This window comes from Zootoca vivipara, chromosome 1 (assembly GCF_965207765.1).
Source record: "Zootoca vivipara chromosome 1, rZooViv2.hap1.1, whole genome shotgun sequence".
Classification (NCBI taxonomy): domain Eukaryota; kingdom Metazoa; phylum Chordata; class Lepidosauria; order Squamata; family Lacertidae; genus Zootoca; species Zootoca vivipara.
Genome location: NC_142582.1, coordinates 127029047 through 127173225, shown reverse-complemented (window position 1 = coordinate 127173225; position 144179 = coordinate 127029047). Strand labels below are relative to the sequence as shown.

General features: G+C 43.0%; 3 protein-coding genes across 7 annotated transcripts; 2 read left to right on the top strand and 1 right to left on the bottom strand.

Annotated features, from left to right (window-relative positions):
• The first annotated feature begins 397 nt into the window (after nt 1-397).
• On the top strand, nt 398-37743 carry PPM1A (protein phosphatase, Mg2+/Mn2+ dependent 1A). Of its 5 annotated transcripts, none has more exons than XM_088674099.1 (7): nt 398-1033; nt 21272-22125; nt 23126-23243; nt 29122-29230; nt 31084-31141; nt 34497-34535; nt 34862-37630. In XM_088674099.1, the coding sequence occupies exons 2-7, from the start codon at nt 21292-21294 to the stop codon at nt 34889-34891; spliced, it is 1188 nt and encodes a 395-aa protein (XP_088530225.1). In that variant the 5' UTR covers nt 398-1033; nt 21272-21291; the 3' UTR covers nt 34892-37630. The 5 variants fall into 5 exon arrangements, with proteins under 5 accessions (XP_088530225.1, XP_034960066.1, XP_088530230.1 ...); XM_088674102.1 differs by lacking the exon at nt 398-1033 and adding an exon at nt 2386-2407; XM_035104175.3 differs by lacking the exon at nt 34497-34535 and having other exon boundaries at nt 34862-37743.
• Nucleotides 37744-74654: 36911 nt separating this feature from the next.
• C1H14orf39 (chromosome 1 C14orf39 homolog) lies at nt 74655-101452 on the bottom strand. Its single transcript, XM_088661293.1, has 16 exons — nt 101404-101452; nt 99817-99943; nt 97823-97912; nt 97256-97443; nt 95772-95814; nt 94710-94830; nt 90445-90539; nt 89142-89263; nt 88270-88349; nt 83861-83946; nt 83689-83753; nt 77551-77618; nt 76261-76382; nt 75967-76099; nt 75400-75454; nt 74655-75003 (listed from the first exon to the last, which is right to left on the bottom strand). The coding sequence occupies exons 1-16, from the start codon at nt 101450-101452 to the stop codon at nt 74813-74815; spliced, it is 1635 nt and encodes a 544-aa protein (XP_088517419.1). The 3' UTR covers nt 74655-74812.
• Nucleotides 101453-119045: 17593 nt separating this feature from the next.
• On the top strand, nt 119046-130852 carry SIX6 (SIX homeobox 6). Its single transcript, XM_035116265.2, has 2 exons — nt 119046-119617; nt 130675-130852. Exons 1-2 carry the CDS (start codon nt 119046-119048, stop codon nt 130850-130852), a joined length of 750 nt encoding a protein of 249 aa, XP_034972156.1.
• The last annotated feature ends 13327 nt before the right edge of the window (nt 130853-144179 follow it).

Here is a 144179-nt window from a genome sequence, read left to right as displayed (position 1 = left end):
GCCGCGCCTGCCTGGCCACTTTCTATCTATTTCCAAAGCTTCCCTTAGCCCGGAGAGAAGACGAAGGCCCGCTGAGGGACGAGTGATGTAATAACCACCCGGCCTCAGCAAACAACTCCGCCTCGCCTCCCTCCTCAGCCAGCCCCAACATCCGGGCTCTCGCCGCGCGCTGCGCCACAGCCGGCGGTACGAAAGGGAAAAAACGACCAACGACCGTCGAAGGCTGCTACTCAAGGAGACGCGGCTGTGGGGTTGGACGGACGGAGGGGAGAGGCGGGGAGAAAGGCTAGCGATCGCGTGCCCATTGGCCGCTCAGGGAGCGCAAGCTCGAGCCGGCGTGCGTGCTTGCGTGTTTAGTGGGGGGGGGGTGACAACCACTGCGCGTGCACGCACGCACGGCACGTACGCAGGCCAGGCATAGGAGGCCGGCGGGAGAGTTCCTTTCCCACCCCCCTCTCTCTCTCGCGGGCGTGCCTCCCCTGCCTTGTTATACAGCCGACTCACCCCGCGCACGCGCGGTGGCGAGGCGAGCTCGCGCTTTCGGCGTCTTCTCAGCTCCGCGCTTACGTCGTCCTCCTCCCACTCCCTCTCGCGCGCTGGGTGGTTCTCTGCGCGTGCGCGACCCTTGCTTGCTTGCTTGCTTGCTTGGGTTGCCCGCCCGCCTGAGGGAATTGAAGCGGAGTTGAGGCGTGTGCTGGGTGGTGGGGGGGTGAAGACGGGAAAGCGCGTGAAGCGCCGTTGCCGCCGCGAGGGGAAGAGGGAGACCCGCGTGCGCCGCGGGAGGGGTGGGGTGGGTGACGGGGAGGCCGGGCGAGATGAGCGCTCGGCTCCCCGCTAGGGCCAGCAAGGAGCAGCAGCACAAACAGCGGCCGCGGCTGCCTTCGCCGCAGTCGTCGCCGCCGCCGCCATCGTCTCGCCCCGTCTGAATGAACTGAGGCGAGAGAGGCCGCTTTCGCCGGCTCGGCCCGGTCTGGCCCAGGCCTCCTCCCTGCGCCGCTTCGGAGCGCCCACTCAGAGCCCCCTCTCCCGTAGGGTAAGTGGAGGCCCCGAGGGCGGCCGGGGAGGCCTCGGGTGCGCCTGGGTGGAGGGAGAGAGAAAGGCCCAGCAGGCGGAGGCGGAGGCCTGGAAGTCAGTGGGGAGGAAGGGCGAGGAGGCGCCCGGCCTGCGTGTCGTCGGGGATGAGGCGACTCTGTGTTGTAATCCTCCTCAAAAGATCCGGCGGACCGTCCCCCAGCCAGCAGCTGGCATTTTAAAACACGAGCTGCTGGGGGAGGGGCAGAGACGGTCGCCAACTGGCTCTGGGAATCGGATGTGTCCGTGCACGGATCTGCCCCTAGGAGCTTACAGTCCGAAATCCTGCACGGGGATTTGGGAGTGGGGGTAAAGGCAGCAGCAGAGGGGAAAGGAACCAGGGTAGCTGAGTAAGACTTAATGTCTTCAGTTCCTGGTGTTGGTGAGTTAATTCCACTCCCCCTTTTCCTTACTAGTATATGTATGTGGGTGGGTGGGTGTGAATTGGAAGGCCTTAAAAGTAAGTCAGTTGGTAGAGCAAAGAGACCCTTGCTCTCTCAGAGTCATTGGTTCGAGCCCCACGTTGGGCTGAAGATTCCTGCATTGCAGGGGGTTGGACTAGGTGGCCCTCAGAGGCCCTTCCAGCTCTGATTCTGTTATTCCTAAGCCAAAACCATGCTCTTTTCTTCAGTTTATTTTAAACACCCTAATAGGCTGAGCCTTTAGTATATACAGGGCGCTAAATCTGACAGGCAAGTCTTTACGTGTTTCCTTGTGGGAGGGAAGAAGACTATTTGATTTTGGCAGAACTTAATTTATTTAGTACCGCAATCTGAAACAGAGAGAAAGGTTTTAGTTTGTGTGTGTGTGTGTGTGTGTGTGTGTGTGTGTAGAAGGCGGCCAAGTGTTTGGGATTTGATTTCTCTGTGTTCATTGTTCATGCCAACCCAATCCGGTGATGACGTAGCTGGATGTCTGTATCTTCCCCTGGAGGGATGGTGGTGGGCGAAAAAGCTTGCTGTCTGCCAGGATTTATTAATAATGGTTATAAGCACACATTCTACTCCTCCTGCAAAGCATTCTGCTATCATTCACAGAGAACCATTAATAAATGAGTCTATTTATAAAGTGCCCCACCCTGCTGCATCACCCACTTTGCTAGGTATATACTTTCAGATGTGCAATATTTATGAAGCAGTCTACCTCATGATTGCCTTCCTACACACACAGCTATTGCTGTCTCTTTTAGAAGAAGAAAAAGGTGTGGGAAAGGGAAATGAACCCAAACAAAAAAGGGTTATGTAAATCTGCCGCTTCTTTTGATACTTTGAATAGTGAAGTGGGTGTGAGATGCTGTTTTCAGAGGGCTGTACTATTGCCCATTGAAATGCAAAAGGTAATTTATTATATTTTTTCAAGTCTGCAAAGTATTTTTACAGAACAGTTATGCTATAGTTATTTATGGTGCATGTTATGATTTTGTCTCTGTCTATTTTGTGCTAAAAATATTCCAGATTCTGCACCAAGCAACTATGAATTCTGTAGCCTGTGTGTGTGTGTATATTATGCAACACAAGCAGGTTTGCATATATTTGTTGTGTTCTGCTTTTAGTAGTTGGGAGGGACATAAAGTTATATATGTCACTGAAGCCCAACTCCTGATCATTGTAAATTTTGCTTAGCCTTCTCACCCCCAGATTTCATGAGACATTTCTTAGCTATAAAGAGCGGGGGGGGGGGCACAAAAGCTGGGACTTGGTTATTAAGTTTTGGATCCATTATGCAGTCTTGTGTTTATGTAATTTGATAAGAATACACATTTCTGGTGCTTGTAGTTTGAAATACAGATCGTTTTATAATTCTATAAAAGGGGATAATTTTTAAAAGCACAGATTTTGGGTTTAGGATTCAGATATCATAGAAAACAACAAGTTGCATAGTTACTTCAGTGTGATGATTGCAGGGAACTAGGCAGAGGGCCTTCTCGGTGGTGGCGCCTGACCTGTGGAATGCCCTCCCAACAGATGTCAAAAAGGAAAACAACTACCAGACTTTTAGAAGACATCTGAAGGCAGCCCTGTTCAGGGAGGCTTTTAATGTTTAATAGATTGTTGTGTTTTATTCTTCTGTTGGAAGCCGCCCAGAGTGGCTGGGGAGACCCGGCCAGATGGGCGGGGTATAAATAAATTATTATTATTATTATTATTATTATTATTATTATTATTATTATTTATGTACTAGTTTTAGACTTTGTGATTTCCTCACAAACAAGAATTGAATCTCTTCAGCTTATTGAGGAATCACTCTGCAAACATGTGTTTCATTAAAGCAGGTATCTACCGTATATTGGAACATGGAGAGAAGTTTCTTATTACCAGTGCTTTTTCTCTTAAAAAATGCTTAGGGGGTACTCATTTTCCTACTCATATTGAAATACTGCCCCTCAATGAGGCCAAACTTAGATTCACAAGATGTTTAGGGGTATGCATACGCCTGCGTTCCCCCCAGAAAAAAAGCACTGCTTATTACCATAACCTAGTATGCACACATTTTCCTCACATGTGTTTTGCGTTCTCAGGTTGAAAAAGAAGTTGAAAAGACTTTTAAACATCATAACAGTAGTAATTGAAATGTGACCTAGCATATTTCCCCTTAGTCTGCAGACAGTGCTGCAGTGCTTGTGCTGTCGAAGGCGTTGTCAGTCCCTAAGAGTGAAGGTAAGATTTCACTCCTCAGAAGAGTGAGCCTCAGAAGAGCCCTGATGGAAGTAGCTGAGCTGTCAGATTTTCTTTCCCTTTATAAAGCTTTGTAAATAGTAGAAATGAGTACTGTACTTAGAAGCAGAGTTTGGCAGAATATAGGGAATATGTGAGGCTATAGCATAGCCAGGTAATCTTCCTCTGGGGCTCTGCTTTCTTTCAAGAGCCAGATGGGTGGAATATTTATACATGCAGATGACAACTAGAGACTAATACTAAACATGGCAAAATAGTTTAAGAACTCTCATCATACCACTTTCCACCCACTGGAGCTGAACTTATTGCCAGAACCCCTATGAAAGCCTTTGCTTATTCCGGTTTAAAGCTTGTATGCTTTTCACTCCCTGTTATGAAGCAACTGTATGGCAATCAAATCCTACTGACTTCTCTTCCCTATAATATATTAAGGATTAAGTGATAATTATCTTAGGCGGGATCCAACTAAATTGTTGTGTTTGTGGAACAAGGACCAGTCCTGCAGCAGAACTATCTCCCCTCTCCTCCCCCTATGCCCCCTAAGCCTGCTCTGGAGGGTTGGGGGAACCCCCAGAACAGTTTTAGGAGGTGCACAGGGGGAGGATAGAGAAGAAAGTCCTGTTGCACAAGTGTACTTGTTCCCTGCACACATACTCTACTTAGCACTGCATTGAATTCCACCCCACATTTTACTATGAAGAGTGCCTCACGTTCTCTAGTGTGCTTAAGTAACTACCTACGGTAGACAAATCTTTCCGTTTTGTGGTTGAGGAACTAAGATAGTGACTATAATGAAAGCCACATAGTGACACTGCTGTGGGGACTCCTCTTTTTCAGGTGTAAGACCAACACTAGTGCAGTGTTTCTCAAATCTGGGTCTCAAGTTGTTGATGGATCACAACTCCCATCATCCCCAGCTAGCAGGATCAGTGGTCAGGGATGATAGGAGTTGTAGTTCAACAACAGCTGGAGACCCAAGTTGGAGAAATGCTGCTCTAGTGGCGCTCATTTTTATTCATTATTTGTGCTTTGTCCTCATTCATCTTCTTCACTAGCCTTTCAGATTAGTTCAAAGTTTAACAGTGAGTCTACCCATCTGTGTGTACATGTGTCATGGTAAAAAGTTCTAGAGGGGTCACAAATTAATTATAATGTAAGCTTTTGTGGTCTAGAATCCATTTCCTCAGATACAGAATTGTTATCTTTTCTCAGCTGGTATATATACAAATGGCCCATAGATCTGCGTAACTACTTGTCTGGAATAAATTACTTGTTCTAGGAGAGTGGCTAATTTCACATTACTCTCAACAGTCCTGTGAGGTAGGTCATTGTTGTTTTTTCGGTGTAACACAATTTATATGTGATAACAGCTTCAACAAATGATTAGGGGAAAGTGAGGTAAGTGGGTCAAATGTTCCTTAATGTGGAAACCACTAACCTGTAAGCCAGGCATCCCCAACATTCAGCCCTCCAGATGTTTTGGACTACAATTTCCATAATCCCTGACCACTGGTCCTCTTAGCTAGGGATCATGGGAGTTGTAGGCCAAAACATCTGGAGGGCCGCAGGTTGGGGGTGCCTGCTGTAAGCAGTTCTGTATCAAGATTGAGAATCATGCTGCATTGGAGGGAAGGAGTTTGACCAGTAGAGCAAGGAAGCATAGAACTGGGTTCCTAATCTAGTGGGACCGGAAACCAAGTCCACTTTCTACTTTTTGTGGGGATTAGTGTCTGAGCTCAGAATTTTAGATTTACTTCAGTACCTTCATCAATCTAGTAATCAGTAATCTTAGTAGACTTCTAGACTATTTGTCAGGTTTGAGATTATATTTCTATAAAATTCTAATAGATTTATATTAGAAAACCAAAGTTGGTTAAATGCTATGAAACTACATTATAAATCTTTAGAAAGGCCTCATTTTGTTGGTAGGACAGATGAGTCATATGAGGAAGACCCTACATCTGGTCCCTGGCTTCTCCTATTAAAATGCTTAGGTAGCAGGTCTGGCAAAGACCTTATTTCTCAAACTTAAAAGAACTGCCACCTGTAGATAGTACTGTACTAGATGCACCAGTGATTAGACTCTCTATAAGGAAGCTTCCTGTGTTCATATGATATATCCCAAAGAATTAATTTTGAAAAACAATTCTAAACACACAAACTGTAAAATGTTAGTCTTGAAGCTGTTGCAGAATGCAGTGAAGAGCAAGCTGCATAGTGTGTTTTGCTCTTGCTTTGGCTCAGCTTCATTGGTTGCCTAAATCTGGACAGAGTTCAAAGTGTTGGTTGCTTTAAGAAGCTCTTACATACCGTAGTCACGGTCTTATCAAGCTTTGGCATCATCATCACTTTTGTCGCAGCTTCTTGCATTAGTGTGACAGCCTGACATCTTTATCTTTGGACAGTGTCTTTGGCCATTTCTCTGGTGTTTTAATGGTTGGTTTAGAGTCTGACCTTTGGAAGGCTATTTAGTGCTAACTAGTGATTGGGTGTCTATTTCTGCTGTTTTAGTTCTTAACATTTTCTTTTGTAATCTTTTTTATATTATCATTTTGTGTTTTTAGATCTTTTGTGAGCTGCCTCATATTGAGTCCAAACAATGTACTTTAAATAATAAATAAGGTCTTATATCTGGCCAATGAGATATGTTAGGCTGAGAGATAATTTAAGCTCACCCAGGAAATTTCTTATCTGAATAGGGATATGAACCTAAAGCACAGTAACCAAAGTCCAGTTCTCTGGTGTATACCACAATGGCTCACATTAAGGATGCTGTTGTGGATTCTTTTTTTTTTTTACTGTTTTAATTGCTGAGGTGTTTAAAATTATTTTACTGATGTGATCACACTAATTATTTTTATATGTTCACTGATCTGGACACAGCTTTGGCAGAAAATATGCAGTACAGAAATGTTTCCTGCTTTACAGTGCAAACCTATACATATCAACTCAGGTGAACATCATAGGGACTTCCAGGCAGGGTGGATAAAAATCAATGTTTTTTTTTAAAAAATAAAAAAATCGGATTTTTAAAAATTTAAATCGGATTTTTTTATTTAAATCAATTTTTTTGATTTAAATCGGATTTCTTTTAAATAAAATGCTTTTTGAGGAAAATATATTACCATCCAAAGGTTGTTCCATCATGAAATAAAGATTAGGTTTTTAATTATGTAGAATAAGGTTGTATATGTTTAATTTTTGGGGTAAATAAATTCCATTAATCCATTCACAATGTCATGCTCTTCCAGAGGTTTTTGTAAGATTATTGGGCAGTTTCTCTGCCTACAAGATATTATCACAGATGCTTGGTTTACTTTTGCAGTTCTCAAAACTGAATTTGACTCAACAGAGATCACATGCCTCTTCTTCACAGCAAAAATGTTATAACATTAACAGAGTTGAGAAAAATACCTTAATCCTATTGTTCTACAAACCTATGAATACAGAAACAACCCCTTCAGTGCTAAGTTTCAAGAAGTTCAGTCAATAGAATAGAAACAATATTTTTCTGATTGTTTGGAGTGGACAGTATTTAAGTTTTTCATGTGTAGGCTGGGCTGACAGTCTAAGTTTCTTAAAATATATATATATATATTGTTTTTGTTTAGCCAAATTAGTTAACAAACATGGATGTTTGTTTAAGCAAATAACATATGCTGTAATGTTATTGTTTCAGTTGAATAAATCTATTTAAATTGTTATTATTAAGGTAATGATTATTTTTCTCCTTCCTAAGTACAACAGTAAAGTTGTCCAAATATGAATGATTAACCTATTAAACTGGGGATAAAAACTAATATGAAAAGTTGTTATTCTAAAAATCTTCATCTACTTGCATATTAAAGTTATACCAGCAAGAATTAGTCTTTATGTAGAAAACTATGATTTAAATCAAGCCTTACTGACTAGTGATTTAAATCGTGATTTAAATCAAATCCACCCTGCTTCCAGGTAAAAATAGTGTGGCAGCTTTCGTAAGAAATGGCAGTCGTGGGTACTTTTTGGGGTGGTGTTGCATGCATTGCATAGTTCGGGGTTTTCGGGGGGGGGGGAAACACCACTTAAATTGAGTTTTATTGATGTAAATACTTGCAATAATGGTGTACTGCTGTAGCTACCACAGTGTATTATGTGGGAGGTAAGTAGGGTTGTTTGTCTGTTTAGTGCTTTGTTAAGCCATTCTGAGTGGGTACTGACACCTATAACAACTTAGGTTTCTTTTGATGTTGCTGGTTCCATGATGGCTAGAAAGCAAGTTTTTAATAGTATTTCATTTATCATTTTCTCTTTTACAACAAACAACAGATTACATAATTATTTCCCTTCCCCTTTTTCCATGGTTCGTTTTAGTTTTCTCTATCTAACTGCATATTCAAAAAGCTCGGTCCCCCTTTAAATTCACCCTATATCTAATTACATTTTAATTCATTTTCCTGGTTCTATTCAGTCTGCTCATTCCATCAGTTTTATCTGCCACTCCTATTTAGTCGGTACTACTGCCCAGAAAGCAACATGTTAGATGATAAGAATCATTTCTCACCCAGTTGCATGCCCTGATGTCCTGGGTATGGTCACTATCCCAATGAATTAAAGCAGTTGTTTCTTGATGCCAGTACAGTGATCCTAATTGTTTAGCAAAATAGTCATAAGGTCAGACCTCTCATATTTCTGTTTCTGGAGTACTAAATTAAGCAAGACAGTATAACACCAATAACTTAAGTAGCACATTTGTGAAAATGCAGGTGGATTCCACTGCCTTTGTTCTTTTCGGTAATTGGTGCTTGCTTTTGAATTTTAGTAAGCTTTAGTCTCTATTTCAAGTCTACATAGAGTAACTGGGGCTGCTTCTCCTTTACGTGACATGATATAGCTAGGAGCTGTGTCTGAATGATATGGCAGTGTGGCTTATCATGTGGGTCTTGGAATCCAATGTTGCGGTAAAGACTCAATGATTAGCCCTATCTATATGGTTGCATCATCCCATCCGTGTGGGATCACTTCATGGGAAAGTAGCTAGCCACATTGCTACATCTAAAGGGCACCTGAGCATCCCAAGGTAATCAGTAGCTGTAGCTTTAACCCAGACATGAAAGAAGACTTGCCAGCTTGAGCCCTGCTTCACCCAAAAAGGATTTCCCTGACCCCTTAAAGCAGTCAACCAGAAATATCACTTGAACATTGATTGCAAACTAGGGACACATCCTCCATCTTTGGTCTTTGCCTTTAATGCTTATCTTTTTTTTCCTCCCCACATCTCCCATTTATTCCTCCTGATCCCTTGAGCCGCCTATACTTTGCTTTGCATCCGAATTTCTACAAAGGCTAGAATTCAAAAGAAACTCTGGAAATGAAATGCGGTGTCAAATATGACCAAATAAAAGTTTCCTCGGAACAGAGAACTCTCTAGTTTAATGAACTTTGAACAAAAGTACCTCCTTGTGTTTATAAGATCAGTTTAAAATTGAAATGCTGTCTAAATAAAAAGGTAGTATAAATTAAAATGAATTTGAATATCTGTTAGCACCTACAATTTAGTTTTAAAGCAGAGATTGGATGGCCATCTGTCATGGATGCTTTAGTTGAGGTTCTTGCTTTGCATAGGGTTGGGTTGGATGAGGGTCCCTTCCATCTCTACAATTCTATGAAACTTTCCTCAGTTGGATAAGATTGAGACAAGCTAGGTAAAGTAATATATTACTTCTTTATCTCCTTTATGTTTGCTTTGCAAAACTCAGCAAATGTGTTTTCATGCTTTTACATAAGCAGCTTTGGCTTTTATCCAAGTATTGCTGTCAGCATTTTGTTTAATAGATTAATGTCTTATTGGGTGAACTAGCTGCTCTAAACTCCAATGTAGGGATGAGGAACCTATAGCCCTCCAGATGTTGCTAGGCAGTAAGTCCCACTATCTTTTGATGATTGACCAAGTTGGCTGGGGCTAAATAGAGTTGGGAGTCCAAGTACATCTGGAAGACAACAGGTTTCTCACTCCTGCTCTAGTGAAAGCAGTGTTACCGTGTTTCTCACATTTTAAGACACATCTTATATTTAATTTTACTCAAGAAAACAAGCTTATGGCTTATTTTTGGGGGGTGTCTTATTTGGGGGCTGGATCATAACAGGGAAATGATTTTTTATATGGATTTTACAGATGCTGTACAACTGGCTGTGTTTATTTCTCTATTTAGAAATCACGTTTCTCTCTCTCGACTGATTAGCCAGATGCTGCCTGAAATCACAATTGGCTTTATCAAATAGCTGTTAAGTACTTTCCTTTGATGCCCAGATCTCATGGCTACAATAAGGTTTCTACCTTTCAGGACAAAGGCAAGGTGATAATAGGAAGTTGTCTTTATCTATCTCCTTAATCTCCTCTTTCATATGCATAACCTTTGAAGCCTAGGAATGCAAGTTGTCTGGGTCTCTCTGCAAAAACGAGAAGGGAGGGGATGTCAGTTTTAAAAAAACCACCCGCATGTCTGCGAGAGCTCGCCACTTTCCTACCGTAGCTGCAGTTTGCCTGCCTCGTTCTCTGTCTCGGCCATCAAGAGGAAATCAACAGGCAACTCATGGCTGGGCACATACCGGTAGAATGGAAGGGGGAAAAGATGGGGGGAAGCAAGAGGTGGGCTGTGTGTGTGTGTGTGTGTGAGAGAGAGAGAGAGAGAGAGAGAGAGAGAGAGAGAGAGGGGGGGGGCACAGGGGGAGAGGCACAGGGGGAGAAAAAGGGACGCGCACAGGGGGAGAAAAGGAGACGCGCACAGGGGGAGAGAAATAGACACGCACAGGGGGAGAAAAAGAGACGCGCACGGGGAGAAAAGGAGACGTGCACAGGGGGAGAGAAAGAGACGCACACGGAGGTCATTCATGAGGCAGCATCTTTAATCGCTCCTCTTTTCTTCTTCGTGCCTTCCTCTCCTCTCCACCGCAAATGCCACTTTTGTCCTCTTCACCAAGTAGAGCTCACATACGGTAGCACTACGGCTTATTTTCGGGGTATGTCTTATATTTTTTCAACGCATGAAAATCGTGCCATGCCTTATTTTATAGGCACGTCTTAAAATGTGAGAAACACGGTAGAAACTGAAGTATGAAAGCTAGGAGCTAAATGGCACCTTAAACCTAGGTTATGGGTCCAACAATGGAATGTCTAGCCTTTTTTTTTTTAATAACAAGAATGCAAAGCTGAAAATGAATGAACTGCAGCTAAATATTATGTTTATTTTTCACATGGTCTTGTCCTTCCCCTGCCCACTCCCCTAATATTCTTAAGAGGGTCTCTTCTCCAGTCTTCAAAGAGTAGCTGGAAGTAGGGAGGCAGAAAAAGGTCCTTTCCTTCTACTCTGCAGTTTAAATCTGACATCTTAGGTGCAGTACTGCGCCCAGGGCTCAGAAACTGCTCAAGCTAATGAAATCCCCTGTCACAAAATGTGCCTAGAACAGGCATAGGCAAACATGACCCTCCATATGTTTTGGGACTACAACTCCCATCATCCCTAGCTAACAGGACCAGTGATCAGGGATGATGGGAGTTGTAGTCCCAAAACATCTGGAGGGCCGAGTTTGCCTATGCCTGGCCCTAGAACAATGGGAGTTTCAAACACTGAGTGAAAGATAACATTTTACCTTGCTTCATTGCTCTTGTTAAATTGAACCACCACCACCTTACATAGTAAAAATAAGTGTTAATAGATGCAGACCACTTCAGGCTGATCTAGTGGCACTTCTGAGATTGTCTAAAATTTGGAAACTTTTAACACTGGAATTTTCTCTACCCAGTAATATGGCCACCAGAGCTACACAAAAAGCTGTTGCTGAGAATCAAGAAACTTTGTCAATAACACGAGAGGGTGTGGACTAGTCAGGAGTGGAGAGCTGGCAGAAATTATGTCCCAATTTTACATGAAAGCACACTCAAAGTACCTTTGGATCCAACCCATTATATGCAAGTAAAATATGAAGTTTATGTGTTTGGAGCATATTCTACAACAGATAATCTATTAACAATGAAAATATTGATAGAAAAATGTGACGACTATACCTATATATGTTTGATTCATTGACTAGGAAAAAAGACTTTGATACTATTGAAACCTGGGCATTACAGTGGCCATTACAGAGTTGTAGCTACTACAAGAAATAGCAGATAAGGCAGCAACAATTTATAATCTCCATATAAATACCAATCCAGTACATTTGAAAAGAGGCATAAGACAAGATAGCTTATCACCTGAGCTAATTTATGGTCACCTTGAAAGATGTGTTTATTGGCCAGAAAAGGGAATTAATGTTAACAGAGTATCTACATTGATGATATAGTCATAATAGCTAAAATAAATACTGGAAAAACTAAACCAGAGGTTCCCAAAGTTATTTGGCCTACCACCCCCTTTTCAGGAAAAAACAACTTAGCGCCCCCTTGGGTTCAGTCTGATCTGCCCCAGGGGTGGGACCGGTGCCCACTAAATTAACTAAACTAAATTAAGAATAAAAAAGGTAGGACTGAAGATGAACTTAGCTAAGACAAGTTAGAGAAATAGAGCAGTTTAAAGAATATGCTTAGGACAAAAAACTCAAAAAAGTCTGTGAAGTTAAAAGGCACATCTGCAGGACATGTGCTGAGAGATTGCTCAGGCTGATGAAACAGAGGAGTGCTACTGTGCAGACCATACAATTTAAGAAAAATCTAGGTGGTGGCCACCCATGCAGTGGGTGGACGATCTAAAACTTGACAGCAGGCCTTATGATGCAGATAGCAAACAACAGAATATTGAAGAGAACTTGAAGTGTATATCCAAACTTGAAGAAGCGTATATCCAGAAGAGAAGGCCTCCTTCACTTATTTATCCCTGGTACAGTATCTGCATCTACACATTTATATGTTATTCCTTTGATAGGCGCCCTGGTGGGAGTAGGTATATTATTTCATGATTAAAGTCCCTTCTATTTGTAAGCAAAGGGGGAAAGGGGGTGTAGTTAGGAAAGCATGCAGGACTCTGTAAGGGGTATGAGAACATGATAATGTCAGGGCAGAAAGCATTATTCTTCCATTCTAAGAGGCAGGAGACCATCAGAACTTTGGGAAGAATACATTTAAGTTTCCCCTATCCTAAGGTGAATGGCTTGGATTTACCATGCTTGAGGTAGAAAACATTGGAGCCCTTGCTTTTAAAACAATCTATAGAGCATCAGGACATGTTTCCCAACACAGACTGTCAGTCAATCAATTAATTTCTACCATCCCCACCCCTGGAGGCTAGGGAGGCTACTTACCTACTCACTAAATTTCTATGACACCCTTCATCTGAGGATCACAGAGTGGTTTACAATTTTAAAATGCATTTTTGCCTACTGCCTAAATATACGTAACAAAAATGCCAGGCAAGCCTCCCTGGGGAAAGGCTTCCACAAGTAGGGAGCCACGCAGAAAAGGCTGGTTCTCATGTTGCCACCCTAATGACCTTGTGAAGAACGGCCTCAGATGATGATCATAGTGTCCAGGTTGGTTCAAAGGGGAAGAGGCAGTCTTTGAGGTATTGTGGTCCTCAGCCATTTAAGGCTTTATAGGTCAAAATATGGTCTGAAGCTCAACATCAAAAAAACCAAGATCATGGCCACTGGTCCCATCACCTCCTGGCAAATAGAAGGGGAAGAAATGGAGGCAGTGAGAGATTTTACTTTCTTGGGCTCCTTGATCACTGCAGATGGTGACAGCAGTCACGAAATTAAAAGACGCCTGCTTCTTGGGAGAAAAGCAATGACAAACCTAGACAGCATCTTAAAAAGCAGAGACATCACTTTGCCGACAAAGGTCCGTATAGTTAAAGCTATGGTTTTCCCAGTAGTGATGTATGGAAGTGAGAGCTGGACCATAAAGAAGGCTGATCGTCGAAGAATTGATGCTTTTGAATTATGGTGCTGGAGGAGACTCTTGAGAGTCCCATGGACTGCTAGAAGATCAAACCTATCCATTCTTAAGGAAATCAGCCCTGAGTGCTCCCTGGAAGGACAGATCGTGAAGCTGAGGCTCCAATACTTTGGCCACCTCATGAGAAGAGAAGAATCCTTGGAAAAGACCCTGATGTTGGGAAAGATGGAGGGCACTAGGAGAAGGGGACGACAGAGGACGAGATGGTTGGACAGTGTTCTCGAAGCTACGAACATGAGTTTGACCAAACTGCGGGAGGCAGTTGAAGACAGGAGTGCCTGGCGTGCTATGGTCCATGGGGTCACGAAGAGTCGGACACGACTAAACGACTAAACAACAGGTCAAAACCAGCACTCTGAATTGGGCCCAGAAACTAATTGGCACTAATTGGCAGTCAATGCAGTTGGGCCAGAATTGATGTTATTTGCTCAACTTCACTTGCCCTGGTGAGCAACTTGGCCACTGAATTTTGTACCAGATAGTTTCCAAACCGTTATTAGAGGCAGCCCCACATAAAACATATTGCAGTAATCTAACCTAGAGGTTACCAGAGCATAGATGATAGAAGTTAGGCTTTCCTTGTCCAGATAGGGGTGCAGCTGGGCCACCAGTTGAAGCTGATGGAAGGCACTCCATGCCACCAAGGCCACCTGAGCCTCAAGCAATAGTAATGAATCCAGAAGTACAGTATCCCCAAGATGCATATCTGCTCCTTCAGAGGCTGCAAACACGACTACCACATACACGGAATATATAAGTTTGCTTCAGATAGTCAACCGACATTTCTGAGTTTTCAGAACTTGCTTGCTAGTTCAAAATCTAACTTTTGACACTTTATTGGCCACTTAATCTAGATGTTTATTATATACTTACACTTTTGCACTTGAACAAAATTGTTAAGACATCCTGTTGATCTTGTACTGTGATGACATTGACAATCTATTCCTACACTTTCCTGTCTTAGTATGCTTTTAGATGGCTATATTTATTCTTTTGATGTTGGGTGCCTCCAGAAAGCATGCATGCAGTCATTGCTATAACCTTTATAACAATTTGTCATCACTTCACTTTATAGCATGGTGTGCAACACTGAAAATATTTGGGTCTCTGTCATACACATTTCATTACCATCGGTGGTACTTGTTGGGTACTTTATCCATCATGAGACTGCTAATAAATTAGCAAAACGTAGTTATTTTTTTGTATTCAAGAAGCCTGCTCTCTGGATTAATTTCTGGAGATTTGTGTATGAGTAGAAATGCTGAGCGCTAACAGCATTAGCACTACATTAAAAGAGCATGTGAACTGTTGTCATAAACAAACAGATGTTAACTTGAAACGTTATGTGGTTTGTCATGGGGGAAACATGGTTTCTGAAAACACGCTCTGCTACTTTGAAAGCTTTTCCCACTGCTGTATATCCAGAAAGTATTTCTCATTCATGTCATGTACCCACTTGTTTGGCATTTACCCAGAAATAAGCAGTAAATTGTTTTGGAAGAGTACATGGGCACTTTCTTGTGAAGAACTTGGTGTACACTTCTTAGCTGAAAGGCAACTACTGGGAAAGTCAGTATTATTCTGATATTTGGAACAGGAGTTCTTTGCTCTGAGAACATAGACCCAAAGCACTTAGTCCACCTTGCTACCGCAACAGTAGAATGAGATGCATTTTCATGATAGTACTAATGATAATTAGAAGTTTAATACAGTATATCATTTCTATTTGGTCATGTTGAGCAGGAACTATAGGTGACTTGTGGATAGTATGATGCCTTTGACTTACCCTAGCCTTGCAAATCACCTTGGCAAAAAAAGTTACTAGTCTGCACATAAAATATAAGCCCACCTCCCTACACAGGTCAAACACTCCTTGCCTAGAAATAAAGTTCTTGTTTAATGACTAATTTCGTGAAAGCAGTTTTAACTTTACCGCCTACTTATATAAAATACTAAAGTAGTGAATATCATTATACATACAAATACAAACAATCCATATAAACACTCTGAAATCACCATAACATTTTCTTGCAACATGTATCGAGAGAAGTTTACAAAGTCTTTTGAGTCTTAAAAATATTGAATAATGCCATTGTTCACATCATCCCTTCTGAACCTCGTCTCTCTTTTCCGTTTCTTTGCTATCTTTCCTACAATAAATATTTTTAATGTAAGCCCCCTAAGGCAAGCAATCTGTCTGCAAACCCCCATATAGTCTAGTACTATTCCACATATACTCGAAATATCAAGAGTAATATGGTGGTTGCCTATGGGCAGGTAGTAGGCAACAGTAGAGATGTGAAGGCCTGGAGAAAAAACGGAAAAATTCGGGGGGGGGGAACGCTTAAAAAACAAGTGTGCAGCCTCCAGTTTTCATGCCGAAGTACTCTTGCAACGACTTGGTATGAAAAGTTGGGCCGCCCTGGTTTAGCTGGTGATAATATATAATGTTCAGACTAACTTACATGCAGAATAACTGACCCCAGTATATAACAAAACATGATAGTAAGGGATCACTACTATACAACCTATTAGATGCACAAAGTTCAAAAACCTATGATAAAATATAAAAAAAATATTGTTGAAGGTAAAAAGCAATATACTGTGGAGACAGTATGTGTAGTGCCTAACAGTGGTTCAGTTCCTTGAGATCCCTACTGCTCTCTTTTCATCCTCAACCAGCACAGCAAAGTAGCAGATACTGAGCACAATGGGCCAAATTTGGATTGGGACTCTGACATGGGGGTGTAGTGGGGCTTTAACTCTATGCACCTTGATGTGGCTCTGATCAGGATTGGTATTTGCAATTTGCTTTGTCAAGAAATGATCCATTGGAGTGAATGTTGGAACCATGTTGGATTACATTGTGCTATATAGCAAGGGGCAAAAGATAAAAGTCTCTCTTACACTCCCCAGCAAGGGTTTCTATCTGGATCAACCCCCTGCTTCTTGTGGGGGGGGGGATCCATTGGAATGAATATGTTTCTCAGTGCAAATTGTAGTGAGGGGCTTGTGTGTGAATTGAATAGATGGTATGTGTGAAAGAGAATGAATGAATGGGTGTGCTTGCATGTGAGCATGACTTGATGGAATGGGGTGTGTAACAGCGGAGTGGCACTCCTTTTCATCACTGGTATGTGGCCCCTGACACATTTTATGCCTGAACGGATGCAGCCGTCCCAGGAGGAAAGATTCCCTAGCCTTGTGTTAATTGGAACAGGCCCTCTGCTCACACAGACGAATACTCCTCAATGTTCCACTTCATTTGCTGCTTCTTGGTTTGTGGGAAATCATAGTTTTCTGTTAAATTTGAACAGCAAGTTGTGGTTTGTTTGCCCTGCAGACCAGGTCAGATTCTTGTTTACACACTTCATTTGCATGGCAAGTGGAAACCATATTATGCTAATTGAAATACTTTTGGCCCCAAGACTAGAGAATAGTCACCCTGAGGAGTGCAGGAACTAACCCATCTCTTGTAAACTAGGAACATTTACTGAAGTGTTAGAGAAAATCCTGCAAATAAATAAATCTCTAGATGACACCATTCTTTTCTGGGACACCATACCAGATCAGATGGAAGCCCCTCTTTCATAAAATATATGCAGTTGACTTGGTTGTAGTTGTGACTCCTGGAAACAGGTGAATTGTGTGATTGTGTTGACCATTTATGTGTTTGCTTCATGTTTCCACTTGAGCCTCATGATCTTGTACAGTGGTACCTCGGTTTGCGACCACACTGCGCAGATCACTTCAGCGCATCCGAGCACCGCGGAACCCGGATGTAAACACTTCCGGGTCCGCAGTGGTCAGAAACCGAAGCGGTCGCTCCCCAAGGCAGTTGCAAACCGAGGTACCACTGTATACACATAAGTACAGTGTGTAACCCAGAGGAGAAACTAGGACATGTAAGTGATTTGGGGCAGGGGAGCAGAGCAGATGCACCCAAAAATTGCAGGATGCCTGTTGCAAAATGAGGAGTGTGTGTGCTTGTGTATGCACAGACCTGACTTACTCCCTGATGAGTCTTGCAGGTCTGTGAAGCACAAGGCCTTCATTCTTGAATAATCTCATGATGACATAAAAAGAGTCTGCCATGTATGCATTTCTGACATCATGTATTATTTGACCTGCACCCCAGCCCTTATATTTGGAGGAATTGCATTCATATGATAACTACTTTAGACTTTTGGGAAGAAAGTGAATGGCAATGCAATGACAGTTTCAACATATATTACTTGTTTAGCTAAAAGACAGATAAATATATTTATAAGATTTCCCTTTGTATACTGTGGTTATATGAATGCTTATATGGTTTATTTCAAGTATTCATGGCTCTTCTCATATTTTGGTAATGCTTAAAACTTTTTTAAGGTAGGTGATAATTCAACTGAGACTGTTCACAGCTCATGTTCCAGGCTATTATGATATACTGTACAAGATCTAGTTATGGAGCCATGTTTCAATCTTGGGTATGAGAAAGAGTTGATATGAGGGAATACTGAGTGAATGCTTGGCTTGGAAGTTGCAGTCTTGTCTGTGGACAGTGAAGTGCTAGGCTTGATGGCTTGTACCTCTCCAAAAATTCTGCAATTTCTGATGCTTTATCAGCCTTGTCTAGGCTTGTTTCTTAGGGATTAAAAATAAGTTAATAAGTAGTAGTAGTAGTAGTAGTAGTAGTAGTAATTCTTCAACAGTCTGTGAGCAATTATATACTTCTTTGCTCCACAATTCAGAATAGATAAATTCAGGTCTAAGAGTCATATGTATTTCCCTAGTATTATATATTCATTATTCAGAATAGTTACATCCTGCTTTATAGCCCTGAGAAGCTCTCCAAATATGCTTACTAAAGATTCTTCAAATAGAATCACTCTGAGATCTAATCTATATATATAAAAATGTAAACTGGCCATGTCCGTTAGTATCTGCTTTTCACCAAAACTGCTTGACCGATTGCGTTCAAATTTTGACACAATGCCACATGTGAATATGAGAGTGACCCCGTACCATTTTCAAAGACAGATGTCACACCTGTGCCAGCTAAAAAAACCCAAACCCAGTCACTCAGACGAAAATGCATGCTGGGAAAAGAACCAGGTTGCAAACCAGCGCCCTCTAGCGGCGGCTACACTGGTACTGCACCTATAAAACCTTCCCTCTCCACAGCACCTCGGCTCCTGTTTACATACTAGGCCGAAGCTTTTACAAACTAGGCTGAATGGAGGTACTGACTCGCCTGGGTGGGGGTTGGGGGGGAGGAGGGGATGGGATAGGTCAGGACACGGTGGCACCAGTCACAGGGATAAGCCAGGGGGGGAGGGGATGTGGTACATCATGGGTCGAGACAGGGTGGGGGGGGAATCACAGGGATAAGCTGGGGTGGGGGGAGGGGTGGGATACATCATGGATAGGGACAGGGTGGGGGGAATTATATGGAAGAGCCACAGCAATGCGTGGCCGGGCCAGCTAGTGCAGGAATAAAATAAAATACATATGAAACAGCATATTCAGGCAGCATTTCCTGCTCTTGTACTTGTTCTTTCCCCTGTCTAAACCTGTTGTTCCCAGAGATTCCTGCTTCATCTCTCTTCTATTTCCTGTCTTCCATCTTTATGACAATAGTGTCCCTTAATTACCCTTACTGTGCTACAGCCAGTGTTTCCTGTTGCAATAAAGGCTTTACATACACAGCTGGTTAGCCGCTGTGAGAATAGGATGCTGAACTAGACGGGCCTTTGCTATGTTCAGGGTTCTCATCCCTAAACCCAGGTCTGTGGCCAATCATTCCCCTGGTTCTTGCCTCTGTCCAACAAGCAGGGTTACTTCCTAATTGTGTAGACAACTGGCTCCGAAGATCATTCATATTCCACTGTGTGGGAGACCATGTCATGCCAGGCATGCACAACATATGATCTTAAGGCTGAATGCAGCGTACTGTATATTGTGGCTTTGCAGATGTTTGGTGGCCTGGTGGAGAGCTACAGATTTTGTCATCTTGTACGAAACTCTTACTTTTCTAAAAGGTGTGAACTTTACTCAGAATATTTTAGAGGCTTCAAAGCAATCCGGTCCAGTTGTTAGTTGAAATTGTATGCACATCCCCATTTGTAGATGACTGAAACTTTATAACTTTATAACTTTAGGGTGTTGTTTATAATGTGGAATTTGTATGATTGCTTAAAGACTTCTTTATGTGTTAAGAATAATATACATTCTTTTTAAAATAGATGTAAGATTTCTTTGGAAAACTTCTTCAATAACTATGCATCTTCAGTAACTATGGCATGAATACAGATTTTGTTTCTAAAATATATTCAGGTAGAATAAACAATGAGAATCTATGAAGAAAAACATCACTGAGAGTGGATATACTGGAACAGTGTACCATTACCACTTACCTGTGTTGAAAGCTGTGCTCTTTCAAACAAAACCCACAAAAACTTAAAAATTAATGATGCTAAGCAGATGCAAGTATGATTTACGGTCTTAAGTCACAACAATGTCCATATCCCAGTTGAGTCAATTTTGTCCTCTTTATTTTCCTATTGGAGCACATCAGTTGTTGATGTAACAGTACAAATTAGGCAGGAATAACCAGCTGCACAAATAGAAGATGAGGGATACCTGGTGGCTTACATGTGAAAAGGATCTAGGGGTTCTTAGTAGACCACAAGTTCAACATGAGTCAACAGTGTGAAGCAGCAGCAATAAAAGCTAATGCTATTCTAGGCTGCATCAACAGAAAGTATAGTGTCCAGATGAAGGGAAGTAATAGTACCACTCTCTTCTGCCTTGGTCCAGATCCAGGTGCCACAGTTTAAGAAGGATATTGACAAGCAGCCTTGAAATCTACTCACTGAAAGATAAGAGAAAATTAATTTATGTAGATTTCCCAGTATTTATAGATTACTTTTCACCATAGATGGGCAATAAATGGATTTATTCATTTATTTAGGGGTCTTATAGAATGCTTTTCATTAAAAATCCCAGAACAGGGCAAAATGTGACTGTCTTGAAACCAGTGAATTGATTTTGGTCCAGTTTAGTCACCATCACCACAACACACACACACACACACACCACAAACACATACTCTTTGCTTTCCAGTTGGGGATGTTCCATTCCAGGTAGCTTCCATGACGGTTACTGGCCAAGTACATGACAAGATGGATCTAGTTAAATCTGGGTTTGGTGTGTTGGTATACAAATGGGTGACTGAAAATATTACTGTACAGTGCAACCAAGAATCCACTGAACTTTGTTTATTTCTTAAGAGTCTGAGCTGTGGTTTGATTTATTTACACTTACTGCAGATGTTTTGATAAAAGCCACATTAATAAAGCGCAAGCCATTCTCTTGCATAGTAACAATTTAAATATTTATAATAATACACAAACTATTCCCAAGAGTGAAGTTCACAAAGCCACAAAAGCTGAACAGTGCAGCTCCACGTTAATTAAACATATTCTGTCTGTTTCATACAGTAAGCACTGCAGTTCAGGTTCGTGTTTTCTTTAAGCAACATGTTCAGCATATGATTAAACTGTTAACTGTCTTTAAAATAGCTTAACAGCAGATCTTTTTGTCTCTGTAGATCTTAAAGAACAAGACATCATGGGAGCATTTTTAGATAAGCCAAAGATGGAGAAGCACAATGCCCAAGGGCAGGGCAATGGACTACGTTATGGGCTAAGTAGCATGCAAGGTTGGCGAGTTGAGATGGAGGATGCGCATACAGCTGTAATTGGCTTACCAAATGGACTTGATGGGTGGTCTTTTTTTGCTGTGTATGATGGACACGCTGGATCCCAAGTTGCCAAATACTGCTGCGAGCATTTATTAGATCACATCACAAGCAATCATGATTTTAAAGGCCGTGGAGCTTCACCATCCGTGGAAAGTGTAAAGACAGGAATCAGAACAGGTTTTCTGCAAATTGATGAACAAATGAGGCTACTTTCTGAGAAGAAGCATGGTGCGGACAGAAGCGGGTCAACAGCTGTGGGAGTCCTCATTTCTCCTCAGCATACTTATTTTATCAACTGTGGAGATTCTAGAGGATTAATTTGTAGAAACAGAAAGGTTCATTTCTTTACGCAAGATCACAAACCAAATAATCCACTGGAGAAGGAACGTATACAGAATGCAGGTGGTTCAGTCATGATTCAGCGTGTGAATGGCTCCCTCGCTGTGTCTAGAGCACTTGGAGACTTTGATTACAAATGTGTCCATGGGAAAGGCCCTACAGAGCAACTTGTCTCACCTGAGCCTGAAGTTTATGAAATTGAGAGATCAGAAGATGATGATCAGTTCATCATACTGGCCTGTGATGGCATCTGGGATGTTATGGGAAATGAAGAGCTGTGTGAATTTGTCAGATCAAGGCTTGAAGTCACTGATGACCTTGAAAGAGTTTGCAATGAGATAGTCGACACTTGCTTGTATAAGGTAGCCAGAAGTTTTATATGGGATATATTGAAATGTGTATGATCAGTTGTAGTGTTGGCAAATGATGGATACGGCTGGTGTTGAAAGTGGTACCTTTTCAGTCATAATTTTAGCTGGTTTTGACTCTCTGGGACCAATATTGAACACACATGCTTAAATCTGACTTGCTTTGCTACTAGGTTGCTGGATTTTGTAAGTAGGGAAAAGACTGTAGCTCATTGTTTAACATTTTGCAATCCAAAAGTCCAAGGTTCAATCCTCAGCATCTCCAGGTAGGGCTGGAAAAGACTCATGTCTGAAAACCTGGAAAGCTGCTGCCAGTCAGTGTGAACAATACTAGGCTAGATGGACCAATCATCTGACTATATAAGGCAGCTTTCTACATTCTTTGGAGAAAAACATTTGCATTAGTAAATTGTTTTAAGCTACTGGTCTCATATAGTCAAATTGGACTCTAATTTTACTTACTAATATTTCTCCACCACCACACTTTTCTTAAAATTTGTATCATGGAGGTTTGGTGGGAGCAGGTCAAAAGATACATGCAACAGCTGTTGTATCTAGTTTAGTCCAACTAGGCCTTTTGTTGAAAAACTGTTTCCTCTTCTATTTTGCACCTTAGCTAAACTACCCATTCCTCATTTGTTTCATTAACCCTCACTTTCATAAAAAGTATGCAAGAAGTTGGAGACTATGCCTTTAATATTATCACTGACAGTGTGCTTTGTTGTGTTACTAGTATTGCAGTTGCAATCTGTATTTTGCCAAAAGGGGAGCCATAATAACTCATGTAAGCTTTGAACAAAGTGACTTTGTTGAACAAGAGTTATAGAAGCAAATGGATACTTTCTCACATTCAGTGATGGAGTGAGAAATTGGTGAAAGTTATGATTACTATCATTTTCTTGTATTAATAAAGTTGTCAGACTTGTGTGAATAATATGCTGGAAAATAGAACTTCATCAAACTCTCTTCTTTTTCTCCATCCCTCCCACTCCAGGGAAGCCGAGACAACATGAGTGTGATATTGATCTGTTTCCCAAATGCACCAAAGGTATTACCAGAGGCAGTGAAGAGAGAAGCAGAGCTGGACAAGTTCCTGGAAAGCAGAGTAGAAGGTGGCTCTTTTAAAAAAAAATAAGTAATTTTATTTCTAAACAAATGCCCAACAGCTAAGTCCTAAGCATCTATAAGCTTTTTCTTAAATTCTTAAGTGCCATTCAGCATTACACCTCACAAAAAGGTACTTTTCTTGCCTTTTTGGATATGTGTAGTATGTCCTGTCAAAATAGGCGTGTTGGCAATTTTTCTTACATTGGAGAAATATTTGAATATAACATTTATGATGGGGCTCTTTGCCAGCAATAATTCTAGACACTAAGCAATTTTTGATCCTGGTTGCTGAGAAGACAGCCATCATCATATGATCAAATTTAAATTAATAGTTTATTACTATCTGTTATGCTTGTGTAATAGTAAATTTGAAATCAGTACTGTCATAGATGATTTAATTTGGTATTTTGCGTTTCGTATAATTTTGTGCCATATGGTTCAAAACTGGTTCTGGTTTAAAGCATGCATTTAAAAGGTGTTTCACACTGTTTTATAGTGCCTTTGAACATGTGCAGTGCAATACTGTGCATGTTTCCTTAGATGTTCCAGTATGTTCAACAGGACTTAGTAAGTATGTATTGAAACTATAAGTTGTAATATATGTTTATTTCCAAAATAAAGAAACCATTTTATTGTGAATGTTAAGTAAAAATTAGATTTTTTAAAAATGAGTTTGCTGAGTGCCTGTGGCAAAAAAGTGACCAATAAATTTGATTATGGTGGTGGTAATAATAATAATAATAATAGTAATAATAATAATATAGTGTAATTGACCTAAACATAAGGTGATTAAAGGCTCTGAAGTCATAAGTCCCATGCACTAACATGAAATATTTTTACGCCTGCCATATTAATGAATGAGTTTTTTAAAATCTCTTGCACTTTATTTTTTTATTCTGTCGACGCTTAACTGAGCTGAACATAAATGTTGTTTATTTAATATTTTGTCATCTTAAATTGATTCAATGGCTTGTTTACTGAGAGTTGGTGTCATGTAGTGCCTAGGAGACTGAGCTACGTATTAGGAAGTCTGGTTCAATCTCATTTTGGCCATGAACTTACTACTCTTGACCCCCTTCCCTTCCATTTTAACTAGAGGGATCATAATATTGAACAATATTATGGGGCGGTTATAAGAAATACAGCAAGATTATGAATGTGAAGCACTTTGAACTCTTGAAAGTTTTATTCAAATGCTCACTAGTAGTAGTGATGTAGTTCTTATTTTGCACATTCTCTTTACACTGGGAGAATTGCAGTTAGTGGCCACTGGTATTCCATGTTTTGGAGTCACTTTCCATGAATGTTACAAATTGTGGCTTGTATAGTATTCAGAAGGTAACTGGGGGCAAGGAATGTTATGTTTGTAATGACCTGGTAAGATATTCTTCAAAATTTAATAGATTAAATGAGGAGAGGCATCAGAAAATAATACTTGTGTTTTCTTGTTTGTCCACACTTTTTCATCCTTGGGAACTAAAGGATGGCAAAACTGCACCATAATGTTGCAAATAGCTTGTTCTACTACAGCTCTTTGCCCAGCCTGAAAAGTTGCTTAGGAGGGTTTAGGCATCCAAGCAGTATTTGATAGATATGAGGAGCTACAGCAAGAAAGGAAAATCATCTATCCTCATCTATGTGTGGAAGCACTTTGTATGCATAGACTTATTTTGATATCATCCCATATGACTGAAACCATTTCACTGATGAGTGTGTATGTGTGTGTAACAAAATCCATGTTCATAAATGAAACTTGACCTTACAGTTCTTTCTTTGTGTAAGTGGAATTAGCTAGACTTTAATTCGTGAATAGATGCCATAGCTGCGATCCAAAGGGCAGTGTGAATATACCTCAGCATTTTGAATATTTTCTGTTTAGTCCCCTTCAGAACTCTTGAATTGCTCAAAAAGCAGTTTGGGGATTTGGCACAAGAGCAGTCTTAAAGGGAGCTGCCAGTTAATACAGTATTGACATTTTCATGCATTATTTCCCTATCCTACTTTTAAAAACTGAGGTGGGTTAAAGATCAATTCAGGCATTATTGGGACCAGTTCTGAACTGGAAACTGTCATTCAGTGTGCTGTGAGTGGAAGGCAACATGTGGAATTGTTCTCTGGTAATGGGCTTCTGATATCAGTGTTGAATAAACTAACTTTGAGTCCCCTGCCAACTCTTTCCCTCTTCCCCCCTGCAGCCCCTTGCACCCCCTTTCCCCCAGAAAGCCTCTTTGGTAGGCTGTATCTGGAGCTGCAGTGAAAGGAATCACCTTTCAGGCTTGTATAGTATTCAGAAGGTAACTGAATACTTCCTCAAATACTGCTGTCTTGGACACAACATAGCCTGCAAAATTTGATAGGTCCTCCAGCCCTCAAGCGAGGCTCTTGGGTGGGGCTACTGAGGCGGGAGGGAATGATCCGTGGCACAAGTTGCCTTCCTCTCATACAGTTTTGGATTACAACCCAGTGTCTTCTGGTTATGTGCAATATCCAACAAAGTAGTTCCATATATATAAGATTCTCCGTTTGCACAAAATAACTTCCCCCTACTCCTCCCTCTGTACTGACTCCCAAACTGTTTTGGAGGGTTGGGGTGAACATGCTGTGAAGGGGACGCAGGGGCTAGTTCTATTGCACATTTCTTGCGCTAACGGAACTACTTGGTTGAATAAATTCACAGGAGCTTGTACTTTTGACCCAACGTACTAGGGAAAATATTTAATTTCACCATTCAATTTTGTTTCTTTTTGCAAAGGAGCTATGTTGGTGACTAGTTTAGAAAAAAAATAATGGCAGTTATGAATTATGCTGTCTGTTCTAATCTGTTTTATATCAATGTCAAACAATTTCAGCTGTAATTGTGTAGTAAGTAATACTAACCCCACCTGCAACTTCCAATATAAACTACATATTTGAAAAGTTTATTCCAAAAAAATACTTCAAGGATTACAGACAATGAGTTGGATCTGGAGTTGCACAGAGTTCAGTTCCATACACTGTATGCTCCTACAGGCAGAAGAAGATAGAGGTGATCACCTCCCCCCCCCTCCCCATGACATTCTGGTACGCCACAAAAAACTACAGTAGAGAGTGTGGAGCCTCATGGGGGGAGGAGTAACTGATGGAAATTTCTTCCCACCTTCTGCCCATTGGAGTGTCCAGTTTGTTGAGTAGGAACCTCCACTGGACCCAACTCACTTCTGCAAATGAAAGGGAGTTCTTCATTTCATGGATCAGCAGGTCTGGATCCAACCCTGTGGGACTAGCCCAGCTCTTCAAAACAAAAACCCTCAACTTTTCATTACTAAGATCCTTAAGCTGCTCCATCAGTGCAAGCTCTTGTTAATTTTTGTGGAGCTTGCACAGATGCAGCACTTTAAGGCTTGGGTGGGGAAACTGTTTTGAAATACATTTTGTAATACGTATATGTCGACTATTATAACTATTTAAATGTCTGTGTTTCAGTGAATTAATGTGATCACCTCGGTGTAGACTATATATCTTCAGTAAAACACATGTTTCAGTATAGATATTTTCTCTCATTTAGAAGACGGAAGTAAGTAGATCTTTGGATGCAAGAACATGTTTCCACAAGCGTAGAAATACAGTGTTTTTCAGACGTCTAAAACCACAGCCTCCTTTTAGATAAGAGCAGTTGAAGTCAACACTATTCATCTGTCTTTCATCAATCTTGTGCTGCAGTTTGAGAAAGTGTTTTAAGTTAATGAGAAGCTACAATATGCATGGACACAAAAAATATATTGCAAGATGAAGGCCAACAGATGGGTTACATTTGTGCCATAAATAATTTGTGGATTGTATATATATATTTCTATTGAGTATAAATGTATTTTAGTGGAGAATGTATTTTAAATGTACTGTAGCTTTAGGTTATTGAACTGTGTAGTTCAGATAAATTTTAATCCCTTTATTTTTGTACAAAACATAACATAGCATTAGAATGATGTAGACTATACTAGATGTTCACAATTCACAATAAAAGAACTTGGCAAAATAAATCTGATATCTTTGCTCTTTATTCGGTTTCAGTATTAGAAGCCTTTGTCATAAATAGTTGATGGTAAAATACAGATTCTGGCCTTAGTACTTCAAAATGTTTAGCCAAAACAAAAATTAAGTATTTCCTTTGAAATACTGTCCAGGATCCATAGAACTGTGCAACTATCAATATGATGTCAAGGGAACTTGTCCCCCCTCCCCAAGCAGTCTGCTTTTGTGATGGACATGTGGGCCTCGGAGAAGAGAATAGCTGGTTTCAGTGGGTTAGTGCCAAGCCCCTTGCTTTTGCTTAAGCAGCTCTTCAGATCCTGGCCACTATTCACTAATCTTTCTTTAAAAGGAAAAGAGAGAGAGAAGTATTTATAGGGAATTAAATTTGATATCTATGTACTTTGACAGCTGTCAAGACTTTCCCTCTGACTGTTTGTTACTGGCTACTATAAAGCCTACAAATTGAGCTAAAACTTGCAGGGACTGAAAGGTTACTGAAAATCGGTTTTTCTGTTCCTATTCCACTAGCTGTGTTCTTGTGTCATATTGTCTGCATGTGGCCTAATGTTATAGAATGAAAAAGTTAAACTTGCTAGCACAGCATTCCTTATTTTATTTTGGGTGCTACATTGATATTACATGCAGTTTTGAGAAAACTGCACTTCTCATCAAGCTCATTTTACAGGTGTTTTCATGAAATCTCAAGTGTGCTGGCCAATATCCTAAACTGCTACTTTAATTAAAGCTATTGTACGCCTAATACCTTTACCTTTACTCCTAATAAAGCATCCCTTATAATCATGGATGTTTATTGGATTGCAAAAAGAAATCTTTGTAAGTGAAAGTTTCCAAGCTTGATCCCTCTAATGTCATCAGTTAAATGCTGTCAGGTACCAAAGTAGAAAAAACCTGAACTTGAGACCTTGGAGAGCCACTTTCAGTGAAGAATGCTGCTGGGGTAGATGGACCAGTGGTGTGGCATGTTCAAAGGCAAATATTCATATCCTAATATTGTCAGTTCTAATAGTTATATTTTATAAATCAACAAACAACCTAAGTTGGTGGTCTAAAACACTTTTGAAAATCTGACCTATGATTTGTTACTTTAATGAGATTTTAAAATCTTGGCACCTGATGTTCTCTGAATAATGCAGATTATCTGTTAATTGATTTGAAGATGGATTGAGAAGTTTGAAGCCTTCAGATATTCGGTGTTCATATACTGCTTGAAAGTAAATGATGCTGCAGCTGAAATCAGATTCTTGATTATTTTAACAATTCATACAAAGGGGTTTAAGTATTGCGCAAATTAGTTTGAGTATTGTTTCCATACAGAGACTATGCAGTGCAACCTGTGTCATTTCACAACTCTATCTTTGTTCAAGATAGTCCGTTTCCTATCATGTCACTCATGTTTTAATATTTCAGTTTATAAAACTCTTAAATTGGTCTGTTGGAGTATATAATTTTCATTTACTAAAAATGGTTGTTACATTTTTCTGTGAAATCAATTTATAACTAATTTGTTGTCTTCTCAGGCAGTATAAGCACCTAATATCTCAGTGCTCTTTTAGAGCAAGCTCCCTTACAATGTACTACAAGAGTACCATTGATATTTTTAGATAATGATCTAATGAGATTAATATATTGCATGCTTCCAAAAGTTTTATTGTAGGAAATACACGGCAAAGATGCCAATATAGAACTGTTTTCTCCATCCTGCTTATTTTGTTATGGTGCCAGAGACACTGTAAATACAATATTCAATATGACAAAGGTTTTGAAATCTTAGTCTGTCTTAGATAAAGCAAAATGTTGAAATCTTTTCAATTGCAATTGGACTGAATTTACAAAGAAAGTACTTCTGATTCCCAGAGATCATAAAGAAGCAGGGCGAAGGAGTGCCAGACTTAGTCCACGTCATGCGTACTTTGCAAACAGAGAGCATCCCAAACCTTCCACCAGGGGGTGAATTGGCAAGCAAGTGAGTTTACACCTGCGTAAATCTGCGGTTGATTTGAAATTCTTTAAATAAGGCCACTCTTAAAAAGGGAGGGGCACCAAAATATTTTTAAAGGGGCATTACAACTATTAGCCCTAACATTTTCTTTCAAATTTGGAATTATATTAAATATATTAAATGAAGGCATGTGTGATACCCTGTGGCAGACTGGGAGGTGGATTCTAAAATTAAAAGTAAACCTGTGTCATGTCACAGCTGAAGAAAGGTCAGGCTATTTTTAAGAGTGGCCTCATCCTTTAACTGAAGTTCTTAAATATTTACCGCTTTAAAATCTTTAAGTGTATGATTCTAATGGTTCAGATATTTATATTTATATGTTTTGACTGGCTTAAACAAATCCGTATTATTTGATATGTATAAGACTGGTTTTTATGATATTGCATTTTCACCAAATTCATAGTTCCCATTCTTAGATGATAATGCATCAAAACTTCTGATACCATGCAGGCTGCACCAGTTGCCAATCTGCTTCCGGGATCAATTCAAACACTGGTTTACGACTAAATGGTTTGGGACCAGAGTATCTTTAAGAATTGCTTCTACTCACATGAAGCCATTGCATCCATAAGATCATTTGATGAGACTGTGCCCTAAGTCCATCCACTGTCAGATGTGTGTGTGGACACAAATGGTGGGGGTCTTTTTTGTACTGGCTCTGAGGCCATGGAAGGCCTGCCTAAGGAAGTTTGCCTTTCAATAAGCAGCTATCTCTCCCATTTCCCCTTAGACACTGCTTCTCAAAATGGGGTTTAAATGCTATTGTCTGCTCCGTTTTGAACTGTTACAATTTTAGTTTTTTGTTTTTTGTAATTTGGTGGCTTTAAACCTAATCTGTTAAGATTTTGAGGAAATTCAAAGAGTCTTTAATTCTTAGTTTTCTTGAATTTAGGTAGAAAGGTAGATTAAAATGTAATTAAATAAAAAGGTCTAGTATTACAACATAATTAAGGCTGTGATGTCAAATCGTTCTTCATTCTGACAATTTTAGGTATTAGGCTATTGGGCACTGAGATACAGGACATTTTTACTACCATTGAACCAGAGATGAATTGAGAGTGTTAAATCTTGCATCTCTGTTAGGAGTTCTTTCTGTTCATCTTAGTTTGGCAGTAAAGTTCCAAACCATCTGTGGGAATTTTCTGTCTGGATGAGCCTTTACTGTTTTTCCTGTACTGAAGGGTATTATTGGGAATTTCATCCACATCTTTACTGGGATTCAAACCCTGGTTCAAGACATGCCCAGTTGCTTGAGCTTGGGATTTTCAAGTGGCATAATTGTATTGGGACTGCTGGGAATTCAAGCCCTACTGGGTGCAGATAACTAGTTGTGCTATGCTTTGGGTCCTTGGCCCTCTCATTCTGCTGACGTTCTCTGGTACTTGATTAATTCTTTAAAAATAAATGTTGCTTTCCTTATTTGGGATTTTGGTAAGTAGTTCCAGTAGTTTGGTTCAATTTGCTGTAGTGTTTGTTTTGTTTCGCTGTGTGTCCTACCTAGTTTGGTCTGCTGATAGTAAACTGGCTACTACTGAAATGGCTGAGCTGCTGTTTTTATCCATTTCTGTATAATGATGTGTTTCTATTCTGTCTGCTTGTTTTCTGTTATGAGAGTTGACAGTCTTACGGAATTCTGGTAAACTACCTTGAATGTCAGTTGGCAGAAAGATGGCACACCTTTTTATATATATAAATAAGGGTTTCCTTTTTTCTTTTTAAAAGGTATTTCTATTTTGAGAATATCTTGTTTTCAAATGACAATTGTTCTTTGGAAAATGCTGATCTTTAAAACCTTTTTTTTTTCTTGCTTGCTTTAGACGGAGTGTGATTGAAGCAGTTTATAACAGACTGAATCCTTATAGAAATGATGATGCTGTGAGTATTAGTGCTGTCCAACCTGTCATCCCGTCAGCCTGTCCTTACTGACCATTTTCACAAGTTTAGTTGCTGGAGAGATAGCTTTTTAAGTGCTTAAAATGTATTATGTTCATTAAAGCAAAAAAAGAAATCCAGATTTGTGAGATCTGTTTATCACTGACGTTGGGAGTCCCAATGCACGGCTGCCTTCCATTTGAATTGTAGCTGTAAAAATGCTTGCAGAAAGAAACATTTTGTTGCATGTGAATGGCAATGTATTTTGGCTGTCAGAAATGGAATTGGTGCCTGTTGTGTCAAGTTGGGCTACCCGGCTTGTTCTTGCTGTGGCTTCAGCATTGGTGGACAAGCCATTAACTTGTCCCCATCTCATCATTGAATTATGCAGTGTGCAGTGCTATCTGACTAATACACTGAAAATCTTGGCATTTTTGTTTCACCAATTTTCACAACTCTTCTGCTTCATTTTCACACGCACCCCATCTTCTGTCTCAAACATGTGCTTGCACCTTTTTGCTATTTCCTTGGCACATAACACACCTCGCATGCACACTACCCTTCCCACTTGTAGAAAGGTTCTTGGGGAGTTGAAAGGAAAACATTTGGTAGTGGGGACAGGTTGAGAAGTCTCTAATACTCCCAACTACTTTTATTTTTGGCTTATTTTTGTGGCCACACATGGTCTCATCAAAGTCTTCATTGATTTTACATCAAAGTAGCACATGTCTAATGCAGTGCATAACTTTTGTACATAATTCTACAGATGGGTTTTCTTTGTATCATGGCAGTGGTGATGCTCAACTAAGTTGTACAAGGAATAGAACCACTGAAATGAATGAGTTCAGTTACTTAAATCCACTGATTTCGGTGAGACTGCTTTGAGTATGACAAAGATACATAGCTGCCAAGTTTTCCCTTTTCTCACGAGGAAGCCTATTCAGCATAATGGAAAATCCCTTAAAAAAAGGGATAACTTGGCAGCTATGCAAAGATAGCATATCACCCTGTATCCGGTGCACTTTGCAGAGACTAGAAAAAGCAGAAAAGGGAGAATAAAGGGTGGAGCAATAGAAACATGCTCTTGTTGAGAGGCTGGCAGTCAGGAGAGAAACCAAATCTAGGCTAGATTAAGTTCTTGAATTCAGACTGCATGGGTGAGCACAACCTCGCCACATTTTGCACCAGGCTAAATTTAACTGGGTGGACAAAATGGAGTCAGTGGAGGAAATTAGGTTGCTTGGGCTGGTCATGTGTTGTGCTTTTGAGTGACTTGCCTCTTCGGAGAACTCGTCTTATAAGCACTGGAAGATTCTTGGTGGATGGTCTGTTTCTGTAGGGCTTTTTATGCATAGTATAAGCCTTTCTAATTTGCCAACTTCCAACGCAAGGCTTTTAAATATCTTAAAAGGTGAAATAGATATATTCCTGTCATTTCTGGTGTGGAGGATGCCAACTAAACTGAAATGACTTGACTGCTATGCAAGATAATCTCCAGTTTCCCAGTTGGCTTCTCTTGAACATCAGTATACTGTACTGTATACAGAAGCATCAAAAGTGAGCAACCTCAAGATTCAGAAGCGTAAAGAAAATCCTGTTAATAACTGGAATGATACCATAACCTTTTTCTAGGTCAGCAACATTCAAAATGATTGCTTACAATTATTCAGCCAGGACACCTTGACAAATGTAGATGCGTGCAAAATACTAATGATGCTGTATTTTACCAACACAAAAATGCCACCTGATTTAAGAGCCTTGCTCAAAGTCATGTTCTTTAGAAAGTGGCAACTGGGTGCCCCAGACTATTCTTATACCCATCCTTCCTTAGTTGCTGACTGCATATTGGGCTGCAGTATGCAGGAGTGGGGAATGGTCCTTCAGATGTTGCTGAACTGCAACTCCTACGAGCCCTAACAAGAATGGAAAGGGTTGATGAAAGTTGTAATTCAGTGGCATTTGGAGCCCAAAAGGTTCCCCATATCTGGTTTAGTGGGACATGCACTCTCCTTTCCCTGTCCCATGTGGCTGGGAAGATGACCACAGAAGCCTTCACTAAGCCAGCTAATGTTTTCTATGACATTTGGAGACAAATATGTGGTTTATACCAGCGCGATCCATCTAAATGAGCCTGTTTTAGAAACATTGGTTTGAACCTTGCTTGTCTGAAATCCACCATGGCTAGTGCCAAACACCATTTGTCATGCTAGAAGACTTAACAATCCCAAATCAGTCCAAATGGAAAGCAAAATCTCTTAACTCTCCCCCAGCTGTGTGAGAGAAGGCAAGGAGTAGGGAAATGCTCTGGAAGAGACCATTTTTGAAGTTGGTGGTACAGTGATAGTGCTTTCATGTCACATCACCTCCTTGAGTGGACAGGCAAGAAGGCTTTGGCCTTTAACCTGACCACGCGATTTGTAGCAAACTGGCTTGAACATCCAGCCAACTTCAAACCACAAGTTATGAAGCTGGTTTGTTTAATTAGCCAAAGTTTGTTATTAACTGTGGTTTCAACACAGTGACAAGCTGAAATTAGGGTGCAGGGAAGTTAAACACAGTTGAAGTCCTGCACAGCTGAAGATTTTGGGGTGGGGGAGATTAAAGCCAGAGTCCCTGTTTTCACAAAACCCAAGATGTTTAGGTGCCTTTGGGTTCACTAACATATCAAACTCTGCAATTTAATTTGCATAGTTATACATAAAACATATTAAAGGTTATATGAAAATAAGCATTTCTTGCCTCTATTTTTTAATTTGCATTTCCCCTAGCTACTTTCAGCATTTCTAGAAATCTTAAATCTCTTAATGCTTTGCTTTCAAATGCCAGAGGAGGAGAAAAATCCATCTTTATCTGGAGAAATAAAGGGTGCGGTAGTACTTGCATATCAGTACTGTGATTATGAAGTGCTGAGTTACATCAGATACTGAGCATCTGAAGGTGCTGCTTATTTAAGTACCCAGGTGATGTCTTGCATCTGGTGAGTCAAGCTGTTCTTCATCTCCACAGAACTGGCATGTGGCACAGAAATGCCTTGTTCAGCATTTAAACATAACTAAGGAAAAGAGGTGAATGACAGTTGGACAATATCTGTTTTATATAAATAGCATCTTAAAAGATACTTCTAATGATGTGAGTCTAGAGTACCTAGATTTCAAATTCTAAGGATGTTCTGTTGATTTCACTGAAACCTGCTTTCTAGCTTGCCTTATGGGGTAGGAAAACGGAAAAACGTAGGAGAACTTTTAGTTTAAAGCAGAAGTCAAAAATTTAACTGACACCTGAAAATAGTCTGCTTTTATGTTAATGATTGACAGTAGGATAAGATAAGATAATCTTTATTGTCATTGCCCCCTTGCAGGAACAACAAAATTGTTGCTGCTCCATCCACTCAGATAAGGTACTCCACATAAATTTAAAATAACTACAAAACATTAATTAAACAATACAGTACAAAATGACAAGTAAAAATAAGATGACTTCAAAGTCCAGACTTTCCATTTAAGTACAAGGGAGGGCTGACCTAAATAGCTTTTGTGTATTAGGTATCTTATCTTGTTTAAACACTCATAAATTACTGTTCCCAGAGTAAAGCTCTTCCGAACGTAAAGAACACCAGAATCCTAAAATTATCGCCGTATCTACCCTTTTCAGTCTGGATTATCCAGAAACTGCTGTAATTTTGGGCGCTCCAGACTTTAAAGGGTTCCTTCTCTTTTCTTTAAGGACTCTGCATCAACCGATGATATGTGGTAAAACTGCCATCTAAGCTGTGGAGTTTACATCCATCCAGATGGAAATTGCACCCTACCCACAGTGACCCTTCTTAACATCCATCTTCCACCTTACTTGAAGGGGAAAAGATGTGTTGGCGGAAGTGACTACACCTGGAAACAGCAGTCCCAACACCTAGCCCAGGAACTGGTGATCTTTTTTTCCCCTTTTTATTTTCTATTGCAAAACAGACTTCTGTAAAAGTGATATTGAAACCAATATGTTGTAAATTGGACTCTAAGCAATTTTATGTTGTATGATTTTTGTTTTGTAAAGTGCAATTGTGGTTGTACAAAATGCTTATTTAATAATGAACTGCTTTATTTACATCAATTAAGGTTAGATTAAATGCTTGGTTTGTTGCTTTGAACAACAGTAATCTAGCCCTTTTCCATTCACATTTGTGGTTCTGGATTGCTGGGAGCAGCAACCTCGCCAGCTAAGTGCTCAGGAGGTACATAGAAATTGTGTAAAGGCTATTTTATATAAAGGCAGATCATTGCAATTCTAGTATGGAAAATAACTGATAAAACAGTTCATTCTCCATCAAACTTTTAGTTGTTCGATTTAAAAAAAATATTCCGGCGGGATCTAAAAATCCTATTGAAATATATGGGAAGTTCAGTGAACAAATGGGATAGGTTTGCCAACCTTGCAACATGGCAGTGAAATATAGATCATGGGGGTTAAAATGCCTTGATTATTTGCACCTTTAAAAAATATTTACCTTCAGTTAATTTTCAGTTATGTAAGAGGCTATGTCTTTATTTAGTAAAAGCCTGCAGCATTTTTATCATCCTGATTGGCTGGGCTGGCTGCTGTTCCAAGTAAAATGCTTTGAATTCCATTATATCAATAAAGATTGATTTAACAAACAACAAAATTTAACAATATATGTGTAACTACTTTCTCCCTTGTCTTTTGAAATGCTTGTAAATGAGATGTCATGTGGATAAATATTTTTTATTAACTAATTGCCCATTTTTGAAATGGGAAAAACTCTTGACTGTTGCCCAAGGCACAGGTGGATATTTCCCCCCAGTTAGCAGGTGTAATATGGTTTCAGAAACGAGAATTTCTCCCCCCATGAGCTTCTTTCAAGATTTTTGCTTTGAGAGAATCATGTGAAGTTATACTTGCCTCTTGTTAATGAAAACTCATTTGTCAGAGTCTGACAATCTTCCTTTTTATGGTATGTTTTATATGGCCCCATTGACTTAGAACAAAAACTAGTGTTTTAACAGTATGTGAGATTTGAAATACAGCATGTTCAGAATATTTAACTGTTGAGATTAAATTTTAATTCTTAAAAAATCATAAAAGTAATAAAACTAATTTGACTTTTCTCCTATTGAACATTCAAAGATAACTTTTCAAATCAGTCGTGTTTGCAGAACTACTGTTTCGTGCACCTTGTATTTTGTCCCTTTTTATGTTGAGAATATTGTATGATCAATATGTAGCTTTCTTTAATCTTTCAGTCAACAGATTCCCCCTCCAAAGGAAAATCAACAAAATATATAAATAGGTTGTAGCAATGTAGCTAGAATTTTTTTAAAAAGGTGTAAAATATACCTTTTTATAGGAAGCAATGTACAATGCGTTTTTCTATATCTGTCTTCCCCCCCCCCTAACTTGGAAATATACATTTGTGTGTATATATAGCCTTAAAACTGTTGCAGAGTTAGGGAGTGTTGAACAGTGTTGAACAGTGAAAAAGTAACTTAATAATGTCTCAACTAAGGATAGCATTATACCAGCAAACACTTATATTTTATTCCTCTTGTTTGTGTGAGGTGCTTAACCTTGACATCATTGTAATCAGTTTGTACCCTGTTAAAGCATGAAGAAAAACTTAAGCACTATTTGTATTTATAAATTTATAGCGATTTTGGGTTAAAGAACCAATCCTTTCCCCCTACATACAAATAAATGGTTAAAATGTACAGTTTTGTTGAGTTCAGACTATAAAGATGTCAAGCGTATAGAATCACGAGAACCTATTTCAGAGACCTGTATTTAAAATACTACAAGGTCAGCTAGTAAATAATGTCAAAGTGGTTCCAGGATTGGTAAGATAACTGCTCCTTTTTCTGTGTCTGAAGTGCAGTTCTTTTTAAAAAAAATTTTTTGCAGAACTTCAGGCTATGCTGTGGAAACTTAAAAGTTTAAAATATTTTATAAATCACAAGTGGAAAGCCATATGTTAAAACAATGATTTAAATGTCATAATGACATAGCGTATGTTTAAAACATACCGCGTGGGTGCACCCTTTAAACAAACAAAAACACAATTCTGCTACTAGTTATAAGAAAGGGGTTGAAGGCGAGGGGGGAGGCAGGGTAAAAAAGAGTCACAGCAGTTGTAGAGTCCCCCTCCCTTACATTTGGCACTTTGAAGGGGTCAAAGCACTGTGTCAGTTATGCCTGCTAAATACACTGCTATTCTATGTATACCAAAATGAGATTAAATCCATATAATCAATGCACCACGTATTCTAGCAAGGGCGCTTGCTCACTCTTGTTCATTCGTCTGCAAAAAAAGGGCAAAAAACAAGCACTTTTCGTTTTTGCAACTTTTAAAAAATGCTTAAAAAATTTAGAACACCTCAGGGGCAATGCAGCAAAGTTTTGAAGAATTGTGTGCTATTTATTTCCCTAACTTGGAGGGGAGGAGTGGATGCCTCTGCTGACGAAATAAAGTAATATGATGGTCCCAAATTTACCTGTAAGGTGTTAATATTTTGTTCCTTTGCTGTTTGCTTCACATCCATACTGCTCTGTATACTTTTCTTAACTTTGGACAGCATTAAATTTCTGACCATTACAGTTTAGATCTATCAGTGAGTTCTGAACATTGATAATACCAATTAGTCCACATTGTTGAATTCAGTATGTATTAGCGTTGGTTCCACATCTTGTGGTTTACAGAACTTGGGTTCTGACCTATACCATTGACCATATCAAGCTCCTATTATATTGCAGCTTTTTACACAATTCCACCAAGTTTTCATTCATTTCTACAGGTATCATTTCCCCCCTGTGGTTAATGTTTGTTCAGATGTGCACCTAAGCAGTAAAAAATATATGTATACAATGAGTTTCAGCTACTGAAATAGTTCAGTGCCTGAAATTCATAGCTTCATCATGTGAGGAGGCCCCATGCAGCCAGATACTTAGAAGAATTACAGTAGATATTTCTAACCTCAGGAGTTAGAACCCTCTGAAAAACCAAGGTATAAAAAGGTAAAGGGACCCCTGACCATTAGGTCCAGTCGCGGACGACTCGGGTTGCGGCGTTCATCTCGCTTTATTGGCCGAGGGAGCCGGTGTACAGCTTCCGGGTCATGTGGCCAGCATGACTAAGCCGCTTCTGGCAAGCCAGAGCAGCGCACGGAAACGCCGTTTACCTTCCCACCGGAGCGGTACCCATTTACTTGCTTTCGAACTGCTAGGTTGGCAGGAGCAGGGGGAAAACCAAGGTATATCTCAGTGTTATTTCTGCTTAAAACAGAAGTGCAACTGGCTCAGAGCAGTAGCCTGGTTTTTCTTTTTGTCATTTTAATCAGTCTGGAGCCAATGAAATCCGAATTGGAGAAAATTTCATCCATATGTGTTCTGTGCTTCCTTCATAGAATTCAAAGTACAGGGTAGCAACATAGCTTACTTTGCACAGTTCTAATATTTGTATCTTACTCTTTCTTGAAGAGCTTTGGACAGATGACAATTATCCACAGTTACCCATCAAGCTTCACGGCAGAATGGAGCTTAAACTCCAATCTGCCTTGTTCAAGACTTCACACTCAGTCCAGTTTACTGCACTGGGCTGCTGTTACGATTTCTGTTAGTCCCTGTTGGACCTGAGATTCTGTGGTGCATGGAATAAGCTGAAGCAAGTAGAAATTTATGCACCATGACCATTTTCGAAAGCTAACCTCCAGTACCTGATCTAAAGGAAGGATCCTGCTTCACAGAGATTGCTGATTGGCATGCCTCTCCAAATCATCTTCTCAGCCACAGCATTTTGTTTGCTGAGGCATCCCGAGGATCTATATATTGCAAGATGTGGCCTGTTTTATTCCCCCTTGTCATGCATTTTGATATTTTGCAGTGGTGGATTTGTATTCAGTTTAAAAGACATCATCCTCACATAGGGGAAAAGAAAAAAACCCGCACCTCAGGCTATTGTTTGGAGTTGGTAATAATTGATCAAGCAGAAGAGAAGTTCCCGCAATAGGTGAATCCTTTTTGAAGCCCCTGTTATATCTCAGCAGGGAATTATTTTTTGGTAGTTCTTCATCCAGTCTTCCCTTGGAAGAAGCAGGTGTGCTGCATTTTAAGCCTGCCAAGAGACTGGCTTGCAGACTTCCCGGGGCACGGAGATATTTAGAAAGAGACATATGGTGGCTTAAGATCGAACAGCCCCAAGATTCCTCCCACAGTGGTGGCATGAGATGGGGTGCACTCTATGGAGGAAGGCTAAATGATTTGAAATAGCGGGTGCTAGAGGGTATAGTAGGTGGGGGACACAATTTGTCCTGCAAGATCCACTCTTAAGGAAGCTGTCAAATAATGTTGCTGAGATGGCTATTTAAAATGCCCTAGCAGAATGCTCTTCTCCTCAGCCAAGCCTTTAAAACAGGAACGGCAAATCGGCAAATACCAGCGTTTCTGCAAAACTGCCCACAAACAGTAGTTTTTTTTCTAATTCCATGGGGCATTGGCCCAAACGGCTGTAGCTGCTTCCAGGCATGTCCATGGGGTGCTATAGAGCTGGCTGTAGTGCCTCCTTCTAGTGGACCAAGGCCTCGTTTCACCCTAGGGATATTATAGGCCACTTGCCTGGATTTTCAGCATTCACAGAAACGTACTTTTTAAGGTATGCAGAGGAAAATGCATCATTCTGCTCAGTGAGTCATAATCTGCTGCCGCTTTCCAGAAAGAGGGGAAGAGAGAGACAATTTAGCGCTTCCACCTTTCCCTAATCCATCCTTTGCCGACCTGATGCTCTCCAGATGTTTTGTTGGACTAAAACCATGCTGCCTGTTGCTGATGGTACTTGTAGTGTAGTACCAAACACGCAAGATTTGCAAAGGCTGCCCTAATGCCTGACCGGCTCTTTTAAGTTGTAATCTATATACTTCCCCCTTAACGTTGCTTAATCATTGTTATTGACATGTAATCTCTATCTCACAACCGTGTGCTTTCTTGTGTTCTGGTTAGTTTTGTTTCCTGGTAGCCATGTCCCTTACCCATTTGCAGTTTCATCAAAGCCCAGTTTAATTTCATCAATCCAAAGCCAACTTTGTTATACTCTTGTCTGGTGGTTTTGTTTTAGTTTGGGGTCTGCTTAGGTCTTGTGGCACCTGAAAGACTCGTAGAGGTGGAGGGGAGAGAACTTAACACACTTGTTCCTGCTTTGCATGTGAGCAGCACCCGGGAGGAGCACGACTTGTCTTAAGCAACAAGTCCAAGCACACTATGGCAGGTGTGGGAAACCTTTGGTTGTTGCTGAACTGCACTTCCCATCAGCCCCAGCAAGCATGGTCAGTGGGCAGAGATGATGGAAGTTGTAGTTCAACACAGGTTTTGCACACCTGTACTGTGGCTGCACACCTGCACTGCTGTACCTTTTCTATTTACAGTTCCAGTATATTAACTTCTTTTTCTAGCAAAGCTCTGTACACCACAGATTGCTTTGCTTTGCATCCGCAGGTTACATTATTTAGGTTTTCCCCTTACCTGTATGTGCCTTCGCTTTAATTTGAAAAAAAGATGACCTCCAGGTTATTTTATGTTATGAAAAACTTGCAAGTGTGCCAGGTGAGCATCTGGCTGCAACTTCTTCAGTCCTAGTGCACTTTTTATGCTTTGCCTTTAATGGTCATTTTTCCTACTTAAATCCACCACTTTCAAGCAAAGCTGTGAGCACAAAATGCTCTTTAGAAGCCTAAACCATCTGTGTAGGGACACTGGTAAGTTTCATAAGGTAATTTATGCATTGGATAGCCCAGGTGGCTGCATTTTCCTCTCCGGTGTATTGATTCTGGAATAGAGTTGAGGGACTAGGTCTCGGGAAAAGTTTTTCCTGAGTCCTCAGGGGCAAAAAGGAGACTCAGCCTTTCTTTCATCTGTTAAACAACCATTAGGGGAAGGGACTGGGCTCAGAGATTATGTACCGAAGGGTGTGTGATCTCTGAGCCATATTCCCCTTCTCCAATGTGGTCACTTCGAAGAGGGGAGGGGAATGTAAAATAGATGGGAATATGCTGGGGATTTCGTGAAGGCACTAGGATTTAAGTATGGGCACGGGAAGGAGAATGCCTACAGCAGCCTTTGCAAACCTGGTGCCCTCCAGAGGTTTAGGAATATAACACCAACTGCCTAGGATGGATGGAGTTGTAGTCAAAAACATCTGGATGATGCCAGGTTGGTGAAAACTGGCCTAAGGAATCTTGTGGAATTTATTTTTATGCCTCTCTGTTACAGTTTTTAAAAGTGGTCTTTTAAATTTTGGTTCCAAGTAAGCTGCGCTTTCCTGAAATAAATTTCATTTTTCATTCAGAATCCGTGCCTTTGTTTCATTTACCCTTGACCAACCTGCACCAGCTCTGACAAACGCAATACTGTACTAAAATGTTGCTTCATCCCTAAATACTGGAATTCTTTCAACAAGAGTGAAGCAGTCTTGAGGTTATAAGGTACCCAGGTGGTGCTGTGGGTTTAACCACAGAGTCTAGGGCTTGCTGATCAGAAGGTCGGCGGTTCGAATCCCTGCAACGGGGTGAGCTTCCGTTGCTCGGTCCCAGCTCCTGCCCACCTAGCAGTTCGAAAGCACGTCAAAGTGCAAGTAGATAAATAGGGACCGCTCCGGCGGGAAGGTAAACAGTGTTTCCGTGCGCTGCTCTGGTTCTCCAGAAGCAGCTTTGTCATGCTGGCCACATGACCCGGAAGTTGTCTGCAGACAAGCGCTGGCTCCCTCGGCCTATAGAGCGAGATGAGCGCCGCCACCCCAGAGTTGGACACGACTGGACCTGATGGTCAAGGGCAGCTTTACCTTTTAGTCTTGAGGTTAGCATGATTAGATGATGGCAGCTACAGTACAAGTCGTTTTTTATAACTGAGGAGTGGGTGGCACGGGTCAGTTTGCTAAAGGAGGCTGTCACTGCAGTCCTGTAGCGCTTGAGACATAATGACAGCCTCTTCCATCCTCCCATCTCAGGGCTCCCAACAAAATATTAACAACACAATAAAACGTTGGACATCAAAAACTTCCCAATACAGCGCTGCCTTCAGGTGTCTTCTAAAAGTTGTGTAGTTCTTTATCTCCTTGACATCTGATGGGAGGGGGTTCCACAGGGAAGGTGCCACTGCCAAAAAGGCCCTTTGCCTGGTCCCCTGAAGTTTCACTTCTCGCAGTGAAGGAACCTCCAGAAGACCATTGGACAACCTCGGTGTCCGGGCTGAACGATGGGGGTGGAGACGCTCCTTTAGGTATACTGGGCCGAGGCCATTTAGGGCTTTAAAGGTCAGCACCAACACTTGGAACTGTGCTCAGAAGAATCCCAAGTGAGGGATCATTGGGAAAGGAAAATCTGCCAATACTGTAATGCCATTATACAGGACAAATATATGGTGAGACCACACTGGGAATGCTGTGTGCTGTTTTAGATGCCTTACCACGAAAAGGATCACCTTTGGCTGGGCACATCTTCAGCATAAGAAATTGATTTCTTAATTTCAGCTGTTAGTCGCGGTGGTCATTGCTAGCGAACCTAGCTGTGCAAAGTGCAAGAATTAAACCCGACTGCAAGTTTATACACAGTGAGTGCTTTTCTCCCACCGCTGCTTTCTTTTAAATAAACAAGCAAAGAACTCCAGCTTTGTGGCACTAGATGAAGCAAATAATGCCCTCAAGCCACTGGGTGGGGAGGGGGAACACGAGGCAGGAGAGCGTAACTCCTTTGTGAGCATGGCCACATTCAATTTCCTTTCCCATTGTGCTGAGGTCCTTACAGATGTAATGCCACACCAAGGGAAGGAGGCTTCTGCAAAGAAATTCTGGAGGTGGGGACCTCGGCCGTGTACAATGGGAAAGTCCAAGGAGATGAGGCGGAAGAGTTGCAGCTGGTGCTGTTAATTGCCTTCTTGAAATGGGGTCGGTGGGAAGGGGAGCCGAAGATGGGCAAAAGAATCCAGGTGATTATTCATGACTCTGGTGGAACGAGATCTGATGCAGCAGGAACAAAGATTCTACCCAGGAGTCTCCTTTTGATTGAACTAACACTATTTGGCTTTTGGCTTCTTTCCTGAGAAATCTCCTTGCCTTTGTCCAGTTTTTTAGTGTTGCACCTGGTGGGTGTTGGAAATTGAAGAACAGAAGCCCCTCCACCTCCCTGAAAACTTTGCTTCCATCATTGCTGTGCTCCCCCCCCCAATGATATTTATTCATTTTATAAAGAAAAAGCAAAAATACAAAATAAAATAAAATGGCAAAGCCACAAAAAAAGAAAAACATATCATTAACAACAATCTTTCTTTTTTCTTAACATTGTGGACTTCCTCGACTCCCCCTCACTGGGTCCGTTTTTTAACTCCATCTTAAACAGTTTTCATATTATATGTTAAATCATTTACCAACATATAAACTTTTCTATCTTCCTCAGTTTAATTATCATTTTCTTAAACATTAATTATCCTTAACCTATAATCATCAATTTATTTTTAACCATTAATTAATTTCTCATTTATCTATCATCTATTTCACCCCTTAGCCTAAAAAATTCATTCCCAAAAATATCCATTAATTCATTTTAGCCTAATAACTTTTAAACATTTACATCTATTTCAGCCCCCGCTCCCCTGGACACGGAATCTCCCAGACGGTTCAGACAGTTCTATGAATCAATCCAGTTCGGACCACCTTAAGCCATTAGAAATAATAACTAAAGTTATTCCTCACCCCACTCCCACTCTCTCACAGCCCATCAACCACACTTCCTTCCCCCCTCGCTGTCTCCCCAGTTCTTTAACTACAACTCGATGCCAACCATCTAAATTATCCCTTTTCAACCCTCCTTGCTGTCTCCCAAGTTCCCTAACCATTGCACGATACCATCCCTCTAGATTTCCACTTTTCAATCCTTTCACATTTTTCATTCCCCTTGAATTTTGACCCCAGTGTAGATCCTGCCCTCCCTCTCTCACTGGGGGAGCATTATGCCACTGTAGTTCTTCTTTAGGGACCTTTTGAATCGGACATGGGTCTTGTCGTCGTCCCCTCTCACTGGGAGAACATTGTTCCATGCCCTTTCCTCTTCTTCTTTAGGATCCATTGCATTGTCTAGGACTGATGCGTGTTCATCTTTCATCTCTAGGCTCTCAGATGGAATTTTCAATTTCAATTTTTCAATTTCCTCACACTTCTGGTTCATTTTTTCAATCTGTATTGTATTCTGATGTACTTCGCTTCTTAATTCCCACAGCGATTAATTCCACTTGGTAGTCCGCAAAGTCAGGTGCTGTTGTGTCTACTGGCATCTTGTACTTCTCAAATTTCATAAGCACAGCAGAGTTGTGGAGCAGGAAATGGCGCAGTTTATATCTCCAATCTTTAGAAACAAAGGTTATGTCCGTGCTGGATGCAATTTAGCATTTTAATTTCTTACACATACATTTTTTGCTTTCATATACTTATATGAAGAGGACGTTTAGCATTCTCAGTCATATATTTTATAAACTCTTCAACTCTTAGAGTTCACAACCTAAAAGAGGTAAACACATTCTTCCCTTTTGTGATGTCATAATGGCGGTTCGCTGATCCCTCCAGGGTCCCGGTTCCAGCGTACAGGAGGACTTTCCCCAGTCCAATAAAAACATTTTGCTGGGATTTTTCTTCAAATCAATCCTTCTCCCCTTTACCCTGCCTCAAGGGGAGAATTTAAAAGCAATCTTTGGGAATTTGAAGCTTCTGTCAATCTCTCCGGCTTTGCTTCTCAGTTCCCTCAGTGGGGGAGATCGACTTCCGTTTTTTAATTTCCTCCCGTGGCCAATTTCTTCAAAATAAAATTTTAAAAAATCCTTTTCTTTTACTCACGCTATCCATTGTCCTCGGATCTTATTATTTTGGGAAAAATCCACCGCTCCTCCGCTGCCGGCTCGGAGCTTCACTCTGTGAAGGTAGCAATCAGCTCAAAAATGGTGCCCGCGTCTCCGCTTGCTCTCAGGGCCAGGGCCGGCTCTAGGGGAAGGCTGGGTGGTGCGGGGCGCCGGGCTGCCAGGGAGTGCCGCGTGGCGTGCTGCACCCGCCCACCAGCCGCGGCAAGAAACGGGGCAGGGCGGGGGCGCCGGAGCGATCTCCGCACCACGGCGCCAGGGCGCTCGACATGCTTAAGACGGCCCTGCTCAGGGCTTTTAAAAGAGCTTACCGGGGAGCGGAGGATACACTTCTGGGCACTGCTGAGCTCCCATGGCCCCAGAAAGCTCAATCTGGGGTTCTTCTGGGGGTCCGTTACGCTCTCATGGCTCCCCCCTCCTTCACAGCGCCAGGAACCTCGGAGCTCGAGGTTTCCTCGTCGATCAGTGCTGGCGGTAGACCGGAAGTCTCCCATCAATGCTGTGCTTTTGAGCAGGCTGCCCCTCCCCCTTTTAAATACTCTTTTTTTCCATCTGTACTCTGCAACCCAGAATCTGCTCCCAAATCTACTCCTTAAAATTACCTCTGAATTCTTGAATCCTTGAATAGGCATGGGAGATTCAGTATTTGTACAGTGGTTGGCATTGGATAGCTGGCACATGCAATGGAATGGCATACTTAACAAGCATTAATAATAACAATTACTATTATTATTTATACCCCACCCATCTGGCTGGGTTGCCCTAGCCACTGATCTGCCATGCAAGGTATGTTTTCCTAGCCAATTTTGGACAGTTTAGAGATTTCATGCTTCCAAACAGGAGGTGCCCGTATGTCTACAACGCTCAGACTGAAATCACATTTCACATTTGAAATGCAAATTGCAGTTATTGGAGGATAAGATAATTCCTGGTGTCTGCGAACCACCTCCAGTACTAAGAGTTGGTTGGGGGAGCCGTTGGGGGAGATCTTGTTTACATCCCAACAAGGAGCTGAAACCTAGCTCACCCACAGCTTTTGGTCTTGTTGGCTGTCAATATTTTAGCATGCCAGGAAATCCAGAGACGTTGGCATGTTCCATTCTCTCCCCCCGCCCTGCTTGTATTATTTAGTTCTTGTCAAGCCCGGTTGCCCTGCTTAGCCATTAAAGTCACACTAATACAACCACACAGCACCCAGCTTGGTTCTCCCCGGGGCAGGGGATCTAATGTCAGCGGAGTGCGATCCAGTTCACATTGGGAGAGATGGATTAAATCTTTTTGCTCGGAGAGTTGTCAAGAAAAGCCAGGCTGCCTGCTATCAAACGCGTGCAACCCCCACAAGGCTCTCGGCGTGTGCATTGATACAGAAGGGGTTGTCGCTAACCCTCCGGGGCATTGTTGTCAAGGTCAGGAACTGCTGATCTTTCTGAGCAACAACCACTGCTGACAAGGGGAGGGGGAAGAAAAAAGAGGTTCTCAAAACGTGACCTTTAAAGAACCTTATCTTTGCAGGACCCACTTAACGGTAGTGAAATAGGATTGCCCGTGTTTGATTTATTGCTAAGATGTATTTGGTTTTGCTAACATGCTTGGCGAGCCCTTTAAATACAGGCCACTAAATAATGCTGGTGCAGCTGAGTGACAGTGGGAGTGCCGAGCTCTTCAGAAATGGAGATATTTCTCTGCACCACAGCAGGATTATTATTATTATTATTATTATTATTATTATTATTATTATTATTATAGCCTGCCCATCTGGCTGGGTTTCCCCAGTCACTCTGGGCTGCTTCCAACAGAATATTAAAATACAATAATCTATTAAACATTAAAAACTTCCCTAAACAGGGCTGCCTTCGGATGTCTTCTAAAAATCTGGTACCGGTAGTTGTTTTTCTCTTTGACATCTTTATGGGATGTCAAATAATCTTTAATAGATTATTTTATTTCATTTTTCTGCTGGAAGCCGCCCAGAGTGGCTGGGAAAACCCAGCCAGATGGGCAGGGTATAAATAAATTATTAATTATTATTATTATTATTATTATTATTATTATTATTATTATTTATTATAGAACCCAGAAGCTGCGTCTCCAAGGGCAGGACAGAGTGCATCCTGGGAAATAGAAGGCCGAACCTGCGTCTGAGAAACCAATATCCTATAACTGCCAGAACAGCCATTCCTTCACAAAGGGCCACGCCAGGATCCTGCCCCTAGCCACCCACGTCCCAAAACACGTCAGCTCAGGTTTGCAGGGGATGCAGCTGGGGACTCGCCTGTGTTGCGGGTGGGGGCAGGATGGGGACGGGATAGCTCAGGTTTGCAAGGAACGGAACTGGGGACCCACAGCAACGCGTGGCAGGGCCAGCTAGTAGCTATATATTCTTCTACCTGCCTGGGCGGCAGGGACCCAGGTGGCGCTGTGGGATAAACCACAGAGTCTAGGGCTTGCTGATCAGAAGGTCGGCGGTTCGAATCCCTGCAACGGGGTGAGCTCCCGTTGTTCGGTCCCAGCTCCTGCCCACCTAGCAGTTCGAAAGCACATCAAAGTGCAAGTAGATAAATAGGGACCGCTCTGGCGGGAAGGTAAACGGCTTTGTCATGCTGCAGCTTTGTCATGCTGGCCACATGACCTGGAAGCTGTCTGCAGACAAACGCCGGCTCCCTCGGCCTATAGAGCGAGATGAGCGCCACAATCCCAGAGTCGGACACGACTGGACCTGATGGTCAGGGGCCCCTTTACCTTTACCTGCCTGGGCACACTCTTACTCTTTCCCTCTCTTTCCATTTCCATTTTAAGCTAGACTTTAGTATCTTTGTAGCTGAATTACCATTTGAAGCCTGCCTGGAAAAGCTGCTGTATCTGTTACTCTTCAACAAGCATTCTGAATGGGTAAATGTTCTTTTTACAAGACCGTTTGTATGACTGTTATTTTAAGGGGGAAATACGAGGAAAACCCATTCTTCCTTACAGCATCCTGGATTACTTAAAGTAAAAGGCTAAAACTGGCCTATCTTTGCTTCTCTTCGAGCTACAAAGGTATGGCACTCTGCTGAACCCACAAACATGAGGAAGGAAGGCTAATGTCTAATAAAGCATATTCACATCCCAACAGATTCTCCCCATCTCCAGCAGAAATTGCTCAGTTTGCATCTTGTTGCTGATGAGTGCTTGGGCCGCTCTGGTGTTATGCCTCTCCCTATATAAACGTCCCACATTCTGCCTCCATCCTCTGAGGTCCTTCTTTGCGTGCCTCTTCCGCATGAGGTCCAGAGGGCTGCAACACGAGAACAGGGCCTTCTCTGTAGCGGCTCCCCGTCTCTGGAACGCTCTCCCCAGGGAGTTCGCCTGCAGCCTTCTTTATATATTTTTAGGTGCCTGGCAAAAACATTTCTCTTTAACCAGACCTTGGGCTGATTAATATCCTACAGCCTTTCAAGTGTATTTGCGGGAAAGGGGGGTATTGTGTTCTTGTCTTGGTTTAATATTTTTCTGGTGTTTTATCTTTATTCTGTGAACTGCCCTGAGATCTTCTTTTTTTAAAGTTTTTATTTATTTTCAAGGTACGGAAGATAAAATTTGAGAAAAGAATTATTACAACAGTAAACAACAAATAACTTAGGAAGAGACATCCCCAACCAGAGAAGAATGGCAAACCAAGTTGATGGACCTTGCCGAAATGGCAAAATGAACAGGGAAGCTCAGAAATCAAGAAGACAACAACTTTAAAAAGGAATGGGAAAAGTTTATAATTTATATACAAGATCATTGTAAGCAGGTTAAAAACATTTGCAGGGTTTTAACCACACTTGTAATGTAACGGAACGTATGGATAATTTAGAAAGGCAAAAAAATTCGGAGAAGTATTGATATGCAGTTGAAAATATTACCAATAGGACCCATGGAAGGGATGGGAGAAAGCCAGGAGATTCACAGCAATTTCGATATTTAGATTTCGAATTGTTTTTTGTTGTATGTTTATATTTTTGAAAATCAAATAAAAAATTATTTACGGAAAATAACTTGTCTTGATAAATTTCCAGAGTTCTATCATGCCCTGAGAACTTTTGATTAAGGGTGGTATATTATTATTATTATTATTATTATTATTATTATTATTATTATTATTACCTTAACTCTGTGATTAATGGAGCGAGTGGGGCTGGCCATTATTAAAGCATGGAAAGACCTTCCAGCAGTCAAAAGTCCAGCTTGCCGCTAAAGAGCAGGAAACAGTGAGTGCTGCAGGTGGGAAAAGGGGACAGGTTCCTCTCGCATCCATGTCTGTTTCTGTGTTTTTGCTCCCCCCACCCCCGTCCTCATGCACCAGCGCTGAACGACACCCACTTGTGCCTAATAACCCTCTGCTCTGAACACACTCTCTTGTCAAGACGGTGGTGTTTTCATTCAAGGCTGAGCCAGAAATGTTTTTGTTCCGAAGATGCTCCTAAGAGGTAAACCTTGTCAGTGCCGTGCTTGCGATTTCCGAGAGGTCTAGCAGGCAGGTAAGCCGCCGGGGGAGCAGGGTGGCCGTGTTTAGACTCGACGGGGTAAATGGAAATGGGTTGTAAGCTGGACGTGCGAGCTTGTCGCAAACCGTAGCGAGCACAAATAGGGCCTGTTACACGTTGCAAATGGAGCGGCCGAATGAAGGTAACGCAATAACAGCGACACAGTTGCTTCGCTCTGATATGGAAGGGCCATTAGAATAATGCTTTCTGTCACGCACCTCCCCCAACCCCCTTCTCCTTGGCTTTGTGTGACCTCTACGTCTTCCGTGCGCGCGGCTGTTGTTTCATGTGTTATTAGGGATTCTGGCTCAGTGGGAGGCGCGATCAGCAACTATTACTTCCAACTCAGCTGTGCCATTGTGGCAATTGGACCCAATGCATTATGTCGCCGAGCATCTGATGCACTTGGCAACCCAGGCAGCGGAAGATTCTAGTGCCTAGGAGTCAACGTCATCTGCTTGGGGTTACCGTATTTGGTCTACGGCAATTAGATGGGTGGCCGGAGGGGTTGGAGAGTAGAAATCTCAAAATGGAGAGAAATAGGAAGTGGAGTAGGGACCCAGGTGGCGCTGTGGGTTAATGCACAGAGTCTAGGGCAGGCATGTCAAACCTGCGGCCCTCCAGATGTTTTGGACTACAATTCCCATCTTCCCCAACCACTGGTCCTGCTAGCTAGGGATCATGGGAGTTGTAGGCCAAAACATCTGGAGGGCCGCAGGTTTGACATGCCTGGTCTAGGGCTTGCTGATCAGAAGGTCGGCGGTTCGAATCCCTGCAATGGGGTGAGCTCCCGTTGCTCGGTCCCAGTTCCTGCCCACCTAGCAGTTTGAAAGCACATCAAAGTGCAAGTAGATAAATAGGGACCGCTCCGGCGGGAAGGTAAACAGTGTTTCCGTGCGCTGCTCTGGTTCACCAGAAGCAGCTTTGTCATGCTGGCCACATGACCCGGAAGCTGTCTGCAGACAAACGCCGGCTCCCTCGGCCTATAGAGCGAGATGAGCGCCGCAACCCCAGAGTCGGACACGACTGGACCTGATGGTCAGGGGCCCCTTTACCTTTAGGAAGTGGAGTGCCCCAAGGATTGGCATCTTTGCTCTTTTCTTCTTCTTCTTTACCCTGATCTGGTATGGCTTCCTGTGTGCCCATAATTCAGTGCAGAAAGGGGGAATTCCAAGATGCACTTTCAATTATTTTGACCCAATAGGTTGGGGTTTTTCTAATTCTTGCCCCCTCATGATGCCTCGTGGAGCAGGCAATACAGTTTCCTAGTAGGTGAAGATGCTCATCCTTTTTTTTCTTTTCTTTTTTTTAAGGTAGCTCAGCATTATGCAGGATTGTCCCAGCTCTTTGATTTGGATTAGTGCTGCAGTTAAGTGTTGTTGTTTTTTACTCTGGTCATGTTGTGTGGGTGCCTGGTGATCGTCTTCCAAAGCAACTACTCTATTCCGAACTTAAAAATGGAAAACGTAATGCTGGTGGTCAACAAAAGAGGTTTAAAGACTGTCTCAAGGCAAATCTTTTAAAATGTAGTATAAACACCGACAACTGGGAAACACTGGCCTGCGAGTGCACCAATTGGAGAACAGCCTTTACCAAAGGTGTCATGGGCTTTGAAGACACTCAAACTCAGGACAAAAGGGAGAAACGCGCTAAGAGAAAGGCACGCTTGGCAAATCCACACCGTGATCAACTCCCGCCTGGAAACCAATGTCCCCACTGTGGAAGAACTTGTGGATCCAGAATTGGCCTCCACAGTCACTTACGGACTCATTGTTAAGACCGTGTTCATGGAAGACAACCTTACTCGGCTACGGGTGATCGAAGGAAGAGGAGGAGGAGGAGGAGAGGAGAGGAAGAAGAAGAAGAAGGTTTATGTCTTCACTTTCTTCATCGAGTTGGAAGGGACCGTGAGTGGTTAAGTCCCACCCCCTGCAATGCAGGAATATTCAACCTTAGCATTATCAGCACCAGCATGCTCTAACCAACGGAGCTATCCAAAATGTGGCCAGCTGTTCTGGTGCTTTAAGAGGCCCTTCTGCTGAATAGGGCCCTGGACGTCCTGCCCTTACGTTGCCACCGATTCTGATCTCCCGTCCGCACCTCTCTGCATATCTCTGTGAAGAAGACCTTGGTTGCCTGTGTCCCAGGGGCAGAGAGCGGGAGCATCTCCCTGTGTTCCCACGCCGAAGACAATACGATGTCTCTGTGAGTTAGACTGTGTGGCGTTCAAGGCAAGGACCTTGTCTGCTCACATGTTTGTTAGAGAGTCAAAGATGCGTCTTTTATCTGCAATAGGTTACGGTGACTGTGATAATGACCTCAAGAGAGATCTGAATGTACTGTATGTGAATAGCTGTAAACTAGCACTTTTAAAGCCAACTGGGACACTTTTTTAAAAAAAACAATGGCAAGGCAGAGGATAAATATTTCAATAACAGCAATCATCATTATTATTATTCAGAAAAATAGAAGTGGTGGGGTTGTTTCATCCATTTAAAGCAGGGTTTCCCAAGCTGCTATTTGGACTACAGTTCCTATCATCCCTGACCACTGGCCCTGCTAGCTAGGGATGATGGGAGTTGTAGTCCAGAATCACCTTGCAACCCTGATTTATTCTCTCCTCCATTAATTTAGCCGGAAACAGCTTAGCAGGTGGGGTGGAGCCACTGTGCAACCTTTTTGGTAAATGGACCACTGTTGCTTAGCAGGAGGCAAGGAGGTCAGCGTGGTGCAAAAGCCCTAGCAGGAAGACTGAATTGGCTTTTGCACCCTGCCTACCTCTCTGCCACTTCATCCCTCCATTTCCCGGTAAGCAACCGTGACTCAACTGCTAGGAAGCCAGCCTGGTGGTGCTAACCCAGCCAGCAAGCTCTTCTGTCTAGGTTTGTGGCATTTTTAGAGGGCTGGAGTTTGCGTCTTGGTTTCAGAAGTGCAGATTTGATTTCGGAAGTGCAAATTGCAAACTGGGGGGGGGTCACCCACCCCAAGGATCTCCTGCTTATCAAATCATGTCTTGAACAAGATGACATCTAGCGCAAGATCCCGCTCCTATGCTCTTTTGCTCATTCAGCCTATAGGACCTCTTGCCACAACTTTTGTGCAACAAAGCTGCTTTTGCAAAAGGCTGGACTTTTTGTGACAAGGAAAACGATGATGCAATGCAATGGAAAGTGCGGCATAACACTTCCTTTGATGAAACATCATCTAACCTCCCTGCAAACAAATACTGAGTAATGAATACTCAGTAAACAGCTAAATCTCGGAACTCCCATTAGACTGAATCTGCCAGTTCTCTGTGTAGAAGTATGGATGAGGAATGATGCTTATAAACATCTGTATGCTGTTTTTAATATACTGAACCACAACTGAACACTAGGAGGCTCCCATACCTTGTCTCAGGGACTTGGAAAAAATGTTCTCTGAAAGCTGGAATTAAATGCCTTTGCAGGGTTAAGTTGTAAGAAACTGTTTCAGCGCTCCAGCAACTAGTGAAATGGAACCGGGTCAGGCCCAAGGAGGAGATGGACACCTTGTAAAAATCCGGAACTTCTCTTGCAATTCACTCACTAACGTCTGACCTTTCTAACATTACAAAGGTGTGCTCTGGTCATCATTTCAGATGCTCCTGAAATCTGTTGGAAACCAAGGCCAGGCAGGTGCCTCTGGGAGCTCCCCAGCACCTGGTGTTCTGAGGTAGGCTTCTCCTGTACATGCAGGTTCCATTTATCCATCTTTGGCTCATATCCATTGAGAAACCTGTCTGCCATAAATGAGACAGGAGGGGCTGTCGCTCAAAAGTGAAACATACAGAAGGTTCCGGGGTTAATTCTCCAGGTGTGGCTGGGAATGCCGCCTTCTCTGAAACAGCTGCTAATCAGTGTGGATGAAACTGAGCTGGATTGGACCAACTCTGTATAAGGCACTGGCGCATGTATACATGTATATACAGAGATACCCTGATGGTCTTTCAAAATGATTATTACATTTGTATATCGCCCTTCATCCGTAGATCTCAGGGTGGTTCACATAAAAATACAAGATAAAAACACAAAATACATACGGTAATAAAAACAATAACAACCCCCCCACACACAGAAACCAATAACCTCCCCCATTAATTTAAAAATGGAAAGCGTAATGCTGGTGGTCAACAAAAGAGGTTTAAAGACTGTCTCAAGGCAAATCTTAAAAAATGTAGTATGAACACTGACAACTGGGAAACACTGGCCTGAAAGTGCTCCAGTTGGAGACCAGCCTTTACCAAAAGGTGTCATGGGCTTTGAAGAAACTCGATCTCAGGACGAAAGGGAGAAACGTGCTAAGAGGAAGGCACGCTTGGCAAATCCACACCGTGATCAACTCCCGACTGGAAACCAATGTCCCCACTGTGGAAGGACGTGTGGACCCAGAATTGACCTCCACAGTCACTTACGAACCCATTGTTAAAACCGTGTTTATGGAAGACAATCTTACTCAGTAATGAGTGATCAAAGAAGAAGAAGAAGAAGAAGAAGAAGAAGAAGAAGAAGAAGAAGAAGAAGGAGGAGGAGGAGGAGGAGGAGGAGGAGGAGGAGGAGGAGGAGGAGGAGGAGGAGGAGGAGGAGGAGGAGGAAGGTGCCAGGCGAATTTCCCTGGGGAGAGCATTCCACAGACAGGGAGCCACTGCAGAGAAGGCCCCGTTCTCGTGTTGCTATCCTCTGAACCTCACATGGAGGTGGCACACGAAGAAAGGATTAAGACGATGGTGTCAGGGTCTGGGTAAACCTCTAAATCCATTCCAATTTGACTGTATCCTTCTAACAGTGTGATACCCCTAACTGGACACAGAATTCCAGGTGAGGTCTGACAAGTGCAGAATAAGGTGGAACTATATGAGATCATGTTGTATTATTAGGATGGAGCAGATTAAGCGAGTGAAAGCTCTCAAGTTGTTCCATGGGGGAATTTGACATTATCTCAGTGATTTTATTATCTGCTTATGATGAACCTTATGAGGGACCCAGGTGGCGCTGTGGTTAAACCACTGAGCCTAGGGCTTGCTGATCAGAAGGTTGGCGGTTCGAATCCCTGTGACGGGGTGAGCTCCCGTTGCTTGGTCCCAGCTCCTGCCAACCTAGCAGTTCGAAAGCACGTCAAAATGCAAGTAGACAAATAGGAACCGCTACAGCGGGAAGGTAAACGGCGTTTCCATGTGCTGCTCTGGTTCGCCAGAAGCAGCTTTGTCATGCTGGCCACATGACCTGGAAGCTATATGCCGGCTCCCTCGGCCAATAATGCGAGATGAGCGCGCAACCCCAGAGTCGGTCACGACTGGACCTAATGGTCAGGGGTCCCTTTTATGATGAACCTAGCCCTGGGATTCGCTGGCAGTGAAGGGCGAGGCAGACATTTGTATGGATTAAAATGTGATAAGCGAATAATACTTTTTTTTAAAAAAAATGTAATAATAATAGAACAGAGCACGATATTATTCTGATTCAATATGGCTGGTTCGCTCCCCAGAAACATCATAGGCCTTGATCCTGAGTTCTATCTGCAGGCCAAACATGCAGGGAGGTGCAAGAAGTTTAAAACGGGGGCTTTATCCACACAAAACAACTTCTCTACCGCTGAGCCCTGACTCCCCTGTATGTGGGGGTGCAGCTAGCCATTTCAGTTTACCATTTTCTGATCTTCTGCTCTCCACATTTCCACACAACAATTTTGCAATTTTTTTAAGCCCTCATGAAAATTCAACAGCATTTCAGCACCAAATTTCTCCAATACACACATATTTCTTTGCCATTTTGCCTAATGTGCACATTCTTGCAAAGCTATCCCCCCCCCGTTGTAATACATCTTGTATGTTATTTTAACTAATCTATGCATTTATTTACACGTGTTTACTCCTGCATTTCTGTACATGCAAAATTCGGAGTACAAATTTTGCACTGCAAAATTTGGAGAAGTACAAATTTTGGTTTGAGTAATGTTTTGTGAGGCGTGATTTAGACAGGTTCACCTACTTCCCTGGTGAATATTTTTGAAATCGGCTACTTTACAGTGGTGGGGAGTTCCGCCGTTTCCAATTGTTCCCTGTGCTTGTTCCCCCACTCCACGTCCCCCAGCCATTTGTTTTGGCTCCCCCTGTCTTCCCAATCTCCTTGACTGCAGCTTTTGCATTGCGTGGAAGTCCAAACAATGTCCCACCTGCTTGCCTAGTTACTCAACTTATTGGAAAAACAGTTAATGTTGTGGCCAATTGCCTGAAATTACACATTCTTTCATTGAAAACAGTTAATTAGGAATTGAGCTCTGAAGTTAATTTAGCCAAGGTCACCCACTATTCTGTTGGGCCTGGTGACCCCGTCTCCACTAATCGGGGCTTTAGCACACAAAAGTTACGGCTTTTCTTTTCAGCGGATGACATAATCTCTTTAATTGGTGTCAGGAGGGCTGCTTGTGAAAGAGCCACGGAAAACACCTATAGGCTCTAATTTTTGCTTGGCCTCATTCAGGGAGGAGTGAATGAAGCGAGCTTTAAGAATGTACTAGAGTCTCATTACCTCCCCCTCGGCTGTCAGCACAAAAGCCCCCTCGCCTTTCAAGGCGGAGGATTAGCCATGGGGAATTCTGTTTGCAACTAACTTCACTCCCTGAACTATTAACCTTTTCAGCAAAACTGGTGAAAAGTGAACGGTCGCCGGCTAATCCTCCCCTGAGAAACCTCATTGCAGGGTGGGGTCGGACCGGCAATGTGCTAATTAAAAGTTCCACAAGTTATTTTATTTTTAAAAAAATCAAATGGGAGCAACTAAGGAAGTTGACAATTTATTTATTATAATAATACAATTGTAGAGTTGGAAGGGGCCCTGTGGGTCATCTAGCCCAACCCCTTGCGATGCAGGAATACGTAGCTGTCCCATATGGGGATCGAACCTGCAACCTCTGCATTATCAGCACCACGCCCTAATCAACAGAGCTATAATCAGAGCATCTATAAACCGCCATTAAGCCATAAATCGTAGAGTTTGAAGAGATCCCAAGGATGATTTGGTCCAGGGGTCCCCAAACTAAGGCCCGGGGTCCGGATGCGGCCCAATCGCCTTCTAAATCCGGCCCGCGGACGGTCCGGGAATCAGCATGTTTTTACATGAGTAGACTGTGTCCTTTTATTTAAAATGCATCTCTGGGTTATTTGTGGGGCATAGGAATTCGTTCATATTTTTTTCCAAAATATAGTCCGGCCCACCACAAGGTCTGAGGGACAGTGGACCGGCCCCCTGCTGAAAAAGTTTGCTGACCCCTGATTCTAGTCCAATTGTCTGTAGTGACCAAGGTGGTATGCGGCGTAACTATAAAAGAGGACAGGGGAACCCAGATGTGGCCCCCAAGTCTCTCTGCCAGGCCTCTGGGGCTCTTGCCCCAGGCCACACGCCTCACCAGCCCCCCCTTTGCTCCCTGTTTGAGTTGTTCTTACCTGGCTGAAACATGTCTGTTTCAAATAAAGTTTTAAATTAACATTTGCCGCTCTGCCTGCTTTGCCTCTGGCCCCCTCCAACACAGGGCTGTGGCCCCCTGAAAGTTGCCAAGGGCCGAAAAGCATTCCTCACCCTCTGACTTAAAACAATCCACTGGAACAGGCTAAGCACCCTAAACCTGTGTTTTCCAGCAACTGTTATTCAACTCCACTCCTACTGTGGAGGCCGAATCGTGGCTAGTGGTCCTTTTCCTCCATGAATTTGCCTCCCCGTCTTCATCTGTGAGGGCGTGCAAGAATGGCAGGCCTCAGAGTGCGTCTTTTGCATCTCCGGATGGAGGTAAAGGCGACCGGGAAGCCCCCCCACCCGCCCAAGACCTTGTCGGAGAAGGGAGACAAATGGAGAAATCGTCTGAACAGAGTTAATTATGGAGGGCGATGAAAAGGCCAGGCTGGAGCTGGGAGAGCAAGGGGATAAAAGCAGGGGGAGGGCGGGGACAGAAGAACCTCCGGCAGTGTCAAGATGGAGTGACATGCAGCGCTTGTCAGTCACCTAGCAACAAGTTTCCTTCCCCTGCTGCGCTCTTTAATTCGCCAAATCTGCTCAGGATGTTGTCCTGTTCTCCTGACAAAATGTATTATGCCGGCAGAATGGAGGAGACAGGAATCCGCTGTACACAGTGCCCTGCTCCCCACGGATGGCCTGCTCCTCGCCTTTCTCCGCCACAAAAGGGAAGGCCGCATGGAGCCCTGAACGGGCTTGGGTGGTGGTGGTGGGGAGACAGGGGCGGTGGAAGCTTGACAGAGGAAACCTCTGCTTCTAATTGAGTTTGACGACGCAGTGAAAAGGATGTTCTTTTTTAAAACGCTGCCTTATTGAGGCCGCTCTTTCTTCCCGCTCTCTTTCGGTCTCCCAGCACCCGGCACGCATCCCCCGTTGCGAAGAGGAGTAAACACTGAAAACACTCGAGCCTGGGTGCTCGCTCTCCCTCGCACACAAACAAACACGCAAAGACGCACCCAGCTGTCTCTGAAAGGCGGCTGAATGAGGACAGCTGTGTTTTCCTGTACTTCTACTAGGTATGAGCTGCGGTGCCATAAGCCTTTCGTGGATTAGAGCCCTCTTCACCTTGGTGGGTGAGCCTCAAAACACGCAGAGGCACATATAGGGTTGCACCCGGTGAAATTGCCCTGTTCGTGCAACTGCATTTCCCCTCCTCTCTCCTGCCCCTGTTCAACTCCCAAATCTGTCCCGGGGGTTCCCCCAAAACCTCCAGATTTTTAATGGGGTTGGATGCAAGAAGGAGGGAAAAATTTATTGGCACCAGAAGAAGTCCTGATGAGGAGCGGACAATTTCCTTGCGTACAACCCATGTTCTTTAAGACTAAAAACGATCCAAAAGCTGCAAACATTTGTATACTTTAAAAAAAAGCAGTCTAACATATCCCACCTACTAAAAAGAGGTTACGATGTCTAAAACTCTCTGAGCTACAGGCCAGAAGCCTGGCTGAAGAGAAACATTTTTTGCCTGGCACCTAAAAGCAGTCATGGATGTCATCAAGTGCCCCTCCCTGGGGGTAACATTCCAGTTGTGCGGAGCCACCACGGAAAAGGCCCGTTTTCCTGTTGCTGCTCCCTCAGAGAGACCACACAGAGGAGGGCCTCAGGTCACAAACACTGGGTCCAGGGTGGTTCATGTGGGGAGAGGAGATCCTTGAGGTTTTCAGGTCCTGACCCACATTGTATGTCTGTCCTGTGGACCGTCCCGAGATGTGCAGATGAAAGACAGTATACAGATTTAATGAGTAAAATAAATAAGTATCAATAGGTCAAACTGTTCAATGCAGTCGCCCATTTGTCATATCTATTTGGGTACTGGCAACGAGCAGGATCCCAAGAACTTGTTTTAAGAGCCATGTGAGGGGGGTGAGGTTAAGGCAGAGATGGGGAGCCTGAACTACAACTCCCATCATGCCTGGCTGACAACGGGAGTTAGAGTCCAACAACATCTGGGGGGTTGCACATGCCTGCTTTAGGGAACAATTACGTTTATTTATTTCATAAAATTTATTCACTGCTTGTTGAGAAAACAAACCAACTATCAAAGTGGTTTTCAAAAAAAGAAAAAACGATGAAACAATAACATTATTAATAAGAAAAATTAGCAGGTCTAAATTAGGGTTTCCCCCCAGCCAGAACTCAGTATCGGCACCTCTCAGGTGGGCGCCTTTGCCATTCTAAGAGAACAAGGGAGGTATTAATATTACTGGAGTTTATAAATGTTAAACTAACAACAAGCTTAGAAACAGATTAAAACTCGTATCAGCTTTCTAAACATCTGGGTAGGCTTGTTGAAACAAAATTGTTTTGGGAGTCGCCAGATACTGTACAGTGATGTCAAGAAGCGGCGAGTTCCAAAGCCCACCACACTAAAAGATGGAGGGAGGGAGCTTTAAAAAGTGTATAAAGTACCGATCACATTGCAAAAGCAGTAGAAATCGAAACAATAACAGCAGCAACAACAAAATATGATGATGATTGATGATGTTTGTAGAATGTTACTGCGCTCGGGGGACGGGGGACGGCCGAGAAGGGAAATATGTCATCTTTTCCTCCTCCCTCTCCACATCCAATGTGGAACTGCAGTTCTTGAGACGGGTGATGTAAATTTAATGTACTGGGGATAGAATCTGCAAACAAGAATGCTGTATTATTTATGGAACAAAAATTGCACAGCCAGGCGTATGGTGTCTGCCGCCCTCTTCTGCTATAGATTCCTTTAACTAGGTCGTGCCCACTCAGAAACTGCTTTGCCACTCCTTGGCCATTAGTATTTGGAGTTGTGGTGGATAGGTGTCCCTCCTTCCTCTAGTCAGCAGAACGAAGCAGTGTGAGTGATATGCAGATAACAGCATGGAGGCCGTCTCTGACACAACCAAGGATGCACTTAAGGAGGAGGCCTCACTCCTCCATCATCATCGTCGCAGTCGTTTTATTTGTTGAAACTATGCTCAAGGCGGCTTACAGCATGACAAGATTTACATAATTACAAACATAAGGTAAAGCTAAAGGGACGCCGACCGGTAGGTCCAGTCGCGGACGACTCTGGGGTTGCGACGCTCATCTCACTTTACTGGCCGAGGGAGCCAGCGTACAACTTCCGAGTCATGTGGCCAGCATGGCTAAGCCGCTTCTGGCGAAACCAGAGCAGCACACGGAAATGCCGTTTACCTTCCCGCCAGAGCGGTACCTATTTATCTACTTGCACTTTGACGTGCTTTTGAACTGCTAGGTTGGCAGGAGAAGGTACTGAGCAACGGGAGCTCATCCCATCGCAGGGATTTGAACTGCTGACCTTCTGATCAGCAAGCCTTAGGCTCTGTGGTTTAGACCACAGCACCACCCGTGTCCCAGTAGTTATAAACAATAAATAAAACACATCAAAACGTACACAACCAAATGGGAACAATTTCCACGTAAATCATAAGATCTAAAACTAAAGATACAACAGTAATATCAATAACGGAAACAAGCTCCACCCTCCATGTGACAGCCCTTGAGATATCTGAAGATGGCTATCATAGGGCCTTTCAGTCTTCTCCTCTCTGGGCTAAACGAATAGTATATGCAGATTTGTACCCTTTTGTTAGTGGGAGTCACTTTAGCAGCTCAGGAACCTCTACCCCAAACAGTGGACCTCTACCTAGGGTTGCCAGACTCAATAGAGGACAGGACTTCTGTGCCTTTAATTGCCCTGCTCTCTTTTGAGTCTGGAAACCTTAAAGAGAAACCAGCAGACCCTTTTTTAATTTCCAAGCAAAGGGTCTGCTGGTTTCTCTTTAAGGTTTCCAGACTCCAAAGAGAGCAGGGCAATTAAAGGCACAGAAGTCCTGTCCTCTGGCAACCCTACCTCTACCCCAAACCTTGTCAACCTCAGCAAACCCTCTACCTGCCAACTTACAACTAGCTTGGGGTGGGGTGGGGGATGGCCCTGCCTGCCAGCTTCCTCCTCTTTAGTCCCAGGGTTGCGTTTACAGAACTCAGCAAGGAAGTGGAACAGAAAGAGATTCTTTTGGCTCCATCTATCCGTGGCTCTGGCGCCACCTGCTGTTGACCTCCCTGCCTTCCAAATGTTGATGGGGTGGGGCAGCGCTGAGCTGCTTTGTGTGCACACGCTTCAAAGCAGGGTTCTGAACCCACCACACAGAGGGCAGAGCATGCAACGCCCTTTTTTATATATAAAAGCAAAGTGGAGCAGCAGCAGGGAAGGGCCGTTCAGCAACGTTTCGAGGGCCATCTGCTCCCCACCCTTTGAAGTTCTCCACAAGAAGTTAAAGTTTTTTCACACCAGTTTCTGCTCTCTTTAAAGTCCCGGCCCTCATTTCTTTGGAATCGCCCACTCTTTTTTTTTCAGCCAAACGAGACAAAACAAAACTGGTATTTCGCTTCTGAACTAGGGAGCTCTCTACGACTATTAAATCAGTTTGGACATCTTAATATAATTACACCATATTAGTGTCAGATAATGTTCATTAATGGTCCCTGATGCTTGGTGGTTGGCCAAAGCTGGAAATCTATGCTGATTAAAAAGAAAAAGACAGAAAAAGCAAGTCTTGCGTTCACCTTTCTGCTACGTTGCTCAGCTAATTGACATAAGTATATCTAATGAGGAGGAGGCCCTAATAGGATTGTCGCAATATGCCCCTTGTGTCTGCTAAAGATCTCGCTGCCCTGTTAATCACCGCCTTTCCAATAATCCACGGTAGCTTTTCTGTAAGTTGGCCCACCCTAAAATCTAATTAGAATCACAAGTCCTATTCACACATTGGCAACGTTGTGGGTAACCAACACACGCAACACACGCCTGGCAGTGAGCTCACACCTGTTCACTCCCTCCTGCCTGACGTTTACTGGAGTCCTGAAAAGAAGGCCATGCCTGTGAAAATATAGTTCACATGGCCTTACAGATCAGGGGTGTGGGTTGCAATTCCAAACAAGTAACAGATGGAAAACAGGTAGGGGGTGAGCAAAGGTAACCCCCTGCCCCACTAACAAATGGGCAAATCTCTGTACTTTAGTTCCTCTTGATTTTCCTGATTTTCCAATCTTAAGTCCATTTCTCCATACTTCCACATCAATTTCAACTGGTAAAATAAAACATCCATTCTGAAGGAAATCAGATTGTGAAGCTAAGGCTCCAAGACTTTGGCCACCTCATGAGAAGAGAAGACTCCCTGGAAAAGACCCTGATGTTGGGAAAGATGGAGGGCACAAGGAGAAGGGGACGACAGAGGACAAGATGATTGGACAGTGTTCTCGAAGCTACCAACATGAGTTTGACCAAACTGCGGGAGGCAGTGGAAGACAGGAGTGCCTGGCGTGCTATGGTCCATGGGGTCACGAAGAGTCGGACACGACTAAACGACTAAACAACAACAACAAAAATAAAACAGTCCACCTGCATTTTAGCATGAATTGTGCTAATGCACACATTTTGGCATGCAATTTTTCCCGCTAGAGAACTGCATACCCCTCAACAGCCCTGATTTAAGTGGGGCATCCCAGAATTACAGGCACCATCCTGGCTTCTGATTGGATCCTGGCATGTCTCGTTCTTGGGTCTGGTGCTCTGACGCGAGTCAGCTAGCTTCCTCCCACAAGAGATTGGGACCAAAAAATGGACATCACACTTTGGGTCAGCGGGATGTTGGAGGGTATGGAATGGCATTGCGAAACTCAGAGATGTGTCAATTTCAGGGGATGGCTGGTTTGGGGAAACATGAGCCAGGCAATTTTGTCTTCAAGTGCTCCCACAGACCTCTTTGGAGGTCTTTAAGCAGAGGCTTGACAGCCATATGTCAAGAATGCTTTGATGGTGTTTCCTGCTTGGCAGGGGGTTGGACTGGATGGCCCTTGTGGTCTCTTCCAACTCTATGATTCTATAATTCTATGATGCACACACCTTGTGGCTCTTTGCAAGACACTGCAGCCAGGCGAAGAAACAAATGAACACCCAGTTAAAAATCTGAATCCTGCTATAGTCTGTTTAATGCTTTATGTGTGTGTATATGATCTATATTGACTAAAATAAAAATGTAAAAAGAAGCACAACCTCTTCTAAACATTTACATTGGCATACAAAAGGTTAAACACTGAGACTCCAAGATGATAATTACTACCCAGGCTGACTCCCCTTTAAAATAATTAGGTAGGTCAAGAAGTGTGATTAAATTCCACCTGAGAAAACAGGTAATAAAACACACAGAGAGCAAGTAATTGAGTGTTTCCCTAGGAATTAAGATTAGAGAGGAGGAGTGATTCGACTTTCAAGAGGAGACCTTTGCCCTTAGCAAATGTGGATATAAGTTGTATGAAAGAAACCGTAACTGGAAAGGGAAATTTTGTTCACAGTCGTAACCGTTTTGTTAGGGTTTAGCTCAAGTTTTGGATAAAAACTGCCTACATTTACAGCCTCCTTGTGGTGTTATTGTGATTTTGGACGCCCTTGCCGATGCACTTTTTAGTTGCACCTTGTTTGTTCAAAGTGGCTTTGTGGGAAGCTGGTCACTCGAGTCTTTCCCGTTGCTGACATTTACCAGTTTGGTCACATGGATCTGGCTAAAAGTTACTTCTTCCAGAACACAAAAATCTATTCTGTGATTAAAAGTAACATTGAACTATAGTCAGTGCTTTTTTTTTCCTGGGAAAAAGCTGGAGGATCTCACCACAGAGCTTGTTTGTTTGCTTATTGCAGGCCCAGTCGCGGTGCCACACCCCAGCAATGGCTAAATGTACGACGTGATTAATAAACTCAAGCAGACAATGATTTGGATTAGAAATGGCCACAACTTTATTGATTACAGATACAGGTGAATCTTTGGCCCAGGCATATATATATAGAATCATAGAATCATAGAGTTGGAAGAGACCACAAGGGCCATCCAGTCCAACCCCCTGCCAAGCAGGAAACACCATCAAAGCATTCTTGACATATGCCTGTCAAGCCTCTGCTTAAATACCTCCAGAGAAGGAGACTCCACCACACTCCATATATATATATATATATATATATATATATATATATATATATATATATATATATATATATATAACTCAGTTCCCCCGAGTTCCTGCTAAAAACAACAACACACCTCCTGACTATAGTTATTTGGAAGTAGCCAGAAATGAATTCCTATGTAGCTCTTTCCAGGAAACACAGCTGCCAGAACAGAGCAAAATGATATATTTTTAAAAACTAGACAATGACAATGCTGCTTTAGACAAGTCTAGGGCTGCCATACATCCGGATCTCCCGACATTACTGGGACTTTAAAGGTGGAATTGACATACGGGGGGAATTTCCAAAAGTCGAAGCTTTGGATCTTAAGCAAGTCAATCGAAAAATTGTGATTTGGGGTGTGTGTGTTTTGGGGGGTCTTTCTGGTTTTTACTTTTTGAAATATGCAACCCTAGACAAGTTGGTTTCTCAAGGAGTGTGTGGGGAATTCCTCCGTGTGTGTGTCTAGGGAATTCCCTGTTAGAGATGAAACAGAAGTATGTGATATTGTTCTGCACAGTGTTGCTGGTTCAAATCCCCACTGAGCTGTGAAGTTTACTGGGTGACCTTGGGTCAGCCGCTCACTCTCAGCCCAATCTACCTTGCAAGGTTCTTGTGAGGAGAAAATGGGGCAAGGAAGGACCATCTACATCAGGCATCCCCAAACTTCGGCCCTCCAGATGTTTTGGACTACAATTCCCATCTTCCCTGACCACTGGTCCTGTTAGCTAGGGATCATGGGAGTTGTAGGCCAAAACATCTGGAGGGCCGCAGTTTGGGGATGCCTGGTCTACATCACCCTGGTCTCCTTGGAGGATGGGTGGGAGACAAATGTAGTAAATAATGGGCGAAGACAAATCAAATCAGTGATGCCCAGTTTTATTTGGTGGAGCTTGTGAGTTCACGGCACACGCTTAATTTTAGTAAAATATATTTAGATACTTCAATAAAAGTTTTATTGCTATTCATTTAATTAACAAAAATTATATTCCACTTGATTGTAGTAAAAGCTCCAAGCAGTGAAATACCAAAAATATTTTTTAAAAACCAAGTTAAATATTTAAAGCACTCGAAGATAATTAAGAGGGAAAAGAGGAAAATGTGACATTTGTTTTAAGGTTATTTTGTTACAGGTCTTTCCTTCTACTGGAAAGTGTCTGTTTTTGTTTCTTAAACTGTAACACTTAAACTTTAAGCCGTTTCAGTATATTTTTAAAAAGCACCTACACAGGTTCTGGTAATATGCAGGTTTATTTACATATAATTGATTAGTCACTTAAAAGGCAGCAGACTAGCCAATAGCTTATCAATAATCATTTCAGCATTTCAGTGTCAGCTAAGCAAGCAGCTGACAGTCTTAATTGTCTTTTGAAACGGGAGGAAAAGCCTTGTGCAAAACATCCATTCTTTGGTCAAGACCCAGAAAGGGAGCCAGGCTTAGCAGAAACATAATGAAGCCATCAAGAGTCTTCATTCAATTAGACTTCTTTCCCCTCCAGCTAACGACGATGACACATTTATTGTGTAATGGGCCAATTAGTTGATACTCCTTGTCTACTGGCATCCTATTAAATCTACATTTTCCATCTTTTTTTAAAAATGGAATTTAGATCATTAGGAACTGTGGAGAGTGCACCCGTCTCCTGTTCCAGAACATCACCAAGGCAGAATAAGTGCATTCTATTGCACAAGGCATCTTGTTGCAAAAGCCTTGAGATTCCTGCATTGCAAGGGGTTGGACTAGATGACCCTTGGGGACCTCTTCCAACTCTACAATTCTATGATTCTTGTCTGGTTTCCACTGCTTACATTTCCACGCATGTGGCTGCACAAGGTAGGTATCTGAAAGCTGTGCAGACCCCACACTGGCATCACTCCCTGCAATGCAAAGATCTCAGCTAAAGCATCCACGACAGATGGCCACCCAACCTCTGCTTACAAACCTCCAAGGAAGGAACCTCACAAGGGAGACCGTTCCATGACAAGGGACATGAAATAGAAGCCGGGGTCTGGTTGGCACAGTGGGCATAAATGGCGTCCTTGAAAATCCCCAGGTTATGCCAGTTCTCAAATAAATAAAGATGCTCTAGACAAGTCAGCATGCAAACCCTGGCATTCGGTACAAAATCCAGTAGTGATGCCAGAAAGCTGCACAACATAGGAACTATTCTCATGGAATACGTTTGCTAAATCTGTTCTAGGGGTTTCCCTGAACCTGTGGAGCAGATCTGGGGTTTGTGCAGGGGCGTACGAAGGTGTTCCACCCCGGGTGCCACCTTGGAGGGGGGGGGTTGACAAGATGGCCCGCTGCCTCCCCCCCCCAGCTGTAGAGCAACTGAAGGTGTGCAGGCGGTGCCCGTACGGGCTGCCACTCGAGCGCCGTCTGTATGGGCGCTGTGCATGTGCAGTCTGTACAGGCACCGCTGGGTGGTTCGCCCTGCCCCTTGGCACCCCACACCGGGTGCCAGAGAGGCTTCCTCCGCCATTGGGTGGGCGTGGGGTGCTTTCAGGGAAGGAGAGCAGGGGAAGACCCACTGTGAAAGCAGAAATGATTGCACTGACAAGACACATTGGTTGGATACTGCCCTGTAGAACGAACCATCTCATGGTCTGGACAGGTCGTTTCCTGCTTCACACTGACAAGCGAGTTTAAAACATCAACAGGGTCAGTTGAAGAGTGTGCCACCTTTTATCCTCCCTGCTGGTGACAACATCCTTTCTCCTTTCTCTCTCTCTCTGTCTCTCTCTCACACACACACACACTCTCCAGTGGCATAGTGTGGTGGTGGTGAGCTACAGAGGCAGTTGCCCCAGGCACAAAATTGTTAGAGGTGCAAAATTTCAGCACCCAGGTCTGCCTCAATACAGGTGCATGCTTCTGTCACTGGGCTCCGGTCAAAACGGCAGCTTCATGCAAACCAGGAAGTGACCTCTCCATGGCCCCAAGCACTGGCAACCCATGCTATGCCACTGACACAGAGACACAGACACACACACCTACCTTTCCCTGTTTCTAATTTTGCTTGGTCTCGCCACTGCTTCAACAGACTCTCACAGAATTGTAGGCACTGGTGGAGGAAGAGGAATGCGGGGGAAGTACACCACCCCCAGCAGCGTGATCCCGGTGGGGTGCCATCATGGCTGCCGCTCCCCCCCCCACCCGCGCTGGGCGCCACGCATGAAGCTCTGCCACTGAGTGTAGGATCATAGAAGCGTAGAGTTGGTAAGGACCTCTCCTCCTTCTTCATCTCCTCCTTCCCTTCCTCATCTGAGGCAGGGCAAAGTGAGGCACGGCCCTTCCTGAGAGTAAGCCATTCTGAGCACTTGGTTTGCTGAGGTGGCAAAAAATGCTGCCTAAACTTACAAGGGGATTAAATTTACAGAGAGGAGTTGGAGAAAGAGGCAGAGAGGCATGCCAGGTAGGCAGGGCTGGCCCTTACATCAGGGCCAGCAAACAGTGAGCCCATGACCAGGATTCTGATTCATCACCTTGCCCACCCACAGCCTGAGGCAATTGCTTCTGTTTGCCAGTCCTGGAAATGAGAGAGCGCCCCATAGACATCGGAAATCAAAGATTTTAATGTAGCTGTTTTGGGACATAGGCAAGTTCATCCCACCGCATTCTGAAAAACTCCATGATGGAGATGGAGGAGGAAGAGAATTCTGCACTAAAGACTCCAATTCCAAACTCCAAATAAATAAGAAATATTAAGTACCCACTCAGCATGCAAACAGCATTTGTCAAAGATCTAGTGATCGACCCTTCCAGCCTAGTTTCCCCCCCTGCTTTTTTTTAAAGGAAAATACATTGTTTTTCTTCATCAGAGTAATTATTGATTAGCTTAAAGCAAAGCTGGTGAGTAACCATATGGGGATGTCTGTTATCCAACTGGATTAGCGTTTGAATCTCACTGCCTCCCATCTGAGAATCTTTGGGATCAATAGAAGATGAGGAGAAAATCAGTAAGATTAACCTTAGAGGCTTCTTGCCTCTTGTGAATCCTCCAGCAGGAGCCATATTCTTTTCAGTGTCCCACAAGGGAGAGGCAGTGTTGTTCCTGCAGCAAACAACACCTGGTAGTTTTACTTTGCCGTTTTCCATTCCAAATGTAAGTAAAGTTGTGATCAAAGTAATCGACACGAGAAGAGCAGTGCTGCTGGATCAGGTCCACCCAGTCCTGCTCTTACAGTGGCGAACCAGACACCCTTATGCAAACCCACAAGCCGGACCCAAGTGCTCCAACACTCTCCCCATCTGAATACCAGTTGTTCTCAGCAACTGGTATTCAGATGCCTATTGCCACGGAAGGTAGGACACGGTCAACCAAAGTGATAGCCATGGTTTGCTTATTCCCCTATGAATCTGTCTGTCAAGGATGCTTCCCGGACAAATGAATGAACATGGCGGAGAGTTAAAAGGTGTTACAGAAGTTGGACACCCCTCCCATCAAGATCCCAGGGGGGTTCCAGGCACTCACCCAGGGATTGTGCTCCATTGGTGAATTGGTGACACGGCGGAGACTGCCGTAGCTTTAATAGATATGATTTACTCTCATATTGACACCTTCAGTCTCCCTGGAGGGAGTCTTACAACATGGTCATTTCAAGCAGGGCTTGGTCCCCCCAGCAGTGGAAGAAGGCATCTCTCCCCAGTAGGGACAGAGGCTCTTGCTGTGCTTCCCCACGGGGGTGGAGGATACTGCTGTGTGCCCACCGCAGGGGCGGAAGCTGCTTCCATGCACACACACACCCCGAGGGATGGAGGCCGCTGCCACTGCTGAGGGGGAGTAGATCGCAGAGGGTGAACAGCACTCTCCGTGCCCTGCACACACACACCCCAGCATGTGAGTGGGGCGGGGCATGGAAGGAGATGAGCACGCTCTATGCTCTGTCTCCACCCAAGCACCAGCAGGGGCAGAGCCAGGCATGGAGGGTGCACCTAGTTTCCCCCCCCCCAGACTTTGTGCCCGGGGCCACGGCCTCCTTGGCCCCAAACACTACATCCCTGTCTCTCCCAGCCGGCCTTCAACCAGCCTGCTCAAGATGGATCTGTCCCTTTCCTCTCTTTCTTCTTCACAGCACACCTTGCTCTAGAGACTCTCTTTTCCCGACACATCAAACACCCACCCCACCACCATGGCAACCTCTGTCTGTCCAGGCCCAAGAATTCATCAATACCTTTTGTCATGTTAATGCCTCTATTTTTTCAGGTGAAGCCCTGGCTTGGAAAGGAAGCTTAGCCTGTATTTTTCCACTGCTCTGCAATCTTCCCTTCAATACTTCATTTAATCAAAATCCTACCATTTACTAATTTTTAGTATTTTTGGGTCAAATCTATAACAGTATTTATGATCAAAGATAATGCTTAACGTCACTTCTACAGCTTCTATCACACTTTTACACACACGAATCCCAGGTCCATGCTCTAGTTTATGTACCTTCCCCCAATGGGCTGCATGGAAATGTCCTCTGCTCCTCCCTTTGCAATCCCCTCCTGGTTCTGGGAGACAGTGGTGCAGGGGAGGCTGGGGAAACACCTAGTCTTTCACATACCTGGTCTGCCTCTTCCTCCAGCTCCGAAGCTTCTGCTGCCTCTGATTCTCACCAGCCAGGTCCCCATAAACCAGCCAGGTCCCCATAAACCATTACCCCTTCTCATGAATCAGACTCCATCCCTCTTTCCCCCAGGGCACACTCATCAGTCCCTGACACTCTCTGACCACCTTTCCTCTCTTTTAAAACTATCCAAGCTAGTGGCCATCACTACATCTTGTAGCAAACTCCACAGTTTACTGCACACAGTACAGTAAACTTTGGCCTGTTCTCTTCTCAGAGTGGCCAACCAGAGGCCCGCGGGAAGCCTGCAAGCAGGACTTGAGGGGGCAGCAGCATTCTCACCTCCTGTGGTTTCTGACAGCTGGTATTCAGAAGCATGACTCCCTTCAACAGTGGAGATAGAGCATGGATGTCAGGATTAGGAACGCTGCCCCTCACTTATCATGCCATCCTGACACTTTTAAGCTGTTTGGCCCTAACATCATAATTTATTGTTGTTAAGTTGTCTTTGCAAATTTTCAGCCGGAATAAACGGTTGCTTGATATCATTTTTTCCCAATCGAGAAGCCTGCCTTAAGAACATCCCCACATTGAATTAACCACAGAAGTAAGGAAGGTCTCGAGGTTACTAATCCTTGGTTCCATGAGCAGATGTTGAGCGTCTTGTTAATCAAAGCAGATCGCCTGGCAAGCATTAATTACACAGTAGCAAAATAATTGCTTGGCTTAGCCAAACTGTTACAGGAATGAAAGGAGTCTCTCTTCCCACCCACCACCCACCTTTCTAGAGCAGGATAAGCTTGTTTAAATTATATTGTGTATAATCTATAGACTGAAAGTATAAGAGCTGGAAAACAGTACATTCAAAATCAACATCAACTCGGATGTAGTTGAGGACTTCCATTTGTTCTAGTCCTCTGCCCCACCCCACATATAAGTTGCAAAAAGTTATATTTGAAAATATTCTGGTTTTTAAAAAATGAATTAGATGAATTGTTGTACCCTGGTTCCTAATGTTTAGTTCAAATATAATGCTTTTAAAGAAAAGATCACCTATTTGGCTTAGCCTAGAAGATTTAAGGACATAGGGTATCTATGTTCCCGTTTTGGTAGGGCAGCACACAAGTTTATAAGGGAAATGTCCTGGGGTACAAAATAAGAAGGGGGGGGAATAAGAAATAAAAAGAAGCAGCATGCAATGTCATAAGAACAAACCATAGCAACATAAGAGCCTGCTGGACAGTGTTTTAGCAAGAGCTTTGTAGTGTATCTGTTTTGCAAGAAGGTCTGGTGGTCAGTTCCCAGCATCTTCTGGTGAGGCTGGGAAATACACCTTGCCTGAAACCCTGCAGAGCCACCGCCAGTCAGTGTAGACAGTAGAAGGCAGCTTCCTATGTTCCTAAGTCAGAGGCTGCCTGTTTTCTTGTTGAGCAACTGTGTGGTCAGATAGAAAATGAGTGACTTGATGAATTTTGCAGTGCCTGTAATTGGTTTAAGTTTTACAAACAAGTTGCAGGAAATCTGAACATACGGTACCATTGCTTGCCCAATCCTTAAATTGCAAATGCTTATTCGGGTCATGGAATAATAGATGTTTGCAGACAGGTATCAAGGGAGATGCTGAAGGAGCCAATCTGCAGAACCAGTTTTCTAGTGTTGCTCTTAAGAAACTGATTTGTGAGAGCTCTGCTGGAAGTAAAGATAGGACTTATACATTAGCAAACACAACGGGCAGTTGCCCCATAGCTTGTCCTTTGAAACCTGCACAATTGTCTGCTTCAGTTTCGTGGCATGCCTTCCTTGCTGGTGCACCAAAGCTTTATGGACTCATAGATCCACTGAAGTCAATGGGAAAGAAAGTATTTGCACCGAATCTGGGGCTGGTGTCATGTTGTGCTGTTGACAAGGGTGACATAGCTTTAGTGTGCTCCTCTTGTGCTGCTCCCATTCCAGCTGTTCTGGCAGCATATCTAGGGTGCCCCAACAGCATATCTGACATGCATGTGGCCTATGTTGCCACTGGCGGGGGGGGGGGGCATCTGCCAAACCCTGTAGCCCTCAGGTGGCTATACCATAAATTAATATACCGTACTGGCCCACATATAAGCGGCACCGTTAAAATTCGGGGGGGGGGGGGGAGACAATACCAGAATATAAGCCGCTCCCTTAAAATTTCACAGGGACTCACACACGTTCCGTTTTAACGTATGTCTGTTTCAGCAGCGATATCATAAAAGCCCATTTTTGTAAGGTCGTGAATTTAAGCCGCACTTTAATAATAACAATAATGATAATGATAATTTATTATTTATACCCCACACATTAACTTTTCATGGTGAGAATTTTTTTGAGGGGGGAGTGAAGAAGCTTATATTCAGGCCAATATGGTAGGATTGCTCCATTGATTTTAATATTTGAATCAAGTATCATAAGATGTCAAATATTGAGACAGAATATTTTGTGGCTGTTTGATCTTAAGGGTGGGGGACTGATCTTTTTTGCATGCATGCATAGGACTGGATACAACAGCTGCCACATATATGAACAGGCCACAAGCAGCCACTCAATGAATTAGGTACACATTCAGGCCACACTCACATCCTCACCCAGGATTATTTCTTGGAGTCATTGGACCTAAATTTGAGACTTTTGCAACTCTTATGAATGTGAAGAGAGACTTAAGTCCAACAAATACACAAATTACAAAACTGCGAATGACATAAAATCAGCTTTAAAAGGCAGATTAACCCACACAACCCCATATACCAGTTTACTAACAGGAGCAGCAAAGATGTACTGTAGTATCAAAACCTCAAAATGAATAAACAGCAAAGTGGGTATGTAACTCACTCTCAATCAGTGAAAGCTCTAACATCCTATAGCTGTCTTGGCAAAGCCATAGGACTTTGCTTGGCATGGAAAAGACAGGCGTTTCAGCGGCAAGCATGTTTCCATGGGGAGGGCACTCCATGAGAAGGGCACCACCACAGAGAAGGCTCGGTCCTGCATCACCACTTAGAAGACTTTCCCCAAAGGGCTCCTGTGGAGATCTTAGGCAGGCATAGGCTGGTCAGAAAACTGAGTAAGGTATGCATAATCTGCCTATCTAAGTCCTCTTATGGAGGAGAGAGTACAGTTGAGGGAGAAAGGAGAGAACCAAGTGAAGTTACCTTTCCAAAGGTGAACTGTTCCAAATGTTCAAAAAAAAAAAAAGAGCATGATATTCACATCAGATCAAGCAAGGGTAAGAAGAGTGGCACACCAAAAGGCAATTTCCTGGCAAGATGTTAACATGGGAACATAAAAGTGATGTGTCTGGAAGCAGAACTGCTGAGCTACAGACAACCTGGGTGTGAGTCAGAGAACATTAGGACAGGCCCTGTCCACCAGGAAGGGAGACTTGATTGCATGTGACTTGTGTCAACTCTAGAGACATCAAGAGCTAAACATAAAAATAAAAAAAACCCAACAGAGAAGTTTCTAAATGAGCCGTTCAGCCTTGAAGGCAGGCAAGCTGGCAGCAACTCAATTTCTAAGGAAAGCAGTCAACAATTCAGGTGTGCTCTCTGAAGTTAGAGCATACAGTCCTACTTTTTTTTATTGGCATGAAGGCAGTGGGAGTGGATACACGCACATGCTCACATATGTAATCCATAGATGATTCATTGTAGAATTATGACTATGCTTTAGGACTGTCATTTTCTCTATCAGTACTGACTGGAGGTAAGATTAGTGGTTCCCAAACTTGTTTCCCCTCAATCACTTGAAAATTCCTCAGAATACTGACGGACCTGTGGGATGCAAAGGGTTAAGTGCAGTCAAATCACAACAATCCCTAGAGAGTCCACTTGGAGGACTGTGGGGGAACACATGACTAGCTTGGTTTCCTGTTCCTCCACATGCAAATGAGTTGGGGAAGTGGCAGATAAATTCACTAGCGAGAAGCCATTTCCTCCTCTTGGACCAGACCTCTTGGACTACACACATCTAAGAAGCAACATCTTAGTGAGTCTCCCTCTAGGCTTCCAGCCCAGAGAGAGATGAGATGGAGTCTCACTTCCTATAAGTGAACTTCACATGTATATATCACCTTTTACCTAAGCCAGTCTACCTCTTGAGTGTGCTGTACCTCGAGATGCTTGTAAGTAAACATATTTTATACTTTTAAGAGCATTGTGTCGTGTCTTTTTTTTTAAGAGGGAAAAAGGGAAAAATACCAGGAAGATACACTTTATTTTACAGGCTTAAATCAAGCCTGCGCAAACGCTTTTCTGCTGTGTATTTTGCAAAAGGGGAATGGTTTTACTCTGCTAAAGTTTGGTGCTTGCTAGCGGAAGCGGGGATAGGATATATTAAACAATATCTCCTCATCCACATCCCTGAACATTCCCACAGGACCACTTCCTCGCACCTATCACTTCCAGTCTGTCTTGGAGCAGATGTTGCTGGCATACACACACACACACACACACACACACACACACACAAACTGATGTGGAAATATGGATAACTGAACTTATTGGAAAAATGGGAAACCAAGAGGAACTAAAATGGCATATTCACCCATCCCACTCCTACAAAATAGTGCCACGAGAAACCCTTTCAGAATAGTTTAAAGCAGTCAGCTACCAAGTAGTACAAATAATGTTCTAAACAGGTCTGAGATCGAATGTTTTTCTCCATTGAAACAGGAATTCATTTGCCATTGTTCACAGAAACATTTGGCCACAGGAAGAAATATGAGGCATTTAATATATGGATTTATTTTTTATTTAAATGTGTTACAGGACAGTATATTTTTTTAAAAAAAGGAAAACAACTGTTACAATAGTGACAAGCTTTCTGTTGCTATAACAACTTGTAAAAGTTTTACCAAAAGTCTTTAAAAAGTTGAGATGACAGTAAAATTCTTGATAAATACATAGCACCAAACGTGTTGAATAAGCTATTTCAAATTAGTTTTGAAGCTTACACTACATGCTGCCCATAAAATAAAAGTTTTTCAAAGGTTTTCATATAGTGAAACAATTACCTTTAACTTTCTTCATTGGATCTATTTAAAATTAATAGACTCAAATGCAACAATGTCATCACTTGGATGAAAATATTTATTCTCTTTTTCCTTTGTAATCTTCTTTTGTTTTAGGTGCAAGGTGAAAAACATTTGTTAATGCACAAGAACTCTAAGCCTATTTGAGGAACATAATTAAAAAAGTGAAAATGACTTTCTGCTTTGTGGTGTAGATTGAAAGCCTTTTAGTGAGGCAGCCTGGGATGACCCAAAAGCAAAAGGAAAACTGAAGTCGTCTTTCCCATTTTGAAAAGCTTGAGTGGAAGAGCATGACGGAAAAGAAAATGCAAATGAATCATCATTCTCCATTTTCCCAAATAAATTTCCTTGAAAGGAATAATATTTTGAATTAATTTTTGACTTTATATGGGATACAATCAATAATCCTGGAGATTAATTACAATTTCATCATTTAAAAAAATTGCCAAATAATAGTATTATTTCAGTTAGATATGGCTTGGATTCTGAGATTGTCCTACTGCTCATAAAGGATAAGAATTTCTGACTGACAGTATTCAAAGAAACTATGTCAAATATTCAGACCACTCCTAAATGTGGAACTGCTAAAGCGTGATGAATCTCAAAAGCAGGTGAAAAGTGTAGAGTGAAATCTAAGCCCACAGAGGGAATGTGTTGGGTGGCTATCAGCACACATGTTATCAGCAATATATGCAGTAAGAGAAGCTATTGACATAACAATTTATTTCATGGTAAAAACTTACCAATATCTTTGTGTGATGAAATAGGATTTAAATTTCCAGAATAGCTTTCACCTAACTGAAACATAAACCAAGCAATAAATTAGTAAGCATCCTTTTACAAGTTCACCAGCTATTAAGGGAAATGCTGCACAGCGCAAGTTAAAGCAACATTTCTCTTCTCAAACTCCGTATGTTTTATGACAGTCTTGGTAACAGTGTTACTTCTAAGGATATGTCACAAACCTCAGACACAATCCAGGTGGCTGGACATGCAAAAAGATTGGGGTTATTCACTTACAGAAGACTCCTCGTGAACTAGTTCTTATTGCTTCTAATGCTATACCAGTCCCTAAAGGAAAGAAACCCACTTTGCATTTCTGAACACTATCCTTACTACACTTCACAGTGGAAGAGACCATGTTTCCTCTAATCACCTTTTATCCAGTCCTCAACCAATAAGGTTTGTGGTTGATTGGGGATTGAAATTCAAATCTCCTCAATTCTAGTCTGACGCTAACTGCACCACACTTTACTAACAGATAAGCTGATCACTTCACACAGCTCTACATGTTGGCAATTCAATATTACCTGGCCTGGTGAAGTTTCCGCTCCAAGTACAGAAGAATCAAAGAAATTAAATCCAGGGGACTTTGCAGTAAAGCTAGAAAGGAAAGGAAAAGCAGGCGACTTTGACATTGATCCTTCACTTTTTGATGGAGTTCTGTTGTAAAGAAATAAGAAGAGAAATTTAATAAGAATAGTGGAGAGGGAATTGGTGATAAGATGGGAAACATCCCAAAACTAGGTTTGGTAGAGTCTTTTACCACAAGTGCTCTAGAAAATGACAAGCTCATTAATAATATTTGAACTAAGAATTCTTACAGTTCCAATGGAGTTTCCACCCTACTAGAAGCAGGTGTCTTTGGAAGTATGTTAGGCTCTGGAGTTCTTGGAAAGCTTACAGCATCGTCTTCTCTTTCTGCAAAATGACAGTCAGTTGTTGCCTGCTCATCCTGTTAAAGAGAAATTTTACATACTAAGACCATGTTTATATGGCATTCACTGCTGTTTAAACACCAAGACATACTTATTGGGGGCTTTCAAAAAGAGAACAATCATTATATTCATCAGGCATAAGACTGCCGTGCTTGGAACAACTGTAGTGAAGGTGGGATAAGAAACATTCTTAAATGAATGTATGCATGCATATATCCATATACGTATAATGGAAGTGATACATCACATATAGGCATTTGATGAGTTATTTAACAATATAATGTTTGGTTACAGTTTTCTCTAAGCTTATCAGTTGAAAGACGACTACAAAATCAGAAACGCCTTAAAGTATCTGCTAAAATAAAGAATATCAACGAGGGAAGACTGACTGATCTCGGCTGCAGAGATGTTCTACAAAATTGGAACCTTAATACAGAACACAGAGCTCCTGTATCTGAGCCACAGGGACCACTAACATGTGTGTGAACTTTATAAACTTGCCTTATACTAAAATACCATCTAACTCAATTTTGTATAAAAACTGAGTGGCAGCAGCTCTCCAGTGTTTCAGTCAGGATCTTTCTTATTCCTATCAAACATTGAATTGGGGAGGGGGGGCTTTCACCTGAAAGTCCCTACAGTGGGTTACATGTCACTAAAAACATATAACACAATATTTAAAAACACTGTAAAATACAATGAAACAGTAGATGTGAGTTGAATCAAATTAAAAGAAATAGCACTTTAGTCCACTCCACTAAAAGCATGGGCAAAAGGCGTCATCTTGACCTGTTGAGGAAAGCTATATAATGTTGGTGCAAGATTAACTTCAAAGGGGGTAGCATTCTGAAATTTAGAGGCTACCACTGAAAAGGCCCTCTCACATGCCATCATCCGTCAAATCTCATTTGACAACAGTACCATTGAAAAGAGCCTCCCTGGCCTAGGTTATCATTGATCATTCTAGAGGATGTACTCCATCACCAAATATAGCCCTCCTTGTGAAAACACTTTATTTTTTATTGCAACTACTTTCAAACAGGAGAGCTCACATGTAAAACATTAATTTCAAATGACACTGCATTATACAGCATGCTAAAACTGCAAAAACCTGTGCTAACCAGGCATGAATTTGATGGAAATAAATAGAAAAAACAAAAATAAAATTAAACTGACTTGAAACCCATGGGCAGAATCCTTTGACCTGCTTCCTTCTCCTCGTTCCACATATTCAGTCTTTTTTCCTTCTAGAGAAGATTTTTCACAATAAAAATAATTCAGCTCATCACATGTGAAAATAATATTAAAAAGTAGCACTCATTATACTATAAATTTACTAATTTAAGAGTTGGCTTATTTGTATTTTTTTAGGAGCAGAGAGCATAATCCATCATGGTGTCCCTTACATCAGCCTATATCCTCAACCTAAAGGCAGCGCAGTGCAATAAAACAGATAATCCATCTCTTGATCTACTGTACCGGGGGCTCACCTGTGCACCTGTTAGTAATGGGGTATCCTGGGCACTACATACAAAAGCAAAGAGGTGCAATAACTATACTGAGGAGGTGCTCAAATGACCAGAGAAACTTGAAGAATTAATTTGGCCTGCAAGTAGCATATTTAGAAAAAAAAATCTGGTTTAGATATCTTCTGTATAATCCATATTAATTGCAAAACCTTTAACATCATATATAAACAAATCATTCACAGTTCTATTTTTTTATCTACTTTGCACAATACTGTAATTGGTGGTGGCTGATTTTCCCACTTAAGCAGTGATTACAGGCTCTAATTGGCTGATACCACATGTGTGTGATTGCAGCAGTGGAACATTACCACAAAATTCAACTATCAGCCAACAAAATATATGTTTTAAATAAAAATAGATTTATTTTTAGGCACAGCAGTCCAAACAATCATGAGTTTTCATGCTTTTAGAACCAAGAATTCTACTTTATGCAGTTTGTAATTCATGCAATAAGTGAATAATCAGTATGAAGTTTTTCTTCACAACTATATAATTAGCAAACCCTGGTAGGTTAGGAGATTGAGAGTGTTTCCACAGCACAGGAACTCTAAGCCCAGTTAAGGAACAATTTCTAAAAAGCAAAAAAATGGAAGGATTGAAAGCCTTGGAATGATCCAACTGGAAAAGGATAACTGATGTCATCTTTCTCATCTTGAAAAGCTTGAGTGGAAGAGCATGATGGAAAAGAAAATGCAAATGAATAATCATTCTCCCTTTTCCTAAATAAATTTCATTGAAGGGAATAATATTTTGAATTGACTTTATAAGAAATACAATAAAAATGTTGGAGATTAATTACAATTTCATTATTTTAAAAATGGCCTGAATACTAAAAAAAATTGTATTATATATAACATGGATTCTGAGATTGTCCCACTGCTCTTAAAGGACAGGATTTCATGACTGACAGTGTTCAAAGAAGCCTTACATTTCAAATATTCAGACCACTTCTTCAGAAGAGGGAATTAAATTGCTGTGAGAGTTGGTTGGAACAATTAAAGTTTAACAAATCACAAGAGCAAGTGGAATGGATAGACAGAAACCACTAAGCCCAAGAGCTCTATGATACCATGTGAATCCAGATTGAATCCATTTTAAACATTTTGTTAAAGGAATGAAGCTACTGCGTGCCTATCAGCAATATGTGAATTAATGGAAGCTATTGATAAAACATTTCATGGTAAAAGCTTACCAATACCTTTGTGTGATGAAATAGGATTTAAATTGCCAGCAGAATCTCTTTCACCTAACTGAAACATAATATTCATTATATAAGTGAAAAATTATTAGAAAACTAAGCAATAAATTAGTAAATTCAGGATTTGAAAAACATCATGTTTTAATTATCATGTTCATAAAATGCTGCAAGGTAATAATAATAATAATAATAATAATAATAATAATAATAATAATAATAATAATACATACTACTACAGGGGATCTGCTGATGTAGTGAAACTGAAATTCCAAAAATGAACCCTAGTTGCAAGAACTTGCCATTTCTGCCAGCCTTGTTATTAAACTCCATGCATGTTCCTTCTAGGGGTTATCCCTTCTACCAGTGAGACATTAATTCCACCAAGCGCTCCAGAAGTCAAAGTAAAGACATGACTACATTTTCTTTAAGGTGTTCAGAGCAATTCTATGCATGTTTACTCTTTATTATCACTGTATTCAATCAGCTTTACTCCCAGGTAAGTTAATGGAGGATTATACCCTGAATGTAATATTTTTATTATTTTGTGCATGTTAAAAAGCAAATCAAAAGCAAACATTACATTTTACTAGTTTTGCAACCTGAGGAATGAGATTGCCATACCACTCCTAAATGCAATAATTTACTTCCAAGTAAAACTAATTGCATATGACCATTTTTATCATGAACTGGGGCTCATCATTCCAGAAGAATACCAAAGAATAAATGCAACACCATGAATTAATTGTAGTTATGGTTAATGAAGGAGAAACTGCATATTTGGAATAGGGAATCAGTTTTGCCTTATGCTTGCTACCTGGCATCTCTAGGTTATGGCTCAAACTAGATGAGACATGCAGTTGTGTGGTCCCTGAATCTCTTTACCTTATGGAGATAACTTTGAATGTGTGAGCAGCTGGAAGGGAAAGATCTGTCCATCCACCCTGCACTCTGACTGGAGTCACCAAGGCTGCTTTTCAAACAAGTAACAAAAGAAAAACTCAACTCCATCTCAAGGAAGAGAGGCAGGTAAGTAGATGCATATCTAATTTGAACCTGACTGATGTTAGAGGTAGACTTTGTGGAAGATTCTGCAGAGAAGGTCACAGGCAACTTTGTAATCATCCTTTTACAGGTTGACAGGCTATTAATGCCTGTATGTGGTCTGTTTAAGCAAATCTTCTCTTCTCAATCTTTGGTAAAAGAATGTGACTTCTAAGGACAGATCACTAATCTCAGACAAATCTCAGGTGACTGGACATCCAAAAAGTTGGGGTTATCCTTTTGCAGCTGACTCCCAATGAACTGGTTTTATTACTTACAAATCTATACCAATCCCTAAAGAGAAATTTTGAATTTTGCATTTCAGAATTGTATCCTTATACCTGAAAATGCCTATTAGGTTGACTATAACTGCAGATTTCATGTTGTCTTTCTAATATTTATTGTACAGTATTACATTGATATCTTGTTCACTCTCCAAAAAAACTCACAGTTGTGGAAGCCATGGTTTCTCCCCCAAGCTTTTATCCATTCCGCACCCAATGAGGTTTGCAGTTGATTGGGAATTTAAATCTGCACCTTTTCAGTTCTCGTCTTATACTAACTACATCATGAATACATTTCTCAAGCTCACACAGCTCTGCATTTTGAAAATTCAATGTTACCTGGCCTGGTGAAGTTTCTGCTCCAAGTACAGAAGAATCAAAGAAATTAAATCCAAGGGACTTTGAAGTAAAGCTAGAAAGGAAAGGAAAAGCAGGCGACTTTGACATTGATCCTTCACCTTTTGACGGAGTTCTGTTGTAAAGAAATAAGAGGAGAAATATATTGGCAATTGAGGGCGGGAATTGGTGTTAGGTTGGAAAGCAGCTAAAATCTGGGCTTTGTAGGGTGTTCAAAAGCATGGGAGAATGACAAAGCTCATATCTGAGCTAAAAATCCTTACCGTTCCAATGGAGTTTCCACCCTACTAGAAGCAGGTGTCTTTGGAATGTTAGGCTCTGGAGTTCTTGGAAAGCTTACAGCATCGTCTTCTCTTTCTGCAAAATGACAGTCAGTTGTTGCCTGCTCATCCTGTTAAAAGAGAAATTTTACATACAAGACCATGTTTATATGACATTCACTGCTGTTTAAACACCAAGACATACTTATTGGGGTTTTTAAAAAAGAGAACAATCGTTATATTCATCAGGCATAAGACTGCTGTGCTTAAAACAACATTAGTAAAGGTGGATAAGAAACGTTCTTAAATGTATGCGTGCATCCATCCGTTTATAATGGAAGTGAAAAAAATGAAGAAGAAATAAATCCTTCAATCACCTGTATATAGACATCACACAAAATTTTGATTAGTTATTTAAACAATTTCTGTACTGTTTAGTGCCTTTAAATGCCTGCTGAATTAAAAAGCCTGGACCCATGATATGGAACACATAGCTCCTGATGGATACGAACCATGCATTTGAGCCATGGGGGACCACTCACATGTGTGTGAACTTTATGAAGCTGCACTGTGCTGAAAGGGCATTAAAAGGTAAAGATAAAGGGACCCCAACCATTAGGTCCAGTCATGACCGACTCTGGGGTTGCGGTGCTCATCTCGCTTTATTGGCCAAGGGAGTGTCCAGGTACAGCTTCCAGGTCATGTGGTAAGCATGACAAAGGCGCTTCTGGCGAACCAGAGCAGCGCACGGAAATGCCGTTTACCTTCCCGCTGGAGCGGTTCCTATATATCTACTTGCACTTTGACATGCTTTCGAACTGCTAGGTGGGCAGGAGCTGGGACCAAGCAACGGGAGCTCACCCCGGCGGGAGGATTTGAACCGCCGACCTTCTGATCAGCAAGCCCTAGGCTCAGTGGTTTAACCCAAAGCGCCACCCGCATCCTGAAAGGGGATTGGTCTAACTCAATTTTGTATGCACATTGAATGGCAGCAGCTCCCCAGGGATTCAATCAGGATCTTATCCCTACCAAGGATTGAATCTAGGGCATTCAGTATTTTTTATTTATTAAACTTCTGACCCTCTTGAAGGTCCCTAAAATGGGTTAAAGGGTTAAATGGGTTACCTATCACTAAAAACAGTACTTCACTAAAAACATGGGCAAAGAGGGGCATCTTGACCTGTCGAGAAAAGCTATACATTGTTGGTGCAAGAGGCACCTTGTTGCAGGCAGCATTCCACAGCTTAGAGGGTACCACTGAAAAGGCCCTCATATGCCATCATCTGTCAAATCTCATTGGGCAACAGCAACATTGAGCAGAGCCTCCATGGCTGAACTTATCATTGATCATTTTAGAGCATGTGCTCTATCACCAAGTATAGCCCCTCCTTGTGAAAACAGGACCCATTCTTTTTATTGCATCTACTTTCAGACAGGAGAGCTTACAAATGACATTGCATTATAGAGCATTATAGATAAAACAAAATGAAGGTAAACAGACTTGAAATGCTTGTGCAGAATCCTCTGTCCTGTTTCCTTCTTCTCGTTCCATAAACTCAACCTTTTTTACTCCTAGAAAAAAATGCTTGCATTAAAAAAAAACCCAGGCCATCACATGTGAAAAGAATATTCAAAAGTAGCACTGTTGGTACCATTGATCTACTATTATAAGATTTGTCTTCTGCAAATCAGTGATCACTTAACCCATCACAGTGTCCCTTACATTAGCCTCATCCTAAAGGCAATGTGTAGCATGAGAGTGAAGTGCAATTCCACAGATTGCAAGATAGTCCTCTCAGGGGCATAGGAAGATAGGGGCGGTGGGGGTGGGCCGCCATCGCGGTGCCCGCCCCGCCCCCAAAACACGTGCCCCGCCCCCGGAATGCGTGTAATGCCCCTCCGGGAGGCATGCTACGCCTCCGGAACGCGTGTCACGGCCCTCCGGGAGGCGCCCCATCCCCAGAACAGGCGCCAGCCCCGCTCCCGCTCCCGGAGCATGAAGCTCCGCCACTGAGTCCTCTTGATTTGTTGCCCTGGGGGGGTGATATATACACCTGTGAGGAATGTGGTATTTTGGGCACCACAAACAAAAGCAAAGGGAAGGGGTTCAGGAACAATACTGAGGAGAGGCTCAAATGGCCAAAGAGACTTGAAGAATTTATGTGTCCTACAAGTGGCACATTGAGAAACAAGGCTGCATAGGTATCCTGTGTAAGTGGGTCCATATTGACTGGAAAACCTTTAATACAGTATATGGGCAAGTCATTCATAGTTCTATTCTTTATCTACTTTGAAAATGCTGTAATTGCTGATGTCTAGTGTTCCTGATTAAGCAGTGATGATGACTGACACTAATTAGTTGATCCCATATGCTGTGTGTGATTGTGGCAATGAAACACCACCACAAATATAATCATCAGCCAACATAGTGGTTGTTGCGACACAATTTAATTTTAGGCATAATAGTCCATAAATTCACAATTCTTCATTATTTTAAAATCAAGAACTCTAATTTATGCAATTTGTAATTTACACAGTAAGTCAATAAGCAGGATGAAGTTTTTTTCTTCTCTTTAGCTATATGATTATTTATAAAGTATTTTAAACAGTGTTTTGTATTCTAACGTTTCAGTTGCATTTTATACCTATTTCTGCAGCCTCAGCCTCAAACCACTGCCTGTTGTTTGTTTGCTTCTGATAAGATAGCAACCTAAGACAATAAACAGGATAATGAGTTTGTTTCAACAGCATTATCTTCATGCAAGAGTCTTAATCCATGCTTTCACTAATGAAAATATGATTTGTTTAAAAAGTTACCTTAGTGGTGTTTGGTTTTGCAAGCTTGTTACAGATGAAAGCTGGGCATTTTTTGCTATGTTAGTTCCTATGGTGTCATTACATTTCTAAAACAGAGGACATATTTCAAATGAAGGGAAGTACAAAATGATAAATTCAGACATGTTGACTTTTCCTTAGGCTGTACAAATACAGCTCTTTTGACCTCTATTTACAGGTCATGATTTTGAAATATTATTTTTCCTGCCATCAGATCTGCTCCAGTTTGCCCTTTTGGTTTTCCCTAAAAAACCTAAAAAACCTAGAAGAAAATTGCTATAGTGAATAAATTAATTTGCATTGCTGTAGATTTGCTTAATAGGTTCATTTTTGTTATGTGTTAAATAAAGAACATATAACTGAAGTGAGTATAGCATTTACTTTTTACTTAGGCTTTCAAAAACAAACTCTGATATATACCTATTATGAAATATATTAGGACACCTCATTATAGTGTGAGTTGCTGTACTCTTAAAAGGGAAAGACAATGCATATTTATAGCAAGGAAGGTCAAAAGAAAAGGATGTAGAACATTGCTCTGGCATGCTGAAGAACAACATAGTGGTACAGCAATAAAACTGCTAGCACATTTACAAAGCTAAGCAGGGTCTGGTATGTTTCAGATTGGATGGGGGAAAGCACGTGTTGTGATTCCTACATTACAGGGTGTTTGATTAGATGACCCTCATGGTCTCTTCCAGCTCTACAATTCTATGATTCTATGAAAACAAAGGCACAATGAAGTCGAACTTAAGCACTTGCAAGTTCCATTAATTTTTCTGCAGAATTAAGAGACTACTCATATTTCTCTCACTGAAGTCAATGGAACTTCAAATTGCTTATTGGCATCACATAGACTTATAATAAGTCTATATCAAAGGATGAAAAACATAAATATTGCTGAATTTATTTATTTAATTTTACGTACCACTTAATTGTAACAAAGCCTCTAAGTGGTTTACAAGAATCAGGGTTTGGGGGTTTGTAGAGCAATTTCCCTTTCTATCAAACCTATACCTTGTTAGCTGGGAAGAATGGGATGGACCAGTGTAGTAGTGGTGTAGATTGGGTGGGTGAAGTGTGTTTCTTGCTATATGTCTGCATGGAATCTCTGACTCAGGGCCAGACCCATATGCATATTCCTGTCTGGATAGATAGGTGAGATTGTCCTGCAATTTTTTTGGGGGGGGGGAATTGTTATATACAGGTAGAACAAATTTTCTGGTTGTGTAACGCCTCCCACTGAATCAGTGACCTTGCATTTTATTGTTTTGCATTAAAAAATACCTAAGAGAAAGTGATGGCTGTATAGATGTAGCTTGTGCCCCTCTCTAGAGAAGAAGGATTGTGTCAGGTAAATCCATGCTTCTATGGAAGGGCCATAGCTCAGCAAAAGGTCCCAGGTTTAATCACTGGCATCTCCAGGTAGGGCTGGGAGAGAACCTGAAGCTCATCTTATGTTAGAAGCGAGAACATATTTTGTGGCTACTGCGCTGGTTACCATTTAGCTTCCAAGTCTAAATCAAAGTGGGTTTTTTTTCACTTTTTAGGTTTTTCACAAACTAAGACCCAAATCTATCTCAGAAATCGCCCTTCCTCGTGTAAGCCTGTTATATTGTTGTTGTTGTTTAGTCGTTTAGTCGTGTCCGACTCTTCGTGACCCCATGGACCAGAGCACGCCAGGCACTCCTGTCTTGCACTGCCTCCCGCAGTTTGGTCAAACTCATGTTCGTAGCTTCGAGAACACTGTCCAACCATCTTGTCCTCTGTCGTCCCCTTCTCCTAGTGCCCTCAATCTTTCCCAACATCAGGGTCTTTTCCAAGGATTCTTCTCTTCTCATGAGGTGGGCAAAGTATTGGAGCCTCAGCTTCACGATCTGTCCTTCCAGGGAGCACTCAGGGCTGATTTCCTTAAGAATGGATAGGTTTGATCTTCTTGCAGTCCATGGGACTCTCAAGAGTCTCCTCCAGCACCATAATTCAAAAGCATCAATTCTTCGGCGATCAGCCTTCTTTATGGTCCAACTCTCACTTCCATACATCACTACTGGGAAAACCATAGCTTTAACTATACGGACCTTTGTCGGCAAGGTGATGTCTCTGCTTTTTAAGATGCTGTCTAGGTTTGTCATTGCTTTTCTCCCAAGAAGCAGGCGTCTTTTAATTTCGTGACTGCTGTCACCATCTGCAGTGATCAAGGAGCCCAAGAAAGTAAAATCTCTCACTGCCTCCATTTCTTCCCCTTCTATTTGCCAGGAGGTGATGGGACCAGTGGCCATGATCTTGGTTTTTTTGATGTTGAGCTTCAGACCATATTTTGCGCTCTCCTCTTTCACCCTCATTAAAAGGTTCTTTAATTCCTCCTCGCTTTCTGCCATCAAGGTTGTGTCATCTGCATATCTGAGGTTGTTGATATTTCTTCCAGCAATCTTAATTCCGGCTTGGGATTCATCTAGTCCAGCCTTTCGCATGATGAATTCTGCATATAAGTTAAATAAGCAGGGAGACAATATACAACCTTGTCGTACTCCTTTCCCAATTTTGAACCAATCAGTTGTTCCATATCCAGTTCTAACTGTAGCTTCTTGTCCCACATAGAGATTTCTCAGGAGACAGATGAGGTGATCAGGCACTCCCATTTCTTTAAGAACTTGCCATAGTTTGCTGTGGTCGACACAGTCAAAGGCTTTTGCATAGTCAATGAAGCAGAAGTAGACGTTTTTCTGGAACTCTCTAGCTTTCTCCATAATCCAGCGCATGTTTGCTATTTGGTCTCTGGTTCCTCTGCCCTTTCGAAATCCAGCTTGCACTTCTGGGAGTTCTCGGTCCACATACTGCCTAAGCCTGCCTTGTAGAATTTTAAGCATAACCTTGCTAGCGTGTGAAATGAGCGCAATTGTGCGGTAGTTGCAGCATTCTTTGGCACTGCCCTTCTTTGGAATTGGGATGTAGACTGATCTTCTCCAATCCTCTGGCCATTGCTGAGTTTTCCAAACTTGCTGGCATATTGGGTGTAGCACCTTAACAGCATCATCTTTTAAAATTTTAAACAGTTCAGCTGGAATATCATCACTTCCACTGGCCTTGTTATTAGCAATGCTTTCTAAGGCCCATTTGACTTCACTCTCCAAGATGTCTGGCTCAAGGTCAGCAACCACACTACCTGAGGTGTACGAGACCTCCATATCTTTCTGGTATAATTCCTCTGTGTATTCTTGCCACCTCTTCTTGATGTCTTCTGCTTCTGTTAGGTCCTTACCACTTTTGTCCTTGATTATGGTAATCTTTGTACGAAATGTTCCTTTCATATCTCCAATTTTCTTGAACAGATCTCTGGTTTTCCCCATTCTATTGTTTTCCTCTATTTCTTTGCATTGCTCATTTAAGAAGACCCTCTTGTCTCTCCTTGCTGTTTTTTGGAAATCTGCATTCAGTTTCCTGTATCTTTCCCTATCTCCCTTGCATTTTGCTTGCCTCCTCTCCTCCGCTATTTGTAAGGCCTCGTTGGACAGCCATTTTGCTTTCTTGCATTTCCTTTTCCTTGGGATGGTTTTCATTGCTGCCTCCTGTATAATGTTACGAGCCTCCATCCATAGTTCTTAAGGCACTCTGTCCACCAAATCTAAATCCTTAAACCTGTTCCTCACTTCCACTGTGTATTCATAAGGGATTTGATTCAGATTGTATCTTACTGGCCCAGTGGTTTTTCCTACTTTCTTCAGTTTAAGCTGGAATTTTGCTATAAGAAGCTGATGATCTGAGTTACAGTCAGCTCCAGGTCTTGTTTTTATAGCCTGTTTTACAGCCTGTTATATAGCCTGTATAAACTAAAGGCACATGAAGCCACCATTCTGCTAAAGCTAAGCTGATCTGGGTTCATTCGGTGCCCATATATGATTACCTGGGAATCACATGCACTCTGCCTTGGATTCCAGGAAAGAACATGGCCCTGAGTTGTTTTTAGCTTCAGAGAAGTTATAAACCCTATCTCTTCCAGAAGCTTTCAGTGGCTGAATTATAATGAGGTTCTGTGCAGGGGGCTGCCTATATTGTTGTTGAAGCTTTGAACTGCCCCTGCTTTTTAATTTTAAAAAATGTTGCTGTTGTTTGCTTGGATTGTTTTTGTATGTTTTGTTTTTATTTTAGTATTTATCCTACTGTATCTTTATGGCTTTAGTTTTTGTGGTGGCACATAAATGAAGCAATACAAAAATAAAACATTTAGACATCTACCAGTAGATTTGTTTTTCTGTTGCCGGTTTTATATATACATAGAATGTTACAATGTGAAAACTGACTGCTTCTTTTAAATCAAATCATCTTTTAAACAATAGATACAAAAAAATTGCTCCTGTTTTGCCCCTGGTCTCACCTGCTTTCCATTTGCATACCTGTCTTTCATTTTCTACATGGCTGAAGTATATACTGGTCACTGCTGAATGTCCTGCAAAATCTTTTCTCTCTTCTATACCTATATTATTTAATGGCAGTTTGATATAATTAGCCATACATACCGTAATTTAGCTTTATTATTAAACAACTGAAAACAAAATTGACAATAAATGCTGATAAACAGCATGAAGGTACCGTAATCAGAAAGCCACCAGCTTGAAGATAACGAACTTCAGGACAAATATACCAGTTTCTTAAAACATATATGGATGACTTCTGAGAAGAACTAGTGCAAAGTATTATGTGGAAAAGTCTCTGAATACTATGTCTCCTTTGGTGTAGGCAATTCAGAGTACAGAAAACACACTGATGTATTTGCCTATACAACAATTGTGATCATTCTATATTATATTATTATTAATTATTACTATTACTATTATTACTATTATTATTATTATTATTAACTGCAAACCACAGGGTGGTTTACAATATAAAAACATAGCTGCTAAACCAGGTGAGGATAGCTGTTGAGCCTCAGGCTTCTCCTGCATGCGAAGACAGGCTGTGGTGGATTGGGTGGATGAGACCCATAGTGGGTCCAATGGTCAAGAAGGCAGTTTCTGCATGTGCTGTAGAGGGAACTGAGGGGCAGATGGGGCTCAATAATAATAATAATAATAATAATAATAATAATAATAATAATAATAATAGTGCCCATACAGTGATTGTGTCCACTGCACAGAGTGTGGAGTCCCCCTCAGATGTGGCAGGGACTGTTTACCATGGGATAATTAAGATCTACATTACTCCTCACCTAAAAAGTAAAAAAAATGAAACCTCAAAATATTTTCTTTACAGATATAAATTATACCTCTCTGTGTTTGCTTCAGAGTTGAGAAACTTCGGACTAATTTCTGACAAATGCTAGGAAGCTGTAATGATTCATACATCTGATGTTTCTCTTTTAACACATGGTGACTCTCTTTGAACAAGCTGAAAGAAGAAAATAGCTACAATGAAAGCAAACAGTAAACAAGGTGAGTGGATTTTCCAAAAAGAAAAGAGAGATGGAAAGGCCAGGGGTGCCTTAATGAGGTAAAAGAAAAAACATTGAAAAGATGTACCTTCTCTGCCTAAGCTAGAATCCATGATAATATCTTTACTGGGTAATACCTGCCAATGGGCATGACACAAACATGACAAATTATAGAACAGAAAGAACGTAACATGGAGCCATATAGGGACAAAACATTTAACACATGCCTGTACCTTCCTTTAAAAAAAAAATCTCCCATCCTAAAATGCAGTATACAGAGGATCTTGCATTAATTGCAATAAAACAAAGACATGTGACATCAAATGCAGAAAGATAGCACAGTGTGTATATTACAGCATTTACATATGTCCAGAATTTCCTGTAAATAACCAGAATTTGGCCTTCAGAAACAGTGTCTGGGCAGAAATTGCTGAAATGTCGGGAAAATCCAGACGTATAGCAACCAATGTCAGAAGTGTAGATTTTGGCAAAATTCCTTAAGAATAGCTCAGCATCTTAACAAAACAAGAAACAAAAACCTCAACAACTTTTGTATCCGTTTTTTCGCTTTTTGAAATATAGTATGGCAATCCTAGTTCAATGGGAGATTTGCCAAAAGTTTAAGTGAAGTCAGAATTGCACCCTTAGACTTCAGTAAAGTATCTTAAGATAGAGATAACGCTTTTAAAATAAATATTTCTATCTTGATAAAAAGGTATAAAAGCAATGTTATTCTCAATTACTACTGCAATGGCAGTTCAGAACTAGCCCCTCTTATTCATGTGCTGATCAAAAGGTCTGCACTGGCATTAGAGTAATGCAGAAGCCACTTTCTACTGGTACAGAGCACTGGCAATAACTATTCCTTCTCCTCTGGAAACTCTAGTGTTGTTGTTTTTTTTGGGGGGGGGGACTCACATACAAAATAATGTAAGGAATCAATACAATATAATCTGCACAATCTTCAAACACTACAGCTCCTATTATTCTTCAGGGAAAGCCTAGGCAGTTAAAGGGGTATAAACATGATATATATGTTTGTTGTGTAGATATGTTGGAATGCTTATATAGATAGGATTATAGCATTGCAGTTTATGGGACTTGTTTATGTGTGATAAAGTCAGTTTTAAAATACTGCCTTTCATCAGATGCCTTCCTTGCTTCAAGATCTTTTGCATTTTCCTTTTCTATCACTTCAGGCTTGTGTTGATCTTCTTTCGTCTTTTCAATTTGCTAAAAGAAAAATTATATAAATAAATGATATAATTGTATCCATGGACAGTATTCAACTAACTTCTTGTACTAGCTCAAGGATTAGCACTAGTTTAAGGGAATTTCCTCCCCGCCCCTCCTTCTGCATATATCTCACCTGCTCTCATGGGTTGGAGGAACCTCCAGAATAGATTTAGGGGGTACAGATGAGAGGGGGACAGAATCTTCTACCACAAAGGGGAAAATCCTTGCACTAACAGAATATTCACTGTAGCACTATGTTTAATACAATGCCTCCCTTTATTATGCACTACAGGGTAGCCCAGGCATCCTCAAACTGCGGCCCTCCAGATGTTTTGGCCTACAACTCCCATTATCCCTAGCTAACAGGACCAATGGTCAGGGAAGCTGGTAATTGTAGTCCAAAACATCTGGAGGGCCGAAGTTTGGGGGTGCCTGGGGCATATAAAGCATATATAAAGCATATATAAAGCATATAAAGCAGTTTGCTCCCAATGGGGGAGATCTGTTCATATTGCCATAGGCTTCATTGAAAAATCTGGTAGTTCCTTAAAAGTTGCAAAGTTGCTTCCAGCATGGAAAGGCAGTCTTATTTTTCCATGAATTGTCTACACTAACCAAAGAAACCCAAGGGTCTATCTCTGCCTGCCCTTGTTTAATTCATGGCACCTTTTCACCTTAAAAAGCCCTCAGAATGACTTAGACCAATAGTAAAATAAAAAAAGGAATCAATTACAGTAGCTTAGATTCAGAACTTGATCTACTCACAGGAGGACACCTGCCATGATGAAAGAAAGGGAAGCAATTTTCACTGATTCCCACTTTCCACTGCACATAGCCCCCCATGGGTGTACCCAGGATCAAAACTGGGGGGGGGCAACAAGCCACGCCCCCACCCCCAGCCACCCGATTGGCTGGCGATGACATGGCCGGGATCTTCCCAGGAGGCGTGGTCAATGTCCACGCCCCCCCGGAGGAGAGGGGGCGGTCACACGGTTCTCCGCAACTCCTCCCCGCCGGCCTCTGCTCTTTTTACCCTGGAAAAAAACAGCGCGCGCCGATGGTAGGCTGGTGTGTGCACTCTCTCTCTCTCTTTCCCTCACGCCCTCTTCCTCTTCCTCCTCCCGCTCGCTTCTGCAGCGTTACAAGCCTTGCCACAGACGCAGCTTTCCAGCCTTTTCCAGGCAGCCGGGGGCAACTCCCACCGCTGCCTTCCGCTGGGGTCTGTCTGCTGGGGTCTGTCTGCCTTCTGCTGGGGTCTTACGTTGTGCCCGCTGCGGCAAGACCATGTACCCGACCGAGAAGGACAAAAGCACGCACCGCGAGCTGTCTCTCCCCCCCTTTTAGCTTCGGGGGGGGTCAGCTGCCCCCCTGCCCCCCGGGTATGCCCATGTAGCCCCCTATGAATCTGTTATTTAGAGTTGTAGGAACCTCTGAAGCAGTATAGAAGGTGGGGAGGCTACAGGGAACTAGCAAAAATCACCTTCATCTGTCAGATTGCAATCACTTCTGTAAATGAAAGCCCTTTTGTTCATGGGAGGGCATGACAGGATCCAATCTATTACATTTCTTTAAACTTATTAAAATCAGAATATAAACTACCAAAAAAAATATTAAGTTTTAAGACCATAGAAAACCTATTGGAAAAGGTAATCTCTCTGTCACCACCATAAAGGTAAAGGGTAAAGGGACCCCTGACCATTAGGTCCAGTTGTGACCGACTCTGGGGTTGCGCGCTCATCTCGCATTATTGGCCGAGGGAGCCGGCGTATAGCTTCCAGGTCATGTGGCCAGCATGACAAAGCCGTTTCTGGCAAACCAGAGCAGCACATGGAAATGCCTTTTACCTTCCCGCGGTAGCGGTTCCTATTTATCTACTTGCATTTTGACGTGCTTTCGAACTGCTAGGCTTCAAATGGGCTCTATGCTGTTTTGGCTGAAATTTTCAGATGTTTTTCTTCATTTGCACTCTTATCTTTGTTTCTGCTGTCTCATTGCCTGTAGCTGCCTAGTAATCCACAAAGGTGTTTCAACTCTGGCAAGAGGGAATGGGTTCTAGGGGCTATTGTGTCTACTATTTGTGTCTGTGTACACACCATACATTTAAAGCACATTTCTTGCTCCCACCCCACAAAAGGAATCCTGGGAACTGTGGTCTACCCCTCACAGAGCTACAATTCCCTGCACCCTTAACAAACTAACATTGTCAGGATTCTGTGGGTGGGTGCATTAAATATATGTTGCATATGTAGCCTAAGTGAGCTCCAAAGTCCACCACTACAGCTTATGGATAGTAGAATCAGCAGAATACTCCTGCAATGGACAGTAGTATTCACCCAGCTGAATACTCCCCCAATCTGGCAACTAACCTGATGCATTAGTCTCTGGAAGTCTTAAGTGGTCCTCCACCCTTGTGGAGGCTTGAAGAACCTATAAAACCAATCTTACATCTCTCTGGGTTATGTTCAGAAAAGCAAGTGCTATAAAGAACCCTGTTGAAAGGGATTGAAAGTCTCTGAATCCAGTTCTTCAAAAGCTATATGGGCCTGAGGCCAAAGTCATACATTTATTAATAATGCTATGTACAACATACCGGTACTTTGTCTGACACATACAATCTTTTTACAGGTGTTACTGTGTGGCATGACACTAGACTATGCAGAACCTTTCAGACTTTTTAGTGGGAACTGATATACAGATTTTAAAAAGCTGGCCTAGCCTTACCAGTTCTCCTTGTTCAATAATAATGCATGGATCAGGCAACACTGTGAATAGGATGCAGGATTTTAGGTGTTTGAAAGGGAGGTATGCTATGTGGTTGATGTAGTAATTTTAAATTGCTATAGGTATGTGTGTGACTGAAATGAGGGAGGGTGTTTATGCTGCTTGTGACTGTGTGAATATGACATGGCAATATGGCCTTTCTTTTACATTGATTGGAGAGAGAGAGAGAGACCAGAACACTGAGCAGTGAAATGGTTCAAATCTCTGCTCAGCCATGAACTCTGCGGGTAGCCTTAGGCAAGCCACTATTTCTGAGCTACTGCCCCAAATCTGCAATAGGGGACAATAATGGTGACCTACATACTCAAAAGATAAAGGAAAAAGAATCGTAGCTGGAGCTATTAATGTCTTCAAGAAAATGTAGAGTAAAGTTTTCCTGGCAACAACAAATAAATTTCATTGACATTTATATATGACCTCTCAGTTCCTTTATTTAACTTCTAATCAGTCAACCACTATGTAGCTGGGTCTTCAGTCTCTTCCCCCACCCCCTCATAAGTCTGCTGTTACCTGTCAGATTCTAAAATCCTGTCAGGCGCTTAACATAGGATGAAGATTTTTTAAAAAAAATTTGTGGGAGTTAGGGGGGCAGTGGGGCTCTGTTGAGAGGGTGAGGGTCAGGATTTGCTAGATCTGAGTGAAATGAGAGACCTTGGGTGATTATGTTATCTGATGTGTGGGTTCATGGGCGTAGGCAGGGGGGGCAGGGGGGGGCAATTGCCCCCCCTAGAAGCAGGGCCACTGGCCAGCCTGCCCCACTGCCCGCCCGGTGCCGTCTCCCTTCTCCCTGGCTGGCTGTGGGGCGGGCGGCGGGAAAGCACCAGAGCCGCGCAAAGCGTTTGGCTGGCTTTCCCTCCCTCCGCCCCACAGCCAGCAAGGGAGAAGGGAGACGTCCCTTCTAGCCGGCTGGCTGTGGGGCGGGCGGAGGGAAAGCCAGGCAACCGCTTTGCGCGGCTCTGGGGCTTTCCCTCCACCTGCCCCAGCGATTGCAGAGGGGGAGGAGGGGATCGGAGCAGCCCGATTTCGGGCTGATCCTGGCTCCCCCTCGTCCCTTCCGATCGTGGAGGGGGAGGAGGGAGTCGGAGCAGCCCGATTTCGGGCTGCTCCGATGTGGCCCCGCCCCCGCCCCTTGGCCCCGCCCCTTGCTCCCCGCCCCTTGCCCCCCCTGATTTTCATCCTGGCTACGCCCCTGTGTGGGTTGGGTATCATCCATAATGCTTCAGAGGAAATCCCATTTTGTCATCTTAAAATAGTATGAACACAATAATTACCAACTACAGAATACAGCTTGAAATAATGTAATATATCTATATCAACTGTGAGTGATATACTGTAATAGTATTTTAGCAGATGGTAACATAACATGGAATTTAAAAGGCATTTTACCTGTTTGAAATAATTAATTTTCTTTTGTAGCTCTTCTGCTGTTTTTTCTAGTTCAAGTGATTGCTGCCTGAGAACCACTGCACGTGTAAGAATTTCTTTTGTGTTGTGCCTCAAAGAAGCACTTTCTTATGTTAAGGAATCAATAAAACATACACAACAAACAGTCGAAGTAAAATGCTAAAGGGAAACACATTTTTGTGTGCTCACTTGGATTTAAGCCTTTGAAATAAATGGACTTATTCACACTTACGCTGTTTAACTTGGATAACTTTTAATCTCAACCCAGATTCAGCCACATTTGGGCTGAACATGCTGTGTGAATCATTTGCTTTTAACCCAGACAAAAATGTGCTGGAATCCACATTTGGATGATAAACAGTGGCATGCCATGCAATATTTAGGGCTTAATGTTCAGATAAACCACTCATCACAGCCTTTGTTCATGCCTGATGGAGGGGACAATTGTCATATCACAACTGTGCTGGTTGTGTGAAACGAGTTCTAGTATTTCAACTGAATTGCAGGATTGAGCTCTGCTTCCGAAAATCTAAAACAATGTTAGCAATGCTATTGCAAGAATTAAGACCATTCTGCATAACAACTAGCACAAAGGGCCTTTGTGTATTCAATCTATAAACATCATACTTATTCCATTTTTATCCCACCCTATCCTGAAGATTCATGGTGAATTATATATGACAAAAATGTACCAGTAAAAAATGCACATAACTTTTAGCATTTATTGTAAATACTATAATTTAGAACAAATCTTTACTTGTGAATAGCAAATAGAGCAGTAAATAGGACAGTTCTAAACCAAAGTTAAACTAATATTTCTTCCTTGCTTGTGACGTTGATTACAGTAGCTATATGACCTGAACTATAGGATTTGTTCTTACCCCTCTACATCAATTACAGTTCAATAGACTTCTTAAAGAACTGGAAGACAATGTAGATACCTGTGTATTTCAACATCTTTCAGCAATCACAAAGTCAGTAACAAAGACAAGAAAAACCACAGCCAAGAAAAACAGACAATTTTTAAGCTGAGTATATGGATACATCTGTAATGCCCACTGCGAAAGTGACTGGAATGGACCAGGTTCTGGAGAAAGGAAAGTTGTTCATGAATTAATCTCATTTTTATGCATTTTGGGTAAATACTGATCACAAAGGTTTTTTAAAATAGCTTTTCATTCCAGATTGTGCTGCTATATCATGTTCTCACCATGTTAATCTGCACAATGGATCCTGTTTTGGATTCATTGCTGTTGCTTGAGGCTCAGGTGGCCTCAGTGGCACGAACTGGTCAAGGATAGTCTCGTCTGTACGTAACCTCTAGGTTAGATTACTGAAACGTGTTATACATGGGGCTGCCTCTGAGTGGTTCAGAAACTGGCTGATGCAGAATTCAGTGGCAGATTGTTCACTGGGGCAAGATGTTTTTAGTATATCATTCCAATCCTTGACCGACTGCACTGGCTGCCAATTAGTTTCCAGGTTCAATTCAAAGTGATACGGTAGTTTTAACAATAAAGCTTTATGGCTCAGAACTGCAATATCTGCAGTGCCTCTCCCCATATGAACCAACCCAGACCCTGTGATCGTCATCAGAGGCCCTTCTTTGTGTGCCTCCTCCGTGAGAGGTCCAGAGGGTGGCAACACAAGAACAGGCATCTCCTGTGGTGGCTCCCCATTTGTGGGGAGGCTCACTTGGCATCTTTGTTATATGTATTTAGGTGCCAGGCTAAAACATTCCTAGGTCTTTGGCTAATTAAACTATAGACAGTGTGCCAGTGTGGTGTAGTGGTTAAGAGCGGTAGACTCGTAATCTGGGAAGCCGGGTTCGAGTCTCCGCTCCTCCACATGCAGCTGCTGGGTGACCTTGGGCTAGTCACACTTCTCTGAAGTCTCTCAGCCCCACCCACCTCACAGGGTGTCTGTTGTGGGGGAGGAGGGGAAAGGAGATTGTTAGCCGCTTTGAGACTCCTTCGGGTAGTGATAAAGCGGGATATCAAATCCAAACTCTTCTTCTTCTACACCTTTTAAACTGGGTGTACTGTTTTTGTTTATTATGGTATTTGTTGTTATATTGTGAACTGTCCTGTGATCTTCAGATGAAGGGCAGTATAGAAATTAAATAAATAATAAACAATGACAATAATATCAGGTGGATTGAAGGGCAAACTGTTGATCTGGGCATACCCTTAAAGAAAAATAATCCCAACTCACTGCAATCTGTTGAATTAACTTTTAGATCCATCCCTTCCCAACACTGTTTTATTTCTGTGGATAAATTCAAAGCATTTTGGCTTACCTTACAGAATGTTTTCCCCTCTCCTCCTGTCATGTGACATTATAGTAGTTCTCCCCCCCAAAAACCCGGACCCCATTTTGTGGGGGTGCAAGAAAGAAAGGGTAAGAACCTCATTGCACAAGCAGAATGCCTTGCACCGGGCTTCCACTGATAGAACTCATTAGGTGAATTCCACCATGTGTATGGAATTCAGTTGGGATAACTGGCATTATAGAAACTATGTTTTTACCTCGAAGCTCTATCACTTCAGCTTCTTTCTGTTTAAGTAGCTCAGACTGTTTCAGAACTCGCTTTTGGATTTCTTCAAATTCATTTTTTTCCTGGAGATATTCCTGAGCAATGGGAGTTGCTAAATATTTTTCTTGGTGCTGTTTAAAAGTCTCTTGATACTGAGTTGCGTAATCCTGGTACATTTTCCTTTTAAAACAAGGAAATACAATCACCCGCCTTAGACGCCACTTAACTATCTTTTCAAAGCAAGGCCAGTACTTGTGAAAATTGCTCAGTTCAACACAGGGGAAATTTGAAAAAAATACAGTATGTGTTGCCTTAACTGAACTACAACATAGTTGGGAATATGAGAAACCACCTGTATTTTTCTATTACTTTTCAGTGATAGGATGCAATCAGCAATTGCCATTGAAGTGGTGGTGTACCCCAAAATATAATTCTCCATTAAAGAGTAGATCCTTATCTTCCTGAGTGTTCACATTTTTATAGGTAACAAATTCATTGCTTATAATCAGCAATGTTTTATGGAAGTCTTAATATACAGCTGTCAAACATTTCTACATACTTGTCTTTTTCTGTTGATTCCTGGTGATTCTGAAGTTCCTTCTGCAAATTTTCTTCATGCTGACTAAGAATCATGTATGTTGGTTTCCAGCTAAGGCAACAAATTTAAAACTACAGTAAGCATCTAATTATTAAAAGCATAGTTTAATTATATTCATAAGTAACAAAATCATCATAAAAATGGATAATTCCCACCAGCACCTTTCTATTTACACTCTCCCTTCTTGCTACCAGAAAATAATGTGATGATGTACTCTGAGAAACAGGAACCTAGGATATACTTTTGGCTCATAGTCACCTTTGTGAGCCTAAGCTAAAACTTCTGTGCTTTTCTCATTTATTTCAATTGCATGTAGCCTGTATCCTGTGTAAAGTTCAGCACAGTACTAACATGTGCACCACCTTTTCATATCACAACATACTCACACTCAAAAATACTCATTAATACAATAAAACTAACTGGAACCCAGAAAACCTTCTCAATTGCTGCTCTCAGACTCCATAACTTCTTGCCAAGGAAGGCCCAGTTATCCCTGTCTCTGATGACTTTCCACTGGTTGGCAAATGCATTTTTATTAATACAGTACAGTGCAGAAGACTCCCTGGAAAAGACCCTGGGGTTGGGAAAGATTGAGGGCACAAGGAGAAGGGAACGACAGAGGACGAGATGGTTGGACAGTGTTTTCGAAGCTACTAACATAAGTCTAACCAAACTGCAGGAGTCAGTGGAAGACAGGAGTGCCTGGCGTGCTCTGGTCCATGGGGTCACAAAGAGTTGGACACGACTAAACGACTAAACAACAACAACAGTCCTTTGACCCATATGTTGATTTGTAAGTAAGTTGTGGTTGGCTCTAAATGGTTATTTGTCTTTTTTATGTTTTTCAGTTTGTATTTTATTGCTGTTTTATTGTATTTTGACATTTTTATTACTGTAGACCATAATACCTTGGTTTATGAACTTAATCCGTTCTGGAAGTTCGTTCTTAAACCAAAGCATTTTTTACCATAGCAGTAGGGGACTCAGTTTACAAATGGAACACACTTAACAAGAAGTGAAACATGTTCTGCCTCCAAGGCAAAGTTCACAAACCAAAACACCTACTTCCGGGTCTGCAGCATTCTTAATCCAAGTTGTTCATAAACTAAGCTGTTATTAAACCAAGGTACCACTGTACTTGTATTATTGCTGCTAGCTGACTGGATCACCATTTGACAGAAACACAGGATATAAGTGTAACAAAGAAAGAAAGGCATAGCAGTAGTTAAGAAACTGGTGTGAACCATGCAGTGCTGAAGTACGAAATAGAGTAGGCACCGACCCACACCTTTTAGGGGCCCCACAACAACAGATCAAAATAATATTGATTTGATCTTGAAAGAAAATTACAACCAAGCTTTCTTAGTTCAATGTTATCCCACTAAAGCACACACACAACCCCCCCCCCCATGATTTTGACTGCCTAGGGGCTTCTGCAGGGTTTAATCCGGCACTGGAACCATGAAGTTCCCAGTTCAAATCTAAGGCTGCATACACACTATACCATTAAATCACAATCAAAGCACATTTTTCCTCTCAAAGAATTCTGAGGAATGTCTTTTGTTAAGGGTTGCTAGGAATTGTAACTGTGAGAGGTAAACTATAATGTCCAGAATTATTTGAGAGAAAGAATGTTATTTAACTGTGCTTTAAAGGTATAATGTGAACACATATCACAAATTTTCCAGGTGTCTCCACCCATTCAGACACTCTACCATCCATACAGAGTATGTAAATAATAATACTGACTGACCTGACTGACAGAGTTGCTGTAAGATTATAGAGATAATGTACTGAAAGCACTTTAAAGCCTCAGAAAGTGCTATGTTTCTTCTGCCTGTAACAAAATAACTTCACACCCCTTCTGACTAGCTAAATCCATAATTGCTTGATTACAAAGAGGTATATTATAGCCAACTGCGGTTTCAGAAATAAAGTTTTTACCATATACTTACACATTACAATTCTCTCTACAGCTACTGTTTCTTTTGCGTAGGATAGCAATTGCCTCTGCATTCTTGTTAATTTCTTCTTGTAGCTGACAGATCTCAATCTTTTTCTCTGCAGTATTTGCAGCATATACTGAAAGAAAATATTTATTTCATGTATGATGGAATTTAAGATCGGAATAGGTCACTGGGATACAAACTATACAACTGGAACCATCCACTGTGTTCCAAGGGCAGAATTTACCTAACAGTCTGTCTCATCAGCAGAAGCTGTGTACAAAGACTTGCTTATACCTGCCCTCCTCTGCTCCCCACACACTCCCAAAATTAGTCTGGGGTTGGGGGAGAGGGTATAATTCCAACCAGCAAGCTGAAATGCTTGCACAGATAGAATGTTTGAAAGAGCATGAGGCTAAATTCCACCCAGAATGTTGATCCAGCACCTTCTTATGCAGGCATAGGCAGCCTCGGCCCTCCAGATGTTTTGGGACTACAACTCCCATGATCCCTAGCTAACAGGACCAGTGGTCAAGGATGATGGGAAATGTAGTCCCAAACCATCTGGAGGGCCGAGGTTGTCTATGCCTGTTCTTATGGATACTGGAGGTCTACTATGCAGCCCTGCTTTCTAGGGCTGCTACGTTCATTTCAATAAGGCAGCAGGTTCTTGTGCATGGTGGGGTTGTGTGTGTGTGTGTGTGTGTGTGTGTTTTGTTAGATATGCCTTTGGATAGACACCACAAGTTGTGAATCATAACCAATTCTCAGACCAAGAGTACAACTTCTCAATGATGAGGACCAGTTTCCATTACAATCCACCAAGGATAAGAGGAATGCTTCTATTAAGGAAAAGCAAAGGGTATGCAGAAGTATATACGAGAGGTTAAATTGTAACAAATGCAAGATTCTGACAAAAGTCTACTCACTCTGTATCTGTTGCCTCAAATGTTCCTTAGAGTAAGATGCTTGCTGCAGCTGAAACACTGTAGCAAAAATATATAGATGAATGATATCATTGCCTTCAGATATTAAGTGTGAAAACTAATTTGCATTTTTAAACAATAACTTAAGTTACTTAAATACCAGATTTTATTTCAGTGCTAGGTGTATTCAAGCTGTTTGCCTATGGCTTGCCTATATTAAACTTTACCCCATTCGCTGCTTCCCCTCCTTCCCCATCCCAAAGCTGCTTTTCCTGCTTTTCAGATGCATTTACCTTATAAACATCCATCCAAACCAGTACAAAGGGGGAAATTGCTGATGGGGAAATGGAGTTGCAAGGAGAGGGAAGAATTAAACCATTCCTGCTATTCTTTGCTATTAATTCTCCTCTCTCAAATTTGCTAAGAAGTGACTGTTAGGACCTTATAACATGTAGTTTGGCATTGAGTGTAATTCTATCTTAACCCAGTAACACAGATCCATATGGGACTCAGCTACATTAATACTGTAAAGAAAAAGTGTTTTAAATGTGTTATAACACTGTGAGGCTAACAATATATGCAGATAATCAAAAACTATAGATAACTGAAGGCTGGGGATCTGAGGACTCTCCATTGCTTGTTTCCAAAACTGAACCACACTGCAACATACCAATCTGTAGCAGTAGTTTGTTCAGGTGGTTTAACATGACGTCAGCCATTTTGTAAACCTACATTAAGAGGGAAAAGAAAAGGAAGAACATTATAAAAGCACAAACTCACATACGGTATTTAATAGCCCTAAGGATACAAAATGAAAATTGGAGACAAATGAAAAGAAAACCCACCCCTTGCTGTAAAGGCCCGGGTATAGGGTAGTATATAAATTCTATTATTATTATTATTATTATTATTATTATTATTATTATTATTATTATTATTACAGGCTAGGCTAGCACAGGAGGTGCTTTGTAAGGCAGGGGTGAAATTTTCATGAAAAAGGAGGGAATCTGAAGCTAACATTAACCCTCTTGTAAAATTATCCCACTTTGTCTGAGGCAGTTGTTTCCACTGACCTGTTTGTAATGATAGCTGGCGTCTTTAACCAGCTTTTTACCTACAGGTAGGTAGCCGTGTTGGTCTGAGTCGAAGCAAAATAAAAAAAATTCCTTCAGTAGCACCTTAAAGACCAACTAAGTTTTTATTTTGGTATGAGCTTTCATGTGCATGCACACTTTCGTGCATGCACACGAAAGCTCATACCAAAATAAAAACTTAGTTGGTCTTTAAGGTGCTACTGAAGGAATTTTTTTATTCAGCTTTTTACCATTAACAAATTTTAATGTATCTGAATAAGCATCAAACTTTCCAATGTTAAAAGTGTCCAAAGTTACACTGCACGTTCACCAATATTTTGCCCCTAACGATAAACACGATCATTAAATGATCAGTCAGGAGGAGTGTTTAACACAACATTTTTGTCTAAATACAAAATTAAGTCAGGTGTAAAGTTTCCATACCACATAACATGACGGTTCTGGGTGAAATCTATATTTCTACAAAACCCTGTTTGTTGTTTGTTTGTTTGTTTGTTTGTTAAATTTCTATACAGCCCCCTCAGCAGAAGACCACAGGGCAGTTCATTCACTTTAAAAATACTTTCAAACCACAGCCTTCACCCCCAACATGATTTAAGGGCAGTCTGAAACAACAGTAATAAAAGTAGATTTTGAAACCCTATTGAAACCCTATTTTGAAACCCTATTGAAACCTTATTTTGAAACCCTATTGATGACAAAAAAAAACCCCCACCACAAACAAGGTTTCAGAAGAACAGATAAAAATAATCTGTGGCGTGTATGGCACAAGACCTGCTGTCCTTCCTCAAAAAAACCAAACAAAGAAACCCCATTTCCTATTCAATGGGGGCAATAAGGCTCACAGGGAGGCTGAGAGTCAACCGCTTAAAACACTGTTCAGCAGAAAGCAAAATGGCGCCGCCCTGAGGGGGGTGGAAAGCGCGGGAAAAGCTGAGGAGGCGGAGGAAAAGCGCGCGTTTCTGAGGCGCTTCTCGCGGTGCTTTAACCGCCGTTTGGCTGCGGTGATCCGCCTCAGGCGCTCGGCAACCTGTTTCCTGCCTTTATTTTAAGTCCTAATGGCAGCGGGGCGGACGGGCTGGGGAGGGGAGCTGCCTGCGCCGCCTGAGGAGATTCGTTTGCGGGAATCCCTGAGGGGGTTGGTTGATCCCGCTGCGTCCAAGAAGGCTTTGCTCCCTAGTCAGTCCCTCTGGGCGCAGTGGGGCTTTACTTCCGAGTAGACAAGGTTTAGGGTTGCGCGCCCTTCTCCTGTGGGGATTTATAACATTCTAAGGCAGTTAAAATGTGTGTGTGTGTGTGTTCTCATTTTGCCTTATTCTGTTGTGAAGCGCCCTGGGCTCTTTGGATGAAGGGTGGTATACAAATTTAATTGATGGTGACGATAAATATATAAAAATAACGACGACAGTATTCTTCTCCGAGCTTAATAGGGTTGACATATTTCGAAAAGTGAAAATCCAGACATAAAAGTGAATCTTCCATTAAATTCTGGACATATGGCAACCCCATGACCAAGCACCTTCGGGTGAAGGGCAGTATACAAATTTAATAAATTATTAGAATTATAATCTGCTTAAAAATTCTGAAAAGAGTATTCTTCTTCAAGCACATTTGGATGGAGGGGAGTATACAAATTTAATAAAAAAAATAATTATTATCTATAAAAATAGCAACAACCGTAATCTTCTCCAAGCACCTTTGGGCAGTTCCCCTGTCATGTCTTAGATTGCAATTCTGCTTGATTTCCTGCACAACCCCACAAGAAGAGTGCAATCCTAAACTCAGGATTAAATAAATGCACACATTTTTTTAAAAAAAGACTTAAGTATTAAAGTAAAAAATAAATTGTGTGTACTGGCCACTTAAGTGTATGGTTCTTGGCTGAAATGGTTCCAGCTGAAAAAAGCCCTGCATACAGTCAATGTTAACAGCTATGGTCCTGGAGGAAGAAGTATCCAGTTTTCCAAAGTACATAATATTGTGTTTGTCTACTGGGAAAATGTAATATGATTTCAACAAAATGACAGAAGACATGAGCGCTGTGTGCAAAAAAAGAGAGAAAGAAATGCAGATCTGTTTTTCCGTAAACTGATTCCTGAACTGATTGGTGTTACAGTTTGTACTGCAAGAGTTTCTGCTGTTGTTTTCACTTAACGCTCGCCTTCCATGGCAGTGTCATAACCCAGTCCATTAAAATGTATGATCCTGGCACTGGAATATGATGATTGGCATACTGCACCAAAATTGGGAAATTAAAAGTCATGAGAATAGCCCCAAGGTATTGAATACCTACCTGAAATCAGTGGGAATAGATCTCTTTGGTTTTTTTTAATGAATTGACTCACTTTCCTCTTCCTTTCTCTTCCCCCAAATACTCTTGAAGAAAAGCAATGAAGATGCTCCATCTACTGGAGAATTGATGCAGCATATCCCCAAACAATTTCAGACAGCTGCCACGTATGTGCTGATGAAAACACATGCACAGATGACATCTTTGGTGAATTGAAGTTCAGTGTGGGAAAACAAATCACAGTTGGCCAAGCTAGCCAAAAGACGATTGGAAGCCCCACAAGCAGGACACGAGGGCAATGACTATTTCTCACCCTTATCCAGCAACTGGTGTCTAGAGGCTTGTTGCCTCTAAACCTGGAGGCTGGTACCCACTGGCAGCTACTGGTAGGCAGAGTCATGGATCACAGCAGGTGGAGTCAATTAATTGTGATTTCTCCCCACCCACCTCCCTTGCAAAGACACAAAGAACTGAACACAGTGGTACCTCTGGTTAAGAACTTAATTCGTTCCGGAGGTCCGATCTTAACCTGAAACTGTTCTTAACCTGAGACACCGCTCTAGCTAATAGGGGGTCCTGCTGCCGCCGTGCCGCCAGAGCACGATTTCTGTTCTCATCCTGAAGCAAAGTTCTTAACCCAAGGTACTATTTATGGGTTAGCGGAGTCTGTAACCTGAAGCGTTTGTAACCCGAGGTACCACTGTACAAGGTTGCTGTCCTATGCATGTTTATATCATAGAAGTGTAGAGTTGGAAGCCCCTTCATGGATCACTGCCTTGTCGTGGTGAAGGGGCATGAATAACTCCAAGAAGCTATGAGCTATGCCGTGCAGGGCCACCCAAGACGGACAGGTCATAGCCGAGACTTTAGATTAAATGTGATCCACCTGGAGAAGGAACTGGCAAACCACTCCAGTATTTTGCCAAGAAAACTCCATGGATGTAAAAAAGGAGAAGCTTTGAGAAGAAAGAGAGAGTTTCCAAGGCATGCTTTGGTTCATGGGGTCACGGAGAGTCGAACACTACTAAGACGACTAAACAAAAACAACAAAGAGTTGGAAGGCACCCTGAGGCTAATCTAGTCCTACGCCCTGCAATGCAGGAATCCCACGAGCATCAGAGGTGGTTTTAGAGGAGTGCAACCGGTTTGGTCACATTGGGCATAGACCTTGGGGGTGCTGCTGGGGACGCCACAACTATGATTTACAATGGAGCATGAGAGGTGTAAGAGAGGTGAATTTTGGTGTCGCACAGGGCACCAGTGAAATTTTGGACCCAAAAATCTGCCACTGAAAGCATCCATGACAGATGGCCATCCGACGTCTGCTTAAAAGCCTCCAATGAAGGAGAGTCCGCCACCTTCTAAGGGAGTCCGGTCCACTGTCGAACATCTCTTACTGTCAGAAAGTTCTTCCTGTTGTTTAGTTGGAATCTCCTTTCTTGTAACTTGAATCTATTTGTGGTAAATAGTAGTAAGCATCATTGAACTCAGTAGAGTGTACTTCTAAATAGATCACGCCACCTCAAGGCATTTTATTGACCCAAGGGCTGTTGTACCACATTCTTTACCACAGTGGTCTTCAACCCCCGGGCCACGGACCGGCAGCAGTCCGTGGATCAATTGGTACCGGGCCGCCCAAGGAACATTTAAATACAATTAAATTAAAATTATTAAATCAAAACAATCTAAATAAAATATAAACAATCAATGCCCCCCCTCAGCGGGCCGCGGTAAAATTATCAAACGTCAACTGGTCCGCGGCAATAAAAAGGTTGGGGAGCACTGCTTTACCAGACATGGAAGCAACTGCTGGGTCATGTGTGAACTGTGCAGCACTTAAAATTGAGTACAGTTGTTACTGTCCTAATTCTATCCCCAAAAGTATTCTGTGTCATTATAAGGGATCCCAGGGTCCACCCCTTAGATTCCATGCAGCTTCACCGCAACACATACATTTTCCTGCCCCAAGCAACCTCATGAGTTGCTTGGCCAACTGAGCTGCCAGAGAGAACAAATAGGAAGAGCATCATGGGTGCACATGTTTGGAGAAGCAGCTTGTTTAATGAGAAAGAGAGAAGTAAAATGTGGTAATCTAAAGCTGATGGTCAGACAGGAGATGAAGGAAAGATGCAGCAACTGGAGAAGAAGAAGGAGATAGCACACTGGAAGTGAGATATGGGCAGATGCAATCAATTAATTCTGCTCAAAATGTAGCCTATTGTCAGTCACAGACAGAATATATTGCCTGGGGAAATGAAAAATCGCGCATCAAGAAATGCAGGAGGAGCATGGAGGAAGCACTGACTAACCTGGCCTTAGGCTGAAAACACAAAGAGATGGGAAATGAATCAGACCATCATAATTGCATAAAAAGAGAGGTTTATAATATATACCGTACGTTTTAATACATAGTTGCTCAAATTTTGCATTGAAAAGCACCACTGAATATTCTGTTATATAGGCATCAGCCTCTCCATCTGTGCTACAATCTATTCATTTTATTCTGATTTGCTTATGGCATCATTGTCTGTTTACAGTATTCTGTCACCACCTCACCACCCTCCCTGCTGCAGTTTAAGGCACTTGTTAATGTCTTTCTGTCACCAAGCTTCTTGTTTCATGAATGTCTCACAAATGAATCATGCATATCCAGCCTAAGGCTGCAATACACACACTTCCCTAGGAGTAAACCCCATTGTATTTAGTGGGACTTACTCCAGAGTATAATGTATAGGCTTACATTGCAGAACTCCTTTTGCTGCTCTGATCCACATTCATCATAGGAAACAGGTGTACAGCTGGATTACACATTTCTTAACTGTCCCTAAGCCAGCCATGTCCAAAGTCCATTTCGGGGGCCTAATCTGGCCTGCCATTGTTTAAATCTGGCCCCTGCGGCAGTTTATTTCCTGGGGTAAAATCCTAAAGAAAACCTCAACAACTATAATCCTAAAAGAAGCTCAACTCCAATCCTAAGAAAAGCTCAACAACTTCCATCCTAAAAAAAGCTCAATGTAAAATCATAAAAAGGTCAACAACTTCAATCCTAAAAAAGGTCAACACATATATTAAGTAAAATAGAAACATCGCCACCTGTCCCCACCCCACTCACCTTTCCCCTCCCCCCTCCACCTCTTTCCCCCTTTTTCTTCCTAATGTAACACTAATGTCTCAACAAATGAAACTGATCTGTAAAAATCAGTTTCAGGGGGGAAAAGAGAAACATTGCTTATACTTTTGTAAACCAAGAAAGTCTTTAATAATAATAATAATAAAAGGTCAACAACTTGGGTTGGCAATTTGGTTGGCCCTCACGGCCCTTCACTTCATCAAATCTGGCCCTCTTTGAAAAAAGTTTGGCCTTACACACCACCAGTTTTGTGTTTGTTTTTTAACATCTGAGCAATTGGAATGCTGATGAACATCCTGTAACACTTCAAGAGCTGAGCTAGTGCAATAGATGAATACAGTAATAGACTCATAGAATCTTAGAGTTGGAAGTGACCTGAAGGTCATCTAGCCCAACCTCATGCAATGCAGGAATCTCAGCTAAAGCATCCATGACAGATGACCATCCAACCTCTGCTTTAAAACCTCCAAGGAAGAGTCCACCACCTCCTGAGGGAGACCATTCCATTGTCGAACAGCTCTTACTGTCAAACAGGTTAGTTTCTATTTAGTCAAGCAAGAACTCTTGCAGTTGATTATTATGGAGTTTAAAAACAACAACAGAATCCTATGTTTACCTCAGTCCCCCACCACTCCCATTTTCTTTACTCATACGTATCTTATTGTGTCTGTTTGGCAAAAAATACTATTTTCCTTGAAGAAGGATAGCATTCAGTGCTTTAATTGATAGTTCGTTCATCTCCCCTCAACTATAGTAAGTGCCCTAAAACATTATTGAAAGCTGGCTTTGACAGTGCGGATAAATTCACATATAAGAACTTATACAATTGTTACCCAGCAAGATAAGTTGATGGTTACTCTGACAATGGAACATCAATAGCATAGCTATGAACGGGGGTGAAAGGGGGGGGGTGGTGGAATACCAGACAGAGAAGCTGATAATTGCCATCCAAGGTCAGATATGAATTACAAGTAATATACAGCAAATTCATTGTTAACAAAGAGGACAAATTGATTGCTCCATCATGAAGTGCCTTAAGTTGTCAAATACTGATTACAAAGGCCCACAACTAAATAATAGAAATGAAAATCCTTCATACATTTGGATGAGCAATGTCATTTCTAGTATAAATTTTCTCGCCATAAAAGCACATCATGAAATAATTCCCTCTTATTTTATTGAGGCAAGCCAATGATTAACAAGGAAACAGTGGTCTCCAACAGGTCAAATACTGAAGTTATGGATGGTCCCCCCCCCAAATGTAACCATAATTTTAATCCTGAGCTGAGGAAATGCCAAACACGGTTGTAGAAAAACTGAATATCAAAGTGTACACACATAAATTAAGTTGTTTTAGGAAGCAAATACAATAATCTCCATTTTCTCAGTGGAAGAGGGGGTGAGTTATTTATTTATTTATAAATGGAAAGCCTTGCTGCTCAGTGTCTCAGAAGCATCAATAGGTGCAGTTTATGTGGTTCCAATATTATTTCAGCCATCATAAAGGCTGGAAACTTATTTTTATAATTGAGAGGTGATCTCAATGTTCTTAAAAGAACAGGTGTCATTGATAGTTGGCTCATAATGAGCCTAAGGCTTTTAGGCTTCCCATAATCCTCTGGTTGGACACAGTGACAACAGGAAGCTGGACTAGTCTGGCCGTTGGCCTAATCCAGCAGGATCAATTAATATTATTAATGCTATATTTTAAGCAGAGCCTGATACTCTCTATGGCAAGGTGGGAAATCTGGAAACTGCCAGATGTTGCTGAACTACAGCTCCCATCTTCCTTGACCATTGGCCATGCTGGCAAGGTTGATGGGAGCTGGACTCTAACAATAGCAGGAAACAAGTTACACACCCTTGGTGATTAGGAATGAATTCTTGCTGTGCTCTACAAATCTCCTCCTCCTTTCACTGACTCTCTTTTCCAGCACCCTAATGGCACAGCTCCCAACACCAAAATTGTATTTTAAGTGTTTTGTGTTGTTCTGTTACATGACCTGTTTGGAGGCTCATCAGACAAAAAAAGCGGGATATAGATGCAACTTTGTAAACAGATTATGTAAATCCAAACAAGAATAAGACTATCATCTTTTAAAAGTTAATAAATTTCTGTAAATGAATGAATGAATGAATGAATGAATGCAGGAGCTGGCTATGTGTTCTTATCACAAGCGCCCCCCAAGCAAGAAGCTCGCCCCACCAAACTTGCCCTGCCATTGCTGAACTCCTGTCGTTATCATATGCTTTCCCCCCCTCCCATTTTTTCCTGCAGCCACCACTGATTCTTATTGACCCAAGACAGATATATAATTATGAATTAAGCATGTCAAATAATTGGCAAGACCTGTGTATGCAAACAATATAGCCTTATGCCACTAATATTGCTAAACGTGAAATACACAAGTTGCGGAAGCAGATGAAAAAACAATTATTAGGCAACACGGAGTCCAAAATAATATCTAATGGGAAGTTGCCTTCATATTTTTCATACAATTCCTTCTCTCTTGTCCTCAATGGAAAACCGGTCTGGTAATCTCTACCGGACTTCCAACGGGTCCTTTTTGTCCAGGAAAATAAGATGATACCGGTTTATACCACTTCACATTGTGTGGGGTGGAATAACATTTGTGAATGCTCACACATGCATTCCAAACCAAAACGTTTTACAAATACAAAAGCAGAACAACAGGCAAGGGGTTGGGCTAGAATCTTTCCCTTTGCCGTGCTAGCTTCCTTCTGATACAGAGTTATTTTTACAACCCTTTTTAAAGTGTGGTCTGTCCCGCCCCCTCCACCCGGCCTAAAGTGGTGCAATCCATTGTGCCACCTCAGAACTTGGCCATTCTGCTGCAAATATATAGACCGGGCCATTGTTGTGATCCCTGAATGTGAGTTTGGAAATAAAAAAGGTAAAAGGTAAAGGACCCCTGGACGGTTAAGTCCAGTCAAAGGCGACCATGGGGTGCGGTGCTCCTCTCGCTTTCAGGCCGAGGGAGCCAGCGTTTGTCCACAGACAGCTCTCCGGGTCATATGGCCGGCATGCAGATCTACTTCACCTTCAAATACGTAGATTGCACATTTATAAGATATCTCAAAGTTGCGCCTTTCCTCAGTGAAGGAGGAAAAATCTACACAGCAAATCAATAAGTAGGCAATGCAAATTAAACAAATGTGTATAAATTGACCTGCTTTCCGTTGATTGCCTGATCTTATTGTTCATGTCCTGGCAAACATGAACCCAGAAACCAAAACATAAAAAACACGATTGGGGAAGGTAAGCAATATTATCCACAGCATAATTCCTAAAAAAGAAAAGAGCTTGTTTTGTTTCGTTTTAACATTTATATCCACTATCACAAACAGATTCATTTGTCAAAATAAACCAGTCGTTTGACAACTGTTCCATTGACTCCGGAGAGATTTTCTTTCTTTCTCCATCCTCCTGTCCTGGATTTGGTCTCATGAGCCTGCTGTATGATATGCAAGGCGAACAGTAGGACTTTGAAAGTATTAAATGTTTCACGGATGACAAAGGGCCGCTTTCATCCCCATTACACTTGTTTGCTCCTTGACTCAGTATAATGGGATGTTGTGCTGGAGAGGCTTCCCTCCTTATGCAGGAAGAGGGGTATGTGAGTCACAGGGCAACATTGTACTTGGAATGACAGATTTGTCTGCTTAAACTGGGGAGATGCACTTCTGCGCTTAGAAAACAGTCAGCTTGCAGGAATCAAAAATTTAGTAAATGGCTCTCTCTTCTGTAGATCAACTTCAGATCTCAGGGAATTGCAGCTCCCTAGCAAAGCTGCACAGAAACCCCGAAGTGATAAATGTGATGGTTTCACAGCTATGACTTTGCACTGTATTATTTTATGTCTCTGTTTTATTTTTCCTCCCTTACTCCTGCTGGTGTTTTTTTCCTGCCTGAGAGAGAGAGAAATAGAAAGAGAGAGACAAAAGAGAAGAGAGTCTCTCCAAGAGACAGGGAATCAGGCCTTTCTTACAGAATGACAGATTTATCGGAGAGGCAACTTTCAGAATCATTGGCGTCCCTACAGTCTGGCAGGAATCTAAACTGCTTTCAGTTTTGACTTAACCCTGAGGGTCGGATAGGGACTGATTAAAAGAAGTGGCAGGTCTGAGGCTCATCAGCGGTGCTGGACTCTCCAATAGGCAGACTAAGTACACACACACTGTGGGGCAGCAACAAAGCAGGGGCACATTTATTTTATTTTTTTTAAGAATTTCTATTTTTTAGAATTTGACATTTGATTTAAAGATAAAAGACTTCGAAGTAGTCATCATGGGAAGAATCAGAGCTTTATTTGACTTCCGTACACTCCACACTCTTCTTCCAGTTTTCTGTTCTCTTTTTTCCCCCCGACTTACCCCCAACTAAACCAAGAGACGCCCTATTAAGGTAGATGGAAACAATGCAAGGAAATCCGATTCTGTCAAGTGTTACAATAAATCCACGTTTTATTTTGTTGTGAATTTTTATTTTACGGGTTTAGTACTGTATTGCTTTTATTTTGAACTACAGATGGGAGGCACCATGGACGTAGCCAAGGTGAGGAAGGGGGGGCTTCACGCGTGCCTCCCAAAGCATATTCGGCCCTCTCTTGTGGGTGGTGTTTTGTTTTGCGGATTTCTTGCGCACGTGTGAATGCTTCCTAATGCTAAATAATAAACAGGAGTGGGGCAGTTTGACACCCAATCCTATCCAAATTAGGCTTTTACGCACGCGTCCGCATTGCTGCGACAGAAATTACGCACGACTCTGCTTTGCTGCTGAAATTAGGACTGGCCTCAGGAACCGAGTGAAAGTGAATATATAAAAATGCCTGAACACTCTCTCTCTCTCTCTCTCTCTCTCTCTCTCTCTCTCTCTCTCTCTCTCTCTCTCTCTCTCTCTCTCTCTCACACACACACACACACACACACACACACACACACGAGAGAGAGAGAGAGAGAGAGAGAGAGAGAGAGAGAGAGAGAGAGAGAGAGAGAGCTGCTGCAATGTATCAGATGTTCCTGCGGTCCGGTGGACAGAATCGGGCGCCTTGAGAGCTTATTCCTCCCTGCCAGGACACCCGAAGGCCGTTTTTAATCCAGATCGTCCATAAAATCGAGGAGTGTGCACCTTAACACCGCCCAGCTGGTCCTTGGAAGCGCAGAGGGCGCAGCGTGCATGGCGTGAAGAATCTGCTTTCCAGCCTCCTCCCAGCATCACCGCCCTCGTCCGGCCCAACGACAAGGCTCCAAATCAATGAAATGCTCCTTAGAGCAGAGCTAGTCAACGTGTTGACTCCAGGTGTTCGTGACTACAACCCTCATCAGCTCTAACCATTGGTCATGCTGACTGGGGCTGACGAGAGTTGGAGAACATGCGGAGGGCGCCACAATGACTCCCTGCTTTATATAGAGAGGAGCATTTAAAATAGCTGGTATTGGTTAAACCAGGGTTTCCCAAACTTGGGTCTCCAGTTGTCTTTGGACTAAAACTCTCATCATCCCTAGTTAGCAGGAGCAGTATTCAGGGATGATGGGAATTGTAGTTCAGCTGGATACCCAAGTTTGGGAAACCTTGGGTTAGAGTAAAGGTAAAGGTAAAGGGACCCCTGACCATTAGGTCCAGTCGTGACCGACTCTGGGGTTGCGCGCTCATCTCGCATTATTGGCCGAGGGAGCCGGCTTATAGCTTCCAGGTCATGTGGCCAGCACGACAAAGCCGCTTCTGGCAAACCAGAGCAGCACATGGAAACGCCGTTTACCTTCCCGCTGTAGCGGTTCCTATTTATCTACTTGCATTTTGACGTGCTTTCGAACTGCTAGGTTGGCAGGAGCTGGGACCAAGCAACGGGAGCTCACTCCGTCACAGGGATTCGAACCGCCGACCTTCTGATCAGCAAGCCCTAGGCTCAGTGGTTTAACCACAGCGCCACCTGGGTAGGCATCCCCAAACTGCGGCCCAGTGGTCGTGGAAGATGGGAATTGTAGTCCAAAACATCTAGAGGGCCGAAGTTTGAGGGGTGTGTGCCTGGGTTAGAGCAAATTCCATTTCAGAAGTCTTCTGGAACATAGAAAGCTTTGCCTTATGCCATGGGCCCATCTAGCTCAATACTGTCTGCATACTACCACCACCAATTGGCGAAAAGCCATCTAAGCCAGGGGCTCAAAGCCAGTAGTACATGTGAAAGGGATCTAGAGGTCTTAGTACTGTAGACTACAAGCTTAACACGAGTCAACAGTGTGAAACTGCAACAACAAAAGCGAATGCTATTCTAGGCTGCATCAACAGAAGTATAGTGTTCAGATCAAGGGAAATCATAGTGCCACTCTATTCTGCCTTGATCAGGCCACACTTGTCATACTGTGTCCAGTTATGGGCACCACAATTAAAGAAAGATATTGAGAAACTGGAAATTGTGCAGAGGAGGGCAACCAAGATGATCAAGCCTTATGAGGAACAGTTGAAGGAGCAGAGTATGTTTAGCCTGCAAAAGAGAAGACGTCACTGAGAAGAGGTATGACAGCCATTTTCAAATATCTGGACGGCTGTTCCACAGGAAATGTAGCACGCTTGTTTTCTCTGGCTCTGGAGGGCTTCAAATGACAAGAAAGGAGGTTCCGACTAAATATCAGGTGGAACTTTCTGATAGTAAGAGCTGTTCGACAGTGGAACAGACTCCCAGGAGAGGTGGCGGACTCTGCTTCCTTGGAGGTTTTTAAGCAAGGGGTTGGATGGTCATCTGTCATGGATGCTTTAGTTGAATTTCCTGCATTGCAGAGGGTTGGACTAGATGACCCTCGGGTCCCTTCCAACTTTATACTTCTATGACTAAATACTCTGTCGTATACAAGAGCTGGTAAACAGCCCGATCTTATATTTGGAAGTAATCCCATTGAATCCAACGGGTCGAAGGTTGAGCAATCACTATCTGTTTGCTAAAGAAATGGGGTCAGTTTACTCAGAGCTAACCGGCCAATTACATGCGCCTATGCTTCATTCGCCAGCAAAATAATGGGCGCGATCCAGCTATATTTAATGTACGCTTAACTCTCTTTCCCTTTGAAAGAAGTGGGAGTCAAATGCGTAAACCCTGCTCAACGCAAACATCTTAAAACTCATTTATTTCAACTGGAGTCATTTAACAAACCGCTTGATTCTCACTTTTAAATCGATGGCGCCTTTACGTGTCTACTCAGAAGTAATCCCTATTGAGCACAATTTACCCGCAGGTAAGGGAGGTTATTGCAGGCTGGAGTGCTTTACTCAGACGAGAAAGGATCCACCTTTTAACCCAGTTCTAAACACATTTACTTTTCTATAGGACGTGCAGTGCGATCCTATACCTACTTGCACTGCCACTACCGAGTGGTAAGCGTGAGAAGAAATGTAGCATGAACGTGCGCGCAATGCGAAATCGTTACCGATTTCGTATCGGAATTAGGGCGCGTTTCAGACGGAGATTGAGGACCTCACCCCAAGCAGACATCACGGGGTGAAGAAGAAGCAATCCGGTACCCCACGGCTCCGGAATTCCTCTCTCATGGCAATAAACACCGACACAAAGTCGTTCAATGGCTGGCATCTCCACCAGCCCAGTTCTTAAAATCAGCATTTTTCGTTTTTATTTTTCACGACATTTTCAGCGCACCGGTTCCAGTTCATTGGAACCGGAAAACCGGAAGCTTTTCAAGACCGACTCAGGCCAACAGGACATCTCGCTCCGCATTGCCACTACACTGGCAAGCGGCGTTTCAGATTGGGTTTTCTCCCAGCCCTCCCTGGAAATGGCCGGAATTGAACCTGGAGCCTTCTGCACGCAAAGCAGATTTGATAAGAGCCCTTCACTTTGTCCATGACTCGCGCAAAATAGCAAATAGTTTGACGGAATTGGCTTCTGAACCTGTGGATCGGGTTCTACTGGAGGCCGCAATGGGCCTCGAATCAGTTTCATGTTCTTTTAATTTTGCTAGTTATTATTTCAGTTTTGCTCTGTATTCTGGCTATTGATCTGGTTATTGCCCAGGAAGAACTTTCGGACTGTAAGAACTGCTCAGTCGTGGAACGGACTGCCTTGAAAAGTGGCGGACTCTCCTTCACGGGATTTTTTTTAAAGCAGAGGTTGAATGGCCATCTCTTTAGCTGGGATTCCTGCGTCGCAGGGGGGTCAACTAGATGGCTCTGGGGGTCCCTTCCAACTCTACGATTCTATACGTACACCGCTTGTGTGCTCTGCAGAAAAGTGTCTACAAAACCAGTCCGAATAACCCTCGGCGTAGCTGGACAGAGGAACCAAGTTGTATCATCACGTCCAACTCTTCTGCCTTCAAGAGGACTAGACTCTTGATAAAAAGAAATGCTTACGGAATGGGGTCCGTTCCCCCGGCGCTCCCCCCCCCCACTCAGCGTTTGATTACACGCACACAAACACGCCCTGCCCGGTCTTGTTTCTCTGCAATTCTCCTCCTGTCGTCTTTATGAAAATGAGCAATATCGAAAGGCTTTCCATCCCGCTAGCAGCAAGCCTCGCATAAATGATGAAAATGGCTCGGAGGGTTTTTTTTTTCTTCAAGTGAACTGTGTAGATCTGTGAAAATAATATCAGGGTTTTCCGTCAGAATGAACTTAGACGCGAAGCCAGGCATGCCATAATGTGACCCGACACCTCCAAACCATCTGCGCTATGTATCCGCCGTCTGATTTACCAAATCTTCCCGAGAAAAAGTCACAGTGTGCTTGATACTAAAGAAAAGGCAGTAGAAGTCTCTCTCTCTCTCTCCTCCCCCAACCAACCAAACCACGTCGATTCGGAGGGCATTTCTTTTTACATCTGCGCGGGGACTGAGGAGTGTATGAAAAATAACCAAGGTGAGGCTTGAAAACAGAATTGATTTGTTTTAAACTTTAAATGTAAAAGGCCTTGCACTAATATAGAATTCCAAATTTCTGAGATCAGCTCTATTCCCTCTCCTCTCCTGCAGATTTCAACCCTCCAGGAAACAATTAAATTCTGTTTGCTGACACCAACGAAGACGAAAATGTTGCTATTATTTCATGGGAAGGTAAAATAGTGGTTCATACTTTCTTAGACTTCGCAGGGAGAAAGAAATATTGGAGGGAGGGGCCAAAATTATGACTAAAGGATGATCCATAATTTAAAAGATGCCTTTAAGTTGCTCATCCTGACCTACAAATGACTTCTCACTTCTTCCGCGGCTTTCCTAGGTGTTTATTCGAGGCCGCTCAAGCGAAAACAATGAGGTTTAAAATGGAAAGGAGGGGTGTTAAATAAAGGAGAAAATGAATGAGGGAGGGAGGAACGGATCGGGAAAGGGTCGATCCTCAGCAGGCCCTGGATGGCGGGCAGAGGCCTGTTTGTTTCCCGTGGTAGTTTTCATGGGGGTGGCGTTAAAGGTCTCCCCGCAAAAGAAAATATCCAGAACTCGGTCGAGAAGGGCTGAGCTCTGCGCCTGGGCTGAGCTCTGCGCACTTGGATGTGAGCCTCATAGAACCGGGGAGGGCTTATCTCCAAGGAAAGATGCATAGGATCTCTGTGTGCGGGTGCCTTCAGCAAGTCTTGGCCAGAACCCAACTTTATGGGCGGCGTTAAGTAAGACAGCCACAGGCCACCTGGTTCCCCCCAGATATTTTGTACTACAACTCCCAAACGTCTGGAGTGCACCAGGTGGCTGAAGGATGTGTTAAGATTATTCCAGAGTCTTGCGCTGAGATTCTTCTTTTCCTCACTGCAGCCCCAGCATCTCTTGGCCCGAACTTTCCTCCAAGGGTTCACGACTCTGCCCCAACCCCCATACAAAAAGCCAGTCCCATGTACGGTCCAAGGAACCCAATGGCCATTGTTTTCCCCAAGTGCGCGCCAGTTAGGCAGGAAAGTAAGATGTCACTGAAAAAAGACCCTTTGTGTTCCTTTGCGGGTCATCCCAAAGCCAGGCGAAGAGGCTGAAAAGGTGGAACTTGTGACTTGGCTGCACGCGAGAGCGTCTCCGGGCTATACAGGCTGCCTAGATTTGGGCGGGTTGCGTGTGCATGTGCTGGGAATCACAGCTTGGCGGCGAGGCCTCTCCGCGCACAAAGTGCCAACTTCCATCTCTGGCCAAGTACCAGGCGGCAGCTGATTTGAAATACCTCCCGCTTAACTCTCCAGAGAGAGCTGCTGCCGGTCAGAGTATGCAATAGTGGACTAGATGGGCGAACAGTCAGACTCGGGTGCAATGCTTCGGTGTCCAAAATGAAGCCTCCGCCTCCTCTCATCAGGCTGCATGAAGCTATTTTTTTTAAAAAAAAGATTCAGGTAGGTAGCCGTGTTGGTCTGATGCAGTCGAAATACATTTTTTTTAAATTAAATTTTTTCCAGTAGCACCATAGAGACCAACTAGGTTTGTTCTTGGTATAAGCTTTCGTGTGCATGCACACTTCTTCAGATACACTGAAAGAGAAGTCACCACACCCTTATATATAGTGAGAGGGTGGGGTGGGGTTTTTCTCAGGAGGGTAGAAGGAGATGGGTGATTGACTCAATGGATATGGTAAACCTGTTGACGCTACTGGACAATTATTATTATTATTATTATTATTATTATTATTATTATTATTATTATTATTATTATTATTTTAAAAAGAGCCACATTGTCCTGTAATGAGATATTTCGGAGTAGGATCGCGGTGCTTTCCCTTTCCAGATCAGATGCTGAATGAGTTGGTTTTATTTCGGATTATATTTGGGAAAGTTGAGTGGCAGAGTTACCATTTCCTTTTCCTCGAGAAAACCACACAGCTTCTCCATCTCAGGCAGCGCCCGGACGCGCCTGCGCCCTCTATCTGAATACAGCGCAAATCTCTTGCAAAGAAACTCTCCCCACCACCCTCCAGTTTTCCCTGCTAGCAAAGGGCCAGTGCAGTGACTGGGCGCTGTCGACCGCTGGGAGGTGCTGAAAGAGAGAAAGGGAGAAGCGGGGAAAGGGCGAAGGACGCACACCCTCCTTCTCCAAGCGCGCTCGGAGCTGCTGCGCTGGCAGGATTTCGCTCTTTGATTGGCAGAGGCTTGGCAGTGATGGGCAGGCGGCCTGCCATGGAAACCGAGGGGGCAGCCAATCTGGCGAGGCCAACAGCAGCAAATCAGAAGCTGGAAGGGAGACCGAGGGTGCGGTGGTGTAGGAAGCGGGGGGCTTTCCCCTGTTTCCCCTCCCTCGCCCTCCCTCCTCCATTCACACACAGGTCCCTCCCCCTTGCCAACTTGAGGCAGCCACCGGAGCGCGGCGCAGTCTTTCTCCCAGCGCCCTAGCGCAGCGCGCGCGCGCGGCGGCCGCTGCTGCTGCTGCTGCGAAAGGTTAGCCAAGCGAGCGCCTGAAGCGCGCAAAAGGAGGAGGAGGAGGGGACGGGAAGGGTAAGAGAGGGAGACGTGCTTTTTACCCCTTATCTCGAGGGCTGAAGAGAAAGAGAGAGAGAGAGCGCTGGCTTTCTGAGCCCAGGAGAAAAGCGAAGAAACGTGGCCTCCGCCAAAACCAGCGCCGCTGTTTGGAGAGGCTAGGCGCTGGGAGTCGCTTCCGACGCGGGGAAGAGTCGCTGCAACCCTGCAGCCCCATATCTAAGGGACAAGGCGCCTGGACCCGCGGTAGAAGCAGCCCAGCCCTAGGCGCGGAGAAGAGGCGCCTTGATTCCGCGTTCCCGCGGATTGCGCGCGAGAGGTGACCCGGAGGAAGCGTGGTAGCCCGTAGCCCAGCCATCCCTCTCGCCTGCCCTGGCCCCCTTGCCGGCCGCCTCCATGTTCCAGCTGCCCATCCTCAACTTCAGCCCTCAGCAAGTGGCCGGGGTGTGCGAGACCCTGGAGGAGAGCGGCGACGTGGAGCGCCTTGGGCGCTTCCTGTGGTCGTTGCCGGTGGCGCCGGCGGCTTGCGAGGCTCTTAACCGCAACGAGTCGGTGCTGCGCGCGCGCGCCATCGTGGCCTTCCACGCGGGCAACTACCGCGAGCTGTACCACATCCTGGAGAACCACAAGTTCCCCAAGGAGTCGCACGCCAAGCTGCAGGCGCTGTGGCTCGAGGCGCACTACCAAGAGGCCGAGAAGTTGCGCGGCCGCCCGCTAGGGCCGGTGGACAAGTACCGCGTGCGCAAGAAGTTCCCGCTGCCGCGCACCATTTGGGACGGCGAGCAGAAGACGCACTGCTTCAAGGAGCGCACGCGGCACCTGCTGCGAGAGTGGTACCTGCAGGACCCTTACCCAAACCCCAGCAAAAAGCGAGAGCTGGCCCAAGCCACCGGACTCACCCCCACGCAGGTGGGCAACTGGTTCAAAAACCGCAGGCAAAGGGACAGGGCCGCCGCCGCCAAGAACAGGTCGGTAGCGCACGGCGGGGATGGAACGAGGAGGAGGAAGATCTCGGGGGAGGGTGGCTGGCGGGGTGGCGACCGCGCCGCTATAGATACACTCATACCATTCCTAGACTCTTGAGCGCACTCACGAGTTCTCCAAACACAGCTACGGAGATTGAGTTCCAGTTGCCCTGCTGGCACTGTAGGAAAAGGAGATGTTCCTCCTATCCCCCCCCCCCCGCTCGCCTGGCGATTTCTCCCTCTCGTGCCCCCACGTCCTCACCGCATTTTATTGGTTTCGCTGTTCCATATCCAGGGGCCTCAAACGCTTTCAAATAGCGGGGAGGCGAGGGTGCGAATCCTGCTGCTCTCTTCCCCGGCTCGCATCAGATTCACTTGGTTAGGTTCGTTTGCTGTCTTTGGGTATTAGCTTTTACGACCGAATCGAGATAGCAGCTAACGTAGGCAGGAGGAGGATACTAAGGCGAAAATTAATGTTCTGGTTTCCAGAATAGGACCCACTGCACAATAATTCCCCCTGCCCCCCGCTTTTAAGAATTGGATCTGAATTCGTAGGGGGAAATCCTGAAGCCGTTCGTGTGAATCTGCTCCGTTGAAACAGACTGGGTTTTCTTTTAACTTCGCCTTAAGGTGTCTGAAGACCGCATGTGCAAAATGTGCTTAAAATCTTCCTATTCCACGACCGTCTTTACATTTACTTTGGAGCAAGTCCTCGCTAATCTCACCCTCCCAATTCAGTCCAAAGAGCAAGGACCTTGGAGGAAATTTGCAGTACAGTTTTATGCACCTTTACTCAGAAGTAAGTCATACTGAGTTCAGTGAGGCTTGCTCCCTAGATACTGTACAGTGTTTAGGGTTGTTCTTTCCCTTGCTCGAATTTCCCACAGAGTGGGTTTGTGGGAGGAGACAAGTAAGAATGTGAGCTTCTTTTGTCCACCCGGATCCTAAGCCCAGAGCTGGGAAATGAGTTGCAAAACAAGTATTAAATTACCAATTTAGGATCAAGCCACATTTATATCAGCAGGGCGGGCTGCTATTTAGAAACCAGATTTCATCTTGTAACCGATTTCCAGTTGAGCAGCCTTGATCGTGTTTTGCAGAATAACATAGCTGCCAAGTTATCCCTTTTTTACAGGGATTTTCCCTTATGCTGAATAGGCTTCCTCGCGAGAAAAGCGAAAACTTGGCAGCTATGTGATACATAGTTGTTTTTTTTGGGGGGGGGGGGCGTTGTAAAAACGTGAGACCAGGGAGATATGAGATGCTGAAATGTCATTTTACTTCCAAGTAAGTATGTTGAGGATCAGCCGGGCGATTACATCTGCCTACTTTTCTGCAGCATCTCTGTATCTGTAAAAGTGTATTGCTGTTGAGACTGTTGCATTCTGCAGTTTAATTAATGTATGGAACATCTTTTTGGAAGGGAAGGAAACTAGGCGGGTTTGGAGAACTGAAAAATGATTCTTCAAACAATTAAAAATTAAAGAAGGAAAGAAAGCAGGTACATGACATAGAAGAATATAGTTTTTTCGTATTTACATTTTTTTTTTACTATTGTTAGTAACAATTCATCTACAATTAAAGTTTTGGCTTTCATTTTTCTTTTAATTTCCTTTGACTATCTAGCACATCATCTCTGCTTGACTAAAGGGAAAATGCATTGCCTGTATGTATTAATGCATAGGTAGAGACCAGCTGATGGGTTTAAAATAAGTATATCTTAAAATACAATATCTATTTCACTACCGGGGGTTATCATTTAATACCATTATGCCATGCTTGCTGATACCCATCTATACAGATGGATATTTCTAATACTGTTAATGCTATCTGGTGCAAAACCTCGTTAATGGCTCATTTAAAACAAGCATTTCAGTGGATCAAGCTGATTGCTCGCCAGTCCTAAATGCACGTGTAGCTACCGTAAAATCATGTTTATAAGAAGTAAGTCCCCTTTAGCTCGAAAGAAGATATTCCCAAGTGTACATGGACATGGGACCACACTTAAGTTGTTGTTTTCTCTTTTTTAAATGGCTTACTTTGAGTATTGAGTTTCGAATCAGTCTCTCAATGCAATCAACCACGAGCAAGCACTTTTAATTTAAAACCAGGAGCAACTCGGGAGCAAAGTGTTTGAGCAAAATACTTCCCCTATTGAGAAGTATGTGGTATGGCTATGCCATTCTCCTTTTAAGCAGCTGTCCGTTCGCCCATCCATTTTCTAAATCCAATTTGTAAAAGGACATAGACACACTGCTGTGTTTCAGTGCAAAGACATAACTGTCGGAAATGCCTGTATTCAACTGCAGCAAGAAACAACTTCTAACAGAATTCAAAACGATGGTATATTGAAATGTATGTTTCTTAAAGCCTCTTTACCATGACAGTAGGCAGCGGGGGTTGAACCTGTCAAATATTCAGTTGTGATTCATGCATATTTTAAGGTACATGCCATTCCTATGAAATCACATCAGCTTCCCTTCAAAATTATCCTTTATCCCTCTCTAGGGTTACGGTTTGGAAATAGCCCATAATTTAAAAAAGGATGCTCAATATTGCCATTTAAGTGTAGAACAAAACTAGGACTTTTATTTAGCCAAATAGGGAGCTGGTTTAAGGACTGCATGTGGAGCTTGATGTAAGGAATAAGCAGGGAAAGTAGAAAAAAGAAGCCTATCTTAGAATGGGAAGGGATTTCTGATGACAATTAGGTGCACTAATTAGCACGAATGACCTATATTTTGCAGGAGGCGTGTTTACGATTCCATTGTGCCGAAGTGCTTGAATGTAAACCAGTTTAGCAGCACAGACTTCAATAGGATTCTTTCGGCTTAAATCCAATAGGATTCTTTCGTCTTAAGTCTGTGAATCCGACTAACAGAACAATCCTATACTGTACAGACTTACCTAGGAGTATATCCTGTGCTGCAGGACTGATTTCTGAGTAAACATACCGTAGATAGGCTTCCATCTCACAAAGTTTAAATGTGAGGGCGATGCACACCAATGTATAAATAACTTGCAATGTGAGAGGCAGAAAGACAGAGAGGGGGGAAATTGCTGGGGACAAGCAGTTTTTGCAATCCAGTCGAAGGATACATTCTTGAATCTATTCAGTTATAACCAGCGAAGAAGAAAGAGAGTTTTGCAATATGCATGCTGCTATAATCCCTATGCATGTTTACTCGGAAGTAAATCTTTCCGAACTCAGGTGCACACAGGATTTCAGCTTTAAACAGATTCTTAAATTCAGGCAGGCCCACAAAAGCCAATGCAGAAAAACTGGAAATTAAAGGACTTTGTTTTAAGTGGGTTGCGGATTCAACTGAGGAAAAGGCTGAGAGAGAAGAAGCAGAACATTTAGCAGACTGTGTTTAAAAATGGTCCTGCTGTTTGTTTTTTTAAAAAAAGTATTTTGAAATCTTTACTCTGGATTGCTCAGAGCTAAAATTGGTTCTAATCTTAACATCCTTGAAAGCTTTGTTCAGAAAATACTCTTCTTTGTTCGGCATTTTTGTGGATGTGTCATTTTTAAACAGAATTTACTCTTTATTTCATAAATGTTTATAAAATAAGGGCAGAGCAATAGTACACAAGAAAATATCATATTACGAAAACAAAATTTAAAACCCAGTATACTTGGGAGTGGGTGTTCCATTTATACAAAGAATGAATCCAGTGAAAAACACATTGTTGTTGGTTCTAAACAATCCTTGGTGGAAATCAGTTGTAGGACATTCCTTAAACTATGTACTGGAGAGGAGCTGATTCCAGCCCGTGGTACAAATCTGCAGAAAACTGCATTTCCTCCCCATTGTAGTGCAAGTGTGATTAAATTTATTGGAACTGGGGGCGGGGAGACAATGTTTTGAAACACTTGTGGGGACCACAGCCGCCTCAAATAAGTGATCCAAGATATATTTCTGCTAAAAGTTGCTTGAAAGCAGGTGTGTATGAAATTACTATTACGCACTATAGTTTGCAGAAATAGAAACTGCTGCTTCAATGCCAAATTATCAGAACATGACTCATTAATGTATTTGCCTTAGCTCTGGAAGCTAAAAAGAGCCGTTTCTATAGACAAGGCTTAACCCTCGATGCTTAGATTAACACAGTTCTTCGTTTCTTTGTTCTAAGAGATGTAGTCAGCCATAACAAGGATCCTGGCTACATAAAGAGGTGAAGGGATGATGATGATGATCAGGGGTCAGCGACCTTTTTCAGCCGTGGGCCGGTCCACCGTCCCTCATACCTTGTTGGGGGCCGGGCTATATTTTTTGGGGGGAAATGAACGAATTCCTATGCCCCACAAATAACCCAGAGATGCATTTTAAACAAAAGCACACATTCTACTCATGTAAAAACACCAGGCAGGCCCCACAAATAACCCAGAGATGCATTTTAAATAAAAGGGCACATTCTACTCATGTAAAAACACGCTGATTCCCGGACCATCCGCGGGCCGGATTGAGAAGGTGATTGGGCCGCATCCAACCCCAGGGCCTTAGGTTGCCTACCCTGATGATGACGATAGAATAACAATACTAACGACAATAAAATAGCATATATCAAGCAGTTGCAATATTTCACAGTTGTATTTTATTTCAGCTCCGTAACACCCATATTTGCCCAAGGCAGGTTTAATTTTAAAAACGTGATTTTTCGAAAAGGAGGGAAAAATAATACAATCTTAAATATGTTCCTAGGTGCATTTCTGTAGGATGTGTTTCACATGTATTTCTGTCTTGAACTGGTCTTCCATGCCGATTCTACCCTGAGAGTGACTATTGTTAACTGGGTCCATGTGCTAGGTGTGTGTGCCTTTGATTTTTATATTAAAAAAAGCTGTATGTGTGATGGCTTCATCAATGTTGATAATACTACAGCAGCTATTGTGAGGCAAAAAAAAAAGAACCACTAAAAATCTTCTCAAAATACATTGCTTTTTTTTTTGCGGCTCTGCTTTGAATGATATACAGTATTGCTCTTTTTACACTTTTTGCAGATATGTTCAAGGTAGAACTACAAAAAAGCATTATGTGTTGAGAACATTTGTTGTGGTCTTCTGTTGTGTCTGACAATAACTGCTCTAGCAGACCTTTTGAACATCACTCAACCCTGTGACCCTTCCCTACTGGAAATTTCAGAAACTGAAATGAATGGACTTTGGTGTATGTTTGAATATTACCTCCAAATTGTATGGGTTATTACCCAAATGGAAACAATTACTCCCAATGAAAACAAAATGGGGGCCAAATAAAACGTAATTACAAGTGTATAAGTTGGGTGTATAAGTTGGCGGTATCATATAACATATCATTGCAAGAAAAATAACAATAGAAATAATCGCAATTATAGAATCTGAAATAATATATGACGCTGAATGAGAAATGCATTCTTGAAAAGAAACTTCATCCAGAATATTACGGATATATTAATGATGATGATAATAATACAATTTGGAATTAGGGAAATATTATTTAAATGCACAAATGGCTAAATTAAAACTGCGTGAGTGGATCAGCTGGCAAGAGTTTTAAAACCCTGCAGTGGGTGCAAATGTAAGCATGGTGAATTAGCAAAGTTTGCAGAATGAGGAAGAGTCAGAGCTCGTTCCAGTTGACCTGCCACACCCCCTAACCCCTAAAGCAGGACAAATACAGTACCCCCTTGAGCTATACCTTCTCAAACTGCCTGCATTCAGGAGGAATTTCCACCCCATCTGCCTGCTGTGGAACCTGTGTGTATTTGTCAGTGAACCCCTGGCCATTGCAGAAAGATCTTGGCACGAGGAATGCCCATCCACTGTGCAAAGTGACTGACAGTTGCAGAATGCACGCAACAACCCTTTTCTTTGGTTGTGCATTAAAGGGGGAAGTTGGTAATACTCTTTCAGGGGAGCTTAGAATTGTAGAATTGCAAGGGACGCCTGGGGGGGGTGTAATCTAGTCCAACCCCTTGCCAATGCAGGAATCAACTGGCTTGTCTGTTGTTCCTGAAGCTTTCACAGAGGACCTCTTACACTTTTCTGGAGTGTCTTAGGGTTCCCTAGGGAGACGGTTTGAAACCCGTGGACCCCACACCAAAGTTACACTGAAGTTATTTGTACATGCAAGTGAAGTCCTTCTATGATTGGCCATTTTAAATTGTGGAAGTGGCCTTGGCCAGGATAGCGGATGGGGATCTGTAAGACACTCGCTGCAGCAGGGTCAGAATAGGTGATTAACAGGTGGATAGATGGATGGAGCCAATATGACCCAGTTGGATTTGGCAAGCAACCTGGCTGTAAAAGAAAACAGCGCTTACGAGTCTTGAAGCTGATATGATAGGGTCAGTGTTGGGCATACTCATTTCTTTATACCTCTATAATCTCTGATTGAAGCAGGTTCATGCAGAAACACAAAAATCCAAAGGAAGGCAAATATTTAAGGCAGGGGTGGCTAGTCTGTGGCCCTCCAGATATTGCCAGACTCCTGTCATCCCCTGCCAACATGACCAATGGTCAGGGATGATGGGATTTGTAGTCCAGTAACATCTGGATGGGCATCAGGTTCTCCACCATAAAGGAAAGATAAAGTGATTTCTGAAGGAGACAAAATGTGTCTTACACTGTTAGGTTGTAAAGATTTTTTTAAAAAAATTTTTCCTTTGCAGTGAACAGGAAAATTACATCTTTAAGTAAGCTTTTGTCTTCTCTCGCCTTCCTATGAAGGACAAATGGTACAGATTCCAAGATAAGCTTTTGTCCTTTGGGGAAGGAGCATGCATTGAAATAATAGGAAACAGAGTGGCTTGGTTAAAGTGAAAGTCTTTTTTAAGAGGGGGGGGATATGGTCACATAATTGTTGTGTGCCTTTCTGATACTCTGTGGCCAAGCCATCCCACTGGGAAGTCTAAAGCTAGTGCTTCTTTATGCAGTGCATAATTAATCTGTGGAACTCATTAACACAAGGCACAGAGAATATGCTTTAAAAGAGCATTAGACAAATTCATGGTGTGTAGATGTATCATTTGTTATTAATTATACAGTACTGCTATGATTAGAGTGGCTGGTGGCTGGGGAAACCCAGCCAGATGGGCCGGGTATAAATAAAATAATAATAATAATAATAATAATAATAATAATAATAATTATTATTATTTTGTCAAGGCCTAAATGATGTAGGTCCTAGATATCTGAAATACTGCTTCCCTCCCTATAAACCCACTCATTTATTAACATCAACAGAGCAAGTCTTCTTGGTGTTATTATTATTATTATTATTATTATTATTATTATTATTATTATTAAAATTTGTATACCGCCATATGCCCGCAGATCTCAAGCTAAAATCACAATATAAGAAACATAAAATGCATAATAAAAACAAAAACCAGAGCAACCCAATAATCCCCCCCTCCACAACACATTTTTAAGGGTATTGGATGTCAATCAACCAAAGGCCTGGTCAAAGAGGAACATTTTTGCCTGACTTCTCCCTGGGGAGAGCACCCCACAAACAGGGAGCCACTGCAAAAAAGGCCCATTGGAAGTTCCACTGCCCTCAGAAGTTTGAGTGGTGGTGCTCTGGGAGAGAGAGCATTCTCTGCAGCAGCTCCTAAGTTGTGGGATTTCCTCCCCACAATTGCAATCAGGTCCCGATTGTGAGCTTTGTTGGCCACCATGAGAACAGTATGCTGGACTAGAAGGGCCTTTGTCCTGGTCCAGCTCTTTCTGTGTTCTTGTGGCTCATTAAAATGATTTATTAGTTCTTTAGTCTGCCTGGGCTTTGGTGAAATCAGAGAACCACTCTCCCTGTATGGATATGAGACCCACACACCCTGCAATCCGCTGAGAGCAGCTGGGAAGTCCTAGTTCACTGCCCTCTCCATGAAGGCATGGAGAAGCGTGGTGTCTGATGATGCAAACATGACTGCTATGCTGTGTGTTTTTGGCTAACAGAATCAGAATAGTTAAGAGCTGGAGAAGTGGTAGGTTGCAATTCCTGAGGTAGTGGCAGATCATATGATTGTGTTTCCACCTTTTGATAAGTCGAAGAGGACTGTAGGGTTAGCACAGGAGTGCAAACTACACAAGAAGAGCCTGCTGGATCAGGCCAGTGGCCCATCTAGTCCAGCATCCTGTTCTCACAGTAGCCTATCAGATGCCTCTGGGAAGCCCACAAACAAGACCTTAGTGCAACAGTGCAATTCAGCCCGGACACTGAGGTCCAGCTCCGAGGGCCTTCTGGCGGTTCCCTCACTGCGAGAAGTGAGGTTACAGGGAACCAGGCAGAGGGCCTTCTCGGTGGTGGCGCCCGCCCTGTGGAATGCCCTCCCATCAGATGTCAAGGGAAAAAACAACTATCTGGCCTTTCAGAAAACATCTGAAGGCAGCCCTGCTAGGGAAGTTTTTAATGTTTGATGTTTTATTGTGTTTTTAATATTCTGTTAGAACGTGGGTGGCACTGTGCTGTAAACCAACTGAGCCTTGGGCTTGCTGATTGGAAGGTTGGCGGTTCGAATCCCCGCTACGGGGTGAGCTCCCGTTGTTCGGTCCCAGCTCCTGCCAACCTAGCAGGTTAGAAAAGCACATCAAAGTGCAAGTAGATAAATAGGTACCACTCCGCAAGGAGGGTAAAAGGCGTTTCCATGCGCTGCTCTGGTTTCGCCAGAAACGGCTTAGTCATACTGGCCACATGACCCGGAAAAACTGTCTGCGGACAAACGTCAGCTCCCTTGGCCAGTAAAGCGGCGCAACCCCAGAGTCGTTTGCAACTGGACTTAAGTGTCAGGGGTCCTTTACCTTTACCTTTAATATCCTGTTGGAAGCTGCCCAGAGTGGCTGGCGAAACCCAGCCAGATGGGCGGGGTATAAATAAATAAATTATTATTATTATTATTATTATTATTATTATTATTATTATTATTACTGTTACTATTACTATTACTATTACTACTATTTGGTTTAGAGGCATACTGCATCCAGCAGTGGAGGCAGAACAGAGCCATCATTACTTGTAGCCATTGGTAGCCTTATTAGAGGAGATTACTTATTTTAAAGCCATCAAAGTTAGTGAACATCACTGCCACTTGTGGGTGCAGATTCCATAGTTTAACTGCGCTGTGTGGAGAACCCCTTTCTTTTATCCGTCCTGAATATTCCAGCATTCAGCTTCATTGGATGCCCACGAGTTCTCGTTTTTTCTGAAATGCCATGCATAAATTTTATACACTTCTTGCCTTTTACTAGGCTTTTCTCTAATCTGAGAAGTCCCAAATGTTGCAATCTTTCCCAATAGGCAAGTTGTCCCACCCCCTCGATCCCATTACCCTTTCCGGCTCCGCAACAGGGGTGCCAACTTGAATAAAATATTGGGGGTGCCAGGTAAGCCCTGCCCCACATAAATCGATCACATGACATGGTACATGCACACCATTTGAATGGCAATGCCCATTCACTTTGGGGGCCCCAGTCCCCTCAAATATTTTATTGGGGGGCAAAGGGACCTTGGCCGCTAGGAGTTAGTTCCTATACTCTGCAATTACTTTTTTGAGATGAAGTGACCAAAACTGCAAATTATTATTATTATTCCCTGCCCAATCTGGCTGGGTTTCCCCAGCCACTCTGGGCAACTTACAGCATATTTGTTGTTGTTTAGTCGTTTAGTCGTGTCCGACTCTTCGTAACCCCATGGACCATAGCACGCCTATATTTAAAACATAATAAAACACCAAACATTAAAAACTTCCTGAAACAAGGCTGCCTTCAGATGTCTTCTAAAAGTTGTGTAGTTCTTTATCTCCTTGACATCTGGTGGGAGGGCATTCCCCAGGGAGGGCACCACTACCGAGAAGGCCTTCTGTCTGGTTTCCCTTCACAGTGAGGGAACCAGCAGAAGACCCTCGGAGCTGGACCTCAGTGTCCAGGCAGAGCAGTGGGGGTGGAGACGCTCCTTCAGGTATACTGGACCCAGGCTGTTTAGGGCTTTTAAAGGTCAGCACCAACACATTGGTTTGTGCTTTGAAACTTACCGTTTTCCAAATGCAGTCACACCACGGATTTGCAGAGGAAAGTATAGGCTGTGATGCAGGTGAGACCTTGGGCTGCTCAAGGTGAGAAGAGGCATAATGAATGAGCACAAAGTGAAAGAGGTGTGTTCATCTCTGCCAAAGAGACAGGGGCATAGCTGCCAAGTTATCCCTTTTTTAAAGGGATTTTCCCTTATGCTCAATAGGCTTCCTCGTGAGAAAAGGGAAAACTTGGCAGCTATGGACAGGGGTTCTCATTAATATGGTCTGCTAGGTGTGTGGGTGGGTGGGTGTGGGTGTGTTTCTATAGTCTATTGCAATCATTTAATAAAAAAAATCATTGTTGTGTCATTATTTTACTTATGGCTGTATTTTGACGATAATAACAAACATTGATGGATTGTGTCCCGTGTTAACCCGGCTCAGAGTAGACTCACTGCAAATAATGAACTTAAGCCCATTGTGTTCAGTGGATCTGTTCTGAGTAGGATTTAGTTGGGATCATCATCATCATCATCATCATCATCTAGATTTCGAACCACCTTGAGAAAGGGCAACTTGCAATTTTTTAGAAATTTTAAGTGTACTTGAGGCGGGGAGAATCAATAGAGTGCAGCCCATACCTAAATGCAGGAAGAATTACATATCCAAATGTATTACCGCCTTAATAATAAGAATGATAATAATTTTATTGTTTATACCCTGCCCAAGCCCATCTGTCTGGATTAAATATGCACCACCAGGGGGGAAAACCAATAACCTGAAATTTAGAAAACAAGTGTCTGGCGCTCACTGGCCCTCCTTAGCCCAAAGGTGGAAGGCGCCAGCATTGTCCCTTGCCCCTCTAGAAATATGAATGCATATTGCCTGGAAGCAAGAGGCTGCGCCTCGGTGTTGAGGTGTTGATGCTCAGGGATGGGCATCGGGGGGTGCAGTGGGTGGGCCCGGAGACAGAGGTGGGGGTGTTCCGGAAGGAGGGAGGGGGCACCCCTTGATTATTTCCGCTGCCTCCCCAAAGTGACGGCTCCCTCTCGCTTCTCCCGCCGCAGGCTCCAGCAGCAAGTCTTGTCCTCGCAAGGCGCAGGGCGGTCGCTGCCGTCGGAGGAGGAGAGCGCCGGAGAACCCCTCCTGGGCGCCGCCGCCAGCCCCGCCGCCAGCCTGTCCAGCAAAGCCGCCGCCTCCTCGGCCATCTCCATCACTTCCAGCGACAGCGAATGTGATCTCTGAGAAGGAAGAAGAGGAGGAGAGCAGGAGGAGGAACTGGACTGACGGGCCGGGCGGCCGGGCGCGCGGGAGAGCCGAGGGCGCAGCAGCAGCAGCAGCGACGGCACAGCAGCCGCCGCCTCCAGCCAAGCACTCCCTCGCCAGCCAGTGCCTGCCTGCCTTGCCCGCCTTCACGGCTTCCTGCGCCGCTTTGCCTTGTCCGCAATCCCGGGCCCGACGGCTGGTGGCGGGCCTGCGGAGCAGCCCGAGTCTCCAAGGACCGTCCAGAAAAGCAGGACGCGAAAATGCTCGGAGAGACTCCGCTGATGCTCGTCCTCCCAGCGGCATCTTCGTCGCCGTCCATCCTTCAGCCAGGATCTGCTGTAAAGATGCCTCAAAAGTCACACACATGCAGAGGGAGAGAGAGAGACACCAAACCTAGAGGGAGGAGGATAGAAATTGCAGCTCCAGTCGCCTGCCGCAAATCCTAATTCCTCCCTCTGGGAATTTCCAGCTGAAAAGTTGCTGGTGGTTGTTTTTCGGTTTGGTTTGTTAGTTCGCTTTTATTTTTAAAAGTTTTTTTATACATATACATATATATAAATATAAATATTCTATATAATGTTTATTGACTTATTTAAAGAATTGCTCTGTGGGTAGATTGTTTTATTTGATTATCATAATTGCTATTATTAATTATTATTATTAATATTATTATAATTATTGTTTGAGGCTTGATGCCTGTGTGCGCTGGTGATTTAATTTTCTTTTTCTCCCCGTGGAGCATGTGCAGCAGGACCAGGGATTGTAGGGGGAGGGGCAGCCAAATCACAACAAACAGACCAAGAAACGAACAATTCCAGTGTAATAAAATAATAGGTGAGCGAAACTGAGATTCATTCTTTCCCGTCCTTGACTTAAAACGCTTTTTAAACTTGGAGAAGAGTTGGAAGCGCTTTGCTTGCTTGCTTGCTTGCTTGCTTGCTTGCTTGCTTGCTTGCTTGCTTGCTTGCATGGATCTGGGGTCTAAACCATAGCTGCCAAGTTATCCCTTTTTTACAGGGATTTCCCCTTATGCTGAATAGGCTTCCTCGCGAGAAAAGGGAAAACTTGGCAGCTATGGTCTAAACAAGGTCCACGGAGAGCACCTGGATGTAGATTTAAAAGAAAAGAAGTGAATTTAAAACAAAGCGTGATTTCCAGCAGAAAACCAGAGTCGGCCCATTCTATCCACGTTCTTGAGCAACGCTTATTCATTTTCGTTGGTGCGCAAAAAAAGGCCCAGTATTGAGCTTGTGGGTTCAGGACCAAGGAGGTTTTACGGTCTTGGAACCGAAGTTCTATGAGCCAGTTATTCTTTTTTAAAAGCAATTAAAATAACAACATAATGCAATGAGGGGTAAGCCCTGATAAACTCAACGGGCCTACTAGGATCGCAGTGCGCAGCTGCTCTTTGCAGAAACTAGAGGTTAGGTCGGAGCTGCAAAAATGGCATATTTGCCTTTTTTCTGGCATCTGAATTAAGCCCCTTTTGTACGCACAGCGGGCTAATGCAAGAGGGGGAAAATATTGCAGCCATCTGGGTAACGCAAGATGTAGCTCCTGTGTCCTTTCAGTGTGGAAAATAGGGCAGATTTTCAACAGTGCTTACTTTAAAGTAAAAATATCCCGGGGATAATTTGCAGTTGACAGAGGGTAAATTGGGCACCCTTTGAGTATGGCTTTATGAGCATAAACTTGGCGCGCTTAAAAATGCTATTTACCTTCAACATACCAGTTTTATCTCCTTATGCTAGAGCGATCCTGTGCAAAGTGATGCATCGGATCAATGGCGTTTTGCGCGCTAATGCTATACACAGGATGGGGCGGAATAAATTTGCAACCCTACAGAATACTGGCACACTTTCCTGAACACTTATTTGTAAATGTGTACAAAACTGGGGTGCACCGTTGGGAAAGGAGCCAGGATTTAAGTTGGGGGGGCAGACTCCATGTTATGGGGATCAGGCTTCATGGTGTGGGTACAGAACCTCAGTTAAAGTATTTTTATTTATTTTTATTTGATCTTGATTGGCTACGCCCATAGACCTTTCCCTTTTTAAAACCAACAGCTTTTTGTAAGGTGCAATCCAACCCGACTTAGCTTTTGGGTCCCGAGCTAATGTTGGAAAGCAAGTTGCAACCGAATGTAACAGGGTACTTTTGTTATTACATCAACATCCCGCGTTTCTTCTGTTGTGGAACCTGAAGGTTGTTCCCGCGGGGGTCCCCGAGTGGTTTCCCATCCAGGCCCTAACCAGACCTAGCCCTGCTTAGCTTCGCGTTGCATCCTGCGCCGCCGCGACCTTCTTGCACCAAGACGGATGGAGAGCCCTTGTTTACCTTTCACGAGCAGCTAAGAACAGCCGGCTCGTTGCCTTGCTAGATCTCAAGCTGTGAAGGAGCCACGCAACTCGATGTGTGGAGGCAGAGGGCACCTTGGCCGCCCCGTTCCCCCTAAATTTTGGGTGGAATATAGCAAGATTCCGGGCGCTTTACCGCCGGACAGTTTCATTTTCCTCGCCGCGCAATCGCTCCCTGACTGGGGTTTGCAGAGAAAGCCCGTGCCGAGAGGCAGCTAAGCTCCTTGCGCGCGTCTCCCCCTTCGCCAGCCCAGAGGATTTCACAATATTATACAATTTGAACGCTGATCTTTTAAATCACTTGAGCTGTGCTTTTTTCGGTCTCGCGTTTTGTCCTCGGGGACTCGGCTACCCGAATAAGCTGATTGCTTGCTTTGCTTGGCTTGGCTTCTTTGCAGCGGGAGAAGGAAAGGGAGCGCGCAGTGGAACCTGCCGGAGTCCTCCCTCTCTCCTCTCCTCCCCCTCCCGCCTGCGTCGCCCCCAGTTTCTCCCCGCCGCCTTGCGAATTCCTAGAAGCCAAGCGCGGAGCCGGAGGCGGTCGCGGCTCGCGCGCACTGCCTTCACCCATAGCGCCTTCAGGGCCGGAGCCGGACCAAGACATTTTGCTTCCTGATGCGCAGCGCAAAGAGAGAGGGGGGGGGAAGGGAGAGAGCGAGCGCCGGGCAAGGGCGCTTGCAACCAGTGCAAGGCGTCTATGCGCTTGGGTGGTGGGGGTCATGTTATTTTGGCACCTACCGCATAGACTTCCACGACGCACTTTTTTTTTTTTGCTCCTCGCTGGCAGCAAAAACCCAACAAGAATCCATTATAAAGGGATCCGCAACTAAAACGTTGGTGCCCTTTCATTCCCTCGCTCCAAACCAGCTGCCGGAGGCAGACGCATGCCTAGGAAAATATACATCAGTCACGGATGCTTTAGTTGAGATTCCTGCATTGCAAAGGGTTGGACTGGAAGGCCCCTGGGGGGTCCCATCCAGCTCTACAATTCTTTGATTCTATAGGGTGCCTTGTGACGAGTCAGAACAACGCTTCACCTGCCATTGGTTCATCTCGGCCAATATTGTCTACACAGACTGCCAGCGGCTCTGCAGGGTTTCAGGCAGGAGTCTCTCCCAGCCCGAGCAGGAGAGGACATTGAGCAGGCAACCCCAAACTCGGCCTTCCAGCTGTTTTGGAACTGCAACTCCCATCACCCCTAGCTAACAGGACCACTGGTCAGAGATGATGGGAGTTGTAGTCCCAAAACAACAGGAGGGCCTGAAGTTGAGGGTTGAAGTTGGCACCTTCTGAAGGCAGCCCTGTTTAGGGAAGTTTTTAATGTTTAACAGACTTGTACAGTATTTAAATATTTTGTTGGAAGCCGCCCAGAGTGGCTGGGGAAACCCAGCCAGATAAGCGGGGTATAAATAAATTATTATTATTATTATTATTATTAATATTATTATTAATATTATTATTATTATTATTAGCGGGGCAGATGCTCCGCCGCTGAACCATCGATCCCCTCCCTGCGCTGCGCTCCTTGGCTGCTTTCTTTTTCTTAAAAAAATAATAAAATAAAATAAAATAAAACAGGAAGGAAGGAAGGAAGGAAGGAAGGAAGGAAGGAAGGAAGGAAGGAAGGAAGGAAGGAAGGAAGGAAGGAAGGACCATTGAACAGACACTTACCGGTACTTGCCTTACTGGTTATCACGGCGCCACTTGTTTCCGAGTAAACATCTATAGGATTGAGGTGCATAATAACATTTTACTCCTCAGTAACAAAACTCCCTGTTTCTGGGGGAAGTGTTAAATGCTCAGGATTTGTTGCAAATCTTCATTTTAACCTCTTTCTTGCCTCAAGAAACACCCCATTTTCTCCAGTTTGGTACGGGAGTCCCAAACAGCGACGAGATACCGGCTGGGTGTGTGTGGAGGAGATAGGCGCTGACGTTGCATTAAGCCCGCACTGCGGTTTGGTTTAATACAGATCCTCCCGGTGTCCCGCCATGAATGTGATTTAAACAGCGTGAAGGATTAATGCCGATAAAATCATAGAAGTTTGAGGAGGGGAGGGCGTGTGCTGCGAACAGAAGGGAGAAAGGGATCTCCGTTAATTAGAATCCCTGCTTAATTAAAGGAGTGGGACATGCTGACGGACCAGATCCAACAAAAATTTACCAAGAAGCGCTTGGGGTGCAGGAGTAGGATTCCGTCCATGTTTACTGGGGAGTAAGTCCCACTGAGTTCAATGGAAACTTTCTCCTAAGTAAATGCATCTTGAATTGCAGCCTTACTGCCCACCCTATACATGTTTACTCGGGAGTAAGTCTCCATGAGCTCAGCTTGGGGCTTACTGCCAGTTAAGTGTGTATCTCAATAACAGCAGGAGGAAGATGGTCAGAAAAGCCAGACCATGCAAATGGAAAGCCAAACCACACACACACACACACATTTTAGAGTGGACACCTATATAACTAAAAAGCTTCTCGGGTTGGGACCTTATTTTGGAGCTATCCTCCCTAATAGGATTAGGGTGCAGCGTTCATTCATCAGTTTGCAGCCTGTGATTTTTAACATACAGTAATTCATAAAAGAAAAAGTGAACCAGTAGGCTTTAAGTTTAGGAAGTTCTTAAAATGGCTGGCAGAGCAATCTTTTAGCTCATGGGTAGACAAACTAAGACCCAAGGGCCAGATCCTTGGGTGTCCTTTTATTTAAAATGCATCTCTGGGTTATTTGTGGGGCATAGGAATTCATTCATTATTATTATTTTCAAAATATAGTCCGCTCCCCCACAAGGTCTGAGGGACAGTGGACCAGTCCCCTGCTGAAAAAGGTTTGCTGATCCCTACTAGCTGTCTACTCAGGAGAAGGTCCAACTGAGTTCAATGGAGCTTACTCCCAAGTAAATAAGTACAGGATTACAGCAACAATTGCACCAGGGGTGGCTAACCTGCGACCCTAGGCCATCAGCCCCAGGCCAGTGGATCTGGGATGATAGGAGATGTAGTCCAATAACATGTGTTCCTCATTTCTGATTTATGCATTTGGAATAGAGGACAGGTAGATGTTGCAAGCCAAGTGCTTTCTTTTGCTGACAAACAGAAATTTCGGTCTGAATCCTGAACTGGTTGTTCTACAGACTTGGAACCCTGGGCATGTTTAGTGGAATTTTGAATTATGGTGCTGGAGGAGATTCTTGAGAGTCCCATGGACTGCAATAAGATTAAACCTATCCATTCTGAAGGAAATCAGTCCTGAGTGCTCACTGGAAGGACAGATCCTGAAGCTGAGGCTCCAATACGTTGGCCACCTCTTGAGAAGAGAAGACTCCCTGGAAAAGACCCTGATGTTGGGAAAGATTGAGGGCACAAGGAGAAGGGGAGGACGAGATGGTTGGACAGTGTTCTCAAAGCTACGAACATGAGTCTGACCAAACTGCGGGAGGCAGTGGAAGACAGGAGTGCCTGGTGTGTGCTGGTCCATGACACGACTAAACGACACAACAACAACAACAACAACAACAACAACAACAACAACAACAACAAGCCACTGTGCTCCTTGGGGCTCATCTAGGCCTTAAGCACATGGGTGTGATGGGGGGGAGCAAGGGGACAGCTGTCCCCCTAAATCAAGCAAATAAATAAAAAATACTAAACCAAACATTGAAATTGTAGAAAGATTTTGACAGATTTTTCTGAGCACTTATGGTCAAAAGAAAGTGATTTAAAACAACTGTTATTGAGAGATTTCATTCCCAATCTGATAGACAGAGCCAGACAGAGGACGATGACAGGTCAGGTGGGTGTCCTGTCCCCCCCCCAGGATAAATCCTGGCTATGCCCATGCTTAAGCAGGTGTCTAATGACCTCAGGTTGAAACCCTACACAAGTCCCTACAGGACTTCTACTGCAATACTTTTCAAACTTTCCTAGAAATAAGTGTAGGGTATATTATTACCAGTGCAGTCAAGTACAACATTTCCTGTTGCCTAGAATGGACACACAGGGGAATGTAGCTCCAGACAGGGAAGACTTCCTGTCATACCTGCTCTGAAACTTCCTCTCCCTGTGTGTGACTAGGTAGATGTCTGTGACCCTGTTGTTGTTTAGTCATTTAGTCGTGTCCGACTCTTCGTGACCCCATGGACCATAGCACGCCAGGCACTCCTGTCTTCCACTGCCTCCCGCAGTTTGGTCAAACTCATGTTCAGATAAAAGGGCTGGCCATGCAACCATCTCTCTGGACTCTTACTCTTACTCTTGGACTCTCCTGGCTCTTAGCCAGAGCATGACTCAACCTTCACATAGGATGGAGCCCACAAGCAGAAAGTCTGAGATGTAGCTCAGACTTCTTTTCACTGTAACCGCAAGATAAAGCCTGCCTTCAGATTACTACTGTGAACTGAATGTGAGTAAAACTTTATTCTTACTTTTAAAGAAGACTGTGTTGTGTTCTTATTATTTTAAGAGGGAAACTCAGTAAAGGGGAAATTACCAGGAACAATCCAGACTGGACAAGCCAGACTGGATTGCTTAATTAAAGGATTCTAATGAATCATCAACTTGCTTCCAATAAGTTACAAAGGGAATGTGCTCAATAGTGTGAGTGGGGAAGGATAATATCAAAACAATATATCCTCTTCTACCTTCCTACACAGGTGGCGCTGTGGGTTAAACCACAGAGCCTAGGGCTTGCCGATCAGAAGGTTGGCAGTTCGAATCCCTGCGATGGAGTGAGCTCCCATTGCCCGGAAGCTGTACACCGGCTCCCTCGGCCAATAAAGCGAGATGAGCGTTGCAACCCCAGAGTCGTCTGAGACTGGACCTAATGGTCAGGGGTCCCTTAACCTTTACCTTCCTTAACATTCCCAAAAAAGCTGCTTTGAACATAGCAGGAATTACTCCTAGTTCCTGAGAATCACAGGTAGGTGGGGAAGCTATGCCGTTTTTAAAGTGGTGCAATACTGCTTTAAATGTATAATGCATACGGGAGTCTATGTGTTTGTGTGAGACCATTTTCTTTCTGCCTGCTTTCTTATTTGTCTCATCAACTTTATTGTGTGATCCCAAGTTCTAGTATCTTCTCTGATGATCACTTGTGAGTAGGATTGTCTTCCATGAACACGGTCTTAACAGTTAGTTAGTCTGTAAGTGACTGTGGAGGCCAATTCTGGCTCCACAAGTCCTTCCACAGTGGGGACATAGGTTTCCAGACGGTGGCTGTATTCTACTGCTTGGAACAGAGGCTGTATGCTTCTGAACCTATCTCCAGCATCTATGAATGGGAGAATACTTCAGGAGTAAGCCCTGACATAAAATCCCTACCTTACAGGACATCTTTGGGAGAAGTAAAGGTTAAGGAATAAACCCTACACAAATGCGGAGTGGAGTCCCTAAGATGGTTGGCTGGCGCCTTGTACGCCTCCTTCTGGCAACTCCTGCAGCCAAGCTGGGGCCAAATGTATCACTCTGCTTTCCTGTGGATCACAGTCTTGTCATCTGGGCAGCTCAGGACTTCTATACACCCTGCCCAAGCTTGTGCCCCAGAATCACTTTGGTGCAGCTAACACAGCAAAAACAACATGGCAGCCAGCAGTTACAAGTTACCCGTCTCTGTAGCCACAGCAGGTGGTATTGGCATGGGTGAAGGAAAAGTAACAATAACAATAATTTTACTACAAAATGAAAAAATTCCTTCCAGTAGCACCTTAGGGACCAACTAAGTTTGTCATTGGTATGAGCTTTCGTGTGCATGCACACTTCTTCAGATACACAGTATAATACGCAATAATTTTACTATTTATACCCCGCCCATCTGGCTGGGTCTCCCCAGCTACTCTTCCAGAACATATAAAAACATAATAAAACATCAAACATTAAAAAAACTTCCCGATACAAGGCTGCCTTCAGATGTCTTCTAAAAGTTGTGTAGCTCTTTATCTCCTTGACATCTGACGGGAGGGCATTCCACAGGGAAGGTGCCACTACTGAGAAGGCCTTCTTCCTTGGTTCTCTGTGACCTCACTTCTCACAGTGAAGAAACTGCCAGAAGACCCTCAGAGGAGGACCTCAGTGAGCGGGCTGAACGATGGGTGTGGAGACGCTCTTTCAGGTATACAGGGCCGTGGCCATTTAGGGCTTTAAAGGTCAGCACCAACACTTGGAACTGTGCTCAGAAACATACTGGGAGCCAGTGAATATCCTTTAGGACTGGTGTTACATGGTCCACTCCAAGTCACCAGTCTAGCTGCTGTATTCTGGATTAGTTGTAGTTTCTGAGTCGCCTTCAAAGGTAAGCACTATGAAGAGCGTGGAAAAAAAATGCCGTTTGCTTATTTCTGGGAGTTAAGTAGCTGAGGTACAAAATACGCTGCTTTAGTCTGAGTCAGGTCAATTGATCCATCAGTACTAGCAGCTGCTCTCTCCAGGGTTTCAGACGCGAGACAATTCCCAGCCCTGCCTGGAGATGCTGGGGACGCAGAGCCTAGGGCTTGCCGATCAGAAGGTCGGCGGTTCGAATCCCTGCGACGGGGTGAGTTCCCATTGTTCGGTCCCAGCTCCTGCCGACCTAGCAGTTCAAAAGCAAGTCAAGTGCAAGTAGATAAATGGGTACCGCTCCGGAGGGAAGGTAAACGGCGTTTCCGTGCGCTGCTCTGGTTCGCCAGAAGCGGCTTAGTCATGCTGGCCACAGGACGCAGAAGCTATCTGCGGATAAACGCCGGCTCCTTCAGCCAGTAAAGTGAGATGAGCACCACAACCCCAGGGTCATCCACGACTGGAACTAATGGCCTTTACCTGGAGATGCTAGGGATTGAACCAGCGAAAGGAAATGTTCTTCTACTGAGTCTTTCCCCAAATCCATGATATTGGGAGATCCAAAAACTCTGTTCCTGTTTTCACTCGAGGTTCAGACTTCTGGAGTCTTTTGCCTCTGCATGCACACATACAACCCTCCAGTCCTTCCATCTCAGGGAGAAAAGGCTGGACAGATTGCAGAAATTGAGTGGATACACATCAGCCCCCAAGAGGAGATGGAGGCCTGGTGCCACCCAACACATCCAGGATTTGCCTCTGGTGACTGCATGATTCATCCTTCAATCTGCTCAGCTTCCCTTCCCCTCCGCCATCTCCCCGCACCCACCACCCACCCTGCATTGGACTGGACCCAGCCTGTTTATGTTTAGAGGGCAGGATGAGCAGAAATCTGACTCAAAATGGCATGATATAATAAACAGACCAGCATCCAAATTAGCACAAGAACACTTTAAGGCTGAAACCCCACAGTGTCCACACACTTACCTGGGAGTAAGCCCCCCCCCCCAAAAAAAATAAAAACCCAGTGGGTCTTACTTCCAAGTAGACATGCATTCATTCCACCAGACCAGCAAGATGTCAAATGCAGAGACCGGACAGAGAGGCATTTAAAAAAACCACAAGAATTGGTTATTTACATTAAACAAAGCGCAGAAGAAAAGCCTGCTACAGGGCCTGCCTTGACCTGTCTCTCTTTTGGCTGACAAAGAGGAAAGTATTGTATCAAAAGTAACATGAATAGGGAGGGAGGAGAAGTGAAACAGCTTTTCCCCTCTATTCAGCCAGTTGAATACTTCCGTTTTCTTTACAGGCGGGGGCAGGCCTGAATAGGGGAGTCTCGCAAGCCGGGCAGGGAGGCTGTCAAACTGCTCAGGGTAATAAGCTCTAATGAGAGGGTTTGCAGTCCTTCTTGGGACAAAAGGCAAGCTGGGGGGGGGGGCGGGTTGCTGCTGCTGCTACTATGGGGAGGGGGGATTGAATGACTAATGCATTTTGGGGGAGAGATGAGTTTGGCTTGTCAAGGGATTGATTTTGCAAGGAGGAGAGAGAAAGGGGGAGGATGGGCCTCTGCCCAGCTGTGGACAGAAGAAGGGCCTCTTTTCACAGCTTCCCCCCTTTTTTTCCTCATAAACACACTCACAAGCACACACCCCTCCGCTTGCCTTCTGCTCATCAGGGCTAAAGCTGAGCAACAGCAAGGTGGGGACCACTGGACGGACAAAAGGGGAAATGGAACTTTGGTTAAACACACACACACACACACACACACACACACACACACGGACCCCCAGAGTGGTTAAACAGGTAACACTCAAGCAGGAAATTCAGGTTGGTATCTATCACAGATCCTGTGCACCAAGAGCTCCAGAAAGTCTAGCGGCAGCTGGGATCACGGATTTAAAAACAGAGTCTCATTAAGCGCTCCAGAAAAGTTCCGTTGGGTATCACAGAGTCAAAGCAGCAGCTTCATAATACCAAGTATTGCAGAATGTCAGATAGGTATCGTAGGTTTAAAATAGCTTTAGACAAAGCAATCCAGATTGATCAACTTGGGGAGGGAGCTGTGTGCAAAGTGCATGATTAGAAAACAAGGTGATTCCCCAGTATCCAAACATTGCACAGCCTTCCTTTAAAAAAAATTAATTAATTAATTAATTAATTATTTTGAATTGGAACTTGTCGCACACAACCATTGTGATGCCACGGAAAGACTGTTCAGGTCCCTTCTTGGCTCACAGGTGTGTGTGTGTGTGTGTGTGTGTGTGTGTGTGTGTTACTTTAAGCCAATCCCCATCTCACAGCCTAACCTGCCTCACAAGATTGTTGCGATGTGAAACAAAATGGGGGGGGCATCCATGTACAGTACACCACCTTGAGTTGCTTGGAAAGAGAGGGCAGGAGACAAATAAAGTAGGTGGTCTGAGCTGGATTTGTAAGCAGCCAAGTGAAAACATGAGGCCTCTGATGGATAAATTTCAGACCAATTTAGAGTAAAGAATTTCACTAAAGCGCATCCAAAGAAAATCAAACAGATCTCTGGGCTGTTATGATGCTGCAAGATGCTGTAACTCAACGAGAGAGAGAGAGAGAGAGAGAGAGAGAGAGAGAGAGAGAGAGAGAGAGAGAGAGAGAGAGAGCGCTGTGGAGGTCTTCTACCCTGCAGAGCTAAAAGAGCTGGCAATGTAAGGGGAATGTGATTTCTTATTTTCCAGGGTACTTTCTGCCCATTGTGGACCAGAACAGACTCTAAACACCATTTAATTTCAGAGCTGGCATTGAGAGGAGTCCAAGATTCCTGTTTGATCCTTTGTAAAGTGCCACTTTTGTCCTCTCAAATGCTATATCCCACCAACAAATGGTGCCACACCAGACAATTTGTGCGGTCAGAGTAGCACCATCCTCTGTTCTGGGACACAGAGGCTTGCTGCGAAATAAATACTGGAACCTTCACTCTGCATGCCTATTTGTGAAGTCAACGTGGATTTCTGCTTCTCCCATTGGGAAATGAGTGAGCACAGAAATGACTAATTATGTTTCTTAAAAGAAAAGAAAAGCACTTTTAACAGTTACCTTGAGATTAAAAGGGGATGAAGCACCTTATCGCTTAGATAACAACCATCTGTAAAACTGTTTAATCAATAAGAAAATTGGAAGCTGGTGGTGTATATTGTGAGTCAGACCCATTTGTCCATTTAGCTCAGTATTGTCAACACTGACTGGCAGCAGCTCTCTGGAGTGTCAGACAGAAAGTCTTTCCCTGTCCTACCTGGAGATGCCAGGGATCGAACCTGGGGCCTTCTGCATGCAAATAAATGCTATACTACCGAGAAGCGCCCATTTCCCCCTATTTATGGGTAGCAGCCTTTTTCTCAGCTAGTAAAAAATAAATATATTGTTACAAAAGTCGTGTGCCTGCCCCTCTCTGTGCCAAGCGGTGGCAAAAGCCCATGGGGTCTCAGGCATTCACACAGGATCCCTGTGTGGAGACACGGTGGAGACTGTAGTGGCTTTAAGAAATGTGGTTTATTCACCTATTTACACCCTCAGTCTGCATGGAGGGAGTCCAGATCTTACAGCATGGCCATTTCAAGAAGGGTTGGTCACCCACAGTAGCAGAGGCAGCCTTCAAGGTGCATCTACACACAGGGAAAAACCCGCTATAAATAGGTTAGAAATTAAATTGTTACAACAAAAGGGGGAAAGGCTATGGGGGAATTGCTCTCCGTCGCCATCTGGTGTTGCATGTTTATAACGCATTCTAAACGCTGTTTTTTGACTAATGTAGATGAGTCCTGCCCAAGATGGATATCAGCTCTTCTTCCTGCTTCTCCTTCCTAGCAACCCTTGCTGGAAAATTCCCTTTCCTGTCCCCTCAAACACACAGCCCATCTCTTTGGTAACATCTCACTCCCCAGGTTAAAGGATTCCTCTCCCTGATGGCTCATCAACACACCTTTTGTCATGTTAACAGGTTTTCTCTTCACTAAGCCAGCCGGGTTGGTTTGCAGAAGCCAGCCCAGGAATTCCATGTCTGGCACAGCTCTGTACCGCTGTGGCGGGAAGGTAAATGGCGTTTCCGTGCGCTCTGGTTTCCGTCACGGTATTCCATTGCACCAGAAGATGGTTTAATCCTGCTGGCCACATGACCCGGAAAGCTGTCTGTGGACAAACGCCGGCTCCCTCGGCCTGAAAGTGAGATGAGCACTGCGACTAGTTAACCATCCAGGGATCATTTACCTTTTACCTTTACCTTTGCAATTTGTGCTTTAATCTATACCCCCCAATTAATCAAAATCCTGGCATTTATTAATTCCTAGGGCTTAGGGGCAGTCCCCACTAAATCTATAACAATATTATGGTATTATTTTTTTCCATGACACTTGCAGCTTGACCATCTTGGTTGCCTCCACTCCAAAGAATCCTGGAAACTGTTTGTTAAGGGAGCTGAGAGTTGTTAGGGGACCCCCATTCCCCTCAGAGAGGGATTGGTTTGTGAGGGGAATTGGGGTCACTGAACAATGCTTAGCACCCTTAACAAGCTATAGTTCCCAGGGTGCTTTGGACAGGAGGGGAAGCCATGACTGTTATAGTATATAGCAGGCATCCCCAAACTCGGCCCTCCAAATGTTCCCATCATCCCTGGACACTGGT

Coding starts and splice junctions, on each gene's coding strand:
- PPM1A (XM_088674099.1), top strand. CDS start 21,292: ATGGGAGCATTTTTAGATAAGCCAAAGATGGAGAAGCACAATGCCCAA. Junction 29,231..31,083: donor GGGGGTGAATTGGCAAGCAA/GTGAGTTTACAC, acceptor TGCTTGCTTTAG/ACGGAGTGTGATTGAAGCAG. Junction 34,536..34,861: donor GCTCCATCCACTCAGATAAG/GTACTCCACATA, acceptor CTTTTCTTTAAG/GACTCTGCATCAACCGATGA.
- C1H14orf39 (XM_088661293.1), bottom strand. CDS start 101,452: ATGGCTGACGTCATGTTAAACCACCTGAACAAACTACTGCTACAGATT. Junction 95,815..97,255: donor TGAAGTGATAGAGCTTCGAG/GTAAAAACATAG, acceptor TCCTTTCTCCAG/AACCTGGTCCATTCCAGTCA. Junction 89,264..90,444: donor AGGAAGGCATCTGATGAAAG/GCAGTATTTTAA, acceptor TTCTTCTTTCAG/CTTGTTCAAAGAGAGTCACC.
- SIX6 (XM_035116265.2), top strand. CDS start 119,046: ATGTTCCAGCTGCCCATCCTCAACTTCAGCCCTCAGCAAGTGGCCGGG. Junction 119,618..130,674: donor GCCGCCGCCGCCAAGAACAG/GTCGGTAGCGCA, acceptor CTCCCGCCGCAG/GCTCCAGCAGCAAGTCTTGT.